At 48.4% G+C, this 104,826-nt stretch overlaps 1 protein-coding gene across 10 annotated transcripts; it reads right to left on the bottom strand.

The window, feature by feature from the left end:
* Nucleotides 1-6,228: 6,228 nt before the first annotated feature.
* Nucleotides 6,229-86,272, bottom strand: COMMD7 (COMM domain containing 7). Of its 10 annotated transcripts, XR_009344608.1 has the most exons (13): nt 86,030-86,262; nt 77,418-77,471; nt 77,222-77,324; nt 67,993-68,049; nt 67,874-67,932; nt 67,098-67,188; nt 66,714-66,763; nt 66,081-66,129; nt 44,318-44,473; nt 20,784-20,960; nt 7,098-7,344; nt 6,731-6,911; nt 6,230-6,496 (listed from the first exon to the last, which is right to left on the bottom strand). XR_009344608.1 is itself a non-coding variant. In XM_059133557.1 (10 exons), the coding sequence occupies exons 1-10, from the start codon at nt 86,111-86,113 to the stop codon at nt 28,636-28,638; spliced, it is 837 nt and encodes a 278-aa protein (XP_058989540.1). In that variant the 5' UTR covers nt 86,114-86,263; the 3' UTR covers nt 28,129-28,635. The 10 variants fall into 10 exon arrangements, 6 of the variants coding, with proteins under 6 accessions (XP_058989540.1, XP_058989541.1, XP_058989542.1 ...); XR_009344606.1 differs by lacking the exon at nt 20,784-20,960 and having other exon boundaries at nt 6,229-6,496; nt 77,418-77,468; nt 86,030-86,272; XR_009344605.1 differs by lacking the exon at nt 20,784-20,960 and having other exon boundaries at nt 6,233-6,496; nt 86,030-86,264.
* Between the last annotated feature and the right edge of the window lie 18,554 nt (nt 86,273-104,826).

Below are 104,826 nucleotides of genomic sequence, written 5' to 3'. Positions count from 1 at the left end.
CAAATATATACTGACCTCCTTCTCTGATTAAAACCACTTGCTAACTTTCTACAGCTTCCAGAATCACATCCAGAAACTTTCCCCCATGGCCCACGAAGCCCTGGAGACCCAACCCTGTGTGACCTCGCTGACCTTGGTCTCCCTGTCCTGCTCTACTCCAGAACTCTGTCTGCTCCATGTCAGCAACTCAAGCAAGGCCGTATCTTTGAATGTCCTCTTCCTGGCCTCTCTAGCCTGGCCCCCTGGAGAGGCCCTCCCTGCTCACTCCGTGTAAATGGGGTCTCAGCCCTGCTCGGCACACCCCGTCTCGGCCCCATGTTTGTCTCCTTCCTCACACTCGCAGCCCACACCCCAGACACTCTTGTGGGATTAGGCGATTAGCACCCGCCTCCTCACTGTGCTGTGAACTCCCCACTTCCCAGCCCGCTCGTCCTCTCTGCTGCCTGCCAGAGAGGCCTCGCCTTCAGAAAGCTGCCTGAAGAGCCCCAGGAGGCCAGAGCCAAAAGGGGCTTTGGTGAGAGTCTAGGTCCACCTCCTCGTGCTGTAACAATAATAAAAATAATCATAATTCCAACGATAACAACAGCTAACACTTCCCACATGCCAGGCGCTGCTCTTTCCATGCACTGTTTCCTTTAATCCATGCGAGCCGCCCGTAAGGGAAGGTGCAATATATCCCCACTGCCCAGAGGAGAAAGCTGAGGCTGGGAGAGGTTGACTCACATCCCCTCCCCTTCCCCGCTCAGGCCACAGAGGCTGCACTCTTAGCTAACCACTGGCACGCACAGCCACAGCAAATGCCACGCCACAGCAATGGCAGGAGGGTGACAATTCTGGACTGGGTTGAGATTCCGTATTTTTAGCTGTGCGACCTTAGCCACACTGTATCACCTCTCTGGTCTCAGTTTCCCCATCTGTAAAGCAGAGGTACATGCTGTCCCTTTCCTCAGATCAAACATTCTCAGGAGGGAGGTCTACAGAGTCTTTACTATTGAGTGGGGGTGGGGGTGGGGCTGGGTGCCCTGGGGACAGGATTCTAGGGGTCCCCAAACACTGCCTCTGAGCCCAGGGCCTGCCCTGGAGGCCACCGCATGCGCAAAGCCAGCCCTGTCCAGGGCAGCTCCAAGCCTGGTTCCAGGAGGGCCCCACTGGGCCGCGGGAGTGGGGTCATGAACACCTCACCCAGGCTGCGCCGAGGGACGACTCACTCCCCTTGGCGGAGGGGAGACAACATGGGGGGGGGGTGTGTGTGTGCACGCACTCAAGGGTCCTGGCTGTGCAACGAGTCAAGCCCTGAGCCACGGGGACCCCCGGGCACCCCTAGTCCTGATACCTGCTTCCCTGGCCCCACGGGTCCTGGCAGCAGGAACAGAGCGTCTGCTGGAGGCTCCCCTGGGCTGTGCCAACCTCCCTATGCCCAGACAAAGCCCCCTCCCCCTGGCCTCTGGGGAGGGGGCAGGCGGGAGAGGGAGCCAACAAAGGCAGCCAGTGGGGCTGTGCCTGGGGCTCGTGCCACCCCCTCCCCGACCTGCCCAGAGCGCCCACACCCCCTCCTGCCACTTGGCCGCTCTGCTGGGGCGCCCGGCGCCGTTGCTATGGCGGCAGCTCTGGGGAGGCTGCAGCTGGGTAATTATTGCGAACATCCATCCTGCCTCCTGCCCGCCCGGGAGAGCAGGGGAGCAGGCAGCGGGGCCAGGGCAGCCCCTCCTTGCCCGCCGGGTGGCCGCACCCTGGCCTGGCATGGCGCCACCCAAGGTATGCAGGGGAGGAAAGGCGCACGGGCAGCAGGGGTCCACGCAGCCTGCTGGGAGACCCCCCCAACTTTCGCCCCTGCCCCCCCACCTCTGGCCCACCCTTGGAGCTGACCAACCAGCCCGGAACTTGTTTTTTCTAACTATAAACACACACCACACAGAAAACCAGCCAGAGAGCCTCCTTTGTTCAAACAGAATCTTCCCTTGGCCTTTTTTGGGGGCAGAGGCAACCAACAGTGCCCAGCCTGGGTGATGGCCTCTTACACGGGGACTGTCCCCCTAGATGAGGAGGTCCCCCTGGGGCCCCATTGTGGGCTCCGCCGCCTTCGCAGGCCCAGAAGCTCGCCCTGGCCCCGGTGTCTAAATATAGCTCAGGCTGGCTGAGCCTGAGGTCACACACACTCCCAACCGCTGGGGGTGGCCCCGCGCAGGATGGCGAGAGACGTCCATCCATCTGGGGATCAGGCAAGCATTTCGGGAGCCAGGCACGGTGCTGGGCTCTGAGCCCCAGCCATGAGGCAGCTGCGCCTTTGCCTCCGAGCTCACGGACCCTTCAGACTTGCTGCTCTGACATAAGGAGCTCCCTCTGCCGAGGGGACACACACAGGATCCCCTGACACAGACTGGAGGCAGCATGGAAAGAGGACCCTGAGTGAGGCTTGACGAGGTGAGGAGACATCAGGTGTGAGGGAAAGGGTGGGGTCCAGGCAGGGGGAAAGGAGCACATGGGACAGCCTCGTGTGGGCGTGAGGGTAGGATGCCTCTCAGTCAGGACCCAGGGCCCAGGAGCCGGGGCAGGACACTCTACCGGGCCAGGGGCTGGCAGGCTACAGAGCCCAGGGACACTTCTCTCCCTGGACACTTTTCTCCTTTCTCATCTGTTGCCCCTAGGGACTCTACACGGGCTGGGACACTTGGCAGAAAGCACCCAACAGGAGAGATCTGCCTGAATCTTTGATTTCCAAAGGTTTCTGGTGGCAAGGGTAGGCATGGAGGAGACGTGACAGAGGTGGGGAAGCTGGCAGGAGCCACAGGCAGGGCAAGGCTCCCCTGGGATAGCAGGTTAGAGGAGGAAAGGAAGACTGGACAGGACTTGGGGGCTGAGAGGGAGGGAGGGCTTGGCCTGCCTCTCCAGGTTTATCCAGGGGTTTCGGCTGCCTGTGTCTCCTCCCCAAACCTGGGTCATTGAGGTACTGACCAGGGCCCTGCCCGGGGGATGGACATGCCAAAATAAGAGGCAAAGTATTGGTTGAAAGGGAGCCCAGGCCTGGCTGGCGTGACACCAGATGTCCGGCGCTTGCGGAGAAGGTCATCTGCTCCTTCATCACTGATGGAGGGAAAGATGCCTGGGCTTCAGCACAGCTTTCTGGGTAGGGGCCGTCAGGCCGTGATGGTCTTTGGACCTCACACTTACAGCCACAGCAATAAGCCTTCCCAATGGGCCAAGTTTTCCATCTGCAAAGCTCTTTCCCATCCGGCATCTTACTCTGCCTTCAAACAGCCCTGGTGTGAGGCTGGGCAGGGAGGAGCAGCCCTTGTAGCCCCCCAGAGCCTGAGGCCTGCAGAAGCGACCTGATCTGCCCAGGCAGGGAAAGGAGGGGTGGTGATGTCAAGGGCCCCTACGTGGGGGGTACCCGGCACGCTCACTAGGGCTGCAGTGAGAAAGCATCAGGAGCAGAGCTTGAACTCGAGGCTGACTCCTTGGTCCAGGGCTACTCTGTCCTCCTGAGACAGAGGCTTAGCAAAGGTCTGGGACAGGGCCAGGCTGTTTTCTGAGACTAGAAGACAGAGGAGCAGGGGCCCAAGACAAGCAGAAACACCCAGAGCCATTTTCCAGTCTGAGAATGAGCATGTCTAACTTACACATGGGGAAACTGAGGTCCTGGCTGGGATCAGACCCCAAGAGCCTACGATTTCCCAAATCCTGGAGTTGCTGGGACTGGGTGGGTAAGTCCCATGGATTGCCAGAGCTCTGCGGATCCAGCCGTCCAGCAGCTCTTGCACTTGGAATATGGGAGGAAGAACTCTGGATGCAAATTTAGGAGAGAGGGTTCCGGGCCAGCGTTGCAGCTAATATCAGCCCTAGGGATTTGCAGGTCAGCCGGTTAAAGCAGCTCGGGTCAGGAGGGCTGAGGAGAGCACAGCACAGCCGGCACCAGCCATTTCAGAAATCTAGATGGTACAAATGGTGATGATGGTGGAGTCGGGCACCCCCTTCATCCCTCCATCTGCTTTCCTCCCTCCCTGCCTCCCTCTCTTCCTGAAGGGCAGTTCCTGGGCTGCGGGCAGGGTGTCCCAAGGGAGTCAGCAGCCCAGATCCAGCCTCCTTGGGGCTTCCTAGTCAATTTCCTCCTCCGCGAAATGGGCATCGAGGTGGTCACGTCCTGGAATTGTTGGAAGAGTCAGACGACACGCACGGACAGCCAGTGGGACAGCAGCTGGGTTAGTGCTGGAGAGGGACCGACTAGAGATAGTAAGCACAGTGGCCATAGTGGCTAGCCAACTCCCGGCCCGGCATTCAGGGCTCCCCTGTCTTGCAGCTTGCACGTACCTCACACCACGACCCATCCCGGGCCTTTCTACCTCAATGTGCCAGCTGCACTCCCACCTCTGGGTGGGATTTGTTCAGGCAGTTCTGCCTACCTGGAAGGCCTTTCCCTTCCCTCCCAAGTCCCACCCACCCCTCCAGAGCCCTTTCCTCACCAAGACAGACAGACAGACACACACACACACACACACACACACCCCTTCTCCAGACTTCATTTATCCTGGGCTCCCCCAGGGAGTCAGTCAGTACTAGCTTCTGGCACACGTGATACCCCCACCCGATGACAGGACCTGGGCTCTGGGGCTGTACAGGTCTGAGTTCAATCCTGCTCGCCCTCCTTCTGCGCCTTGGCTCCCTCACTTGCAAGATGGGGGCAACTGTAGTGTGCACCACGGGGCGGATCTCAGGCTCCTGTGGTGCTGAGGGCCCAGGAGGCACTTTGTAAGGAATAGGCCATTATTGTGGTTCTATATCTTTTGATTCCCCCTGTGCTTTTTACCTCTAAGCTGCCCTCCTTTGTTCCATGCTGCCCCGGTGGCAGGAAGCCTTAGGAAAAAGAGCTTGCAAAGGGGGCAGGGCCTTCCCCAAACTGCCTTTTCCTCTAGATGGGGGAGAAATATGGGGACTGGAGGATCTCCCCTTCTCCCTGAAATCACCCAGGCACAAAGCCACTTAGTAGTCGGACAAACAAAGATGGCTGGAAAGTTCCCTGGAATCCAGGTTTTGAAGCCATCCCAGTGGAACGATTGGTGGCTTGGGAGGTAAGGATTATGCTGGGGAGAGACGGTCTGATAGGAAAATGTGACACACTGGGCAGCTCAGCGCTGGTGATGTGCTCAGAAACAGGCGGATTGTGTCCTGGGTGGGAGCGGGGCTAGCTCTGGCTTCCCCAGGTTGTACTTCCTTTGTACATACAGCAAATGTGGTACCTAGCCCCAGCACCCGGCCCCTCTGTTAGTAGGTATCATGATGTGGTACCCAGCCCCAGCACCCGGCCCTTCTGTTAGTAGGTATCGCGAATGTGGTACCCAGCCCCAGCACCCGGCCCTTCTGTTAGTAGGTATCGCGAATGTGGTACCCAGCCCCAGCACCCGGCCCCTGTTAGTAGGTATTGCGAATATGGTACCCAGCCCCAGCACCCAGCCCCTCTGTTAGTAGGTATTGGGAATGTGGTACCCAGCCCCAGCACCCGGCCCCTGTTAGTAGGTATTGCGAATATGGTACCCAGCCCCAGCACCCAGCCCCTCTGTTAGTAGGTATTGGGAATGTGGTACCCAGCCCCAGCACCCGGCCCCTGTTAGTAGGTATCGCGAATGTGGTACCCAGCCCCAGCACCCGGCCCCTGTTAGTAGGTATCGCCAATGTGGTACCCAGCCCCAGCACCCGGCCCCTCTGTTAGTAGGTATCGCGAATGTGGTACCCAGCCCCTCCAGCAGTGCCAGGAGGTGAGCCTGTCCTGGAGAAATCACTCAATGTACAATGAGGCCTGCCCAGGGCTGTTTGTGGAAGCAAAATGATAGAAACCATCTAGATGCTCGGTAAGGGACTGGACAAAGAAATGATGGGCCAGCTCACGTGATGGACTACTGCTCAGCTGTTAAAAAGGAGGGGGTTGTATATGTATGGCCCCAAAGCGAGATGCACTCAGTGAAAAGTAAGGCACCTTGCAGAACAAAATACACAGAATGTTACCATTTATGTGAGGAGCGCATGCACCTGTGCGTACACAGCTGGCCCAGATACAGACAAAGGTGTGGTTACAGATAGAGACAGAAGTGTACAGACAGAAGAGCTACAGATACACACATACACATGAGAGTAGAAGGTTCAAAGGAACACCCACTAGCAGCCAGTAATGTTTGAGGGGAATGCAGCTGGGGAAACGCAGGGGAATTACTTTGGTTTTTAGGTTTTTATTCGTTACATTTTATTAATGTTTGAGAGAGTACAATGAGACCATGCTCCTGAAATACGTGCATGATGCTAAAATTTAAAAGAAAAGAATCTGGCCACGTGTCTGGAAGCTCAAGGCAGGGCTGGGCTGGGCTCTCAGTGGAGGTTGGTTGGTGAGGGGCAGGCCTGGAGGGCTGACTCTGGAACTTTTTCCTAAACCAGCTGTGGCTCTTTCTCCCGGAGGCCAGAGGCAGAGGGAGCTGGCTTTGGTGGCCACAGCAGCAGATGCAGGTTGCCTAGTCTGGAGAGATGTGAAACCTGAGCCATTTAGCCTGCAGGATGGGCCTGCCTTGACCCCTCTAGTCAGGGAAGGCCCCTGGAACATGGCAGACGGCCACCTTAAACATGTAGCCACCAAAGTGAGTGAGGTCCCGTGAGCCCCAGGCCTGCAGACAGGCCATCCCGTGGAGCCCACAGGTGTCTTCCCACGCCACTCCTGCCCCCGAGCCTGATGACCTCGGTGTCCCTTACATACCCAGACTGGTGATCAGCGAGGCTACGGGAAGGAGAGGGGAGAAGGCCATTCATGAACTTCTTGGCTGCTGGGCCCTGAGCGAGACACGTTTCCTACTCTGTATCTCTGGCCTTTTAACGGTTTAGAATAGTTTTTTGTTGCTTTAATTCTGGACACACAGGAGTTGAGAAGGTTTTTCACCCTGATAATGACAACAGAAGTTAAAATAATTCCAACGACGCCAAAGGATATATAGTGAACAGCAGATTTTTTCCACACCTCTTCTCCCCAGCCACACGGTTCCCTCCCCAGAGGTTCCACGCACACACGAGCACGTGGGGATCTAGCCACACCCCTCCTGTGATTCGGGGGGAAGCAGTCCACACACCTTGCTTTTTCCACTAAGAATATGTATCTTAGAGCTGCTTCCATAGCAGAACCTGCAAGCGGGCTCCTTCTTTTCCATAACTGGACTTCCACGGCACTCAGAATTCTTTAATATTTGTGTACTCGATCTGGAATTCTTCTCGGACTTTCCTGTGTGCATGCTTCAGTTCTGCACGGCAGCCCCAGAGGGCAGGCGGTTCGCCATGTTACAGATGAGGAAACTCGGGGGACCAACCATCCCTGTTTGCCTAGGACAGAACCAGTCTTAACATCAAGAGTTCCCCACCCTGGAAAGACCCTTCTTCCCAGGCAAACTAAAATGGTTGTTGACTCTAAAGGAAACAGAGGCTCGGAGAGGCCGGGGGAGTTCTCCCAAGACCTTGTGGTGGGTCAGCACAGACTCCTGATGGTGACGATGCTGGAGGAGGCCGGTGACAGCGTTCCCTCTGTGCCAGCCAGTGGTCCCTCGGCAGCCTGATAGGTTGACTGAGGGGCTCCACGAGTAGAAGCTGCGGCCACCAAACCTGGGTTTCCGCTCAGTAGCAGGGTTTGCCTGTGCTGGTCAGCTCCCTCTCAGCTTCTGGTCCTGGGCCCAGAATAGACACTCAGCAAGTGTTAAGCGAGGAAGAAAATGAATGAATGAATGAATGAAGTACTAACATTTGTCATCCACATTTTACAGATGGAAAAACTGAAGCACAGAGAAGCTAAGTCACTGGCTCAGGGCCACACAGCTCGTAAGCAGCAGGGTCAGGGTTTGAATCCAGAAGGGGGGGCTCCAGAGCCCATGAAACTTTTCCCTCTTCTGGAATGTTCTTGTCTGCATTACCCTGCAAGGCACTGCCTAGACCCCTACTTCCAGTTCCCTTTCACAAGAGCCCTGCCTTCCCTGTTCCTTGCTCCTGGCTCAGGGGCCTTGCTCTGCACCCCACTACATCCCCCTGGACTGGACGCTCAAACACAAAAAAGTCCGATGTCTTCACTTCAGCCTCCCCCACGGACTTTGCTTCATTTGTTCAATTCATTTGTCCAACTCTCCATTCCTTTGCTCAACAAACATTTACTGAAACTGAAATGAGCCAGCTCACCCCCCCCCCCCAGTACTAGAAATTCAGAGATGAATCCTGCCTGAGCCTTGTCCTCGGGGGACAAGGAAAACCAAAGAAGCAGGACTTGGAACCCAGCGAGAAAGCACTCGGATGGAGGTGGCCCCGGGCACAGCCGCAGAGGGGATGACACTGGGGGCTCCCAGCCGTGGGGGCTCCAGGAAAGCTCCTTGGAGAACATCTTATGCCAGCAAGAGTTAGCAAGACAGAGAGAAGGAGGAAGACAGAAAGCTGGGGGCAGAGTCGGTAACCCCCGGACAAACTGGCCTGGAATTAGGAGAGAACATGAGGCGTTCAGAAAGTGCAAGTTGTTCCTTACAGCTGGGGCCTGGGCTGTCCTCAGGTGGGGACATGTGGGCCTGAGAAGCCCCACCTCCTCCCCTGCTTACCTAATAGCTCTGCACCAGGCAGGGCTTCCAAGAATCTCGTGTCTAGGAACTGATCAGAAAAAAAAAACCCCAAATAATCAGCGATGTGGACGTGGAATTATGGATGGATGGAGGCTGTTTACCATGTTCTTTGTTTCAGCAAACAAGTGCAAACAGCCTCAGTGGCCAGCCATGAGAAATCACCACTACAGCCCAGGATCCATCACCGGCCGGAGTCGTCCGAACGGCTGAGAAACCAGGTTAGCAGAGACTGTACCGCGGCCCTAGAAAAATGCACCTGACCTAATGTTAAGTAAAAACCAGCAAGATGTAGAGGCACGTGGCTGGCTCAGTCAGTGGAGCATGGGGATCTCAGGTCTGTGAGTTTGACCCCCATGCTGGGTGTAGAGCATACTTAAAAATAAAATCATTTAGGGGCGCCTGGATGGCTCAGTGGGTTAAGGCCTCTGCCTTCAGCTTGGGTCGTGGTCCCAGGGTCCTGGGATTGAGCTCTGCATCGGGCTCTCTGCTCAGCAGGAAGCCTGCTTCCCCCCTCTCTGTCTCTGCCTGCCTCTCTGCCTACTTGTGATCTCTGTCAAATGAATAAATAAGATTTTTTAAAAAATCATTAAAAAACCACAAAAAGGGATGCCTGGGTGGCTCAGTCGGTTAAGCTGCTGCCTTCGGCTCAGGTCATGATCCCAGGGTCCTGGGATCAAGTCCTGCATGGGGCTCCTTGTCCAGCTGGGAGCCTGCTTCTCTCTCTGCCTCTGCCTGCCACTCTGCCTGTTGTGCTCTCTCTCTCTCTGACAAATAAACAAATAAAATATTAAAAAACAAAACAAAAACACACAAAAAAACAGGGGCATCTGGGTGGCTCAGTTTGGGTCATGATCCCAGAGTCCTGGGACCGAGCCTGGGATCGGGGTCCCTGCTCAGCGAGAAGCCTGCTTCTGCCTCTCCCTCTGCTGCTCCCCCTGCTTGTGTTCTCTCCCTCACTCTCTCTCTCAAATGAATAAATAAATAAATAAAATATTTTCTTTTAAAGCCCCCCCACACACAAAAAGAAACCCCAGCAAGATGCAAACTATTTTATTATTCGAAGTTAAGAGATACACATACATAAATACATGAAGATATTAGGAAGAAATGCATCAGATACTTCGGAGTAGTTATCTCTGGTGATGGGCTAACCTAGGGGTTATATTTCCTTTTTAAAAATAATTTCCTGTGTTCTCTGATTTTGCAACAGTGGGCCAGTCTCACTTTTATTTTCAGAGACCGACTCAAGGAAACAAGGTCCGTGAGGCCACAACTTCCCCTTCCAGCCTCTTTCCAACCCTCTGAGCCACACAGAACGACCTGTTGCCTCCACATCCCTGCGCCTCCAGCCTCCAGGCTTTCCTCTCTGCTGTTCCTCCATCTGAGCGCCCTTCCCTTTCCCCCTCCAGCCTGTGCGACTCCCCTGGCCTCCCAGGCCTGCCTCAGGGTCCCTCCTCTGAGGACCTCACACACACAGAGCTCCCACACCACTGAATGGTGGGTTTAGGCCCTGGACCCCGCACCAGGGCCTGAGCTGCTGGCGGGAAGGACACTGCCTCATCTATGCCCTCCCCAGACACCTTCTATACAGCCGAGAATTTTTTTGTTGGCCAGGACTGGGGGTCTCGAAGGAGCTCAGCATTTGCCGGAAGGAAGGAAAGAATGAATGCCCTCTCTCTATTGTCTGCCTCAGGGAAAACACTTTCTAAAATGCAGACCTGGGGGGCGTCTGGGTGGCTCAGGGGGTTGGGGCCTCTGCCTTCGGCTCTGGTCATGGTCCTGGGATCCTGGGATCGAGTCCCATATTGGGCTCTCTGCTTGGTGGGGGGCCTACTTGTCCCTCTGCCTGCTGCTCCCCTGCTTCCGCTCGCTCACTCTCACTCTCTATCTGACAAATAAATAAAATAGTTTTAAAAATAAAATACCAGTTACCCACCTGCTTGGAGGCCTGCCACCCACAGCCAAGGCGGGCCCCTCAGCGACACCCAAGACCCCGTCATCCCTTCCCGCCCCATCGCCCACTGACCCCGGAAAGGAAGTGTTGTCCCCGAACCCGCAGCCCCCACATGCTTCAGCACTTGCACTTTGGAGCCTCTGCAATCCTTGCTTGCCTGGCAAGGGCACCCAGCCTCTCCCTTCCCCAACCCTCCCAAGTGTCCCATCCTCGGAGAAGTAAAAGGATGCCTCTGCCGACCTATCCCCGGACCCCCGGTACCGAGCGTGATCTCAGTGAGGGGGACCACTCGTCCTGGTTTGCACAAGCCTCTCCTGGTCGGCACTGAGAGTCCCGAGTCTCGAGAGTACCTCCGTCCTGGGCAGACCCCATGACGGTCACCCTAGCCTCTGCGGACTCTTTCCAGGGTGGGTGAGTGTGCTCCCACCCATTGCTGGGAGAACCTCTACCTGAGAGCCTCTCGGGGCAAGCCCACCTACCCTCACCCTGCCCTGCCAGGGCCACGTAACAGGCCCAAGGAAATGTTTGTTGATGCTGGCTGACTGCCTGGGGAACAGATAAACGACAGAAGGACGGAAGGAACGAATGCATGAACGAATAACTTCACCTCCTTTAAATCTTTGCTCAGATGTCACCTTCTCCATCGGCCTTCCCTGGCTGCCTGGGCTCCAAGGACAACCTCTCTGGCACCCTCCCTGGGGTTTTTGCGGGATTTATCACAGACCTGCCTTCTCCACGTGTCACTCTTCAGTTCCTTTGGGGTCTGTCTCCCCCATGAGCATGTCAGCTCTACCAAGACAGCGCTTTTGCCAGTTGTGTTCCCTGCTCTGTCCCCACAGCCTGGGACAGCAGGTGCTCAGCCGGTAATCAGTTGAAGAAATGAATGAACAATGATTGAATGAGGGGACCCTGCATTTCCCCGCCCAAGGTGGAGCCTCTTGGATTTCTTTGTCTGCATCTCCTCTTTCGTTTAGTTCATTCAACAGACATCAGCGCCTACCATGTCCGGGCTGGGGGGAGGGGGGGATCGGGAGGACTGCAAAGCAGAGTGCCCAGTCTAAGGGGCTGCTGGTGGCAGTGGGGTGGGGAGCGGCGGACAGAGATCAGGCTGGTTATGATGCCATGGACCTGGCATTTGGGAGATGGGGTCCATGGGCAGGACCTTGGGCACTGCAACAGCCCTAAAAGGCCAGGATCGTAGTAACCATGCCCAACATATCTTGAACACTCGCTATGTCTCACCCACTGTTTTGAGCACTTCACGTATATTTTCTCGGTGAATTCTCCAATCACCCAGCTATAGTTCTTTGTCCCCATTTTGCAGATGAGGAACCAGAGGTGAGGGAGGCTGAGTTACCTTGTCCGGGCGACACGGCAATAAGCGGGGAGTCAGAATCAGACTCTGGGGCCAGCGGCTAACCCCAGTGCTATAGGAAAGGAAGGAGGTTCTGACTGAAGTCAAGTTGCTGCTCAGACGCAGGGCTGGGCTTCACAGCCTGTCCCCAGGACTCCAAAGGCAGCCTGGGTCCCAGTCGGTGGCTGTCCTGGAGTTGGTGGTGAAGGGGACCAAAGGGAGATGCACAGGAAGCAGGGGAGGAGTCTCTGTACTCCAGTTGGGATCCATGTTCAAAAGGTACAGAACTACCCAGGATGGGGGGGTTGAATTTGGGGGGGAGTCCCCAGCCTGGGTGGGGAGATGGGGGCAGGCTTCTAGGCAGCAGTGTCCCCTTCCTCTTCTCTCCTAACGAATGGGTAGGGAAGCTGTGGGCAACTGTCTCCAGCCCTTCTCACGTCTGGCCACCCATCGGCCGGTCCAGAGAGGAACGTGCAAAACCCAGCGTGGGCAGCGGCCCCCATCCTGGGCCACTCCTCCTGGGCCCCATGAAGCTGCCTCCCTGACTTACCCCTGTGATACCAAAGCTCAACCCAGGTCAGGAGCTATGCTGAGTGACTCCATGTAACTATCTTATTCAATGCTCACACCCACCTAGGACAGGGAAATCAAGTTCAGACAGTGGGGTACCTGCCCACGTCACCAGCAGAGTGGGGGTTCCAACCCCGACTATCTGGGTCCGGAGCCTGTGTCCCTCACCCCTACCCAGGAGGTACAGCCCTGGCTCCCTGCCAGCCTGAGCATTTAAGCCCCTGCCGTGGCCCCACAGCCCAGCAGAGGGCTCAGAGCAAGGAGGCACACATGAACACACCCTTATTATTTGACATCTAGGAGCAGTGACGGGGCGTCTGGGTGGCTCAGTCAGTTAAGCACCCAACTCTTGATTTTGGTTCAGGTCATGATCTCAGGGTCGTGGGATTGAGGCCCGCATCTGCTTATCCCTCTCCCTCTGCTCCTCCCCCCTCCCGACCACATTCTGTTTCTCTTTCTCTCACATACATAAATAAATAAAATCTTTAAAAAAAAAATAAAAGAAAGAAATCTAAGGGCAGTGACTTCTCTCTTTGACTTCTACCCTCCAGGTCTGGGAGATAATAATCCAATCCCACATTTGGACAGGATTCAAGCCTTTTCAAAGCTGTCCCCTCCTTGAAAGAAAGAAAAGTGGCAGGGAACTGACTTTCAAACAGATGACACCTAGCCCCACCCCACAGCTGTTTGCAAAGGGGAGGTGATGGCACCTCCCTGAGCCTCAGTGTCCCCATCTGTCACAGGGGCTGATGATATCACGGAGAGGAGACAATAGAATCCTTTGCCAGACGCACACAGTGGGTGCCTGGGAGGGTAGTTTCTTTCCACTGAGGGTCACAACACTCTCCAGGGTCTGTCCCCGACCTCCCTCCCTACTTTTAAACCATGGATGTTTTCCACCATGATGTGTTGGAAACACACAGAACCTTGGGAATGAGCGGAGCCTGGTGGGCGTGCTCAAGGCGGGCACAAATGTCCTCCTCCACCTTCAGAGCCTTCCCCTCAGGCCCGTGTCTCTACTGCACGCCCTAGGGGTGCTGCCTCCCTCCTTTCGTCCTCGCTGCTTCCTCTGGAGGTGGGTCCTTGGGTTAGCCCACCTCCCAGAAGAAGAGTCCAAGGGTCTGAGGGCCAACGGGGCTGACCGGCGCCCACAGCCAGTGAGCGGTGGAAGCGGGGTGTGGCTTTCTGTCCAGGTAGGTTTGCTGACATGGAGAGATGTAAACCATGTGTTATTAAATGAGAAAGCAGCATGGACGGCAACAGAGTGTACGTTGAGAGAGTGTCACTAAAATGGAACAGGGGTTGTCTCTAGGTGATGGGACAATTTACGGTCCCACTGTCATTCTTTTCCTTATTTGTATTGCCTAACTTTTTATGGCCGCTTTACGGAGATGGAATTCGCATAGCATACAACTCACTCATTTAGTGTCTGATTCGATGGTTTCTAGCATATTCGCGGAGTTGGGCGACCCTCAGCACTCTTGCTAATACTGTCATCATTCCCCCCACAAAACCCCACTCATTAGCGCTCACTCCGCATTGCCCCAAACCCCCACTCCTAGCCCTAAGCAACCGTTTCTTGTCTCTACAGATGTGTCTGTTCTGGACACTTTGTACAAGTGGATTTCTACAACACGCGGTCCTCTCTGTGTCTGGCTTCTCCCACCAAGCTTGTCTTCGGGGTGCCTCCGTGTAACAGCAGGTGTGACTTCATTCCTTTTCAAGGAATGAAGGCTAAGTAACATCCCATATTGTATTTCTCAATTCATCAGTTGACATTCAGGTTATTTCTACCTTTTGGCTGCTGTGAATAATGCTCCTATTAGCATCTGTGTAATATTTGTGTGTGGATATGTGGGAGAGAGAGAAGGAGACTCCTCATGGAGCAGGGAGCCCAATGCAGGGCTCAATCCAGGACTCTGGAATCATGACCTGAGCCCAAAGTCAGATGCTTAACTGACTGAGCCACCCAGGCGCCCCTGGACATGTGTTTCCAAGTCTCTTGGATAAATAGCTTGGAGTAGAATTGCTGGGTCATGTGGCAATGCTGTGTTTAACCTTTTGAGGAACTGACAGTCTGTTTGCCACAACATTTTACACGCCACCACAGGGCACAAGGGCCACAATTTCTCTACATCCTCACCAACCTTATTATTATCGGTCTTTTTGATGAAAGCCATCCTAGTGGGTATGAAGTAATATCTCATGGGATTTTGATTTGCATTTCCCTGATGACTAATAATGTTTAACATCTTTCATGTGTCTGTTGGCTCTTTGCGTATCTTCTTCGGAGAAATGTCTACTCACATCCTTTGCCCATTTAAAAAATTGGGTCATTTTTGCCTTTATTATTAAATTATTGAAGTGGGATCTGAACCCGGGTCCTGCTCTACGGCAGGTGATAGATCCTGCGCCCACAGTCATGCCTCCCTGCCTGCCTGTCAGGAGATCTGGAAGCATCCCCCAGAGTCCTGCCTACCCTCTGGGCAAGCTGTGGCCCGTACAGCTGCTGCAGAAACCAGCCCAGCTGGGGCCAGGCCCACAACAGGTGTCCAGTGAGTGTCTATGGATGGACACAGAGGGACACACAAGTCCCTCTCCAGGAATCGGTGAACTAAAGGGGAAGAAAACCCCCCCAGAACAAAAAGTCCACACCACAGAAGGAGGAAATGGTCGAGCCCTGCTCCAGAAGTTGGAGATAAGCCCCGTGGCCCAGAAGCCCTCCATGGCAATTCCTTCTTGGTGGCCGTGACCTATCTGCCTGCTTTTATGCAACTGACTGTTGGCCTGCGTGAGGCTGGGACAGGGAGGCCCAGCGAGATTAGCAGGGAACTGGAGAGCATATCTGCTGAAGGGGGGATGGCAGCAGATCCTAGGGGCCACGGCTGTCAGAGGAGAAGGGAGCCCCGGTGGGGTGGGGCCCTGCTGCCGGACCCCTGCCCCAGCCCCAGCCCCAGAAACCCACTGCTTCCTCAGGAAGAGCACTGGAACCCTCCACACCCAGTTCTGGAATCCAGCTGCCTGGGTTTGAATCCTGGACTCACTATCTGCTTGCTGGTGATCCAGGCAGTTAATATCCCTCTCTGAATCTCAGTTCCCCGCTGAGTGTCCCCTGGAAGAATGAAGATAACCAGGGAGGGATGAAATGAGACCATAACGCAGCCTCTTGGTGGGGAGAGGCTGCTGGGGGGAAGCTGGGGACGGCAGGCTCTTCTGCTGAGCTCCCCCAGGCCCCCAACTCCGAGCTGGAAGACTGCCGTCCTGTGACATGGAGCCAGTGACTCTCCCACGAACACCACAGAGCAGCCACTGGCAGGAAGCTTCTCCCTCGGACAGACCCTCAGCCTCACCGACACAGTCTCACGGGGAAGGCAGGCAGTGTGGGGCCATGTGGGTTGCCCCTCACTCAGGCAGCCTGAGTTCAAATCCCACTCACAAGCTGTGAGCTTTGGGGAAGGGCCTGCCTCTCTGTGCCTCTGTTTACCTGCTAGAGAATGAAGATGACAACTGTGTTTACTCTACAGGATGGTTGGGAAGATTAAATGGGCCGATGCAGTAAAATATGGATTAAAGTCTCAGATTTATTCTTTCTTTCTTTCTTTTTTTTTTTTTTTAAAGATTTTATTTATTTATTTGACAGACAGAGATCACAAGGAGGCAGAGAGGCAGGCAGAGAGAGAGAGAAGAGGAAGCAGGCTCCCTGTGGAGCAGACAACCCTATGTGGGGCTCGATCCCAGGACCCTGGGATCATGACCTGAGCCGAAGGCAAGGCAGAGGCTTTAACCCACTGAGCCACCTAGGTATCCCAGCTTTATTCTTTCTTAATTAGTTTCTTTTTAGTCATCTCTACACCCCATATGGGGCTCAACTCATGACCCCAAGATCAAGAGTCAGATGATCCTACTGACTGAGCCAGCCAGGGGCCCCAAAGTCTCATCTTTAAAATAAAAGTTAGAGGGGCGCCTGGATGGCTCGGTTGATTAAACATCTGCCTTCAGCTCAGGTCATGATATCAGGGTCCTGGGATCGGGTTCCGTATGGGGCTCCCTGATTCTTCCTCTGCCTGCTGCTCTCCATGGTTATGGGTTCTCTCTCTCTCTTACAAATAAATAAATAAAATCTTTAAAAATAATAATAACAAAATAAAATAAAAAATAGAGGGGCACCTGTCAGTTAAGTGTCTGACTCTTGACCTCAGCTCAGGTCTTGGTCTCAGGGTCTTGAGTTCAAGCCCTACGTTGAGCCCCACATTAGGCTCCACGCTGGGCATGGAGCCTACAATAAATAAATGGATGGACAGATAAATAATATCAAGTTTAGAGAACCCTCCACATCCTTTCAACTTATCTGGCCCCCATATTCCCTTCGTGTCCTCCAGGGCCCCAAGGTTCCTCCAGCTTTCTTACGTGGAGGAGGAGGGTGAGATTTCCAACCATACTGGCATTTCCCAAAGTGAGTTCCTGAGCCCTCTAAACTCATGAGATGCTTTTTGAAAAGATCCCTGAGAAGTACATCTCCATCAGACAGACCTGGCTGCCGGGTAGCTAGCGCCACCGCCCTTCAGCCGTGCCCAGGGACGGACCCGAGAAGCCCTGCAGCGAGGAAACCCAGCGGACGCTCATGCTGGTGTTTCCCCAAATTTATTTGACCACGAATGCCCTTTTCTGCCCAATATCAATTTAGCATCTTCCTGGAAAAACACTGATGTCAAGGTCAGTTTTAGCTCACAGTTTCCATCTTATAGAAAAGACAGAAGGTTTTCCTAAGATCACTATCCCTGCATTTGAGAAGCCCAGGTTCTCTAGTGCGGTCACGTTGGCCCAGAGGAGAGCGGCGCCCTGCCATGTGCTCTCAGTCCTGCTCTCCAGGGCCAGAAAGGTTGGAGCGTGAAGGCCCCTTTGGGACACCCAGCAAGGATGGGCCCAGCTCTCTTCCAGCCGCCGCAGCAGCCTTGGCTCTCACAGACCACACGCAACGCCCAGACATTGTCATGACAGAAGATGGCACCTTCCAGAGCCTTCTAGAAAAAGGAGTTGCCAAAAGGAAGCCTCTAGGGGTGGGGCAAGCCCCGCCTCGGGCAGGGAGAGGTGTCTCAGGCTCCGGAGTGCCCTGGCACCTGCAGAGGAGGCCCTGGGAGCACCGGGCCCCATCAGCACGGCAGCACCGCTTGCAAATCATCCCTTCCATCTCTCTGTAAACGTTCTGGCAAGTCTAACATTTGGCAACCAAAGTACATATCCCAGACGGCCGTGTGAACCTAGGACAAGTGCCAGCATTTGTCTTGAGGCCCCGTAGGGTTTGGAAAACAGGATTACTCAGCGAGTCAGTGGAGGAGAGGGTCATTCATTGGGCACCTACAACAGAGTGCGTGTTGTGTCAGAAGTTCTATCTTTACCATGAGATCTCAGTTCTGATAACAACCCCATTTTACAGATGGAGAAACTGAAGCTCAGAGTGGGGAGGTAACATAGCCAGGGACACAACAGAGCTGGGAGTCAAACCCCCACCTGGTTTTGCCTCCACAGTCCTAGCACTCCCCACTCCACTGTGCAGTTCTGCTGGGATGTCTCCCTGCCTGGCATCCCTCCGAGACCTTGGTCCTTGCCTCAATCCCAGGGCCCCTTTCTCGATACTAACCCGGGTTCTCAGGGCCAGGGGTGTGAGGAAGGGAACCAGAGTGGAGACTAATGTAGTCTGGCCTCTAGGGTCTGGCCCACATTGTGGAATCGTTATTTTATTTTATTAAAGGCTTTATTTATGGGCGCCTGTGTGGCTCAGTGGGTTAAGCCGCTGCCTTCGGCTCAGGTCATGATCTCAGGGTCCTGGGATTGAGTCCCGCATCAGGCTCTCTGCTCGGCAGGGAGTCTGCTTCCTCCTCTCTCTCTCTCTGCCTGCCTCTCTGCCTACTTGTGATCTCTCTCTGTCAAATAAATAAATAAAATCTTAAAAAAAAAAAAAGACTTGGGACGCCTGGGTGGCTCATTGGTTGGGCAGCTGCCTTCGGCTCAGGTCATGATCCCAGCACCCTGGGATCGAGTCCCACATCGGGCTCCTTGCTCAGCAGGGAGCCTGCTTCTCCCTCTGCCTCTGCCTGCCTCTCTGTCTGCCTGTGCTCACTCGCTCTCTCTCCCTCTATCTCTGACAAGTAAAAAAAAAAAAAAAAAAAGACTTTATTTATTTATTTGACAGACAGAGATCACAGGTAGGCAGAGAGACAGGCAGAGGGTGGGGAGAAGCAGTCTCCCTGCTGAGCAGAGAGCCCAATGCGGGGCTTGATCCCAGGAATCCGAGATCATGACCTGAGCCAAGGCAGAGGCTCAACCCACTGAGCCACCCAGGTGCCCCTGGAATTGTTATTTTAGCCCCCACCAATCTGATCATAGGTTGGGGGCAAGTAGGTTGATAAATCAGTTTTCGGTCTTCTTTGGGGTAAGATTTTGTTTATTTATTTATCTACCTATTTATTTATTTGTTGGTTGGTTTATTATTTTATTTATTTATTTGACAGAAAGAGACAGCAAGAGAAGGAATACAAGCAGGGGAGTAGGAGAGGGAGAAGCAGGCTTCCTGCTGAGCAGGGAGCCTGAGGCGGGGCTCCATCCCAGGACCCTGAGATCATGACCTGAGCTAAAAGCAGAAGCGCTTAACGACTGAGCCACCCAGGCACCCCAATAAATCAGTTTTCCGAGCCTGCCAAGCTGAAAGCCAGCCACCAGCCTGAGGTGACCCTGCCCTCAAGAAGACCCCCAGGCACCCAGCCTAAGCTGGCACCTGGGCTAAGCCCCTTATCTTTGGGTCATTGTTGCCCACTCCTGGCTATAGTCTCCTCCCAACATCCCCCAGCCCCCAACTCACTTGCAGGGTGCTGGCACTCAGCTGGGTGGTGGGGGTGGGGGGAGACATCACACAAACCTTTTGGAAACCTCTTTCCCCTCCCCTCTCCAGATTCCCCAGAATTCCTGGGTCAGCAACATGGCTGTATGCTGGGAGGTAGGGGAGAGTCTCAGCCAATCTCTCATGGGCAGGCCCCCTGCTCCGTCTGCACAGCTGCAGGGAAGGAAGGCCCCACCTGAGTTCCCAGTGCCCCGAAACAGCCACCCGGCTGTGCCCTTCCTTCTGTCCATCACGGGAGGGGTCCCTGGCAAGGGGGAGGAGCGGCATCCCAAGCCTGCCCTGCACCAGAGCTATTCCTCTGCTCACACCCTTCCTCAAACCATCTGAGAGGCAGGCCTCCTGCTCTCTGTCCTCAGTGCGGCCAGATCACAGGCAAGAGGGACTTGCCCGAGGCCACGTGGCTAGGCAGGGGTGGGCATCACTCCAGGGTCTGGCAGACTCCAGAGCTGGGGTCATTTCTCCAAGTACAGTGCAGTGGTCAAGGTGTGGATTCTGGAGTGAGACCGCTAGACTCAGGTTCTGGCTCCTCCACCTGCTCAGGGGTCACCTGGGGCTAGTTACCCAAACTCTCTGTGCCTCAGTATCCTCATCTAAACAGTGCTGTCAGGCAATCCCGAAGTCTGAGCCCTGGGTGAGTTGCACGGCCTTGGGTGAGCAACAACCTGCTGGTGCCTCAGTTTACCCTGACTTAAAATGGAGACCTTGATACACATCCAGCACGGGCTGGAATGAGGATTAAGAAAAGACAACCGTGCATCTAGAGCTTTCCGGCAGGTGGTGCCACGGGGCCTACTTATTGTCTGGGGGTGTTATGGTCAAGGTGCTATCAGCCAGACCAGCTCCGGAAGGACACACAAGAAGGGGTCTCAGAGGGCAAGGAGTGGGTGCTGGGGAACCCTAACTTGTTCCTCCATGTCATTTTATACTTTCAGAATTTTGTATTACACACATGTGTTATTACTATTTCCGAAGCAGGTTGCGTAACAGCCATACAAAGGTGCTCCCTTGCCATGATGCACGGTCTCATGCTGTCAGAGACCCCGTCTGCTGATCCTGGGTTTCCCAGCCCTCCAGAGTCACACCTTGTCCAGGCCCTTGTCCAGGCCCTGTCTTTCAGCCCACTCTGTGTTTCCCAGCAAGGCCCTAGCACAACCTTAAGAGCCAGAGGCGTCTCCTTCCAAGCACAGGCGTGTGACCCAGGGCCAGCCAAGTCTCCACCCCTCTACCTGTCCCCTGGCCCACCTGTAAGTGAGGTGACCACACTGCCCCACACTGCCTCCCCAGCTGTAAGGACTAACATGAGGTACTAGAGGGGTGCCTGGCTGGCTCAGTCAGTGGAGCATGGAACTTTTGATCCCAGGGTCATGAGTTTAAGTCCATGTTGGGCATAGAGCTTACCTTAAAAAAATCAGGTATGGGGCACCTGGGTGGCTCAGTGGGTTAAAGCCTCTGCCTTTGGCTCAGGTCATGATCCCGGGGTCCTGGGATCGAGCCCCGCATCGGGCTCTCTGCTCCACAGGGAGCCTGCTTCCTCCTCTCTCTCTGCCTGCCTCTCTGCCTGGTTGTGGTTTCTCTCTGCCAAATAAATAAAAAAATATTTTAAAGAAAATGAGATATTAGACTGCTAGGTACAAAGCCCTGCTTCCTGTCCTCTGAAAGGGCAAAATGATGTTGAAGGGAAGCTGCCTCCTCCTCTGAGCTCATCTCCCCACACAGCCTCTCCCACCCCTGCAGGTGGACGGCAAACCTACCAAAAGCAATGCGCCTCTAGGCCTTGGCATTTGCCAGTCCTCTCTGGGCAGACCCCTTCTTCATCTCTGGGAGGCTGGCTCCTTCACATCACTCACTTTCTCCCAAGTGTTGCCTCTTCACAGATGCCCTCCTAGACCACCTGTCTAAAGTGGTCCCCAGACCCCCCTCTAACTTACCCCGATTTGTTTTCTGCATGGTACTTGCCATTACCTGAAATTTTAAAGATTTTACTTATTTATTTGACAGAGAGAGAGAAAACACAAGCAGGGGAGCAGCAGAGGGAGAGGGAGAAGCAGGCTCCCCAGCTGAGCAGGGAGCCCGACGCAGGGCTCGATTTCAGGACCCTGGGATCATGACCTGAGCCGAAGGAAGATGCTTAATGACCGAGCCACCCCAGCGGACCTGAAATTGTGTTTTTTTTTTTTAAATGAACTCTTAGAGGTAATTTTAGATTCACAGAAGAATTGCAAAGACAGGACAGAGGGTTCCCGTCTACACATCACCCAGTCTTTCTCATGTCACCGTGTCACCTAACCTGACCACGGTACGGCTGTCAGAACGAAGACACTAACCCGGAACATCACCATTAACTAAACTGCAGACTTCGTTCCAATGAAATTGTACTTCTCCTTTATTTATATACTGGTTTTCTTTTATTGGTTTATATACTGGTTTTCTTTTTTTTTTTTTTTTAAGATTTTATTTATTTATTTGACAGATAGAGATCACAAGTAGGCAGAAAGACAGGTAGAGAGAGAGAGGGAAGAGGAAGCAGGCTCTCCACAGAGCAGACAGCCCGACGCGGGGCTCGATCCCAGGACCCTGGGATCATGACCTGAGCCAAAGGCAGAGGCTTTAACCCACTGAGCCACCCAGAGGCCTCTATATACTGGTTTTCAACTGCCGGAAGGAAAACTCTGAGAAGCAGGGAGGTGGCCGTACTTAACTCACCACCAAGTCCCTCAGACCTGACAATAAACAGTGATCGGTAAAGGGAGGGCCGATGATTACTGAGGACTCCCTCTGCCATGCACGGTTCTGAGTGTACTAAATATTGTAATCATTTAATCCTTAGGACAGCCCACGAGGTAGCTACTAATTATGGGGAGACTGAGGCACGGCACAGTTTGGTGGCAGGCCAAGGCCGCACAGGTCATTAGCGCCCGAGAGGATGGACTCTGGGGCTGCCCTCTGTACCAGAATGAACGCAAGTCCTTCTGTGTCCTCAGTCCGCATCAGAGCAGGGGGGCCAGCACCCTTCTGTGGGCAGGACACTGAGGCCCCAGGGCAACTGATTTGCCTGAAGCCCCAGGATGGACTGGGGCACAGGGCAGGGATGGAACCTGAGCCTGCGGCCTCCAGCTGCCTGCCCTGGGGTTGTGACTCTCCCAGTTCCACTCCCAGGGCCACCATCGACGGGCTCCACCCTGCTGCAGGGAAACAGAGGCGGCTGGTTCATGGGCTCTCTCCTGAACCCCCGACTTCCCAGAGGGGCGCTGAGATCCCCCATCCCCTCCCTTTGCCCATAGCCTTAGCCGGGGCCTCCAGGATCTGACCCCTGGAGAGGCGGGGGTGGAGGATGGGCCCTCTCCATCCTAGAGGAGGCCGCCTTCTCAGGGGGCTAGCTGGGCTCTGGGGCAGGGAGGGAAAGGAAGAAGTGGTCATCCCTGCCTGGATGGGGGTGTGGGGAGAAGTGGAGCAACGGGGAGGGTTATTGGGCTTTTCCCAACACCCTGGGACCAGCCGGAGAGGGGTCTGGGCACCCCCTAAAGGGAAAAGCCACTCTGGAGCCCTTGGACGGGACCAAGGCCGGCCGCCCCCATCCAGCCTGGGTTCCGCCCAGCGCCAGCCTGGCGCAGACTCGAAGCCCTAATAATGTTTGCTGGATGCTTTGAATACAAGCGTCAGTGCCCAGAATCTCCTTGAGGTTTCAGCCAGGCGTGCCCGCCCCATCCCCCCTTCTGGGGAGCAGCATAAGTATGGGGGGGGGGGGCATGTGACAGGGGACACCATGAGGTGGTGGCAGCCTCCGTGAGAGAGGCAGGCTGCTCCACCCAGAGCTGGGGGTAGGGGCGCCTTGTGCGCGGCTAATTAAACAGTGACTGTGATGAATCGGGGAGAGGCTGCTGCTTGCTAATTAAAGGTGCGGGTGGCTTGCCTGGCAAGGGAGGAAGGCAGGAGCAGCTCTGGAACCATGTCAAGAGGCCAGGCCGGCAAGGACAGCACCGGCTCTGGGCATCCCTTCCATGCTCAGGGCCCTCCCAGCAGGGCCCCATGGCCCCCTCCCCACTTCCCTATCTCTCCTACCCACCTTGCCAGAGCTTGGGGCCTCAGACTTCCCCCTCCCCACCAGCCCAAATTGCGCTCCCGATAAGGGCCCAGGCGTTGGGGGGGGAGGAGCCTGCTGGTGCCCAAGGTCTGGGCTGGTAGGAGAGCATCCTTCTGAGCCTCTGAGGTTCACTTCCTTTCGCCCGGCTCCCAAGAACCCCGAGTTGGGCGAATGAGCTCCATCAGGATGGGAGGTGAGCTGGTGGGAACGAGGCCCCACGATGACTTCTGGAATGACAGATTCTGGGCCTCACCCAGTTTCCCTGTTGTAACACACCTGACGTTAGCCGGGGGCCTGCTCTACCCGCCATGCCCCGCCGGTGTGTGAGAGAGAGAAAGACAAAGGTGGAGAGACTATGTTCCTTTCTGGTCTCAGCACACAAATCTAGAAAAGGAAGACGGGAAGCAAGGATGTCTGGTCCTCAGAGTTCCTAGATAGTAGACAATAAGAGCTCCGACTGCCTGCTCCTGCAGGGCAGGGCGTGGATCGGTGGCTAAGAGCACCCCCGCCCCAGGGCCAGAGCTCCCAGTCCCATGCCCACCACTTGCCAGCCGTGTGGCCTTGGGCACAGTAGCTAATTGCTCTGGAGCCTTGGGCTCCCCGTCTGCAAAGCTGAGGATGGCGATGCTGCTACTCAAAGGGTCGCTGAGGGGACCAAGAGAGAGAATCCAGGTGAGGCACTTAGCACAATGTCTGGTCCACAGAACAGGCCCCGAAATGCCAGCCATTATTATGTAAAAACTCAGGGGACGCCGGTAGGTGTGGCCCAGTGCCCACCACTTCCAGGTGACCTCCTTATTGACAGCACAGCTGAGTCGTCTCAGAGCAATTCTATCGGACACAGCGAGAGCATGTCACCCTTCCCACCAGGGCTCTCGTGTCCTCTCTGACCCCATAACCTTCTGAGGAAAGTAGAAGAGTCGAGAAGCAAACACAATGGGTGCTCAGAAAGCTAAGTGACCCGCCCCCCAAGTCAAACAGCTCAGCGAGGGCCAGAGACGGCCCTGGTCCCTTGAGTGGGAGGAGAAAATGGGCTCAGGGTTCCCATGGCAACATCTGTTGAGCTTCTAGTGGATGCCAAGTCCTGAACCAGACACAGGGACCTAAGAGAACAGGGCACTCACTCTTGCCTTCAAGAGGACCCAGTCTGGAAGGAGGGAAAACACACCAATAAGGGGAATGCAAGGCAAAGGTGGCAGGCATCCAAGGGGGAGCTCCAGTGCCCTCCATGCAAGGGGCTGAGAGCCGCTGCTTTGACGTGGAGCTCCATTTGAACGCTAAGGTTGCTTTCTTTTGGGAGGGTAACGTCAGCATTGGGGGAGCCTGGAGAGGGCTGATAGGGCCCCTCTGGTGCTCCCTGGAGAAGCCTTCACAAAGGCATAGATACTCAGTTCTGGGAAGTGCCTATGGTACCTGCTTCTGAGGTTTGGGGTCTGTCACTTGAGGTATCTGGGAGTCCCAGATGATGTGGTTTCAGACACTACACTGTCCAGGACCCACAGCAAGAATCCATCCATGTCCTAAAGGGGGGCTCTCTACTGCCATGCAATGCAGTAGGGAAAGGATGCAGTGCCTATAAGGGGCCCAGGGACAGTAGAAACCTTTCCAGGCTGAGAAACTCAAGGCCATTGGCCCTGATGTTGGACCTTAGGCAGCCAACCCAAAGCAGGCAAGGATGAGCACAAGGTTACTGGCCTTGGGGATGATGTTTCCATATTCCCTCCTCAGAGATCAGGACTCAGCCAGAGAAACGGGACAAAGGGCCCCAGGCAGGTCTAGCCACAAGGAAACCCAAGAAAGCAAAGCTAGCAGTTTCTTAAAAACACAACCTGCCTCAGCATCCCCAGGGCTCCCGGCGCCCTAGCTGGGCCAAATGCTGGTCTGCTGCGCCCTCTGGTGGCCACATGGGGGCAGTGGCAGACGCAGCAGCAGGTTTAAGGGTGGGTGGTCAGACTTGGAGAGGTCAGAGTGGACCACCTCAACCACTGCACAGATAGGAAAACCAAGGCCTGGGGACTGTGGGGGAGGGAGTAAGTTGCCCAAGGTCATGAGAGTAACTTGCCCAAGTCAGTAGCCAAGCCCAGAACAGAACCCAGACCTCCTTCTTCACCAGTGGCTGCTCTTGCTGGGTCTCCCCTTCCCATCAGGGGAAGGAAGACTGAGGGTTCAGGAGGCTCACTCCTCAGTGACCATGGACAACTGGATGGTAGGCAGCTGCGCCTATGATAGGGTACACAGCACTTCCCTATCTGGCTTTGGGTTCCTCACCTCCAAAACCTGGAGCTACTGGCAAGGGCCATGGGGACCTGGGGTGGCCCTCTCATACACTGCTAATAGTGAAGCTATAAGCAGCCAACTTTTCAGGAAATCCTAAAATGAGCCTTACAGTGAGTATTGGGTATCATACTAACTGTGAAAGACGATGCTTTCCTGAGATCAGGACCAGAAAATGATGTCCACTCTTGCTACTTCTTTTTTTTTTTTTTAAATATTTTATTTATTTATTTGACAGAGAGACACAGCAAGAGAGGGAACACAGCAGGAGAGGGAAAGGAGGCTTCTTGCTGAGCGGGAAGCCCGATGCGGGGAGCCCGATCCCAGGATGCTGGGATCATGACCTGAGCCGAAGGCAGATACTCAAGGACTGAGCCACCAGGCACCCCCACTCTTGCCATTTCTATTCAACATTGTGCTGGAAGTTCCGGCCAGGGCACTCAGACAAGGGAAAATAAAAGCATCCAGATTGCAAAGGAAGAAGCAAAACTATAGTTTCAGATGGCATGATCTTGTAAATAGAAAATCCTAAAGAATCTACACATAAAAAGTTAGAACTAATAAATGAGTTCAGCAAGGATACAGGATACAAAATGAATATACAAAAGTCAATTGTTTCTCTGGGTACTTGGCAATGAACACTTCAAAAATGTAATTAAGAAACTAATTTCATTTACACCGCAGAGAGGATAAAACACTTACAAATAATTTAACAAAAGAAGTATAAAATTTATACTCTAAAAATTACAAAATATTGTTGAAAAAAATTAAAGAAGACCTAAATACATGGATAAACATCTCATGTTCACGAATCTGAAGACCCAGTACTGTTAAGATAGCAAGACTCCCAAAATCAATCTTCAGATTCAACCCCATCCCCCTCAAAATTCCAACTTGCTTCTTTGCAGAAATTGACAAGCTGATCTTAAAATTCTTATGGAAATTCAAGCGACCCCAAACACCCAAAACAATACTGAGAAAAAGAAGAACATTGTTGGAGGACCCAGAGGAAGTTTTCTACAAAGTTACAGTAATTAAAACAGTGTGGTACTGGCTCAGAGATAGATGCATAGATTAATGGAATGGAATCAGAGTCCAAAAATAAACCCTCACACTTACAGACAATTGATCTTCAACAAGAGTGCCCAGACAATTCAGTGGGGAAAAGACAAGCTTTCCAACAAATGGTGCTGGGGTAATTAGATACCCACATGCCAAAAAGAGTCTGGGCATCTTCCTTACAACACCCCACACAAAAATTAACTCGAAACTGATCTTTGACTCAAATATACGCATTAAAACTATAAAACCTGGGGCGCCTGGGTGGCTCAGAGGGTTGAAGCCTCTGCCTTCGGCTCGGGTCATGATCCCAGGGTCCTGGGATCGAGCCCCACGTCGGGCTCTCTGCTCCGCGGGGAGCCTGCTTCCCCCCTCTCTCTGCCTGCCTCTCTGCCTACTTGGGATCTCTCTCTCTGTGTCAAATAAGTAAATAAAATCTTTAAAAAAAACCAAAACTATAAAACCCTTAAAACAAAGCATAGGCCTAAATCTTCATGACCTAGGATCAGCCAATAAGAAGACACAAAAGCACAGAAAAGAAAAAAAAAAGCAGGTAAATTGGACATCATCAAAATAACAAATTCTGGGCTACAAAGGACATTGTTAAGGAAGTGAAAAGACAGTGTGCCTGTCTGACTCAGTTGGCAGAGCATGTGACTCAGTCTCAGTGTTGTCAGTTTGAGCCCCATGTTGGGTGTAGAGAGTACTTAAAATAAGATCTTTTTAGAAAGAAAGAAAGGAAGGAAAGGAGGGAGGGAGGAAAGGAGGAAAGAATTAAAGTGAAAGAACATGGAGCGGCGCCGGGGTAGCTCAGTGGGTTAAAGCCTCTGCCTTCAGCTCAGGTCATGATCCCAGGGTCCTGGGATCGAGCCCAACATTGGGCTCTCTGCTCAGTGGGGAGCCTGCTTCCCCCTCTCTCTGCCTGCCTCTCTGTCTACTTGTGATCCGTCTGTCAAATAAATAAATAAAATCTTTATAAAAAAAAAAAACAAAGAAAGAACATAGAATGGGAGAAAATATTTGCAAACCATGTATCTGATAAGGAAATGTAACCGAAATATATAAATAATTCTTTTGGGGTGTCTGGGTGGCCCAGTTAAGCATCTGTCTTCAGCTCAGGTCATGATCCCAGGGTCCTGCTCCCTGCTCAGCAGGAAGCCTGCTTCTCCCTCTCCCACTCCCCTTGCTTGTGTTCCCTCCTTTGCTGTGTCTCTCTCTCTGTCAAATAAATAAATAGAATGATCTTAAAAAAATAATAATTCTTTCAATGATTAAAGAAAATTATCCAATTTAAAAATGGGCAAATCGGAATAAACATGGATCCAAAGGAGATAATACAAATGGTCCATAAGCTCATGAAAAGATGCCGAAGATCACTAGCCATCAGGGAAATGCAAAGCAAAACCAGGAGATGCTACTTTGCACACACTAGGTTTGCTATCCTCAAAAAGACAGTGTTGGAAGGATGTGGAGAAGTCGGAACCGTCCCACACTACTGGTAGGAAGGTAAATGCTGGAGCCGCCTTGAAAAACAGTCTGGGAGTTTCTCAAAAGATTAAATAGAATTACCATGGGACCCAGCAGTTTCATGTGACCCAGGGAGGCAGAGATCCAAGACAAATTAAAATACACACTTACCCCAAAATTTACATGAATGTTCACAGACGCATTGTTCGTAATAGCTAAGAAAGTAGAAACAACCCAAGTGCCCATCGACTGATGAATGGATAAATAAAATGTGGTCTCTCCACACACAGAAATATTATTCAGCAATAAAAAGGAATTAAATACTGGGGTGCCTCGGTGGCTCAGTTAAGCATCTGCCTTCAGTTCAGGTCATGATCTCAGGGTCCGGGATTGAGTCCCAAATCCTCTGGCTCCTTGCTCAGCGTGGAGTCTGCTTCTCCCTCGCCCCCCACAGGGGCTCGTGCTTTCTCTCACGATCTCTCTCTCTCTCAAATAAATAAAATCTTAAAAAAAAAAACAACCCAGAATTAAATACTGAAAAGACCACAGATTATATTCAGAAAAGACCACACATTATATGATTTCATTGATATGAAGAGTCCATAATGGGCAAAGCTCTACAAACAGAAAGCAGACACTTTTATAGCAGTGGCTGCCTAGAGCTAGAAGGAGGTGATTAGGGAGAGATGGGGGGTGTGGAGTTCTTTATGGGATGCTATTGGATGTGGTGATGATTGCACAATGCTGACTATACTAGAAACTAATGAATTGTATGCTTTAAATGAGTGAATTGTATGGCAAGCGAGTCAAATCTCAATAAAATTGTTTTTAAAAAATGGGGTGCCTGGGTGGCTCAATTGGTTAAGTGTCTGCCTGTGGCTTAGCGCCTGATCTCAGGGTTCCTGGGATTAAGGACCACCCCCTGCCTTGTCTGGCTCCCTGCTCAGTGGGAAGTCTGCTTCTCCTCTCCCTCTGCCACTCCCCACTATTCCCCTCCTCATGTTCTTTCTTTCTCTCAAATAAATAAGATTTTTAAGAGTAAATAAATAGGAGCACCTGGGTGGCTCAGTGGGTTAAGCCTCTGCCTTCAGCTCAGGTCATGATCTCAGGGTCCTGGGATTGAGCCCCTACATCGGGCTCTCTGCTCAGCAGGGAGCCTGCTTCCTCTTCTCTTTCTGCCTGCCTCTCTGCCTATTTCTGATCTCTGTCTGTCAAATAAATAAATAAAAATCTTTTTAAAAAGATTAAATAAAGTAATTAATTTATTTTATTTTGTTTTATTTTTAAAGAATTTATTTATTTACTTGACAGACAGAGATCACCAGCAGGCAGAGAGGCAGGCAGAGAGAGAGGGGAATGCAGGCTCCCTGCTGAGCAGAGAGCCCGATGTGGGATCCCAGGACTCTGGGATCATGACCTGAGCCAAAGGCAGAGGCTTTAACCCACTGAGCCACCCAGGTGCCCCATAATTAATTAACTTAAAAAAACACTATTCTTGGGGCACCTGGGTGACTCAGTGGGTTAAAGCCTCTGCCTTTGGCTCAGGTCATGATCCCAGAGTCCTGGGATAGAGCCCTGCATGGGGCTCTCTGCTCGGCAGGGAGCCTGCTTCCTCCTCTCTCTCTCTGCCTGCTTCTCTGCCTATTTGTGATCTCTATCAAATAAATAAATAAAATCTTTTTAAAAAAATAATTTAAAAAATTTTAAAATAAAAAAAATAAAAGAAAAAACACTATTCTTTGGACCCATGACTCTAATTCTAGAAATTACTTCTAGGGATTACTCAAGTGCATAAAAACTTATGTATAAAGATTTCCATCACAGTATTGTTCATAACAGCAAAAGTGTGAGAGTAACCCCCAAGTGTCCACCAGTAGGGGAACCAGTCAATTACGTTCAACCTTGGCATGGAACCATGGAATCATTAAAAAAAAAGATTAAAAACAAGAGTCACATTTACTAACATGGACAAGGTCTATGATATACTCCCAAGTTTAAAAACAAGAAAGTTTAAAAAATAAAACTGTAGGGGCACCTGGGTGGCTCAGTAGGTTGAGCGTCGGCCTTTGGCTCAGGTCCTGATCCCAGGGTCCTTGCTCAGCAGGGAGCCTGCTTCTCCCTCTCCCTCAAACTGCTGCTCCCCCTGCTTATGCTCTCTCTCTTTCTCTGTCAAATAAATAAAAAATCTTTTTTTTAAAAATCAATGAAATTTTTAAAAAATCTATAGATTAAAAGGGACTTAAAAGACAGATTTTTTTAGACAAAATTATAGTATCTAGGGATTCACACTGGGTGATAAGTGATGACCTTTAAAGTCATGATAACAGTGGGGTGTCTGGCTGGGCTCAGTTGGTGGACTGTGAGTCTTGATCTCTGGGTCGTGAGCTCAAACCCCATGTTGGGCATAGAGCTTACTTTAAAAAAAGAAAAAAAAAGGAGGAGGGCACCTGGCTGGCTCAGTCAGTAGAGTATGTGACTCTTGATCTCAGGGTCATGAGTTCAAGCCCCATGTTGGGAGAAGAGATTATTTAAAAAAGAAAAAAGTCAGGAGCACAGTAACTTTTTGTGGGGAGGTCAGGGAAGGGGGCATACCGCGGGTTAGGGTGGCTGGCAGAGTTCGTCACTGGGCAGTGGTTCCAAATAAACGATTATTTTATATGGTCTTTCTGTGTCATATTTTGTAACAAAATAGTTAAAAATCAAGTATACTCATTTCAAGTTTTAAAGCAAGCATCATAAGATTCAATTCTTGTAAAAACAATCGATATCCATATGTATATATGCACAAAAACCTCTGGAAGTTTGGGATTTGGGGTGTTCTTAATTTACGTATTTCTGAATTTTTGCAATTTTTTTTCTGCAGTGAACAAGAAATACTTTCATAGCTAGAAAAACACAATAAAGCTGTGTGTCTGTTTTGGGGCAACCCCTTGGAGCTCTGCCATTGTGTGGGCAGAACAGTGGACCTGGGGCACGGGGAGATGACACAGAGGCACGTTCAGGACAAGCCCAAGAGTCATCCTCTGCTTGGCCTCCCCAGGGCTTAGCTGAATCCCCAAGGCCCAGCCTCCACCACAGCTTCCTGGAGACTCAGCCATCCCCCCTACCCCCACCCCCCCCACCACCACCACTCTGTGCTCCAGACACTGGGATTGCAGTTCTGGCCTGGCAAACCTGAGGCAGGTCACTGTGCTCCCATCCACACCAGCCTCCTATGGCAGGCCAGAGGGAGAAGCCCTGGGCAAAGAGCAGGGTCTCATTTGGCTGGCTTTGCTACTAGCAGCACAGAACCCCATGATAACGAGCTAATGAGTGCCTTCTGTATGCTGACCACTTGTGCTAGGTGGCTTCCGTGGTTGGCTTATGAAACCATCCCAATGATCTGAAGCCATGGGTGTGATCATCTTTATAGCACAGATGGGCCAACTGAGGTCCAGGGAGCCCAGGTGACTGCGCCCAGGTGCTGGGAAGCCCAGGTGCCTGGGGCTGTCACAGCAGCTGAGGCTAGACTTGGCATGCGTAGCCTCAGGGGTTCTCCCAGGAATCCAGGAGGGTGGCTGCCCACATTCTGTGGAGGAGGACTCTGAGGCTGAGACAGGGAAGTCACCTGTCTGTGTCCCACAGCGACTATGTGGGAGGGCCAGATGCAGAGCCAGAGACACTCAGCAGCAACAGCTGGTGGACCCTCCCCCAGCTGCAAGCGTCCACAGGCATGCACCCCACCCCACCCCCACGCCATTTCCCCCGCCCCCAAGGCCACGGACTGGCTCCTAGTCAAGTTAGTAGTTACTGTACTGCAGCCTTGGGAGCTTGCACAGCAGCAGTGAAAGTGCGGTGTTTCACTTGTTCCTCTCATCAAACCTGTAAGTCTTCTCCCCCTTTTAAAGCCTGGAGACTGGAGATCTGGAGAGCTGAGTGGCAAGCCAAGAGGACCCTGGGGGCCTGCCCTGCACGGGCCAGGGCAGCCAGGTGGGAAAGCTCTCCTGGCAGCACAGTCAGCTTCCCTTCCCGCCCCAGGGGCGTCAGGAGAGCAGCGGGTCTGCCTCCCAGCAGAGCCCCACCCACACCCCCACACCCCCCCCCCCCGCCGGCCAGCTACAGCGTGTGTCTTCCCAGCAGGGAAAAGGACAGTGAATGACAGAGCCAAGGGCAAAATGCCAGGGACAGCTGCTGGGGTCTCAGGGGATCTGTAACACTCCGTGGCCCCCTCAGGTAGCCCCAGTCCAAGATTAGCCCAGGCCCCTCCAATAGTCAGGTGGTCGCAATGTCGGGGAGCTCGTCACGGATACAGGGCCGCACCACTGGCAATGTAAGTGGCTGCTTCTTGGGTACCCACCTCCTGCCATGCATCGGTTAGGCTATGCAACCTGGCACGACCCTCACAAAGCCCTTTCAATGCATCATATCTGCCTCATTTTACCGAAGAGGCAATGGGGCTCAGAGAGGTGGAGTGACTTGCCCAAAGTCACACAGTCAGAGGTTCCTGGTGGCCAACTTCAACCAAGGAAGGACAGAGGAAGGGATCATCTGGGACCCTTCAGAGGGAAGGTAAGGACCTACTATGGAGAGGAGGTAGGGAGAAGGGAGGGCTTGCCTCCTGAGCTCTGACTGTCTTCGGGCATAACTTATTCATCAATCTTTTTTTTTTTTTTAAGATTTTATTTATTCACTTGAAAGCGATCACAAGTAGGCAGAGAGGCAGACACAGAGAGAGAGGGGGAAGCAGGCTCCCCGCAGAGCAGAGAGCCCGACGCAGGGCTCGATCCCAGGACCCTGGGACCATGACCCAAGCCAAAGGCAGAGGCTTTAACCCACTGAGCCACCCAGGCACCCCGTATTCATCAATCATTTATGATCTGCTTATGCATTCATGGACCCTCTCTACATGCCAGTGTCTTGCTGGGCACTGAGAACTCAGGCAAACCAGTCCCATTTGTGCTCTCACAGAGCTCTTGGCCGAGCAGAACAGAAAGGTAAACTGAGGGACGCCTGGGTGGCTCAGTTGGTTAAGCAGCTGCCTTCGGCTCAGGTCATGATCCCAGGGTCCTGAGATGGAGTCCTACATCGGGCTCCTTGCTCGGCAGGGAGCCTGCTTCTCCCTCTGCCTCTGCCTGCCTCTTTGTCAGCCTGTGCTCCCTCGCTCTCTCTCCCTCTGTCTCTGGCAAATAAATAAATAAAATCTTAAAAAAAAAAAAAAAGAAAGAAAGAAAGGGAAACTGAGGCAGCAATAGACCACCACTTACCAGAGTGTATTAGTATTTGCTAAGGGCATACTGTGGGCCAGACCCACGGCTGGATGCTGAGGGCAGCATGTAATGAGAAGCACAAGGCTCCTGCCCTCCTGGAGCCTAGACTCTAGTGGTTTCCAGCCCCAGCCCTCCAGGAACCCTGCCTGCATCCCCCTTCAGTCCTGAACACAATGGGAAATTTCTCCAGGGGTTCTTCAAGGTCCTACTTAGGCCTGGTTCTGGGCTGCTGAACAGGGATCCAGAAAGGGCAGGGAAACCCAACTAGTGCCTTCCCTAGGAACTAAATCAAGGCCCTGGGCAGGCCAGAGCTGTTCGGAGGGGTCTAGCCAACTGGAAAGTCAACAGGGGCCACCCATTCAGGGTGTAGCCACCAACTCCTGGGGGTGGGGGCACAACAACTCTCACCAAGTGGAAGGCCACTTGCCCAAGGCGACCCAGGCCTCACCACACCTTTGTCCCTCTGGCTCCCTACCGACAGTCCCAGCTCAGAGGTAGCATTTTGGCGATTGGGTCCAGCGCCTCCAACATTAGGTCCATATCACAGCCTGGGAAAGGGAGAAATGGGGCAGTGGAAGGATGGCCCAAGATCACCCCAGCTTATGCACAGGCAAAATGGGAACCAGGGTTGGTCGGTCCTCTCCACCAGCTCACACGCCAGGCTCACATGCATAAGGAGAGGCACGTTTACAGCCCACAGAGGGAAGCTCCTTTCCTAAGCAACCTCCAACTTGGTTTTGTTTTTGCGTTTGTGTTTCCAGATGTCACCTGAGCTGTGAAACTGATGGGCCCCTCTCAGTGTGAATGGCAGAGAGGGTACCTTGGAACTGCTCCATCTCAGCAGCCAAAAAGCTGGATTTATATTTTTAAGTGGAATTTTAAATGTTTGGGGTGTTTTCTTTTTCTTTCTTTTTCTTTTTTTAAGATTTTATTTATTTATTTGACAGACAGAGATTACAAGTAGGCAGAGAGGCAGTCAGAGAGAGGAGGAAGCAGGCTCCCTGCTGGGCAGAGAGCCCCATGTGGGGCTTGATCCCAGGACCCTGGGATCATGACCTGAGCTGAAGGCAGAGGCTTTAACCCACTGAGCCACCCAGGCACCCTGGGGTATTTTCTGAGACAGAGAGTGAAAGCATGAGAGAGTGCACGTGTGGGGTGGGGGGAAGGGGGAGCAGAGGGAGAAAGAAAATCTCAAGCAGGTTCCACACCTAGCATGGAGCCCAGTGTGGGGCTCGATCTCACGACCCTGAGATCACGGTCTGAGCAGAAACCAAGAGTCAGACACTCAACCGACAGAGCCACCCAGTCACCACTAAGAGGAATTTTTAAAACTGCCAAATCCCCTTGGTTTAAAAAAAAAAAAAAAAGTCAAACTAGGTAGGAAAATGAAAAAAAAAATAGTAGGAGAATAGCTAAATAAATTATTAAGACAATATTATAAAGCCATTAAGTAACTTTAAAGGAAATGTTAACACTGTGAGAAAATATTCACCATATAATGTCGGGGGAGGGGGGAGCCGGCTCTAGAGAATATTACAATTAAAATATATACTTATATGCATATGTATGATCCACATAGAAGAACATTACTGGAGAGAAATACAACAAAATAGCAATGACAGTTATCTCTGGGCAGTGAGATGACAGATGACTTTCATTTTCTCCTTTGCACCTTTTTGTAGTTTCCAAATTTTACCGTGAGTATGAATTGCTTTTATCATTAGACATAAAAGAGAAAGGCAGGGGAGGGGTTGCCCTTGCCCAGGCTCATTCCCTCCACCTCCACCCACCCTCCACACAGAGCTGGGTAGCCTCTGGGCTCTGTCCTCACTGACCAGTCCAGCACTGACCAGAGCTGCGGGACCCTGGCCAGGCCACTGGAGCTGAGGACAGCCGGCACAGAGGTTGTGGGATTCACCGGCCATCTCTGCCTGTGGAGGAACCGGCAAGGGGACACTGCCTTGCCCAGGCCTTTCAGAAGGGTCAATGGCAGGTTGTAAATTTCCTGGCCAGGGACACTGGGATTTGATGCTCTCAGGGGCTGAGAATCAGAGCATTCATTATCTGCTGCATGAGAGAAGTCATCTTCTTTGTTCTTTGCATTTCTTTCAGAGCTGCTGAGTGCAGCAGGAAGGCTGGAGGAGCACTGACCTGTGTCACCCTCCCACCGCGGCCTTAGGCTGGCTCTCGGCTTCCCCACGTGGGACTGGAGCACCAGACCCAACGGGTCTCCCTGGGCTTCTGACCTCCAGGCTTGGGTTTCTTCTAACCTGTGGGGTGAAGCCCGGGGGTGCTGGCCTGCATCCACCCTCCCGGGTGACTGTGCTCTAGGAACTACCTCCTGTGCTGCCCCCTCCCGCCTCGCCCCATTCTCACCCAAAGGAGCTGGACTAAAGCAGAGTTTCCAGAGAGGGACCTCCCTGCTCACTGGGGCTGTGGATTTGGGCGGGTTCCAAGAATGGTGCCCTCACTTCCTTCCAGCTGAGATCCTAGCCTCCCCCTCCCTGTTCTGGAAGCTTCCACCCTTCTCCTGGGCTATTTTAGCAATCAGGTCACCCGTTGGCTCACTCTGAGCCTGCGGTCAATTAAAACCCACAGGCCCTTTTCATAGAAATGGTGGTATCTCTTCCTCTTCCAGATGCTGCTCAAGTCAGGGTCCTCAGGGTGAAAACAGCATGAGGTGATGGCTGGGTGATCCTCCTGGAGCAGGGGGCCCTGGCTCAGGAGCTAAAGCCATGCATTGTTTCCATCGCCACTGTGGCCAGGGTCTTGCAAAGGTGGCTGACAGCATGAAGGGGGAGCTGGTCACAAGGACCTTCGGATGACCCGAATACCTACATGGCCTGTACTGTACCCTGCTGATGCTGGACAGAGAGCCCTCCCTCTGGTCCTCACAGGCTCTGGGCAGGGAGCCAGTCCCCACTTAGAGGGGAACTGCGTGACCTTCGAAGGTCATCATGTGGTTAGCAGCCAGGCTGTAAGGGACTCTGGGGTGCCCCAGCAAAGCCCAAATCCACGTCGGCTGCTCTGGCACTTCCCGAGGGCCTGGCACATGGCCACTGACCCAGGCTGCCAAATGAGTTCTTTTTTTTTTTTAAGGTTTTTTTTTTTTTTTTTTTTAATTCATTTGAGAGAGTAAGAGAGAGCGCATGAGCAGGGGAAGAGGCAGAGGGAGAGGGAGAAGTAGGCTCCCCGCTGAGCCAGGAGCCCCATGTGGGGCCCCAGAACCCAGAGATCATGACCTGAGTCAAAGGCAGGGGCTCAACTATCTGAGCCACCCAGGCACCCAGTGCCAACTGAGTTCTTGTGATGAAGCCTGGGGAGGCTCCATGCCCCTGGTCCTACTGACATAGCAGGTTCCCAAAACCCCACACAAGACCCAAAGCCCCAAACCCCTCTATTACAGCCACCTGTGCTCTGCTCAGAGCCTCTGAGGATGCTGATCACCTGCTCCAGCTACATGCTCCAGCTCGCCCCCTCCCACCGCTCCAGGCTGAGGAACATGGTGGGGGCCAGCTCCCATCCATCCCTCCCTCCTCCACAGGCTCTTCCTGGCCAGGCCAGAGTCAGATGCCAGACCAAGAGCCCTGGGGGAACTGGGGAAGAAAGACAGCAAACATGAAGAAGACTGCGGTTGTAGGGGGCCACGGAGAGCAGCGGGATACATGGGCCCTGCCTGCCTGAGGCTGGGAAGGGCTGGAGGCCGGCGGGGGGCTGCAGCAGGAATAACACATAAGCCATGCATGGAACTGACAATTTTCAAGTAGTCACAATAAAAAAGTGAAAAGACAGAAGTGAGGGGCGCCTGGGTGGCTCAGAGGGTTAAGCCTCTATCTTCATCTCAGGTCATGCATGGTCTCAGGGTCCTGGGATCGAGCCCACATGGGGCTCTCTGCTCAGCAGGGAGCCTGCTTCATCCTCTCTCTGCCTGCCCCTCTGCCTACTTGCGATCTCTCGCTCTGTGTCAAATAAATAAATAAGCTCTTTTTTAAAAAAGTGAAATTAATGTTAACAATGTATTTTAGTTACTCCAAATTATAAAAAATATTATCATTTCTACATATAATCTATATACAATTATTTGGACTACTGCTTTGAGAGTCAGTGTATATTTTATTTCATTTTTTAAAAAGATTTTATTTACTTATTTGAGAGAGAGAGAGCACAAGCAGGAGGAGGGGCAGGGAGAGGGAGGGGCTCAGAGTGCAGAGCCGGATGTGACATAGAGCTTGAGAGTGGGGCTTGAATCCAGGACCCTGAGATCATGACCTGAGCTGAAGTCAAGTGCTCAACTGACTGAGCCACCCAGGCGCCCTGCCAGTGCATATTTTATATGGACAAGCAACATCTCAATTTGGACTGGCCACATTTCAAGAGCTCAGCAGCCCCATGTGGCCAGTGGCCACTGGCAGGGACAGCACTGCTGGGCTACAGGGTGCTGGGTAGAAGGGCAGTGGGAGATGAAGTCAGAGAGGTAGACAGGGGTCACGCTGGGTTTAATTCTGAGAGCTCTGAGAAGCCACGGGAGGACTTGAAGCAGGGGTGCCATGTGATCCATTGCTGTCTTTCGAGGCTGACTCTGGCCACATAGAAGGCTCCAGAGTGGATGAGACTGGTGCCCAGAAAGATGCGCAGGTCAGGGCCACAGGTGGCCTGTGCCTTGGTGTGGACAGCCACAGGGAGGTTCAGGGAGAAGAGGCCACGGAGAGGCCGTGAGACAGGGAGACAGGTCTTGCCATCTGCTTTTTTTCTCTCTGCCAAAATTCTTCCCCAGTAACTTTGTCTCAACAGTTGCCTCCCTTCCAGGAAGAGATATGCATGGTTGCTGCTTAACATAAGCCTGAAGAAGCTCAACCAGAAACCTTCTGCCGGCTGCCCAGACTCCAAATGGCTGCCGCTTTCTGCATCTTATAGAATCTCTCAAGAAAAGATAAAGCTCCTAGATGCTCAGTATCATACAGTAATCAGGTGGTCTCTGGGGCTGGCCAGCTTGGATTCTAATCCCTGCTGCCCTCCAATTAGCTGTGTGACCTTGGTTTAGTTACTTGACCCCTCTGGGCTTCTGTTTCCTCATCACACATTGGCTGTGTAAATATCTCCATCCCCAGGGGCGACCAGGAGGGGATAATGGGTCTTCACCCTACAACAGAGCTTTGAGCAGTGTCCGACATGTAGGAAGCACTCATTACATGTCATCCTGTTATTATTCTTATCATTAACAGATGAGACAACTAAGGCACAGGGACAGGAGGGGACCTGTTCAACATCACATCTAACCTAAGGCAGGGCAGGAAACAGAATCTAAATGTTCTACTCTCTGGTTCTTCAGGCTGACCCACAATTGAAATCGCCGGTGATCCCTTCCTTTGGACACTTGCCATGTCCTCTCCACATGGCAGATGCCATGCTGGCAGCTTGGGGGGCGTGGGGTGGGGGGACACTGAGATGGTTCAAGCCTCATCTCTACAAAATTGAGTCTTTCCCATTCGGAAAAAGCTCTTTCTCAACCAGTCTGGCCCACAGGGGAAGAAAACATTATTCAATACAGGCAGAGCCACAGGTCAACTACAGCAGAGTCAAAACAGTGCTGGCCTAAGAACTGGGGGAGCCCCTCCCTGTCCTGCCTGCCTTGCTCTGTGATGTGAGCAGAGGGCTTTACTTCTCTGATCTCAGCACCCCTGGCTGTGCACAGAGGCAATCAAATGTTAACTGAGCACCTACTCTGTAAAATCAACTTCAAGGTGAGGAAAAGGAAATAAGGAAATAACTGTCAGTCAGACTGGGATGTGGCCTCCAAGGACATGGGCCCTACAGCCCAGGTTTTCTGAAATATTCTAGACTGACCCATTCATCTCATAAGAACTATATGCACACTGGATCACACATCCTAAGTTATAAACTATAATTGGACATTATAACAAATTATGAAAGTCTGGTTCACAAGATTTCACAGACAAGTAACATTTCTAAAGAAACGCTGGGAACCTGCAAAGGATTGAACATTTGTTATTCTGCCAAGGAAGGCCCTAAAACCAAATAACAAATGGTGCTGGGAAAACCAGATATTCACATGCAAAAGAATGAAACTGGGCCCTTATGTTATCACACACAAAAATCATCTCAACATGGAGCACCTGAGTGGTTCAGTCTGCTTAGTGTCCAACCCTTGATTTCAGCTCAGGTCATGATCTCAGGGTTCTGCGGCTAAGCCCTGCATCAGGCTCCCCACTGAGCACGGAGCCTGCTTAAGATTCTCTCTCCCCCTCTCCTTCCGCCCCTCCCTCTGGCTGCTCTCTCTCTCTAAAATAAAAATAAAGATAAATCCAACTCAACATGGATTGAAGACTTAAAGTAGTCCCTGAAACTATATAATCCTAGAAGAACACATAAGAGAAAAGCTTCATAACACTGGTGTTGGCAATGATTTCCTGGATATGACACCAAAAGTACAGACAACAAAAGCAAAAATAGACAAGTGGGACTGAATTGAACTAAGAAATTTCTGCCAGACAAAAGAAACAGTCAACTGGTGGCACCTGGCTGGTTTAGTTGGTGGAGTATATGACTCTTGATCTCAGGATCATGAGTTCAAACCCCATGCTGGATATAAATCCTATTTTTAAAAAATTTTTTTAAAAAAAGAAAGAAACAATCAACAAAATTAAAGATGACTTACAGAATGAGAGAAAATATTTGCAAACCATCAATATCTAAAATACAAAAGGAACTCCTAACAACTCAATAGCAAAACAAACAAACAAAAAACCTGATTAGAAAATGGGCAAATGTAGGGGCTGCTGGGTGGCTCAGTTGGTTAAGTGTCTGCCTTCAGCTCAGGTCATGATCCAAGGGTCCTGCGATCGAGCCCTGCTTCAGGCCCCGTGCTCAGTGAAGAGCCTGTTTCTCTCTCTCCCTCTGCCACTCCCCCTGCTTGTGCTCTCTTGCTCTCTATCAAATAAGTAAATAAAATATTTTATTTAAAAAATGGGCAAAGGAGTGCCTGAGCGACTCGGTCAGTTAAGGGTCTGACTCTTTTTTTTTTTTTTTTTAAAGATTTTATTTATTTATTTGAAAGAGAGAAATCACAAGTAGATGGAAAGGCAGGCAGAGAGAGAGAGAGAAGCAGGCTTCCCGCTGAGCAGACAGCCCAATGCGGGACTCGATCCCAGGATCCTAAGATCATGACCTGAGCTGAAGGCAGCGGCTTAACCCACTGAGCCACCCAGGCGCCCCAAGGGTCTGACTCTTGATTTCAGGTCAGGTCATGATCTTAGGGTCATGAGATCAAACCCCACGTCAGGCTTCAGGCTCAGCACAGACTCTGTTTGTCCCTCTCGTTCTGCTCCTCCCTGTACTTGTGCATGCATGCTCTCTCTCCCAAATAAGTAAATAAAATATTTTTTTTAAATGGGCAAAGGATGGGGCTCCTGGGTGGCTCAGTGGGTTGAGCCTCTGCCTTCGGCTCAGGTCATGATCTCAGGGTCCTGGGATTGAGCCCCACATCAGGCTCTCTGCTCAGCGGGGAACCTGCTTCCCCCTCTCTCTCTGCCTGCCTCTCTGCCTACTTGTGATCTCTCTCTCTCTGTCAAATAAATAAGTAAATAATCTTAAAAAATAATAATAAATGGGCAAAGGACCTAAATAGACATTTCTCCAAAGAAGACATAAAAATGGCACATGAAAAGATGTTCAACGTCTCTAATCATCAGGAAAATGGCTATCAAACCACAGTGAGCTATCACCTCACACGTGTTAGATGGCTATAATCAAGAAGACAAGAGACAAACACTGGAGGACGTGGAGAAAAAAAAAACAAACCCTTGTGCACTGTTGGTGGTGCAGCTGCTAGCGAAAACAGTATGGGGGTTCTTCGAAAAAAATTAAAAATAGGAGCGCCTGGGTGGCTCAGTGCATTAAATATCTGACTCTTGATTCCAGCTCAGGTCATGATCTCAGGGTTGTAGATTGAGCCCCACATCAGGCTCTACACTGATTCTCTCTCTCTCTCTCTCTCTCTTCTTCTGCACTAGCCACCACCCCCACACACACCCCCACAGCCATCTCCCTCTCTGGGGAAAAAAAAAAAAAAAAAAGAAAAGAAAAGAAAAGAAAAAAATTAAAACTAGAACTACCATATGATCCGGCAATTCCACTTTTGATATGTATTCAAAAGAGCTGTAATCAGGATCTCAAAGAGGTATCTTCCCTCCCGTGTTCATTGCAGCATTATTCACAACGGCCAAGAGACGGAAACAGCTGACATGTCCATCGATGCATGAACAGATAATGAAAATGGGATCCACCCATACAAGGGAACATAATTTGGCCATCAAAAAAGAAGGAAATCCTAACACATGCTACAACACAGATGAATCTCGAGGACATAACGCTGAGTGAGTTTAGCCAGTCACAGAAGGACACATACTGCACCATCCCACTTCCAGGAGATTCTCAGGGACAGGGGACAAGAGGAATGGAAGCTGTTGGTCAAGGGTAAGAGTTTCAGTTGCACAGGATGAGTAAGTATTAGAGATCTGCTGTACAGTGTCGTGCAAGTAGTTAGCAATACTGTACCACACACTTAAAAATGCCCCGAGAGGAAAGGGCTCATGTTACATGCTTTTTACCACAGTAAAAAAAAAAAACAAATAAACAACAAAGTATCTCCCGGAAAGGACACTAAAACCCCAAAGAACAGGAAGGTCATCGTCTCAGAATAAAGAATAGTCCTTCAAATTAAATAGCTTTTAAATAACCAGAATGTATGTGTGTGTGTCTTGATCTCTTCTCTCTTTCTGCTCAAACTGACCGGTCAACAATTTCTCGTCACACTAGGCCTTCTGGTTGGAAACCCCGGAAAGGAAGCCAGGGACTCTGACCACTACCTTTCCCTCCCCCTTTTCTCCCAGGTCCACAGCACTCTGCACACACAGGTGTGGAAAGCTGCTTCTCCTGCTCACGCAGGCCTGGCTCTGCTGTCTGCTCACTGGGCTGTGGGCTCCGGAGGGCAGAGTGCCACCTGCTCTCTGTACCCCTCATCTACCCAGAACTGGCCCCGGGGAGGAGCCCATAAATGCTGTTGGTGGGAAATGGATTCTGATTGACATTGAGAGGCGAAGCTGGCGTCAGGCCTGGGAGACCACGAAAGGACCAGAGAAGGGGAAGAGTGGAAGGCAGCAGGGATCAGGGGCTGAAAGGGAGTGTCCAGAAAAGAAGTTGGTCGCCCCAACACCCCTCCGTAGCAAAGAGTCCCACCTCACAGCCTAGGAGGAAGGTGGGGAAAGGAAGTGGGGAAGGGAAGTGGGGCGGGGGTGGGAAGGAGCCCTGCAGAGAGGTCCTCCTGACTGGACCCAGGGCTAGGACAAAGGGCAGGAAGAGGCTGAAGTGGGCCTTCAGAACCACCGACAGGTGGGAGTCCCACAGCCCCTCCTGGGACGGTCCCGCTGCCCCTCCTGCTCCCCTCAACACTGGCCCGAGATGCCTCAGCCCCACCAGCCAACCACAGGGAGAGCAAAGGGCGGAAGTGGCCTGGGCTTCAGACCTCGCTGCCGGAGATGGGCTCAACGGCCATGCGCCCCCCACACCAGAGGAGCCCGGGGCCACAACAGGTCCCATGGGCCCAGAGGCCCAGGTGGGGCTCCAGGGGACACAGGAAGGCCAGGGAGACTCAGACAGCCACTTTAAAAACACACTGTGATCTTTCTGCTCACTCTTTCCCTCAGTCACCCACCCCTGCTTAAAACCCCTCAGGGTCACCTTGTGCTTGTAAGATAAAGACAGAGGCGTGTGCTGGGCCGTCTGCAGGCTCCCCTCCTCACTCTGCTCCCATCTGTGCCTCTTGCCCTGGCCATTTGGCTCCATTTGCGGGAATACATTTCTTTGTGAAATTTTTCGTATTTGCAGGGGTGCATCTGCTTTTGCTCACTGTGGCACCCCCAACAGGAAGCGGAGAGCCTGGTCACCTTAGTCACATAGGGCTGTTTGTTGGTGGAATGAATGAAGTATTCATTCCAAGAGGGAGGGAGTGGAGGCAGCAAAGGGTTTGGAGATCAGACAGGCTGGGAAGCAAAGGTAGCCGAGACGCACCAGCTGTGTGACCTTGGGCAGGTCACTGCCTGCAGGCCTTTGCCAGCTCGGCTCAGCATAGATGGGTCTAAGATACCCACCTCTTCAGTGTCAAGCAGGAGCCATGCTGTCCAATAAGACTGATTCCTTTACACTTTTTTTTTTTAATCCAGCCTTTTCATTTTAGGAACAGGACACTTCAGGCAAGTGATCTACCCAGTCTCATTTAAGTTTAAATAAACCAAAAAGGGAGCACAAACTGGTGCAAACTTTTTTTTGGAAAAAGGTTTAGATGTAACTTGCCTACATCTAAAATGCTTGTGTCCACCAATCCTGCACTGTGTGCTTCTAGGAATTTATCCTATAGAAAATACGTTGTACGTGAGTTTATTTGTTTGGGACTCAGGAAAAAAAAACCTCAGTTTTATTTGTTTGGTACGTTGTTCTAATAAGAAAGAGCAAGTCAGAACACATGGGAGTATTTTTAGAACCAACCACCAGGAGGCACCTTTGGGTCAGGGGCTCCGTCGGATTAGCCCACAGTGCCCGGACTTCAGTGATAAACACCCATGACAATTCCCAGACCTTCTCAAAAGACAGGCCAGCCCCGCTTCATCTTAGCCCCGAAGCTTTTGTTACTGACAGTATCTACATGATAATATCTACGCGTCCTCTCTGTCCTTCCTCACAAACAATGCCCCTTACCCCAAAGAAACAAACAGAAATTCTTACTCTTCTACCTGTATAGTATATTGTTCTGCTGGGATGAATTCTGTCCAAGTCTCCGTCTCTCAAAACTCCTTGGTCAGGGGACGCCTGGCTAGTTCTGTCGGTAGAGCACATGACTCTTGATCTCAGGGCTGTGAGTTCAAGTCCCACACTGGGCATAGAGCTTACTTCAAAAGGAAACAAAACAAAACAAAAAACTCCTTGGTCAGAATTCACTCCATAAGAATTTGGAACTTGACTTGCACAAGGTCTTTCATGGGATATTGTGGCAAACAGATGCTATAAATCTGATTTCTACAAATAGGTGGCGAAAGCACGACGGCCCAGAGGGGAGAGAGAACCTGGGGCCCACAGTAGCCTAAATAAAGCATTGACCTCAGACTCCAGGTGCATCCTCAACCCTCGAACCTCTTCTGCTGCCTCCCCTGTGCCTTGCTTCTTCGCCCATTTTCATGTCTGTAAATGCAATCTTTCTTTCCAGTCCTGTGTGAACTTGCCTTCTATCCTTCTCCCTGGTGGGGAGAGCATCTGTGCATTTTCTGTCTGCCTCGGGTGAGGGGGCCCTCCCAGGGGGTAACAGTTCCCATCACCCAGCCCCTAACGGCATACATCATTATGTCTCTACCCCAGGGAGTGCGAGGCAAGGATTCCTCACTTCCCTCAGAAGCACCGAGATAAGAGGTTCCTTCCCACCCCTGCACCCTCTGCAGCAGAACCCCCCCACCCCCATCCCCCACCCTGCCCCCCGCAGAGCCCTGGTGCCCTGGGCTCAGAGATGAGCTAGGTGACAGTGGCACCAGTGACAGGAGTAGGGATGCCTCCTCATAGAACCCAATCTCCCACAAGATACTCCTTCTGAGTTTCTAGAGAGGCTCTGGGTTTTCCTCCCACCGCTCCCTCTCCCCCCTGCAAAGGCTCCATGTGCTTCCTGCAGTGCCTTCCCTTTCAGTTTGGGCCAGACTGTTTGGAAGAGGACATCCACTATATTCGCTTTTTCGACTGCACTGGACATCAAGATTCTTGGGCTCTGGCAGTGTCTCTCTCTGGGCCCTAGCTCCCAGTCTTGAGAACCCCATGCCCCTCTTAGCTCAGGCATGTTCCATTCTTCCCTGCCCTCTATTCAGCAGCATTTTCCCCATGCTATATTCCTTTTAAGAAGGAAAAAAGAAGGGCGCCTGGGTGGCTCAGTGGGTTAAAGCCTCTGCTTTCAGCTAAGGTCCTGATCCCAGGGTCCTGGGATCGACCCCCACATGGGGCTCTTAGCCTAGCAGGGAGCCTGCTTCCTCCTCTCTCTCTGCCTGCTTTTCTGCCTACTTGTAATCTCTGTCAAATAAATAAATAAAATCTTAAAAAAAAAAAAAAAAACGGAAAAAAGAATAAAGAATCGTTCTTATTCCTGGCCTCTAGGCTGTTTATAATAACAGTTCATGAGGAATTGGGCTCAGAGCTGAAAACACCCCATTTGGGAAGGCGTGAGACCTAGAGGAGAGGGAGGCAGAGAGGAAAGAGGCAGTGACAGCCTCTTTCCTGGTCTTCTGCCTCCCTCTTTCCTCACCCCTCATAGAGGCATGACAGGAAGGTCTTTTGACAAAAAAAAAAAAAAAAAAAAAAAAAAAAAAAAAAAATCCTTCTAGCCTTTCCATCTTCCAGGCGCAGTACTTGGTGTAGTAAGCAAGGCCCCAGGGGATCTAGCACACCTGCTCATTCATTCATTCATTCATCAAACTGTATCCAGCACCAAATCCTGGGCTGGGAAGAGAGACAGCGAAAGAGGGAACACGTAAGTATATTGTTGGACCTGATGTCAAGTGACATAAAGAGCCATGGGAATGAGGAGATGTGGAGGCCTCCTGGGGGAAAGGAACACTAGAGATGAGGCCTGCCTAAGGAGGAGGAGGTAGCCTGGGTGGCCACAGGACACCAGGGCAGCCGACGGAGTGATGGAGAGGCTGGCAGGACCGGAAGCAAGAGGAGAAGCGGAAGCGGAAGCTGGATTGTGCGGGATTGCCAGGCAGATAGAGAAACCAAGGCACAGAACTAGGTGTGCTGCACATGGACCTAAAGCTAGTTAGATACCCAACCCACCCAACCCTCTATTCAAACAGGTCTGAGTCACCTGATGTGGGTCCTTTGTCCACCCCCGGCTTTCCAATTTGAAGGATGTTACTTACATATTCTCCTATCTACCTTATCAGTCGGTGCCTGAGCAAGAAAACCTCACCCATGACCACGGATCCAGCAACCACATACCAAGTACCTCGCAGGTTTGGGGCCTTCTACGATGCTGGGGAGGGGTGTGATAGGAGTGGCTCTGGGCACCCCACAGCCCCAGTTTATCAGCTCCCACAGAGGGACAGAAACCACCAGCTCAGGATGTGGCAGGTGTGAATGAAGAGGAAGTGCACGAACTACAGATCTGCAGCCGGGCTCCTTCCCGAGGCCCATTGGGTCGGTCTCTCTCCAGGTGCCGGTGCAGTTGTGGCGGAGAGTGGTTTGGAATGAGTGCGCATCAGCCCCACATTCCCAAGAGAAGCTCAGGAAAGTGAGAGGAAGCTGAGAGCCAGACCCTGAGGCTCAGAAGCATGGGGAAGAGCCCTGCCTCCCCACCTCCCTGCCTCCCCACCTCCCCAACTCCCACTGCAGAGACTGTCAAAGCATCCATCCAACAATAATGGGTGTCAGCTGTGGGGTGCCGGGCACTAGGATTACAGGAACTCAGGGTCTAGCTGGGAGACAGACCCTTACAGCAGTGAGTGCAGTGCAGCTGATCAGATGAAGTCCCATCAAGGTGCTGCAGGTGGGGGCGAAGGAGACAGCCACCTCTATCCAGGGACAGAGTCCAGCGTAATGCGACGGGTGTGACGCCAACAAGAACAGACACCCTCAGCAGCAAGCGCTGTCACTGGCTGGCTCACTGTGGGTGCCAAGCACACACACCTGGCTTCATGTATGCCTCTAACAGCCCCAGAGTAGGAATTGCTCCCATTTGTTTATTATTTTTTTTAAAGTAAGCTTTATGCCCAAGGTGGGGCTTGAATTCATGACCCTGAGATCAAGAGTCACGTACTCCACTGACTGAGCCAGCCAAGGGCCCTGGAATTGCTTCCATTTTAGAGCTAGGAAAATTGAGGCACATAGAAAGGAGCAACTTGCCCATGGGACCCCAGGCAGTGAGGGCAGGTATGGAAGGAGGAAGCTGGCACGCTGGTTCCAGAGATGTTCCCCCCAAGTACAGCCCCACTGACCAGGACTTCCAGGAAACTGAAGTGTTTCAACTTGCGAGCTTGTTCTATTTTGTTTCCAGCATCACTAGCCGCCCTTGCTACTTCCAGCCGCTCTCAGCTGGCAAGGCGGCGCCTCTTTTCAGGGGTATGCCACCAAGACCAGGGGGAGGGGGCAGGCCTGACTCAGCCTGCAGACAAGCCTGGGAGGAGAAGACCTTGACCCAGATGCTCCTCAGCAACTAGATTTTCTAGGCTCTCCAGAGGCTGCCCCCTCCCCTCCACCCCCTACTGCCTGCAGCCGGCTGCAAATTGCTTCCAAATGTTGATAATTACAGCAGGCCCGATCTAATCAACACCTGAGAGGGAGGAACCAGGGGCTCCTCCTTCTAGAGGGTCCCAGAGCACTTGGCATCTTAGCTCCCCTGAGCCTTTAGGACGGAGGCTGGATGTGGGTCATGGACCCTGTTCTCTGAGGCTGGGGCTTCGTGACTTGCCCAAGGTCATGCAGACATTTCAGGCAAACGGGATGGTTAAAACTCAGCTTCCACTTACCAGCAGTGCCTTTCCCTTCCTGAGCTGAACAAGCCTTGAAGGAAGAGCGGAAGACCCACGGGAAGGGACTCTAGTAGCTAGTGTCTGGCCCTCTGCAAAGCTCTGGGCCTTGGGAGGGTGATTTCAAAAGGAAAATGCTGGCACTAGCAGGGATCTCAACAACACCTAGTTTAAACCCTTTCTGGTACAGATGGGGTAACGAGGCACAGAAAGAAGGCGTAGTTTGCCCAAGATCACACAGGAAGTTAGATACAAATCCTGGATTCTCCCCATCCCATCCTCTGTGGCACCCAGCAGGAGGGGCTCTTCCTCCAAATTCACCTTCACAGGCCTTCCCTCCCAGAGGGAGTGAGGTTAAGGAATGGCTTTAGGGCTAGGCAGACAGGTTTGAAGCCTCACTTCCCCACTCAATTACTGTGTGTTGTTCAGCAAATGAATTCCCCTCTCTGAGCCTGTTTCCTCATCTGTAAAATGGGGGTGGGGTGGGTGGGAATAACAACAGCTTCTTAATGTTGTACTGGATGGAATGTTCTACCTGGGCCCCTGGCAATCCTTCCTGGTGCCTAGTAGGTGGTCAGACATTCCACAGATTCCCTTCCCCCTCTTCCTCATTTTCCCAAGCTCAGAGACACACATCTTCTGCTCAGACTCTGAGGCAGGCTTGAAAATCCTCCCACGCTGGCCATGAGCTCAGGGCTTCTCTCTGGAATGGTTTCTCTGACCTCGGGGAGATGACAGAGCCTGTCAGGGAATTCTCTAAGGAGAAAGCTCCCAAGGGCTGGTGCGTGGATATGAAGGCAGAATCCCTCCTCGCTCTGTCTCTTTGGTTTCCTGAGAGTTCAGCCCCCTCTCTCCTGTACCCTCAAGAACCTCCTGGCTGTAGAGGCCTGCTGGGCAGAGGGGCTCTCAAGGAGCAGCCCTCCTCTCCCCCGCCCCCAACCCCCTCCACCCCCACCCCACCGCCCACAGACACAAGGCTGCTGAGAGCGGCAAGGGAGCGAGGCAGGCACTGGAGCTGAAAGCTGCTGACGGCAGGCCTCTGAGGAGGAGCACGATGGGGAGGAGCGGGGGAAGGAAAAGAAAAAGAAAGGAGGAGGAGGAGAGAGGCCTGGTGGGTCCTGCTGCTTCCCCCACGGCCCACAGTGGATGGGCTAAGAAAAGCTCTGGGGTAGAAAAACCGCCAAAGATGCACAGTTGCCCTCCCCACTGAGCGGGAGGGCCCTTCCTTCCCAGGAGCCAGCTGCCCCAGGCAGATTAGTATTGGGCTCCGGAAAAGCAGGCCCCACACACCAGTCTGCGGGAGGCTGCCCGCTGAGTCAGCCTCTCTACCTGTCAGGAAATCATTCATAAAAAATGACACCTTCCCAGCGCCCAGCTCCTGGCCTCACCCCAACCTCTGTCCTAAAGCCAGCTACACAACGACACTGCCTCCTCCCTCCTGCCTCCCTCCTACCCACTTTACACTTTCCTCCTGGGTCAAAGACGAATGAGACCAACATGAAATAAGGCCAGCTCAGCCTTGGTAAATCGGTATTTACCGGTTGCTTGCCCTGGGGACAATAGTAGAGTCAAGAACAGCAACAACTTCACTCAATCATGAACAAACATCAGTGACATGGCTTCCAAAAGATTTTCACTGTCACAGCCACGCCGGTGGAGGACACTTCTTTATCTTCAGTTTATGTATGGATAGCTAGAGGCTGCCAGGATACCTCGGCAGACACAGATCCTGAGCCAATCCTCCCACAAAGGAAAACTGAGGTCCACAGTGAGGACTTGCCCCGGGTCACACATGCGCTCAGACGTTAAGCCCATGTTTCTCAAATGGAGATGATATTCATGTTCTTCTTACTTCCCATCACTCAAACCCCAATGTACCCTTACTTGGGACATAAAATGCAGGTTGCTTTTCTGAAGAACTGAATTCCTTATCACAGCCCCGTGTGCCTGGGCCCTGCTAACTTCTGCCCTCATCATACTCCCTCTTGCTCTCCTTCTCCAGCCACCCTGGCCTCCTCATTTTTCAAACACACCAACCATGCCTCAGGACCTTTGCACAGGCCACCCCCTTCTGTCTACCGTAAGTTACTTACCAGGCTTCCTAACATCCTCCAGGACTAGGTTCCTTGTCACCTCCTCAAAGGGACCTTCCCTGACCACCATAAGAAGCCTCCCCCCCAACATACACACACAGATTATTCTCTATCCTTGCATGAACATAGTTCTTAACCCATTTTATGATAACATTTTCTTTACCTATTTACTGTCTGTCTCCACATGCAGAGTCAGCCTATAGGGTTGGTTTTGCTCACCACGGTGTCCCTATGCCTGATGCAAAGCAGACCCTTGGAAAATATTGTTGTATGAACAACTAAATAACTTACTGTATATGGTCCGAATCCCTCAGGCTGACACTCAAGTCCCTCTATCCATCTGACCATGTCACCAAGTTGACCAGTCAAATGAATATGTCCATTTCATTCACTGTTATTTTTTTTTAAACTTTTTTTTTTAAGTTTATTTAAGTACTCTCTATACCCAACATGGGGCTCCAACTCACAAACCAAAGATCAAGAGTCATACACTCTGGGGTGCTTGGGGGGGCTCAGTTGTTGTCTCCCTTGGCTCAGGTCCTGGGATCGAGACCTGCATCAGGCTCCCTGCTCTCAGGGGAGCCTGCTTCTCCCTCTCCTACTCCCTCTGCTTGTGTTGCTTCTCTTGCTGTCTCTCTCTGTCAAATAAATAAATATATATATATACACACACACACACACACACACACACACATAATAAATAAAATCTTTAAAAAGAAAAAAAAAAGAGCCACAAACTCTTCCAACTGAGCCAGCCAGGCACCCCTCACCCCCATTGTTATTATTTAACATTCAGGAGAGAAGCTCAAAAGAGCACTGGAGGGTGGGGGAGGAGCCAGGAGTTTGGAGCCCAGGTCCAGGGCTGCTCTGCCCCACCCACTCAGGCAAGCACTGGACAGCAGGGTCTGTCTGTGAACGATGGTATGTTGGAGTGTTCTGTAAGACACTCTGCGAACTGCCATTATTCTAGTCTCTGTGGCCCCAAGAGTGGCAGAGAGTCATCAAACACCCACAGCTTTATGAGAAGGTTTTTGAGCTGTGTCTGCATCAACCTTCTGATCAACCTCTAATCCACCAGGACTCAGACCTACGTTAGAAGCCAAAGCAAATAGTCAAATGATAGGATCAAGGGTTCTGAACATTATATGGACAGGAGAATCACCCGAATCACCCAGGGAGCTTGTTAAAAATGCAAATGCCAGGGCACCTAGGTGGCTCAGTCATTAGGCATCTGCCTTAGTTGTCTGCCTTCGGCTCCGATCATGATCCCAGGGTTCTGGGATCAAGCCCCTCATCCGGCTCCCTTCTCAGCTGGGAGCCTGCTTCTCTCTCTCCCACTCCCCCTGCTTGTGTTCCCTCTCTGGCTATGTCTCTGTCAAATAAATTAAATCTTAAAAAAAAAAAAAAAAAACGCGGGGCGCCTGGGTGGCTAAGTGGGTTAAGCCTCTGACTTTGGCTCAGAGGGTCATGATCTCAGGGTCCTGGGATGGAACCCCACATCAGGCTCTGCTCAGCGGAAAGCCTGCTTCCCCGTCTGCCTTTCTGCCTACTTGTGATCCCTCTCTGTCAAATAAAAAATAAGTAAATAAAATCTTAAAAAAAAAAAAAAAAAAAACAAGAAAAATGCGGATGCCCGGGGGTGGGGGCAGCCTGGGTGGCTCAGGTGGTTAAGCATCTGCCTTCCTCTCAGGTCATGATCCTGGGATCCTCAGATGGAGTTCTGCATCCAGCTCCATGCTCAGCAGGGAGTCTGCTTTTCCCTCTGACCCTCCCCTTTGCTTGTGATCTCTCTCTCTCTCTCTCAAAAAAAAAAAAAAAAAAAAAAAAAAAATCTTCTTTAAAAAAACGCAGGGGCACCTGGGTGGCTCAGTCATTAAGCTCAATCATTAAGTCATTAAGCTTTTGGCTCGGGTCTTGATCCCAGGGTCCTAGGATCAAGCCCTACATCAGGCTCCCTGCTTAGCGCGAAGCCTGCTTCTCCCTCTCTCTCCCTGCTTGTGTTCCCTCTTGCCATGTCTCTCTCTCTCTCTCTGTCAAATAAATAAATAAATAAAATCTTAAAAAAAAAAACATGCAGATGCCCCAATCCCTCTCCATCCCACCCCATGCCAATTTCACAAGTCGGGGCTGGGGCGAGGCAAATGCCCAAGGGGATTCTGATGCACAAAGGAGGCTCTCAGTGTTCCAAACCCTGGCGGTGCCCTGGAACCATGAGGGGCTTCTGAAAACACTGCTGCCAGCCTGTCTGCTGCCAGAGATCTGACTTCAGTGCTGGGAACCTGCCATGCGTGTTCTCAAACATTCCTTGGAGGATTTGTGGTGCAGCCAGGGTTAAGAACCACTGCCTAGATGCTTGTTTTCCAGATTATTCTAGTTGACCCAAGTCAGAGGACATGGATCATCTCATGGGAGATGGATGTCCAGGGTCAACGTCACCCAACTGCTATGCCCAGCACTTTTGGTAACACCAAACATTTCCTACGGGTTGTGCTGGACACATCCTCTGCCCTGAGGCCTTCACGCCCACATGAGCTAGGAGACAGCTGGGATAAGGGCCAGACCAGAGGGCAGGGCACAGACGCTCCTGTCACTTTCCTGCCTAACACCTGGCTGTGACTCCCTTCAGGACCAAGTTCTAAGGCAGGCCTTGTAGGATCTCTTCCCAGCCCAACATTAACCCTGGGTTTCTGGCATCTTAAACTGTGGCTAGTTGTCCACAAGGGTCAGACCCCTTCTCACCTCCCTACGCTGTTGCCCTCAGCAGTACCATCACCTCACCTTGCCGGCCTGCCTGGCTCCTGATGGTGCCTCTCCCCAGTCTGAGTCAGACCTGCCCTGTCAGGGCTTCTAGGGCGTGCCCCACATGCTTCCTCAGGCAAGCATCTGTGACACAGCCCTGGGGTCACTGTCCATAAAAGCAAAGCTGGGCATTCCCAGCAACCCACCCAGGCACACAGGGCCCTGGGAGAGCAGAGGGTAAGCAGGAGCAAGATGGGGTTTCAGGCTACTTTGGCCAGGTTCTTAGAGAACAGAGAGCCTCAGCCAGGCAGTCAGAGAAGAGTCTACTCTGTACCAACCCAAAACTAGAAGGTTGCCATAAGAATGGAAATCTGTGGTGCCTGGGTGGCTCAGTGGGTTAAGCCACTGCCTTCGGCTCGGGTCATGATCTCAGGGTCCTGGGATCGAGTCCCGCATCGGGCTCTGTGCTCAGCAGGGAGCCTGCTTCCTCCTCTCTCTCTGCCTGCCTCTCTGCCTGCTTGTGATCTCTCTCTGTCAAATAAATAAATAAAATCTTTAAAAAAAATAAAAAAAGAATGGAAATCTGTAAATTGACAGGCTAGGAATTACCAATTACTTTACCACTTGGTTAGAATCTGGACTCTGTACCAGCTGTGGGCCAGTGGACAAGCTATTTAACCTCTCTGAACCAATGGAGATCATTATAGCTCTAAGTCAGGGTTGCTTAAAAGCTGTAAAAGAAGCCTACATATATAAGGCACTTAAGGCAGTGCTTGGCAAAAAGAACCACCCAGTAAATGTAGGCAATTATTATTATTACTCATGGAACACCCGTGTAGAAAAGGCCTTTAGAGATCTAAATGAACTCCTACATTTTATAGTTGGAACTAAGGCAGGAAGGAGGAAGGTCCCACTGGAGCTGTGTCCAGCCCTCCCAAACCCAGAGCAGGACCCACTGGAAGAGTGGTGAGAGCTGGTGGGGGCTGCTGGGAATCACCTGATGGGCTGGCAGGATCCCAGCCCAGACTTTCCAATGACTTGGAGCCCGTCAGCGTCCCAACATCTTGGCTCTGTTTCCAGCAAAATCGTCGAGCGTATTTTAGGATCAGCAAAAACCCACAATGCCTTTGGCTGAGCACTTTTCCTCTTCTTGTTGAAGCCCAGGGGTATTTTCGAGGAAATTGAGTCCATCTGTTTCTGATTCATTTGTACTTAACTCATCACCAAGCTGTTTTGTAAGAGCCCTTTGATGTGAAAGCCGCCTTATCCCATAAGCCTCTGTAAGCCTTTATTTAGTCAACAGTAGGTAAACGGTCTCTCTCTCTGAAGAAGCCAGAGGCAGCTTCTTGATCTCCCTCAACACACAGGCCAGGAGAAGGGTAAGTGTGGCCCTGGGACTCCTCCTCCTTGGGCTCCTGACTCTGGTCCAGCCTGCAGTGAGGCCTCCCCAACCATCCACCGCCTCTGCTCTGGGGCCAGTGATCCCCCTTGTCCACCATGCATAGCCTGTCCACGTGGATTTACGGTTTCCTGTGTGTTGCCTGGGTTTCTTGAACTTGATTTCAAGGTCCTGGAAGATGAGAAGCCAGGTCTCCTCATTCACTGTGCCCCACCATCCCTGCACCATGCCTTGTACACAGTCACAGGGGCCATCACTTCTAAACCAAAAACGCATGGAAAGATCTCACAAGCTTTAAGGGCTCCCAAAGAGACAAGGGGGCAGAATTTTGAAACTGGGGCTGCCCTATACACAGCAAGCAGCTAAAAGAACCACTGATTGAACTACACACAGAAAGGTATAAAGGGAAGAGTCTGCCTCTCCCTCCCTCTGACATCCAGACAAAGCACACCACAAGTCTCAAATCCGCCCTGTTTCATACAGCAGGATGAAAAAAAATCGAAGAAGCCCCTAACCCAATAGATGAAACTCTTCACTAAAGGGTGACTGAACCATAAGATATTCCTGAAGAAAGCCAAGCAAGCTGTTTTAAGGGATGTCCCTAAATTTCAAGGCTCTGCAACCCATGATCCAGAGGCATCTCTATCAGAGGTAGACTGTTTGCAGGGTCCCTACTAGGCTGGTCATCTTCTGTGTTTATTAGAGATGTATTCAGGGTCTCTGAAAGGCAGGGGATGGTGTATGTAATCCTGTGGTTCTCAAATTGGAGCATTTATCACAATCACACTCCAAAGGCTGGTTAAAACACAGATCACTGGGTCCCACCCCAGAGTTCCTGACTCAGTAGGACTAGAGCAGGGTCTTTTTTTCTTTTTTTAAGATTCTACTTAGTTATTTGAGAGGGAAAATGAGTAGGGGAAGGAGCAGAGGGAGAAGCAGACTCCCGTGGAGCAGGGAGCCCCACTGATGTAGGACTCGATCCCAGGACCCTGGGATCATGACCTGAGCCAAAGGCAGACGCTTAACCAACTGAGCCACCCAGGTGCCCCTAGAGTGGGGTCTAAGACTGTACATCTAGCAAGTTCCCAGGTAATGCTAATGCTATTGGTCTAGGAACCACACTTTGAGAACCATTGGTCTAGCCAGTCCTTCAGTCCTGGCATGGAAATTTTAGGGGAGGGGTGTAGGTACCCAGTGCAGATAATTTTACTTCCTTTTTTCTCTGAATACTAACAACCCAAAGATGGGTGAGAGTGCTGACAATGCACCAACCTCTCTGAAGCAGGCACTGGGCTTAGGGCCCTACAGAGACCACCTCATTTAGTCCTTAACAATTACCCTGTAAGGTAGACACTCTCAATTTTACAGATGAACCCAAAGGTGCACATCGGTGAAGCAAACCTCAAGGTCACACATAGCTTAACACCTGAGCAGATGCACAGCAGGTGGCCAACATATTCTCACAGAACAAGTGTATCTATGAACACAGATGATAAAAGGCAGATCTGACGCCTGGGTGGCTCCCTCCTGGGATAGAGCCCCACATCAGGCTCCCTGCTCAGCAGTGAGGCTGCTTCTCCCTCTATCCCTCCCTCTGTGATCTCTCTCCCTCTCTCTCAAATAAAGAAATAAAATGTTAAAAAGGGGGGGGGGGTGCCTGGGTGGCTCAGTCGTTAAGAATCTGCCTTTGGCTCAGGTCACGATCCCAAGAGTCCTGGGATGGAGCCCTGTATTTGGCTCCCTGTTCAGCGGGGAGCCTGCTTATCCCTCTCCCCCTACTTATGTTCCTTCTCTGGCTGTCAAAGAAATAAAATATTAAAAAAAAAAAAAAAAAAAGGTAGATTTGAACCCAAGTCTGACTCCATAGCTCAGACTCATTCTATCCCATCAGCAGGAAGCAATAAAGGCCGTGCAAGCTCTGGGAGGCAAAGGACTAAAACTTCTCTGTCTGTCTGTCTTACCCTCCCTCCCTGCCTTTTTTTTTTTTTTTTTTTTCCTTCCTGCTTTTCCTTCTTGATTTTATAATAGTAGTGTTACACTAAAGCTTTTCTGAATCAAATGTACTGTCAAGATGTTCAGGGTCAGGGGTACCTGGGTGGCTCAGTCAGTTACATGTTCACTCTTGGTTTTTGCTCAGGTCACAATCTCAGGGTCATGAGATAGAGCTCTACACTGGGCTTCACACTCAGCCCAGTCTGCTTGTCCCTCCCCGTCCCCAACCTGTGCTCTAAAATAAATAAATAAAATTTTTTAAAAAGAAAAAAAATGTACAGGGTTGGATCTAGGGGACTGACAATGAAAAGGAATGGTAAGGAGCTGGTTCCAGAGAGGCCATGGGAAAGAAGTGGGACTACCAACTGGAAGAAAGGAAGACTCCCAGATTATGGGTCAGGCCAGCCCTGAGGAATCATCAGGGCCTTGTTAGGGACAGGCATCCAGAATTAATTCAGGTAGTTGGTGTGGAGGAAGTTAACTGTTTTGGTTCAAACATTTTTTACAAAAATAATAGATGTTCTTTGCAATCTTGGGGGCAGGGAAGAGGCTGGTTTTTAATTTTCACCATTTTCAGTTCTGTTTGAACTTTTGACTGTGCACCTTTCACATATTATCTTTAAAAATAGAGCACACTAATTTATGTGCATATTGAAAAATTTAGAAACTACAAATAAGTGAAAGAAAAAATTAAAAACCTGTAATTCTATGTAAACATTTTTTCCAAGAGTAGGTTCACGTTGATTTGTCTTGTAACCTGATTTGTTTGCCTCTACATCATGACCATGATCCCTTTCATAATACTATCTTCTTCAGTGTCAGTTTCAGTGGCTGCATGTTATCCCATTCTATACCCATACCATAACGTATATAACTGATCTCCTATTGCCTAATTCTAGACTATTCTCAATTGGTTGCTAGTATAAATTTTGGTTTATTTTTGGACTATTACCTTTTAGTCATCATAGGATCACCCATTGTTCAAGAAAAGACCAATTTGGGGGGAAAAAAGTGTCTAAAGGGGTGCCTGGCTGGCTCAGTGATCCAGAGGCATCTGGATAAGCATCTGCCTTTGGCTCAGGCCATGATCCCAAGGTCCTGGGATCGAGTCCCACATTGGGCTCCCTGCTTGGCGGAAGGCCTGCTTCTCCCTCTCCTACTCCTCTGCTTGTGTTCTCTCTCTCACTGTCTCTGTCAAATAAATAAAATCTTAAAAAAAAAAAAAGTGTCTAAAGATTCTTCCTACTTTAACACAGAAGAAGAAATAAAATATTATTGGGGCGCCTGGGTGGCTTAGTTGGTTAAGCATCTGACTTCAGCTCAGGTCATGATCTCAGGTCCTAGGATGGAGCCCCATACCGGGCTCCCTGCTCAGCAGGGCATCTGCTTCTCCCTCTCCCTTTCCCCCAGCTTATGCTCTAGTGCTCTCTCTCTCTTTCCCTCTTTTGCTCACTCTCTCTCACATAAATAAAATCTTTTTAAAAAAAGAAAATATTATTGGAGATGTTTCAGTGGTGGGGGGGGTAGCTTGTGTAATAAATACTTCCTAGTTTATTTAAGTTCTGTTAAAACCTTTTCAATTTTATGGAATTTTATGGAATGTGTTTATCTCTTAAACAAACAAAAGCCCTTTCTAGTTGGGAGTTAGATGACCAAGGCTCCAAATATCACCCTGTGACCCCATGCAAGTGTAACCCTTTTTTTTTTTTCTTTTTAAAGATTTTATTTATTTATTTGACAGAGAGAGATCACAAGTAGGCAGAGAGGCAGGCAGAGAGAGAGAAGAGGAAGCAGGCTCCCCGCCGAGCAGAGAGCCCGATGCGGGACTCGATCCCAGGACGCTGAGATCATGACCTGAGCCAAAGGCAGCGGCCCAACCCACTGAGCCGCCCAGGCACCCAAGTGTAACCCTTTTTCCCAGACTGGTGAAACAACTCCTAACTCTGAGAGTGTCCTGAGCTTCAGAGGAGATGATGGATGTAAAGGAATGAATGCTGGGAACTATACTAGTGCTCCTGATTCTAAAATCATCAATGAAAGAAACAACCCACTCCACTGGTCAGCAGTAAATGGACAAAAATAAAAGAGACTCAGTGCGTTAAAGCCTCTGCCTTTGGCTCAGGTCATGATCTCACGGTTCTGGGATCAAGGCCCCATACTACGAAATATAAGCTAGGTATAAAAAGGAAAAAACTCCTGATGTGTCAATAATATAAATGAATCTCAAAAAACATTATGCTAAGTGGAAAAAGCTGGGCACAAAAGGTTCACACTGAATGATTCTATTTACATTCTGGAAAAGGCGAAACTATGAAGACAGGTATCAGGTCAGTGGTCACCTGAATTAGGGGTAAGAGAAAAGGACTGCCTATGAAGAACATGGGGGATCTTTTGGAGGTGATGTTAATATTCTATATTAACACCTGACTGTGGTAATGGTTACATTACTACATACATTTATCAAAACTCAGCTGCACACTTATAAAGAATGAATTTTTAAAGATTTTATCTATTTGATAGAGTGTGAGAGTGAGAGCACAAGTGGGGGGGGGGGGACTGTGCCATCCAGGTGCCTCCCCCAGGGGCCCCCCAAAAGAGTGAGTTTCATTGCATGTAAGTTATGTCTTAAATTTTGACTCCCCTCGGGGCACCTGGGTGGCTCAGTGGGTTAAAGCCTCTGCCTTAGGCTCAGGTCATAATCTCAGGGTCCTGGGGTGGAGCCCCGCATGGGGCTCTCTGCTCAGTGGGGAGCCTGCTTCCTCCTCTATCTCTCTGCCTGCTTCTTTGCCTACTTGTGATCTCTGTCAAATAAATAAAATCTTTAAAAAAAAAAGTTAAAAAAAATAAATTTGACTCCCCTCAACACACACACACACACACACAAACACACAACTACAGTGCCATCCAAATACAAGGTATCCTCCATCAGACTTTACCTATAATAATTTTCACAGAAATTCTGAAATACCTTTGTGAAATATTATGCCAAAAAAAGCAACCCAGAAAAGACCAAGTATCTTCAAATATTTTCAGGAAGATATTTGTTGTTGGGTTATCTGGCTTTTGGAAAGGCCATTTCTATACTCTAGCAAATGCTCATGTGTGAGGCAGCTGGTCCCACTGTGGAGCAGCTGACCACTTGGGACTGTTCGGGGATTTTCCTTGTCATCACCAGCTTGTTTCTTTTGTTTGTTTTTTTCTTTTTTATATCACCAGGGTAAAAAGAAACTCTGTGTCAGAACCAAACAGTGAATGTTTCCCCACCCCAAACAGGACAGTTCTTTTTCCTCCAGGGAAGAATACAGGTCTTTCTGGTTGATCTTCTCTTGGCTTGACCATTGCTATCTCAACGAATACTATGCTCCAATAGCAAATAAAATACAAAATAAGAATAACCTGCAGCCAAAAACTAGGTTAACAGAGAGCAGATTTTTTTTTTTTTAAGATTTTATTCATTTATTTGACAGACATAGTACACAAGTAGGCAGAGAAGCAGGCAGAGAGAGAGAGAAGCAGGCTCTGCACTGAGCAGAGAGCCCGATGTGGGGCTCGATTCCAGGACCCTGGGATCATGACCTGAGCCAAAGGCAGAGGCCTTAACCCACTGAGCCACCCAGGCGCCCCCAGAGAGCAGATTTCTAAGCAGGATAGTAACAAGAGTGAATCAATGCAAAGATAAAATATAGTAAAAAAGGCCCTGCTCAAATCCCCCAGCATTGCAGCAAAATCCCTAACAGTCTACAGGCCCTGATCAATGCTCCTGATTCAATAGGTAATATTTGTGACAAGACCCCAATACAACAAAGTGACTAGAGGAGTTCCTAGAGTTCATAATGAAATCTGAACTAGAGCAAACGGGAGTGAGGCTATACTCTCCTCCTGCATAGAAAGAGGTGCTGAAAATACAAAATTGTCAGTTACCTGTGCACACAGCTTAGTTTCCCACTCCCAAAGGAACCAGAGGAGCTCTGGCCCACAGGAGGCATTCCAAGAGCATTCTTGGAATCACGCGGCAAGAAGCTCAGGGGCTGGTGGGAGATGGCCCTTGGAAGATGGGTGCCCAGCCTCACCGGCTGCCTTGTATCTATGATCTCTGTTGACTAAGCAATGATCAAACTAACTTCCCCAAAAGCTAGGTAGGTTCACTAACAGTCCTGCCAGGGAGGATCTACACACAGCCTCATTTCATTTCAACTGACAACAGACCTGTGACCAGGTGGGGGTGTGGAGCTGACTCATGTTAGGGTTACCGAGCTGAAAAACAAGTCTTTTTTTTTTTTTAAAAGATTTTATTTATCCATTGGACAGACAGTAGTAGTAGACACAAGTAGGCAGAGAGGCAGGCAGAGAGAGAGAGGAAGGGAAGCAGGCTCCCCGCTAAGCAGAGAGACCGATGCGGGGCTCCATCCCAGGACCTTGGGATCATGACCTGAACCGAAGGCAGAGGCTTTAACCCACTGAGCCACCCAGGCGCCCCTGAAAAACAAGTCTTATCAAGAAACTCATGGGCTGGTGTGGAAGAGAATCCTGGAAACAAATGATGACAATTATTTGATAACAAATAGCTAGCAGGCATCATGACCAGTTCAATAGCCTGGTGAGGGAAGAACTACACCCATTTCAAAAAGGAGCTATCTCAAAGATAAGAAGTCGGGGGCTTGCCTGAGGTCACACAGTTGGAAAGCAGAGGAGCCAGGACTGGAACCAAGCATTCTGATTCCAGAGCCTACACCCCTGGCTTCTGTAGTGGGTACATTACTGGAGACCAGAGATCTTATTAGGGCCTGGACATGTCAAGGGAGGCCCTCAGAAGTGCCCTGCATGCTACATCTCAAAGCATGGACAAGCACTGTAGGCCCAAGAAGAGGCAGATGGCTTCATGGCTTGGCAGCTGTCAGCAGTATGGTAGGACCAGACACTCCTGGAGAGGATATATGCCAAGACTCAAGGGAGAGAGAGGGGTAGAAGGTATAGGCAGGGCCAGACTGGGGGTTTGGTGTGTTAAGAGGTTTGGGCTTTACCCTAGAAACCAGGCAGTCATGAGTATCGGGATCTGTCTGCTGACATGAGACTTGCCTGTAAGAATGCTCACGCAGGAACAGTTCAGATTGTGGAAGCTAGGAGGTTGCAAACTGGGTTGGGACCATCAGGAAGCCACTGTTGTGATACAGGTGGGGCAGGAACGCCTGAATTGGGCAGGGCACAGAGCTCTTTGATCAGAATCTGTCCAGTGGCCCGGTGGGTACAATTCTTATGGATTATCCGAAGACCAGGGCTGGATGGCTTGCCAGGCTGAATCCATTTCTGGTCTCTCAGGATCCCTCTGAATGAACTAAAGCAGGATACCCATGACTCACAGGGTAGCACTGACCTCTGGTCAGGGACCAGTTTCAGTCTCTAGGGACTGAGCACTTCATTTCCCTATATGTAAGTATGAGTGGATTTAATTAGATTGTATTTTAGGTGTCTAAAATTCACATTCTGTGAATTCACCTTAGATTTCCATTGTAGGCACATGAGGCCCTCAGAAAGCTCACACATTTGGACACTGTCCAAAAGCATCAATTTGCTCTTTTTTGGTGTTTGTAAAATTAATCTGGTAATCCTTCATAAATTGGAATAATCTCTATGTAAATCAGTTGGGCACTGTGATAGTTAATTTTGTGCATTAACTTGACTGGCCTGCTATGTCCAAATATTTGGTCCAACATTATTCTGCATGTTTCTGTGAAAGTGGTATTTTGGGGGGATAAGATTAATATTTAAATTGGTGGGGACACCTGGGTGGTTCAGTCAGCTGAGTGGCTGCCTTTGGCTCAGGTTGTGGTCCTGGGGACTTGGGGTTCTGGGATAGAGTCTGGCATCAGCAGTGGGCTCCTTGCTCAGAGGAGAGCCTGCTTTTCCCTCTTCCTCTGCCCCCCTACTTCCCACTTACTTTCTGACAAATAAATAAAATCTTTAAAAAAAAAAAAATTTTAAACTGGCAGATCTTTATTTTTTAAAGTATATGTGTCCTTAACATTACCTGATCGATGGCCAATGTTGTTGCTGTTGGTTTTTTTTTTTTTAAAGATTTTATTTATTTAATCTTGGCTTGAGTGAGAGCGAGAGTGGGCATACGCACAAAGTGAGAGGGAGGGCAGCAGACTCCCCATGGGGCAGGGAGCCTGATGTGAGGCTCAATCCCAGGACCTGGAGTTCATGACCTGAGCCCAAGGCAGACGCTTAACAGACTGAACCACCTAGTTGCCCCTAAACTGGTGGACCTTTGTATCAGAATAAAGTAGATTCCCTTCCATAATGTGGGTGTGCCTCATCCAATTAGTTCAAGGTCTTAACAAAGACGGACTCCCCTACCTCCCCAGCAAGAACAAATTCTTCTAGTGGACTGTCTTTGGACCCAACTCCTTCCTAGGTCTCTAGCCTGACAGCCATTCCTACAGATTTTATTAATTTATTATTATTTTTGGGGGTAATCTCTACACCCAATGTGGGGCTTGAACTCATGACCTAGAGATCAAAAATTGCATGCTCTTCTGACTAAGCCAGCCAGGTACCCCATCCTAGGGTGTTTTTTTTTTTAAAAGATTAATGAGGGGGGGCGCTTCCCCCTCTCTGCCTACTTGTGATCTCTCTCTCTCTGGCAAAAAAATAAATAAAATCCTTTTAAAAAATTTTACTTACTGGGGCACCTTGGGCTCAGGTCATGGTCCCAGTGTCCTGGAATGGAGCCCTGCATTAGGCTCTCTGCTCAGCAGGAAGCCTGCTTTCCCTCTCCTAGCACCGCCCCCCCCGTGTTCCTTCTCACTGTCTCTCTGTCAAATACTTAAATAAAATATTTACAGAAAAAAATATTTTATTAATTTGAAAGAGAAAGCACAGGGGCGCCTGGGTGGCTCAGTGGGTTAAGCCTCTGCCTTCTGCTCAGGTCATGACCCCAGGGTCTTGGGATGGAGCCTTGCCTGCATCAGGCTCTCTGCTCAGCAGGGAGCCTGCTTTCCCCCACCTCTCTGCCTGCCTCCCTGCCTATTTGTGATCTCTCTCTCTCTCTCTTTCTGTCAAATAAATACATAAATAATCTTAAAAAAAAAAAAAAGAAAGAAAGAGAAAGCACATGTGTGCAAGCAGGGGGAGGGGCAGAAGGAGAGGGAGAGAATCCTCAGGCAGATTCCCTGTTGACTGCAGAGCCTGTTAGATTTCATGACTCCTGAGAACATGACCTGAGCTGAAAACAGGAGTTGGACGCTTGGGGCACCTGGGTGGCTCAGTCATTATGCGCCTGCCTTCCACTCAGGTCACAATCCTAGGCTCCTGGGATGGAGCCCCACGTCCTGCTCCCTGCTCAGTGGGAAGCCCACTTCTCCCTCTCCCACTCCCTCACCTTATGTTCCCTGACTTGTTTCTGTCAAATTAAACAAACATACAAACAAGTCTTTAAGAGAGTTGGACACCTCACTGACTGAGCCACCCAGGCACCCCAGGAAGGACGTTTAAGAAACAGCAGAGGTTATCTGTTGGAGGAAACTGAGTAAATGAGAGAAGGATCTTTTTACTTTATTCCTTCTTATATATTATACATGCATATATTCTTTGACCTGGCAATTCCACATCCATATATTTATACTTCCACTCATGCAAAATGACATACATACAAAAATACTCAGATGCTGGGACGCCTGGGTGGCTCAGTTGGTTGGACGACTGCCTTTGGCTCAGGTCATGATCTCGGAGTCCTGGGATCGAGTCCCGCATCGGGCTCCCAGCTCCATGGGGAGTCTGCTTCTCCCTCTGACCTTCTCCTCACTCATGCTCTCTCACTGTCTCTCTCGCAAATAAATAAATAAAATCTTTAAAAAAAAAAATACTCAGATGCAGCATCATTTATAGAAGAATGGAACCAACCTAAACACCTACCAGGAGGAAACCAGTTAAAAAAAAAAAAAATCATCCATTTGGAGAAACATGGTGCATCTGTTACAAAGGAGGAGGTTGCTCTGTTGTTTTTGTTTTTCCCTTTCTCTGTTCAGATGTGGAATGATTTCCAGGTAAAGCAGAAAAAAGCAAGACACAAGACGCTGTGTGTATACTATGCTATCACTTGTATGGGAAGTAGGTTAAATTCTATGCCTATGAATTTGCAAATGCAAGAAATATGTCTGGAAGAACACAGAATAAACTTAACAGTGGTTACTAAGGGAAAGGAATTAGGTAACTGGGGAATGGGGATGAGAAGGAATTACTTCACAATGTACCTTCTAAACCATGGGGATGTATTATCTATTCAGAATTTTTTAAAAAATTCCTGAGGAATATAAATCATATGCTAGGTGGGACCCTAAAGTCATCGGAACACAACACTCATGCTTTTCTTGATGTTTTTAACCTGAATCTGCCCTGAACTGCTCTTACAAATTCTACCTTTGGACCACAGCTAATTTCACTGAAGACTCACAGCCTTCACCAAAACCAGGATAACTGCTGAAGATTAGAGCACTAGCGCTCTGCAAGGCAGATGACTCTTTCATCCATTCACAGAGACAACTGGATTCAGACCTTTTCTTTAGAAGCTTTTTTTATTCATTGTCTAACCAACAGAGGTCAGCTTGAACCAAAACAAGCTAAAATAGCCTCATTACAACACAACAGGGCACAACCCAAAATGAGGACAGAGGTTGGCCTCAGTTCTTTTCAGAGCAGACCAAGCAAGTATTTATACACAGGTGCCCCATTAAAAACTGATTAGCAATGCACCACCACCCCACAAATGCAGAGTGCATAGAGAGATCGCTGGGGGCTCCCCACATGTGTCAGCCATAAATAAGCCCTTGCTTTTTTGAGGAAAGGATGACCAGTGTGCATCTTGAGTGCATCTGTTTACTCTGGAACTCTAATGGGGAGGTAACCATTTATTTCCTCCCCTGAATTTGAGATGCAATAATAGCCTGTATGAATACCTAAAAAGTGTCCTTGGAGACAAGGTTCCCTTAACAAAGAATTCAGAGTAATCTTATAGGGTTCTTTAGTACTTAATCCTGTCATTTTCCAGAAAACTTTGCACATGGGCTCCCAAGAAGCAAGCAGGGCCCTTATCAGCACCCCACAGGCCTGTGAGTGAGGTGCCTCTCAGAGCAGCCACCCATGGAAGAGAAGAGGGAAGGGGCCAGAAATCAGCTCAAACACTCCATGCTGCTTCTGACTCGCTCCATCTCGTGCAGAAAGCTGTAGAACTGAGGCAAGGTTAATTCTGGGGAGAGAAAATTCAGCTTCAGGTAAATGTTTCCAACTCCACAGAATCATCCAAGAAAATGAATTTCCACCCAGAGATTTTTTTTTTCTTCTTTTTTGACTTAGTACATCTAAGCAGCACTTGATGGGTAATTGACCACAATAAAGAACTGAGAGCCTTGAACACAGAAAGGTTCTCGGCTCCCTACAAAAGTGGAGAATTTAAAAATGGCATAACTTCACAGCACAAAGAGATGAAAGGGCATTATTCAGGATGTTCAGCACGACTTTTGCAGCAAGAGCGGCTTGCTCTTCAATCTTTGCTGTCCCTTCTCCCTGCACTTTCCCTTTTTCAAAGAGGCTCTTCAACTGTGGGGTCTCCAACCTGCTGATGGCTTATTATTTATGAGAGGAGAGGCAGTGGAATGGCTACTCCACAGCTCAGGGATGACTTTTTTCCTAGAAGAAATGATTTGTGGTGCTTCACAAGACCACTGATTGCAGAGAACATGGAAAAAGTGAAAAGGCTCAAACAGGAATTCAGACTCACCTATGTACAAATTTTCAGTTTGATTTCCTTTCTTAACCACCAACTTTAACTGATTAAAAAAAAAAAAAAGAGGCAATAAAAATTTAAATTAAAATGATGACAATAGGGCAAAGAAATTTTTGAAATCTTTTCACTTAAACATCAAAGCATCCAGCTTCTGACTTGAGCATAAAAGAGAAGCAATCTGGATCACCAAAACTTCTAACAATTTTCATGACTACAAAACAATCAAGCTTTTAAGAAAAATATGAAGATCCTATTAATCTGAGAGTTGGGACGTTAGTGGCCACGTGTCTGGCTGACCACACGGCTCTGAAGTACTTGGCACTTCAGTGAACAGCCGCTTAACTGGGTCTTTAAAAAAATCCAATGACAGGGGTGCCTGGGTGGCTCAGTGGGTTAAGCCTCTGCCTTCGGCTCAGGTCATGATCCCAGGGTTCTGGGATCAAGCCCCGCATCGGGCTCTCTGCTTGGCAGGGAGCCTGCTTCCTCCTCTCTCTCCGCCTGCCTCTCTGCCTACTTGTGATCTCTGTCTGTCAAATAAATTAAAAAAAAAAAAAAAAATCCAATGACAATTTTGTAATTCTTAACCAAGTCAAAAATCTACCCGTTTTCACAGATCAGAAGACTTACTTGTAAAAAAATACTTCCCACTTTCTCCAGTTCACTGCTCCCAGATGTCACTGTGACACAAAAGAGAAAATTCGTTAAGTGATGGGTTGACAACGTACCTACTCTCAACACCTCAATCTCACAGGCTGTCCAGCAGAAGCCATGCAGGGATGAACATGAGGACAGCAAAATGTGCTCTTCAGGAAGTCAACTTACCAAGAGCCAAGGACACAAAAACAGCTGCCAAACGCCAGCAGCAATACAGAGAAGCAGTTGCTAGCCCCAACTGTGAGCCCTCAGTCTGTGAGGACTGAGGACGTGTGCTCCCCATGGAAACTATGTGAAAGCCTCTGCAATCCCACCCTACACCCCCCGAATGACCCGGAACTAGCTCTAACTAGTTACCTCCAAATTTCCACTCCATATCTACAAGCTGGTTAATCATCAGAGTTTGTCCTATGGCCCATCGAGCAAGGGTGGGGGCACTCTGCTTCCACTAGAACAAAAGCAAAAAGCTGAAGTCATAACAATGGGGAAAATGCCCCCTCTTCACTCTGTACCCCAAAACAGCAACGTTTAGTATTTATACAGACAAGGGGAAGAATGCAGAACCAAGGGCTCAGCCTAAATGCACAGATCTGAAAGACGGGCAGTAAAGACCGGCAGAAGACCACATAAATGTTTTCTTTCATTCCAAGATGGAGTCCCAGTTTGGGACAAAAACTGCAGGACAGCTAAAGTCAGTCAAATCAGAGGCAAAACATCAGAGATGCACTAAATAGTGCCGCCATTTAAACACTGTATGTATGTCATTTGCATGAAACCCATTAAGCTGGGGAAATGACACAGAATTGATTGATGGCTTTTCCTTAGTCGGCATTTCACACTTGTTTCTTTTCATGAAATAAAAACAAAACAATCTTGGGGCACCTGGGTGGCTCAGTGGGTTAAAGCCTCTGCCTTCGGCTCGGGTCGTGATCCCAGGGTCCTGGGATCGAGCCCCACATCGGGCTCTCTGCTCACTGGGGAGCCTGCTTCTCCTGCCCCCCCACCCCGCCACCTGCCTCTCTGCCTATTTGTGATCTCTTTCTGTCAAATAAATAAATAATATCTTTAAAAAAAAAAAAAACAAAAAAAAACAAAACAATCTTAATTAACTCTGATTAAGAGGAATATGATACCTTTTCAGAAAAGTAAGTGGCTTTCTCCTCACTAAGACCTATAAGAGAACAGAAAGAAACTTGAACAAAATAAAGAGCTGCCAGGCCTGTCACCCTGAGCAACTTTGGCAATGACCTACCAAGAGTTATGAGATCACCCCGGACCTGATCCGCTGTGAGACTCTTCTTCAACGCACCTGGGAAATGGGAGAAATCAATTAAAAAGGACGTATCAGTTAATCAACTGGCAGTAAGTATTAATAGAACGACTGATACGACAGAGAGGACAGAGGGGATATACAAATGACGGGGCTAGCTCCAGGAAAATCTCAATCCAGCTGGGAAAAAAAGGCACAGAGGAAGCAACTGGAGAGTGGGACAGCATGCTTTGTTTCTTGTACAACGCAAATGTTTACCCCTCCGAAAGCATGAAAGAACTTAGAAAGCAAGAAGGACTTTATGGGCTTGGGGCTGGGGATACCCATGTGAGCAAGGAGTAAGGCCACAGAGTCCTGGAGCCAAGCCCGGGAGCTCAATGTCAGGGTGGGAAATAAGAGCAACAGCCTAGTGCTGCGCTGTGCCATCCAGAACCACTAAAGATGGGTGGGTCATTTAAACTTTATTTTCTCCTAGCACCCCCTTAAATTTTAATTAATTAAAATTAAACAAAATTTAAAATTCTGCTCCTTAGATGCACTGTTTCATGTCCTCAATGGCCACACAGGTCTGGTGGCCATAGTACTGGGCAATGTGGACTGGAAACCATTTCCACCTAGTTAGTTAGTTCTACTGGACAGAGCTGCCAAAGAAAATCAGCTTTCAGAAGGTAAACGAAGATGGAGTAACAGCTGGCTTCTACAATTCCCAAGTCACTTCCAGAGGGGCAGACAAAGCTTCCCCTCACAAGCCCTAAGAGCACTCCCCTGTGGGGGCTGCTTTGTTCTGCTTGCGAGGTCCAATTCCTGAAAACAAAGTGTTGCCAGCAATCTGGGCTTCTCAATGATTAACCTCGGGCTACAGCCTAGAGTCACAAATGGCAACCGCCTTAAAATTTTCCACTTCTTAGTCTTCCAGAAGCTGACTAATTAAAGAATAAGGAGACATCCACCACCATCCAGGGAAAGCCCTAGCATAATACCCTGAGCCCAACTCCCCACCCCCAGCTCACTCCTGAAAAACAATCCTAAAGGCTGTTTGTCCCCAGCAAAATAAACCATGTAAACAAAGGGAGGAAATCTTTTATCGCCAAAATCAGACTGAGCAAGGAAGCCATAGCAAAATGAAAAAGGCAAGACACCAGGAAACCTTGGCCATAAAGGCAATCCAAGACAGCCACTCCCTAGCCAATTCAATTAATTCATGACTACAACATGTATAGCTCCTTAGTGTGTATCTAGCTCAAATCCAGTATTTTACTTGATGATCCCAAAGTACTCTGAAGTGGGGATTACTAATAAAACCTTTAATTTACCAGGAAACTAAAGATAAGAAAGATTAAGCTTTTGGAGAGAAAATGTGGCAAGGCCACAGTCACCAACTACACTGCCAGTAAGTCCCCCACCAGATGTGCTCTTGAGAGCACCCTCAAATATACCTGCAGAGCGCTTTAGCAACGTCAGTAGTAAAGATAAAATGTCAGGAACATAGCTGACCTTGAAGGCTGACCAGATGAATCCACTTCTCTGGCCTCATGGAAAGGCTCATGGAAAGACAGAAGTCACAGTCACTGCACGAGCATTTACTGAGGACCTGCCAGTGGCAGAACTATGCTACTGCTGGGAAACATCCATAGACACACAGACTATGTCTGCCCTCGTGAGGCTCACCTTCTATTGGGAAGAAAGACTACAACAATAATTTAACAAGTAAGGAAGCCATATAGAGCATGGCTGAAAAGTGCCACAGAGAAAAGCAGCAGAGTGGGGTGAGGTTGGAATGCTAGGGAACTCTGCTCAACAGTTGATTAAATACCATTTGTGACTACTGCTCATTGCTGATTCCTCTGTTTTTGTCCAGTGAGAAAGAACTCCCTTGGGAGAGGAGAAGGGGCATTATCACCTTTTCTTAAGTAACAGTTACCCACAAGGGCTAAAGATCTTGCTAAGTAATAAAATAAAACCAGGCTTGGGGACGCCTGGGTGGCTCAGTTGGTTAAGCAGCTGCCTTCGGCTCAGGTCATGATCCCGGGGTCCTGGGATCGAGTCCCGCGTCGGGATCCTTGCTTGGCAGGGAGCCTGCTTCTCCCTCTGCCTCTGCCTGCCTCTCTGTCTGCCTGTGCTCACTCGCTCTCTCTCCCTCTGTCTCTGACAAATAAATAAATAAAATCTTAAAAAAAAATAAAAAATAAAAAATAAAACCAGGCTTAAACAGTAGTCCTAAAGCTGAGTTATCTATAATCTGGGAGTTATCTGTATCTAGAAGACAATCATAGTATTAGCAGCAGTGCACTTGCACTCCCTAAAGTATTTCACATTGAGTATCTTCCTTTATTCTTACAGTGATGTAAGAACTTCTATTATAGGGGCGCCTGGGTGGCTCAGTGGATTAAAGCCTCTGCCTTCAGCTCAGGTCATGATCCCAGGGTCCTGGGATCGAGCCCCACATCCGGCTCTTTGCTCAGCGGCGAGCCTGCTTCTCCCCTCTCTCTGCTTGCCTCTCTGCCTACTTGTGATCTCTCTCTGTCAAATAAATAAATAAAATCTTTAAAAAAAAAAAAAAAGAACTTCTATTATAAGATGTTTTCTGAGGACACTGATTCTCAGAGAGGTTCAGTAACTTGGCTCAAGATCTCAAAGCTGTTAAGTAGCTATGGTGACAAGTAAGCACACAAGGGCCATCCAGCAACCAAATGCAATGTGGGAACCCTCCCTGGATCTCGATGACAGCAACCAACTACAGACAAACAAAATGCTTGAGACAATGGGGACCTCTGAACACTGACTGCATATTTTAATTTCAGATACGATAATGGCATTGTAGCTTGATAAGGGGGGGGATTTATCTTTATCTTTTGGAGATAATGACTAGGTATTCAGAAATAAAATGGCACGACCTCCTGGACCTCCTGAGATGTGACTTCTGAGATGCGCTTTAAAATAATCCAGTTTGGAGAGCAGTGAGAAGTGGGTGGGGTGTAGATGAAACAATCTGGCTATGGGCTGATAACTACTGAAGTCAGGTGTTTTTAAGAATTACATACTAAATAGTAAAAGAAAAACATTAAAAAACAAAAACAAAAGCCACTGGGCTTTATGCCAAGCATGGGAGGTACTGGTCCCAGCTTCCCCACTGTAAGATCCTAAACAAGTCACTTCCCTTCTCTAGGGCTCTCTTTATCTGTAAGACAAAGATTAAACTAGAGCAAGCTTACCTGACCCTCTCCCTGCAAAAGAAAGAGGGGGAAGGGAAAGGGTAAGGGAAAGAGAGGACAGGTTCTATGGTTAACTGTTTCTCAGATACTGGGTAAGCAAGTTTCTTTATTATGGGACTTCTCAGAGCCTGAGATATGTTAATGTGTATGTCTCTCCAAGATTCCAAGGCTGGGGTGGGGGACAGTAATCCTGGCTTCTGGCCGACCACAGAAGCCTTTTCTGGATGAAAATACCAATTTGGGGGGGGGGGGGCGCCTGGGTGGCTGAGTTGGTTATTGGACTGCCTTTGGCTCAGATCATAATCCCGGGGTCTGGGGATCAAGTCCCGCATCAGGATCCCAGTCCCTTGGGGAATCTGCTTCTCCCTCTGATCTTCTCCCCTCTCGTGCTCTCTCTTAACTTGCTCTCTCTCTCAAAAAAATAAATAAAATCTTTAAAAAAAAAAAAAAGAAAAGAAAATACTAATTTGGGGAAAACTGATCTGGAGGGCTGTGACTCCCCCAGCATTAATAAGCTGTACTTCTACAGGGAAGCCTTCCTAAAAGGCAGGCCCAGGATGAGGGACAAGGAAGAGGATAAGGACCTGGAAGCCCTTATACTTCAGATGAGACTGGGAAAGCCTTGAATGCCATGCTGAGGATTAGGACCTCACCATGCAAAGTCAGCAGCTGTGAGGTGCAACAAGATCTCGGATGTGCTGCAGGGGGGTACTCCAGGCCAGGCGGGAACCAGGGGAGCAGACATGGGAGATGTTACTGCCACAATATGGCAGGAAGAACTAAGAACTTATTTTGGGTGGAAGAAGAGAGTAAGTGATTTATAAGCTACACCCTCAGATGCTTAGTTCCCATAATCTGAGAAGGCACAGGACTGAAACTAACTGAACTATCAAAATATAAAGCTAAAGTTTAGCTAAACTATATTAAGTACTTTGCATATATTAACTCATGCATTCCTAATGCCACAACTATACTGCTCTTATTACTGTTTTTCAGATAAGAAACTGAGGCTGAGGGCACCTAGGTGGCTCAGTGGGTTAAACCTCTGCCTTCAGCTCAGGTCATGATCTCAGGGTCCTGGGATCGAGTTCCACATCGGGCTCTCTGCTCAGCAGGGAGCCTGCTTCCCTTCCTCTCTCTGCCTGCCTCTCTGCCTACTTGTGATCTCTCTCTGTCAAATAAATAAATAAAAATCTTAAAACAAACAAACAAAAAAACCCTCTGCCTTTGGCTCAGGTCATGATATTGAGGTCATGACCTCAGGTCAGGTCCCAATATCATGGGATTGAGCCCGGCATAGGGCTCTCTGCTCAGCAGGGAGCCTGTCCCCACCCAACCCCGCCTGCCTCTGCCTACTTGTGATCTCTCTCTGTCAAATAAATAAGTAAATAAATCTTAAAAAAAAAAAAAAAAGAAAAGAAAAGAAAGAAAGAAAGAAAGAAACTGAGGCTCATCTGACCAAGGTTTAAAAGCTATATAGCTAATGTGACTAACATGCTGCAAAGCCCACCTCTTTAATGGTATGCTAGTTCTTCAGGATTCTCTGCACCAACAGTAAATACCTGCTATAAACAATGACAATCAATCTTGCCTGAAAAATATACACCCAACATCCCCTGGGAGGGGCACAGGATCTCCTAAGTTCAGCTCAACTCATGCAGCATATATTAAACATCTGCTTTATGTTATCGCTTTACTTGCAACCTTGGCTCAGGAAAGAAGTACAAGATCCTCCTGTGACTTCAGAGGAAAAGCTCTCTGTTAAAGTCACAATATAGATACATGTAAAACAGCATGAACAATAGAAAGCTGTGAATAATTACAGTCGAAAATGAGAACTGTGGATAAAAACCATCTCTCTGGAGCTAACAGGAAGGGAGGTCACCGTGGACTGAAGTCAGGAAGGCTTTCTGAGGCAACATGGGCAGAAGCTCCCAGGTTGGGGAGGACTGAAGGCAGTTTGACAGGACTGAGGGGGTGGGGAGCGGATCTAACGAAGATGGGAAAGCAGGAAGGCAGGAATACCAGAAGACAGAAATCTCTTTGAAAAATCAGTGTCCACACAACTGTTAGGTAGACAGGTTTCTTTTCCTTTTTTAAAGATTTATTTATTTATTTGACAGAGAGAGAGAGAAGAAAAAGGCAGAGAGGCAGGCAGAGAGAGAGGGGGAAGCAGGCTCTCCACTGAGAAGAGTCCGGTGTGGGGCTCAATTCCAGGACCCTGAGATCATGACCTGAGCTGAAGGAAGAGGCTTAACGCACTGAGCCACCCAGGTGCCCCAGTAGACAGGTTTCCACTCACAGACAAACCCATCCCCACAGGCCAGAATGAGACGACTCTGGTACCACACACCCAGGCCCTACCCTACAGAAACACTCACAATGGGGCGTGCTCAATGTCCTGAGGGCAGTCACTGCGGCACCAGCACCGTTTGAGGCTGAAAGGTTACAAAGATGTGCAGCAACAGGATGAAAGAGGACTAGCTGAAGAGACATCCAGTGCCTGGCACATTACAGCCCTCAGAAGAATGAAGTCGACATGGAGAAATCTCTGCGACATACCATGTAGGAAAAAATACAAGCTGAAGAGCACTTTCACGGTTTCCAACCACTCATGAAAAACAAAGACTACACATGTGCATATGTGCATGTCCGCCAGTGGACAAGAAAATATAAAAGGATACAGGGGCGCCTGAGGGCCTCAGTTGGTTAAGCACCTGCCTTTGGCTCAGGTCCTGATCCCAGGGTCCAGGAATGCAGGAATAGAGCTCTGCATTGGCCTTCCTGCTCAGTGGGAAGCCAGCTTCTCCCTCTCCCAAACCCTCCCAGCTTGTGTTCTCTGTCTTGCTGTATCTCTGTCAAATAAATAAATAAAATCTTAAAAAATTAAAAAAAAAAAAAGATATATACCAAAATTAAACTACGATGGTGTCTGGAGACAAGAGTAGCATGAGGGGGTGCTTGGGTGGCTCAGTGGGTTAAGCCTCTGCCTTTGGCTCAGGCCATGATCTCAGAGTCCTGGGACAGAGCCCTACGTCGGGCTCTCTGAGCCTGCTTCTCTCTCTCTCTGCCTCTCTGCCTGCTTGTGATCTCTCTCTCTCTCAAATAAATTTTAAAAATCTTTAAAAAAAAAAAAAAAAAGAGTAGCATGAGAGGGGATTTTTTCACTTCTGACTCTGCTCTGTTACAGATTTGCAATGAAAATGTATTGAATCAATTTGCAACTGAAAATTTATTGCAATGAGAATGTATCCCCATGTTAGGAAAGACTGTACATTCTCATCCAGCCTTTGGTTCACATGCCTTTAACCCACCACAAAGGCAACAAATACAAAAGCCCTATGAACAGATGATGAGAAATTTCAGAGTTGGAAACCTCAGGATGCTCTGATTTGAACCCACAGAACCTCAGGAGCAAAGAACAAGCAAAGGAAAAGACCTGCACTAAGATATGGGAAGGAGCACAACAGGAACAAATAAATTAAACACCCAACTTTCACTACATCACTGGGATGCGGGCTTGGGAAGATCAGTCCATTGCTAATTTGTAAAGCGCTGTTTTACATCCTCTCAACCCGGTCAACATTGATTCATTCTTTGAGATTGGCCTCAAATGTCGCCTCTCTCTTTACATAAAATTAACTTTTGATTAAATTGCCAAATCTAGCAACTCTGTAGATAATATACAGTCAAAAACAAACAAGACAACCCATAGTCCCTCCACCCAGATATAACCACAGTTAACATTCCTTTTTTTTTTTTTTTTAATAAAAATAGGATTGTGGTACATAGTTTTATAAACTACTTTTTTAAAAGATTTTATTTATTTATTTGAGGGAGAATGAGTGAGAGAGAGCATGAGAGAGGAGAAGGTCAGAGGGAGAAGCAGACTCCCCAAGGAGCTGGGAGCCCGATGCGGGACTCCATCCTGGAAGTCTGGGATCATGACCTGAGCCGAAGGCAGTTGCTCAACCAACTGAGCCACCCAGGTGCCCTATAAACTATTTTTTAAAAGATTTTATTTATTTATTGGATAGACAGAGATCACAAGTAGGCAGAGAGGCAGGAAGCAGGCTCCCCGCTGAGCAGAGAGACCTATGTGAGGCTGGATCCCAGGACCCTGGAATCATGACCTGAGTTGAAAGCAGAGGCTTTAACCCACTGAGCCACCCAGGAGCCCCTAAACTATTATTTTTATTAAACAGTATATTGTGAACAATTTTCTGTATCATTACATTTTCCTCATTAGCACCTTTTTAAATTATTACAGAATTTGAAAAGAGCAACCTTTTACTGAGGTACTATGTTATGCATATCATTTACATTATCTCAATCTTCAAAATGAGCCCCCTCCATTTACCATGAAAAAGCTCAGATTGGCAGGAAAATGTTAGGAGGGGTTGTTGCCAAGGGCTGGGAGAGACTGGGTACCTAAGTGACAGACCCACATCTACCTAACTCAGAACTATGAATTTTGACCACCAAGATGTTCCCCTGTAAAAACGGACCTCCATGCTTTATACTAATCTCTAACTTCCGGGCAATTTATTTCTAATTCTTCTATATCATCAAAACAGTGCTATGATGGATATCCCTACAGCTAAACCTTTGTGATCACTTCCCTCCTGACTAGAGATTTTCCTGATTGCTCTAAGCAAATTACCTCCAAAACCATATGCAGTGAAAGAACTTTTTTATTTTCAATCCATCATGGACTGGTATTTTTGTGAAGTTCTATGAAAATTTAGAAAAATGCATATAAAATATAAGTCCCAGATAGTTAAAGTAGTCAATTTTACATTTTGTATATCTTTCTTTTTTAATATTTTGTATCCTTCGCTTTTTTTTTTTTTAAAGATTTTATTTATCTATTTTTTTTTTAAAGATTTTATTTATTTATTTGACAGAGAGAGATCACAGTAGGAGAGAGGAAGGGAAGAGATCACAGAGAGAGGAAGGGAAGCAGGCCCCCTGCTGAGCAGAGAGCCCGATGTGGGACTCGATCCCAGGACCCTGAGATCATGACCTGAGCCGAAGGCAGCGGCTTAACCCACTGAGCCACCCAGGCGCCCCAAAAGATTTTATTTATCTATTTGAGAGATAGAGATCACAAGTAGGCAGAAAGTCAGGCAGAGATAAAGGAAGAAGCAGGCTTCCTGTCGAGCAGACAGCCCGACACGGGGCTCGATCCCAGGACCCTGGGATCATGACCTGAGCCGAAGGCAGAGGCTTTAACCCACTAAGCCACCCAGGCACCCCTACATTATATGTATCTTACCACATTAAACACACGTGCGCGCACATGAGCGCCCATGAGGTGCCTAGCTGGTTTAGTCAGTAGAACATGTGACTCCTGATTTCAGGGTTATGAGTTTGAGTTCCACATTGGGTGTAGAGACTATTTAAAAATGAAATCTTTATTATTTTTTTTTAATTTCATTTATTTATTTGATAGAGACACAGCAAGAGAGGGAACACAAGCAGGGAAAGTGGGAGAGGAAGAGGGAGAAGTAGGCTCCCTGCTCAGCAGGGAGCCAGATGCAGCTCTATCCCAAGACCACCCCCCTGCCACCAGAATCATGACCTGAGCAAAGTCAGATGTATAATGACTGAGCCACCCAGATCCCCCAAAATAAAATCTTAAAAAAAAAAAAAAAATACAAGCCCCATTTGAAAAATCAGTATATTCAAAAGATTTCGGCCAAATTGCTATAAAAGCTTCTAAATGCTTACTCTTGATTTCTGTACTTACAGTGCAGAGGACCAGACAGCAGTCTGGGGACAGAAGCTGGGATGCAGACTGCACTCTGAGCTGTACCTCTACTACATTTTACTGCAGTTCTCTGTACCGGGCTTCTTCCCTTCCTAGACTTCAAGTCCTGCCCCTATCTGGTTCTCTACTGAGTGCGCTGGCTCAGTGCCAGAGCAGCTTGCAGACCCTGTGGACTGAAGAATTCAAGTTAACATCTCCAGCCTCAGCTGCCAGAGAGGCTACTCACCATTTGGAACCAGAAGGAGGCTTTTCACGATGCTTCTGAGAGGGCCAAGACTGATCTGATTGGTGGTGGCAAACTCAGAGAGCTGAGACAGAAACCTTTCCACCTGAAGAAAGGAAACAAACCCAGCCTTCACTTGCTTAGCATCTCAGGGCTGCAGACCCACATTCAGAACTCTCCCTATCATAAGGTACTTTACCTCTTTTGGCTCAGTTAGGAAGTGGAAAAGCACTTCTGTCAAGGCCGAGAACTGCTATGAAGAAAATGACAGAACATCAGTAACATTCTACTCCTGGGTCAATGTTCCCACATTCCATCCAACTACAGACCCTTAAGAGAGAGTATTGATACCTGTCTGATCATCTTAAAGTTCAAATATTCAAAACACCCACTATCCAGTGTCAATATATCAGTGCTACTATACTGTCTGAAAAACTTGTGTATTTTATTGGAACACTTGGGAGATATACACCGAGACTGTGAGTATATGCACATATATGCATATATACATCTCAAGGGTCCAAGTACACGTGTGTGTACACACACACACACACACACACACACACAACCTGAAAGGGAGATCACTGGAAGATTAATAGTAGTTGCTTTTTTCTTTTTGTTTCTATTTCCACATATTTATTATTCAAGCACAAGCCAATCCAAATAATGTGATTTCTTCTTTTTCCACCCCACACAAATGTTAACATACTATACAAGCTTTTTCTCTACCTGGACTTTTTTTTTTTAAAAGACTTTATTTCTTTATTTGACACAGAGAGAGATCACAAACAGAGAGGCAGGCAAAGAGAGAGGGAGAAGCAGGCTCCCCACTGAGCAGAGAGCCCGATGCGGGGCTCGATTCCAGGACCCTGAGATCATGACCTGAGCTGAAGGCAGAGGTCATGCCACCCAGGTGCCCCTCTATCTTGTCTTTTAAAGCAGTTATTTCTGTGTAGTGAGATTTTAGGTGATTTATTTTCTTCTGTCTATCCATATTTTCTGGGTTTCTTCCCCAACAAACGTCTTATTATGTATATGACAAAACAGTAAAGTTATACTTTTATCTACTATCCTAGAACAGTTTATTCTTTAAGATTTTATTATTTTTAACAGTTTGTTTTCATTTTTTTAGTAATAAAATAAAATTACTCTCCCTGACACCCCCCCAACTCAGTCCCACTGCCCACAGGTAGTTACTGCTAACACCTCTGGCTTTCCCAGAATTGAATTTGAATTTAATTTCTTTTAAATAGAAATGAGATGATGATAGTGAACCTGTACCCTGCACCTTGCCTTTTTTCATCCAATTTTATCTTAGAGATTCATCTGGTCAGTAAATACAATTCTACCCAGTTTTTTTTGTTGTTGGTTTTTTTTGTTTTTAAGATTTTACTTATTTGGGGCCCCTGGGTGGCTGAGTGGGTTAAAACCTCTGCCTTCGGCTGGAATCCAGCCCTACATCAGGCTCTCTGCTTAGCAGGGAGCCTGCTTCCCTTCCCCTCTCTGCCGCTCTCTCTGCCTACTTGTGATCTCTGTCTGCCAAATAAATAAATAAAATCCTTTAAAAAAAAAAAAGATTTTATTTATTTGTCAGAGAGAGAGAAAGAGCACACCCAAAGAGCGGGCTAAGCAAGGAGCCTGATGCAGGACTCAATCCCAGGACCCTGGTAATCATGATCCTGGGATCATGACTTGAGCCAAAGGCAGGCACTTAACCAACTAAGTCATCCAGGCATTCCTCTACGCAGTTTTATTTTGTTGTTGTTGTTGTTTTAAGTAATTTCTACACCCAATTTGGGGCTCGAACTAACAGCCCTGAGATCAAGAGTGGCATGCTCCTTCAACCCAGCCAACCAGGTACCTCTCCAGCCAATTCTTTTAACAAATGCACAGCATTCAACTATATAGATTTAGCGTGTGTGCCTACTCTGTTGTTATTCTAAATAATACTGCAATGAATATCCTCCCAAATATTTCTTTGTGACATGTGTCTATACATTTTTTTTTAAAGATTTTTTTTATTTATTTGAGAGCGAGAGCAAGAATGGCAGAGAGAGAGCATTAGAGGGGAGCGGTCAGAGGGACAGAAGCAGGATCCCCTTCTAGCAGGGAGCCTGATGCGGGACTCAATCCCAAGGATTCCAGGTTAGTGACCTGAACTGAAAGCAGTTGCTTAACCAACTGAGCCACCCAGGTGCCCTAAAACACATTTTTAAAATGTATCTTAGGTGAAATGATATATGCATTTTAAAATCTGAGAAAATGTTGCCAAACTGTCCTGCAAAGAAGTTGCATGGATTTATACTCATACCTGCCAATGGCACAGAAGCGTCTACTCCCTCAAACTTAATGGGATATTCCCTGGAAAAACTTTAACCAAGGCTGAACCAGGGGTTGTCTTTCTGCAGCACTTATGATACTGGGTATTAGCCTTGCATAGCTGCTGATTCTATATAGTAAAAACAAGAAAAGTCAGGGACTAGTTACACACTGTGTCTTCAGACTATGAGTTTTCCTTTATTTCCCCCTGCAATCTATGGACTGTCAGATCTTTGGCTAACTGTAATTTCTTTTTTAAAAGATTTTATTTATTTATTTGATAGAGAAATCACAAGTAGGGAGAGCAGTGGGAAGAGAGAGAGGGGGAAGCAGACTCCCCGCTGAGCAGAGAGTCCGATGCGGGCTTGATCCCAGAATTCTGGGATCATGACCTGAGCCAAAAGCAGAAGCTTAACCCACTGAGCCACCCAGGCGCCCCAGGCTAACTCTATTTTTTGTGTCATCCTGGGCCTTTTACAAAATGGAGCAGCCGGGATGCCTGAGTGGCTTAGGGATGCCTGAGTGGCTTAGTCGTTAAGGGTCTGCCTTTGGCTCAAGTCATGATCTCAGGGTCCAGGAATTGAGTCCTACACAGACTCTCTGCTCAGTGTGGAGCCTGCCTCTCCCTCTGCCCTTCCCCCTGCTTGTGTACATTCTGTCTCTCTCAAATAAATAAATAAAATCTTAAAAAAAGAAAAATGGAGCAACTGAGAAGCCTTCCAGTGGCTTTTCCATTTCCAGACCTCAGCCTAGCATTCAGGCTCAATCTCCCTGTGAGGCCTCAACCTAATCTGGTCTGCAGGACCTGCTGAGCCTCATCTCTACTTTTCCCCCATCCCTATCTCCACTTTCCCAGAACCTCCTTTATCCTTCAGTGTCCTGCTGTCAGGATACCACCACCCTCCTAACAAGAAAGTGACCTACCCAGATTCTTAACTTCTGAGGCTCCCTCTTGGAACCTTGCCTAAGGGCACTTAGAACTTTAAATCTTGATAAGAAACACAGACTTGTCTTAGCAGAGAGTGCTCTATGTACCTGCCTTAGAATGCTCACAGAGCCTTAGTTATCAGAGTGTGCAGTTAAGCATTTGTTGAATAAATCTTCCCTAAACACCTTTCCCATTCTTTGCCTTTGTATCTGCATAGCTGTCTCCTTCTGGAATGCTCACCTGCTCATCATCATCCATGAAATCAAATCTTAACTATTCTTACCAGTAAATATATGGAAAGATGTGCAAGATCATTCTAGAGGAGAAATGCAAATCAGCAAAATAAGGAAATACCCCTTTTTAACTTATCAGATCTTCAAAAATATAAATTTGATAAAACCCATGCTGGTCAAAGTACCAGGAAACAGACATGCTTGCACTGTCGATGAGAGGATTAAACTGGGACTTTTCCAGAGGGCAATTTGATAGTCCTATCTAATTTTTTTTAAAGATTTTATTTATTTATTTGACAGAGAGAGATCATAAGTAGGCAGAGATGTAGGCAGAGAGAGAGGAAGGGAAGCTGGCCCCTTGCTGAGCAGAGTCCCATGTGGGACTCGATCCCAGGACCCTGAGATCATGACCTGAGCCAAAGGCAGCGGCTTAACCCACTGAGCCACCCAGGCGCCCCATTCCTATCTAATTTTTAAATGCTCCTATCTCTTGACCTAGTAATTCCATTGCAGGAAGTATACCCTTCAGATATGTTCCAAAAAGTAAACCCAGACACATTTACACAAAGCAATTCACTGACAGCATTGTTTATAAAAACAAAAAACTGAAAGCAACTTAAGTGTCTATTAATATAGAGCAGGTAAAATAAATTATGATAGATCCATTTCAAGGAATTTCACACAATCCCTTCTGTGTAAAAGAAGATTTTAACAGATACCCATATATATAAAGGCAGATGCAGGGTTTTTTCCTACAAAGATACAAAAGAAACTATTAAAATGACTTTCTGCAGACAAGAGAAATAGGTATTCTATTTTAATCTTATACCTTTGGGGGCGCCTGCGTGGCTCAGGTCATGATCCCAGAGTGCTGGGATGGAGCACCGCTTCAGCCTCAATGCTCAGTGGGAAGCGTTTCTCCCTTTCCCTCTGCCCCCAGGCTTGTGCTAGCTCTCTCACTCTCTATCTCAAATAAATAGAATCTTAAAAAAAAAATTTGTACCAGGGTACCTGGGTGGCTCAGTTGGTTAAGCAACTGCCTTCAGCTCAGGTCATGATCCTGGAGTCCTGGGATCGAGCCCCGCATCGGGCTCCCTGATTGGCAGGGAGTCTGCTTCTCCTGCTGACCTCTCACCTTTCATGCTCTCTCTCTCAAATAAATAAATAAAATCTTAAAAAAAAAAAAAATTTATACCTTTGAATACTGCTTGAATTTTCTAACTGTATGTGTTGCTTTCATTTACAGCTAGGTGAGAAGACCATAGACCATTTGTTTTCTTCTTCATATTTTTCTGAATTTCCTCTCTTATAACCATTCTAAAAATTATTTTTTTAATCCTATTCTCAAAAATGTTCATTACATAGGACAGGCCACAGGCATCAGAGAACACATCTAGCTGCACTTAGTACTGTGCTGGATCTCTGTTTTCTGACCTGACCTAGCAGATCACAAATTCCCCAGCATAAAAGGCTGTGTCCATCATGCCTTTGCAAACCCCACTGGGTTCAATGGCTTTCTGGTATAGAGTAGGCATTCCGAAAAATATCCACTGAGTGGCAATAAATGTTGATACCCACATTGATACAATGACTCTTTTTCTCCCAGATGCCTAGGCCTCAAACTTCAAAATAAACTCAGCCAATAGAGTGGGTACTTGGAAAAATCTGATCATCCAAAAAGGCAGGGGAAAGACTCCAGCTCATCAGGAAAAAGCTCTGTGTGTTAAAAACGAAGGTAAAGGGGCAGCTGGCTGGCTCAGTGTTAAAAGCGTGCAACTCCTGATACCAGGGTTTTGAGTCTGAGCTTCCCACCCCCAGCACTGGGTGTGGAGAAACACAAAGAAAAAACAAAGAAAAGAACACATCACTCACTCACACACACACACACACCCTGCCGCCCAAAACTTAAAAAAAAAAAAAAAAAAAGTAAGGACCTAGAATGTGGTTTTTTTTTTTTAAACAGGTTTTAAGTCCAATGTGGTGCCCCATACAGCCCTAACTCATAACCCTGAGATCAAGACCTGACCTAACACCAACAGTCAGACACCTAATCTACTGAGTCACCCAGGCACCCCTGGAGTGTGTTTTAAAGTTAGAATATAGGGGCTGCCTGGGTGACTCAGTGGGTTAAGCCTCTGCCCCTGGCTCAGGTTATGGTCTCAGGATCCTGGAATCAAGCCCTGCATCTGGCTCTCTGCTCAGCAGGAAGCCTGCTTCCCACCGCACCTCCCCCCTCTACCTACTTGTGATCTGTCCGTCCGTCAAATAAATAAATAAAATCTTTAAAAAAAAAATAAAGTTAGAATATAAGGGCAAGCTCTGATTTTAAAAGAATGTGGTTTATATTTTTTCTATAAATACCAAGTTGGAGGTAAACTTAGGAAACCTACCATCCTGCAGCTTCAAAAAAGGTTTTTAGCAGCAGAATCTTTTTTATTCTCCAAACGGAAACCTTCCAGAAAATTCTGCCACATAAACAAGTGAAAGCTAAGCTACCTAGTTGGGGAGATCATCTACAAAGCTCTGTTCTGTATGTTTCATTCCCCAGAATCTAAAGTCAACATCTGGTCCTGAATTCCTGGCTCTAAAACTTCCTGGCTGCCTGACCTTAAAGAGGTAAATTTCTTTCCTGGAACCATTTTTCTTACCTGTAAAATAGGAATAATAACAGCACCTACCTTTTAGGGGTGCTACACATAAAGCACTGAAAACAGTGCCTGCCACATGGTACATGCTCAATAAGTTGAGGGCTCTTTTTGACTGCTCTGTGATTCAGTCCCCTTAATCTGTAAAATGGAGATAATAACAGTACCTATCTCCTATGGTTCTAAGGACTCAATGGCTTAGTAATATACATAAAAGCACTTAGGGGCGCCTGGGTGGCTCAGTCAGTTAAGTGTCGGCCTTCAGCTCAGGTCATGATTCTAGGGTCCTGGGATCCCTGCTCTTCGGGGAGCCTGCTTCTCCCTTTCCCTTCCCCCATTTGTTCTCTCAATCTCTGTTTCAAATAAATAAATAAAATCTTAAAAAAACATAATAGAAAAAAGGGCACTTAGAAGTGCTGTATGATAAACAGTGGCCACTAGCCACATGCAGCTATTAAATACTTGAAAAAGGCTAGTCTTGGGGCGCCTGGGTGGCTCAGTGAGTTAAAGCCTCTGCCTTCGGCTCAGGTCATGATCTCAGGGTCTTGGGATGGAGCCCCACATCAGGCTCTCTGCTCAGCGGGGAGTCTGCTTCCTCCTCTCTCAGCCTGCCTCTCTGCCTACTTGTGATCTGTCAAATAAATAAATAAAATCTTTAAAAAAAAAAAAAAAGAAGAAGAAGAAAAAGGCTAGTCTAATTTGAGATGTAAAGTGCACACCAGAATCAGAAAAATGAGTATCAAAGCACCTGGGTGGCTCAGTGGTTTAAAGTCTCTGCCTTCCCCTCAGGTCCTGATCCCAGGGCCCTAGGACCCTGCATCGGGCTCTCTGCTCAGCGGGGAGCCTGCTTTCCCCTCTCTGCCTACTTGTGACCTGTCAAATAAATAAATAAAATCTTTAAAAAAAAAATAGTATCAAAAAGTAAAATATCTCATTGACATTTTTATATGGATTACATGTTAAAATAATAATATTCTGATTAAATATTATTAAAAAAATTTTTTTAAAGATTTTATTTATTTATTTGACAAGAGAGAGACACAATGAGAGAGGGAAACAAGCAGGGGGAGTGGGAGAGGGAGAAGCAGGCTTCCTGTGCAGGAAGCCCGATGCGGGGCTCAATCCTAGGACCCTGAGATCAAGGCAGATGCTTAACAACTCAGCCACCCAGGTGCCCCTAAAAAAACATTTGTTTCATTTTTACTTTGTTTAAAAAGATTTTTAGTTTATTTATTAGAGAGAGAGCAGGAATGGAGAGAGAGGCAGAGGGAGAAGCCGACTCCCTATTCTAGCTCCCTAGGGAGTCTGACAACTTGGGGACTCAATCCCAGGACCCTGAGATCAGACGCTCAACAGACCGAGCCACTCCAGCACCCCCTTTATTTATTTACTTTTCATTTTTACTTACTTATTTTTAATTTTATCTATTTGAGAAACAGAAAGCACACACAAGCAGGAGTGGGAGAGGGAAAGAGAGAAGCAGACTCCCCTTCCAGGGAGCTCAATGCAGGACTCAATCCCAGGACCCTGAGATCCTGACCTGAGTGGAAGACAGATCCTTAACTGACTGAGCCACCCAGGTGCCCTATATTTTTTACTTTTTAAAGATGTTATTTTCAAGTAAGTAATTTCTACACTCAAGGTGGGATTTGAACTCACAATCCCGAAATCAAGGGTCACAGCCCTGCAACTCTTTTTAATTTTTAAATGTGACTACCAGAAATGTAAAATTAGATATGTGGCTTACGATTTATGTTGGACAAAGGGGTTTTAGAGTATGTCTGGCATTATAATTTGTGTTACTTTATGAGAAAACAGCAAGCTGTGAGGGATGTTGAGTTGAAGGAGAGAGACCCCCACCTCCTTGGAAATTACAACCCAGTGGGGGAAACAGATGTACCTTTACAATGGTGGTGAGAAGTGTCATTTTAACCTATTTAGTTTGGCCGCCGTGGTGCTTTGAACAGGGCATGTCAACCGGCAGAGGAGCAGGAAGTTGGCTGGCTGGCATTTGCTGCCTCAACAAGCAAAAACAGCTTTTCCAGCTCCACTACTACCAAGGGGTAGTAATGTAGAGTAATGTCGCTTTTTTTCTTTGAGGACTGTCAGATAGTCCCCCTAATCGGAGCCTCAGGCCATTACCCAACCCTGTATGTGACCACGGATTAACTGCCCCCCCCCCCAGGCTCCCCTGACCCCCGCTGGATGCCAAGACCCTCCTCAGTCTCCCTCACCGGCCTCCCTACTGAACATCGCAGTCCCTCCCTGGCCCACCAAATTCCTCAGCTCCCCAAACTCGCACTATTATCTCAGTTCCCCAAACTCCCTTCAGCCTTATCAAGACGCCCCTCAGTTCCTCCGCTAAAACCCCACATATTCTCCTCGTTCCCAGGACTCCCGGAAGTCCCACCTCTGAGCGCCCCCCCACACACACACACCCCTGCCTCGGGCCCTCTCAGCTTGCCCCGTAGGCCTCTAGAGATTCCTCGGCCTCCCAAACTCGCCTCGGCTCCCGGATTCCCCCTTAGCCTGTCCCTGAATCTCCCTCTGGCCACACGGCACACCGGACGCCCCCCTGCCTAGCCCGTCCCACTCTCCTCGCCCCCAGGCGGCCCTCGGCCCATACCCCTCCCCTCCCTCAGCCCTCGGGACCCACGCCGGCCCGCGCCCCGGCCGCCCGACCCACCTGCGCGCCCAGCTGATTCAGCTGCTGCATGTCGCCGCCCACGGCCTCGGGCACGGGGTCCTCCGTGCAGTGCAGCCGGCCCATGGCGTCCGCCCGACCCCGCAGGGCCCGCCGCCTCTCTGCTTCTTCGTCGCGGCCGCCTGCCTCGCCGCACTTCCGCAGCCGCACTTTCGCCACAGCTGCAGCCGCCGCCGCCGCCGCCGCGCTCCTCCCCCGGGCGGGGCGGGGCGCCCTCACCGAGCGCCCTCGCGGAGCCGCGGACGCGCGCGGGCCCCGGTGGGGCGGGACGGCCTCGCGGACACGCGCCGATGCGGGACAGGCGCGGACCGCGGGGCGGGGCGGGGCGGGGCGGGGCGGGGCGGGGCGGGACGGAATGCACTTGCAGCGCCACAGACGCGCGCGCCCCTGCGACCGCTGGAGAGCCCGGAGAAGCCGAGCTGCAGAACGTGGGATTCCTGAGGGGATCTCCCTCTGCCAGAACCCAACACAGAGCTTGGCCTCCCTGAACCCCCTGAACCCCGGTTTCACTCTCCGTAAAATGAACCCAGGGATAGCTGCTTAACTGAGTAATCCTCCCAAAACGTTTATAGAGTGTGGCCTGACCCACAGGAGGTCCTCCATCAGTGGCTACCAGCTATTAACATAGTTCTGATACATTCAGCAGATACTTGTTGCACGCCTACTCTGCCAGGCCCAGGAGATAGAGAAGTGAACGATGCAGGCCCTGTGTCCCGCCCCAGGACAGTTTAACATCAGAGCAGAGCGGTAACTACTCAAACTTGGGCTTGCACCAGAATCTCCTGGAGGACTTGCTGTAATGCAGATGGCTGGGCTCCACCCCCAGAGTATCTGATACAGAAGGGTCTAGGGTAGAGCCTGAGAATTTACATTTCCAACAAGATCCTAGGGACCACACTTTGAGAACCCCTGGAGTGGAGTAAAGTGACCCCAAGAAGTGCAAGGACTGATCTTGCCAGGGAGGGTGGTGCTCAGGTCCATGAAGGAAGATGACTAAGATAGTGTTGATCACTTTAACCTGAAACACTTGAACCCCTATGTTGTCTCTTCCCAAGGACCTCTCACAGCCAGGGGTAACTATTACCCTGATCCCCAATGAACAGATGAGAAAACTGAGAGGTGCTCCCTGGAATCTAGTACATGACCCCCAAATCCAAGAGCTTCTTCACTGACCCCTGCACTCAGCCTTGAAAGTTGGGAGGGGAAGGGTAGAAACATGGAGTGTGGGCTTTCTTCTCCAACCTTCACTAAAAATCCATCTGGAAGGGTATGAACAAAATGTCTTCGACCTAGAGGCCAAGTGCCTTCCCTTTAGTGATTATTTCATTCATGCACTCATTCAACAGATAATATCAAGTGTCTACCAGAGAGTGGATACCAGGACAGGCATTGGACACCACAGTGACAACTGATGCAGTGCCTGGCCCCGGAGAAGTCAGAGTTTAGTCAGGATAGCAGATGTGTGAAAGACGCTTGTGAAATTCATACGTGTGTGTGAAATTATTAACTGATGACAAGAAGTACAGAGTGCTTTGAAAATGCATGCAGCACACTTCTCCAAGTCCAAGGTATCTGGAAGAGAGTAAACCTTCAAGTTACTGACAGTGACTGAATTCAGGCCCCTTGACACACCATCCAGGAATTTTTATTTTAAAATATTTTCAACCTTTTAAGAAAGATTCCTGCTGGGGCATTGTGTTTCTTTATTTATATCTTTAAATGATAAATTACCTTTGTTGAGATATAATTTAAATGAGATGCACTCCTTCTAAGTGTGTTTTTTTTTTTTTTAGATTTTTTTTTAAGATTTTATTTATTTATTTGACAGAGAGAGATCACAAGTAGGCAGAGAGGCAGGCAGAGAGAGAGGGGAGGAAGCAGGCTCCCTGCTGAGCAGAGAGCCCAACGCAGTTCAATCCCAGAACCCTGGGATTATGACCCAAGTCTAAAGCAGAGGTTTTAACCCACTGAGCCGCCCAGGCACCCCTTTAAATTATTTTTAACTTAAAAAAAAACTCCTTTAAAAAAATTTCTTGGGGGGCGCCTGGGCGGCTCAGTGGGTTAAAGCCTCGGCCTTCAGCTCAGGTCATGATCCCAGGGTCCTGGGAATGAGCCCCATATGGGGCTCTCTGCTCAGCAGGAAGCCTGCTTCCACCTCTCTCTCTCTCTCTCTCTCTGCCTGCCTCTCTGCCTACTTGTGATCTCTGTCAAATAAATAGATAAAATCTTTTAAAAATAAATAAATAAATAATGAAATAAAATTTCTTGGAGCACCTGGGTGGCTCAGTGGGTTAAGCCTCTGCCTTTGGCTGAGATCATGATCCCAGGATCCTGAAATTGGGCTGGCTCTCTGCTCAGCAGGGAGTCTGCTTCCCCCTCTCTCTCTGCCTGCCTACTTGTGATCTCTCTGTCAAATAAGTAAAATTTTAAAAAAGGAGAGAGAGAGAGAGAGAGAGGGAGAGAAAAGAAAGAACTACTTTTCTGTTCAAAAAAAAAATTCCTTGAGGAAACCACTGGATTTTCCTTCCTCTTTGCTCCCATAGTACTGGTGCTGAAGCACACAATAAATATTTGTGGAACTGAATTGGTCCATGTGGCAGAAAAGAGGGAAAGAGAAAGAAATTGACTAGAAGCTGCTGTCCAACACAGTAGTAACATAGCAACTATCTAGCCTTCTAGTTTTCTTCCATGTGACAGGTCCTTGGGGCTTCTGTGATTTGTTTTGTTTTGGCATATTCAGGGCTTTCCTCCTTCCCCAACCTATTTAATCTCTGATAGAGTGTGGTCCTTGAAGGACATGGACACCATTTGGGAATTTGTTAGAAATGTAGAGTACGTGTACCACCCACCCACCCAGACCTGCTGATTCAGGATCTGCATTTTTAACAAGGTGACTCCCGGGCACATTCGAGTTTGAAGTGTATAATAACAACCATTTTTAGATGCTCACCATGTGCTCAGTTTTATCTGAAGCTTCCAAACAGACAACAGGTATAATGATAATACTTGGCACTGTCTACCTATTGTTGCTTATATTATTTCTGTTTTAATGTTTATCACATTGTGTTATTGCTGTCATTTGCACATCTGTCTCTCTCACTTACTAATAATGTTGTCTTGGGCAAATTACTTAGCTTTTTGTGCCTCCATTTCTTTTTTCATTTGTAAAAACGGAGACAATAATAGAACCCACTTGAAAGGATGAAATGAGACAAGGCTCATAAACCACTTAGCACAGCAACTGGCCCATGGTCAGTGCTCAATAAATGCTTATTATTATTCCAATTTTTCATTCTTATAGAAAGAATATGGCAATAAGCATCCCTGTACGCATTTCCCCCCCCACATCCGATTATTTCTTTATGAAATTATTTCTTTATGAAAATTATTTCTTTATGAAAATTATTTCTTTATGAAATTCCTAGAAGGGTTAAGGAATGTTATGTTCAGACTATTTGGCTTATAAATTGTAATAGAATGGCCAACCTTCCTAACTAGGGACCATGACTGATCTCTCAGAAAACAACCAGAAATTAGCATTTCACCCTGAAGAGGGGGTCTGGTGGCAGGTTCATTTCCCCGGATGAGGCTCTTAAGAATAACCCTGCTCTCCTTCCAAACCAGCACTCCTCAACCTCGAGGACAATCCCAAATCCTCTAAAAGAAACCTCAAAATCTCAGGCAACCCCATTCTTGGCTTCAACTATCAATGCTATGCAAACATTTTTCTAAGACCCTGCATACTATTCTACTGAGTGAAAGTATAATGCCTGTAACCCATCCTCATGGTTGCCTACTGAAGTCTCTACGGTTTTTCAATTTTATTAAGAACTTAGCAGTTAACAAAAACAATAGGTTAAAAAACAGTCTTCCCAATGTTTTTCTTCACAGTCCATTCTACGATGAAGGAAGGAGCGGTGATTACTCTTAATGCGATAACTTTGTCGCAGGAAATGCAGACCTGGGGCCAGGCCTCCTTTCTAGAGAACCCCCGCCCCCAGCAGCTCCCATTTCAGCCTTAATGAGGGACCTTGCTCCCTTCATTCACTTTAAAATGTCCCTGTGGAGGGCAAAGGAGGCCCCCCTTCCCCCACCCCTGCAAGTGAAAGGAGCTCATTAAGAAGTCCTTTCTCAAGCACGAGGATTCCCGCTGGGAATTTCACGAAGGGGCCAGGATCTTCCCCGGAGAAAGGTTGACCCTTCATGCTCTGAAATGCCAAAAAGCATTTAAAAAAATTCAGTGTTTAATTTTGAGATAATTGTAGATTCGTGTACAGTTGTAAGAAATAATAGATACCTCGATATACAGATCTCATCTTGCAAAGCGAGGTACTGACATAGATGATATACTGAGATTGAGATGAGATGCAGAACGTTTCCATCAACACCCCCCCCCAGGATCCGGTGTGTTGCCCCAGGGCATTATAACAGAAGCAATAGATTCCAGATCCTCCTCCCACCAAACATGGGGGTGTGGGGGGGTGGATAATACTATGAACATTTTCGTGTTTCCATTTATTATTACCCTCATCATACCTACAATACTAGCTCCTTTGTTATAAAAGCACATAGATAAAGGCAAAATTACACTTGGCCTACACTTTTCAAAATACCTATGTCATGAAAGTCATCAACAAAAGAAGGCTGGGGAATTGTTCCAGATTAAAAGAAACTAAGACAAGATAACTAAATGCAGTGTATGGTCTTGGTTGGAGGTAAGCAATTGCCGTAGAATATATTACTGGCACAACAACATGAATATGCTTAACACTACTGAATTGTATGCTTGGAAATGGTTAAGACAGTAAATATTATGTTATGTGGGTTTTATTTTTTTTTTAACCACAATTTTTTAAAAGATTTTATTTATTTATTTGATAGACAGAGATCACAAGTAGACAGAGAGGCAGGCAGAGAGAGAGGAGGAAGCAGGCTCCCCGCTGAGCAGAGAGCCCGATGTGGGGCTTGATTCCAGGATCCTGAGATCATGACCTGAGCCAAGGGCAGAGGCTTTAACCCACTGAGCCACCGAGGCGCCTCTTTAACCTAAATTTTTTAAAAGGACATTATTGGGGCAATTTTTTAAAAAAAGATTTTATTTATTTATTTGAGAGAGCGAGAGAGAGTGTAAGATGAATGGGGAGAGGCAGAGGGAGAGAGAGCAGCAGACTCTCCTGCCAAGCAGGACTTGATCCCAGGAACCCAGGATCACAACTTGAGCCAAAGGCAGATGCTCAACTGACTGAGCCGCCCAGGTACCCCATTATTGGGACAGTTGATGAAATTTAAACATGACCGTAAACTAGATAATAATATTGTATCAATGTTCACTTTCCTGAATTTGATCATTGTACTTTGCTTATGTGGGAGAATGTCTTTGTTCTTTAGAATTACATGCTGGAAGTATTTAAGGTAAAGGGGGATAAAATAGTTCAAGAAAAAAAAAAGAGGCGGTAAATAGCACAAACATGCAAACATGGTGAAGGTTAACAGTTACTGACTCTGGGTAGAGTATACGGGTTTTTTTTTTGCAACTCTTTCGTAAATTTGAGTTTACTTACATATTTTTAAAGGGGTCAAAAGAAGTTAAATGATCTTTATTCCCATCCTGTCACAAGGGAAATCAATTTCTATTTTAATATATCTGAGTACTAACTCCAGAAGTACTGGGCATTTACATGCATTTTTCTTCCTTAATCCTCTCAGTAAGCCCCCCAGGAGGTCTTAACGCTTATCCTTGTTTTTTTGTGGGAGGGGGGGTTGGAGCAGATAGAGGAAAGGTTCTATTTGAGGTCGCACACTGGTTAGGAGCCAGAGTGAGATTGGAACTTCTTAAGTACGCTCTCTGAATCATTCTAGAGTGGCCTAAACTTCTTCTCTGTTAACATTTTTGCTTCGAACCATGGACTTCTGTATGCATCAACATTTAGCTTCTTGCCTTTTCACATACACAGGTATCCATGTATACAGGTATCTTATGAATGGCGTTACTGAGTCTTAGAATGAAATTGCCGGGTTGGTACCTTTTGTTTGTGTAGGAGCTGCCAAATTGCCCAAGACGTCAACCTTTTGGATATGTTTGTCCATTCATGCAACATGTCTTTACTGAGCATCATGCTGGGTGCTGGGACAGAGCAGTGAACTGGACAAAAACTCCCCTATTGGGAGGCTGCTACCGGCTGAAGAAATGAGCCACTTAAAGTAGGAAGATTAAAAAAAAAAAATCAGGATCAGATAGGGTGCAAACTCACCAACATATGGAGCAGTGGAGAGATTATTGATTGGTTTTCAAATTGGCTCTGAGTTTGCTGGAAGCCATGGGGAGAGGAGTCAATTCCTCTTTTAATTTTCTATCCTGTATCTGCACATTCATGTAAACAGCCCTCTGTTGGACTCCTAGGAGAATCCTAATTCTCTGATTTTTCTATGGGAGGCAGTGAAGCACTTGATTAGGTGTTCAAAAATCTCCCTCAATCTCAAGATTTTTCTTTGACAAACTCTGGAAGTGGAATTCCTAAGGTAGAGGTTAAACCTTTCGAAGATTCTCGGTCTAAGCTCCAATGGACTTTTAAACTGCCTCCTCTAGAAATTTGTTTTTTAAAGGGCCCTTTGGGCCGTCCCCAGTTTTGAGGGTGGGGGCGATAATGCCTCCACCTTTGGGGAAATCTCACCCCTTATTTCAAATTCAAGGTAGGAATCTCTTTGCCTGAGAAAATGAGACCTCGGATCTCTATTGTCTGTTTTGTTTTTCTCCTCAGGACAATTATAAAATGAATGCCTGGCCTAGCCGGGCTTTAGGAGGGTCATGCAAATCGCCACAGGGTGCTGAGATGCGACCTGGGTGTAACCTGGGAGGGGCTGCCAAGGAAACTTTCTCTTCTAGACCACTTGCTTATCTACAAGGTGGAAAAGTCCATTCGGCCCTCCCGCCGTCCATACTCTTTGACCGCCTGGTTCTGTGCTAGGTGCTAAGACCACAGCAGTGAACAAGACAGATTACAGCTTTGCCCCCATGCAGTTCACAATCTAACGCGGCAGACACACTGGATTGGAAGAGTTGCTGAAGGGCAGTACCAAGCTAGGAAGGAGGGGGTGGTGGCGAGCAGGTTCAGTGTGGGGCAAGGTCTGGTGGGGGTAAGCCAGCTGTGGGTAGACCTGAAAAGTGAATGGAAGTTAAGCAGACTAAGTAGTCCACCTCTAACTGGCCACGGGCATCAACATAATAATCAAGGGGGAAGCCGTGGGGTCTCAGGCTTGTTACCCTACCTTTTCTCACTACTCCCCAGGTCAGCATGTCTGAGCAACCACTTTCCCAAGCCCAGCCTGCAGGCAGGGTTATCTGCAGGCTGTATCTAAGGACTTCCTGAAGCCTGGTGGGAGAGGGACTGCCCAGAGGAGATAAGGACAGGTCTGTTTATCCCAAAACAAAAGAGAAGGCAGAGTCCAGATCCAGAGCAAATCTGGGAAGTAGAATCCTTCTCTAGCCCCTCAACAACAGTTACTATTACTGTATCCGACACTGTGTGACAAGCACTTTCCACGTGGCTTTTTTGTAACCTTCAGGAAGTTTCTGAGGCAGGTACTAAAAGGGCCAGGGAAACTTATGGCCGGTCATTCAGGTGTCAGGGCTGAGTGCCCTAAGCCACAGGGCCTCTGTACTTACTGTCAGCCAGGCAGCTCTCTATATCATGTGTTTCCTGTACCATTTCACCATTTCACAGGAAAAGTTAAATTTTTAGGAAGGGAGGAAAAAATTCGGAGCTTTTTTTAAGGGAGAAATCCAAGCCATAGAAAGGATCATTGCTAGAGCTAAGTTCCAAGCCCGTGTTCCCTGACCGACCAACAAATATTTACTGAGCACCTGTTATGAGCTAGGCCCTATTGTAGGTGGACAGTGAACAAAATACAGCAGCAGTCAAAACATAGGTGAGCTGTCCATGGAGCTTACATTCTGGTCAGGCAGGAGGAATAAATGAGTAAATACATAGCACATTGGATGATAATAAGGGAAGATGGGGAGTGCTGGAGGTGGACGGTGGACGCTTGCTCTTTGACAGGCAGGTGAGGAAAGGAATTTCTAATATAAAGTGTTTTCTGAACAAAGACCTGAAAAAAGTGAAGAAAGGAGCCATGAGAATGGGGGAAGAATTCCAGGTAGAGGGGAAAGGAACCACAGAGATTAAGGTCAGAATGTGCTTGGCAAGTCCAAGGACAAGCAGAGGTCACAGTAGTGAGAGCTGAAACAGTAGAAGGTGGGATTGGGTCAAGGTCATCGGGGCTCTTGTGGGTCATAGGAAGGACTTTGGCTTTTGCACTGAGTGAGATGGGAAACCATGGGAGGGCTTTGAACAAAGATCAGTCTGCTCTGGAAGAGGAGACAGAAGTCGTCAAGGTTGGAAGCTGGGAGCCCTGTACGTGGGGTTGGTACAAGAGTCTAGCGGAGTAAGGACGGTAGCTTGCACTGGGCACCAGCAACCAGAGGGTGGTAAGGGTCAGATTTGGGATCAGAGTTGAAGGAAAAACTGTCAGAGGTGCTGATAGATCCTGCATGAGAGAAGGGAGTGGAAAAGACACCAAGGGTTTTGGCCCCGTCCCATGCTGTACCGTCTTCCTCGTTTGATAGTGCTAGAAGCCAGTGCCCAGACTGGGGGAAAATATTTGCACAGGGTCACTCAGCAGGCTGATGGAAGAATGAGATCTGGCTGTTGACCTTCCCTTAACCATCCTACCTTCCTCAGGAGGAACCTAAGCTTCCAAAAATAAAGGAAGGCTTACCAATGTTTTATGGTTTGTCTGAAAGTGAGAGAAAGATAGATAATAAGCCAGGGTTTCAAGGGAACAAACGTTTATTAAGCACCTTCTGTGGGGATAAATGTGGTCCCTGAATCAGGTAGCTCAGAGCCTAAATATATGTGTTTCAGGGAATGAGAAGTTAATTGTTTATTGGAACTCAAAGGAGGATTAGAATTTACATGATCAGAAAGAAATACATCCCTTGGGGCACTTGGGTGGCTCAGTTGTTGAGCTTCTGCCTTTGGCTCAGGGCATGATCCCGGGGTCCCGGGGTCCTGGTCCTCAATCCTGGGATTGAGCCCCTCATCAGGCTCCCTGCCTGGAGAGAAGCCTGCTTCTTCCTCTCCCACTCCCCCTGCTTGTGTTCCCTTTTCTCACTGCCTTTCTCTGTCAAAAAAATAAAATCTAAAAAAAAAAAAAAAATTCCTGGGGTGTCTGGATGGCTCAATGGGTTAGGCCGCTGCCTTCGGCTTGGGTCATGATCTCGGGGTCCTGGGATCAAGCCCCGCATCTGCCCCAGCATCCCTGTTGAGCGGAGAGCCTGCTTCCCCCTCTCTCTCTGCCTGACTCCCTGCCTACTTGTGATCTCTCTCTCTGTCAAATAAATAAATAAAATCTTTAAAAAAAAAATCTCTTTAGGCATTGGAGAGGAAGTGAGTTTTTTTTTTCCTCTCCCATTAAAATAAAAGAAGGCAGGAAAAAAATGTGTACGTGGGGAGTGTGCCCCCCCCCATTAAAAAACATAAAGGTCTAGAACAGGCAATCAGTTGTGGAAACAATCAGAACACTAATTATCTCTGTAGTAGTTGGGGTAGAGATTGCCTGGAAGGGACAAAAGAACTTTCCAGGGTGGTGATGATGTTCTATATCTTTTTTTTTTTTTTTTTTTTTAAGACTTGTTTGAGAGAGAGTGAGAGAGCACAAATGGAGGCAGGGGTGGGCAGAGGGAGAGGGAGAAGCAGACTCCCTGCTGAGCAGGGAGCCCAACATGGGCCTCGATCCCATGACCCTGGTATCACGACTTGAGCCAAAGGCAGACCTTTAACCAACTGAGCCGCCCTGGCACCCTGATGTTCTACGTCTTGATAGGGGTTTGGATACATGAGCACGCTCGGTGTATGTGCCTATGAATGTTCAGCAAATGTACACTTAAGATTTGTTTGTGTCTTTTATGTAGTAAATTTTACCTCAAAGACCAAAAAGTACAAATATTAAACTCTAGCTCACGATATGCATGTTGAAATGTTCAGAGGGAAGTGTACTGATGTCTTGCAATTTCCTTTGAAATGCTTCGAAAGATCAGACGGATGGACAGACGGATGGATAGATGTATAAAATGTCAACACCAAGGTCTGGGTGGTAAGTAAGGGGGTTCCTCATAAATTCTTTCAACCTGGCTGAATGTTAGAATATTTTCCACAATAAAATGTTGGAAAATTATACAAGTAATTAATAAATTATTATGTAGTTGTCTAATACAATTGAATGTTAATTGTAAAAATTAGGAATGTATATACATACGAGGAGGAATGTAGAGGATGTTCTTGGTAACCAGGATTGTAATGGGAAAACCTGTAAACCAATGAATTGTCTACTAACAAGATCAATTGTGCAATAAATTACAGCCCATTCATACTGTGAGATTCTATGCAGCAGTTACAAAGAATGGCAGAGTCATACATGTTGACATGGACATTTTGTCCATGTGGGTCGACCAAGCAAAGGACTAAACGTTACACACATGAACATAATGTGACCTCTACCCTACCTCCAGGACTTTGGGTTTGGGCATTGAGAGTAACCTGTGTGAAGGTTTCAAGAAGGCTGGAGGGTACTGGAGTAGGGGGACTATGACTCTATCACCTAAGATCCTTTAGGTAATCTGCCTGTGCCTAACAGACAAGAACTTCGGGTGGGCACCCTGGAACTTGAGAGGTGGGCAAGAGGTTTCCTGGAGGCCCCGAAGATGGAACCAGAATGGGTGCTGGGGCTTATAATGTTTAAAAGGTGAGCACGTCCTGGTGGCTGGTTGTGGTTGCTGTCACCACCACCGTCCCAGTTGCTGTTTCTTCAAGCAGATCTCTAGACTTCAGTCCGTGCCAATGTGCAGGAGGACAGATGAAGGCATGTGGCATCCCTTTGCACACTCACCAGATCACATCTGGAGAAAGTAAAGCTCAGACAGGCGAGGAGGCTGTTCTCCGAGGTAGCAAGTGGCTGATGCAAGCCTTATTCAAAGAACTTCCAAAAAAGTAGAAACCCATCAAGTATGGATGAATATCTCACTGCAGGAACATGACAAGATAGGGAGGAGGGGCACCGGCTGGCTCACCATCAGAAGAGTGTGTGGACTCTTGATCTCAGGGTCAAGAGCTCGAGCCTCATGTTGGGGTAGAGAGATTACTTAAATAGATAAAAAACTTTAAAAATATATATATATGTATATACATATATATATGGAGGGATATTCAAGAGTAAGACATGCTAATGTTGTCTGTTTAAGGCTCAGGATGAGGAAAGCAATCCATAGTTTAGACCCAGGACCCAAGTCAGAAGCCAAAGAGAGATCACAGACTACTTTGCAGTAAAAGCTCTTTTCACAAGGGCCACTCTGAGGGCAGTGGGCAGTAGTGCTGTGTTCTTTCCTTTCCTTTTTTAAAAGAGTTTGTTTGTTTATTTATGTAATCTCTACACCCAATGTGGAATTCAAAGTCAAAACTCTGAGATCAAGAGTCCCATGTTCTGGGGCACCTGGGTGGCTCAGTGAGTTAAGCCTCTGCCTTCAGCTCAGGTTGTGATCTCAGGGTCCTGGGATGGAGCACCACATCAGGCTCTCTGCTCAGCGGGAAGCCCGCTTCCCACCCCCGCCCCCTTGCTTGTGATCTCTGTCAAGTAAATAAATAAAATCTTTAAAAAAAAAAAAAGAGTCCCATGTTCTTCTGACTGAGCCACTCACGAACCCCAAGGCTGTGTTTTCTTAACCATGTCTTCTCCCTTTTTTTTTTTTTTTTAATTTGTCAGAGAGAGAGAGAGAGAGAGCGCACTAGCACAGGCAGAATGGCAGGCAGAGTCAGAGGGAGAGGCAGGCTCCCTGCAGGGCAAGGAGCCTGATGTGGGACTCGATTCCAGGACGCTGGGATCATGACCTGAGCCGAAGGCAGCTGCTTAACCAACTGAGCCACCCAGGCGTCCCTGTCTTCTTCCTTTTAAAAATGATCTCCAGGGTGGTGCCTGGGTGGCTCAGTTGGTTAAACTTCTGACTCTTGATTTCAGCTCTGGTCATGATCTAGGGTTCTGAGATCTAGCCCTGTGTCCAGCTCTCCGCTCCGTGGAGAGTCTGCGTCTCCCTCTCCCTTGCCCCTCTCCACACCCATGCGTGTACCCACTCTCTCTCTCAAATAGATGAGTCTTAAAAATTATCTCCTTAGGCAATTTAGGGGAAGCAAATTAGGAGTAATATTATTATCACTATGAATACTAATGATAATGGGGCGCCTGGGTGGCTCAGTTATTAAGGGTCTGCCTTCGGCTCAGGTTGTGATCCCAGGGTCCTGGGATCCAGCCCTTGTATCACACTCCCTGCTCGTTCTTCCTCTCCCACTCCCCCTGCTTATATTCCCTCTCTCTCTGGCTGTGTCTCTCTCTGTCAAATAAATAAATAAAATCTTTTAAAAAATAATAATGATAATAACTTGATAATAACTTGAGCATCGATTTACTTGATATCTGTAGAAATTGGGATAAAATGTTATCTAGAGATACAGAAACTTTACCTATGTCTATAGATACAAGACTATTCCAAATGAAGGGAGGGCTTTTTACCTTCTATCAGCTATCATTGTTCTAGACACTACGCAAAATGCTTTATTTATATCCGATCACATTACTATCCTATCTGCTGAAAACCTTCCAATGACTTCATTTCTTAAGGTTTCATGATCTGGTCTCTGCCTTCTTCACCCTGCATGCTCTAGCCACAAGGGTCTCCTCTCAGTTCCCTGTGTTCCAGGACCTTATTCCCCATTGCCCAGAACACATTTCCCTTCACCCAATGGCCTGCTTTCCCTCAGAGCTCTTTTCTCAGATACAATTCCTCAGCTGCATGACCTAAAACACTTCCTCTTACTTACCCTCTCCTCTTCTTAGCATTGAATGTAATTGTAATCTCATAATTGTTCATGAGATAAATTTAATTAATTCGTGTCTGTTTCCCTACTCAGTTGTGAGCTCCAGGAGGGCAGCCCCAGGATTGAGTCTGTTTTTGTTGTCTGCTTTGTCCCCAGTCCTTACCATAGCACCTGGCAGGTAGTTCCAGTAAATATCCACAGGCCCCTCCGCCAAGACATTCCCTTCAGTGACAGCAGCAAGGAAAGAACTGCTTCTGTAGGGGATGGAGAGAGCAAGGTGCAGGACAAGGAGAAGGGTACCCCCACTTACTATCTAACTTCCACGCTCACCCCAGGGCATTTATCTATTTGGAAGGGGAGAAAGGAGGAGTAGATAGAAGGTGCCAGGAAAAAGAAAAAAAAAAAAAAAAAAAAGAAGGTGCCAGGAGCAGAGCCTCAGGATAGAGCTTCCCTGGCTCATAGAGAAGGGGCACACTCACCTACCCAGGCAAAAGTAAGTGAGTGGGACTGTGCAGCCAGCAAAGGGCTCTCAGGGAGACTCAGGATCCATCTGCCTGTTCACTAGTGCCTTCTCCTAGGAACCATGCTAAACCTTTTATAGGGTAGAAACGCGGTTAAGACCACAGCTTAGAATTTAATCCCAGCTCCCAGCACACTTCCTGACAGTATGACTTCGAATACTCACTCTGCTTCTCTGGGTCTCAGTTTCCCCTTGTGTAAAATGGAGCTAACCTCCTTTCTACTTCATAAATCCGCCCCAAGAATCAGTGCATAATATGTGTAAAACGCTCAACCGAGCGGTTATCCTCTCGGCACATGGTTATTTTCTCTCTCTCTCTTTTTAAAATATTTTATTTATTTGTTTGACAGACAGAGATCACAAGTAGGCAGATAGAGAGGGGGAAGCAGGCTCCCCACTGAGCACATAGCCTGATGTGGGGCTCAATCCAGGACCCTGAGATCATGACCTGAGCCAAAGGCACTGAGCCACCCAGGCACCCCACATGGTTATTCTCTTTATGGCTGGCTGCTAATAACACGTTATTTAATAATAACTAATAAATAATACCTGGCCAGATTTGTCTAGGCAGGTATATTTAAAGCAGATCTTTCAATGGCCCATTTTTAGGTTTAAAAAGGCATAAAAGAAAAAAAAGGGAGGGCATAAAAAAATTCTTTCTGCGGGTGGACTTGGGTAGAGAGGTCTGGGTGTTTCTGGTGAAAACGAAAGGTGAGGAACCCACTTTGCACATGAACGTGGCCTCAGAGGACACCGCAATTAAGACCCGAGTACTTTACAATAGGGTTCTTTCACATACACCGGCTCTGGGGATCCCTGCAGTCACTCCCGGAAGTAGGCATTACTATTATTATTATTCCAATCAGACTGGGAGTTGACTGAGGCTCAAACTCCTTAGCATAGCACACACAGAATGGGGGTGGGGTGGGGGTCCGTGCAGAGTGAGGGTCGAGCTGGGAGTCTAGTTGCAACTCTGCCACCGACCAGTTGCGGCTTTCAGGAAAACCGCCTTACCCTGCACAGCCTCAGTTTCCTTGACTGTGAAATGGGGGTCATCATACTAGGTGCTGGTTGCAGATCCAGTGATGAACTGGGTTGGCCTTAAGCAGCAGACAGTCCAAGAGACAGGGTTCTGTGGTGCTGAGGGGATAGCGGGAGTGTTCTTCTCCACACCTGCCAAGAGCTGAGACTGCTAGGGAAGCAGATCAGCATGAATTTATTATTGATAACCATGTATTTTTTTAAAAGATTTTATTTATTCATTTGGCAGAGAGTGAGAGAGGGAACACAAGCAGGGGGAGTGGGTGAGGGAGAAGCAGGCTCCCCGTGGAACAGGGAGCCCAAAGTGGGGCTGGATCCTAGGATCCTGAGACCATGACCTTAGCTGAAGGCAGAGTCTTAACCCACTGAGCCACCTAGGAGCCCCTGGCTTTTTGTTGTTGTTGTTGTTGTTATTTTTTGTTGTTTTTTAAAGTTTTTATGTAAGTAATCACTATGTCCAACATGGGGCTCGAATTCACGACCCTGAGATCAAGAGTCCCATGTTCTTCCAACTGAGCTAGCCAGGTGCTCCAATAACAATGTATTTATTTTTTTAATTTAAAAAGCACATTTAATGGTTGTTACGATTCAGAAAGCCCTATCTGTATTAATTCATATGATTCTCACAACAATTGTATGAAGTAAGGACTCTTTTTACCTCCCTTTTATGGATGACGAAATCGAGGCATAGAGAGTTGAAGTCATTTGCTCATGAAAATACCGACCACATCTGAGGTGCCTTTTATGCAACAAGTACAGTGCTAAGTTAGCACTTTTTTTTTTTTTTTAAAGATTTTATTTATTTATTTGACAGAGAGAGAGATTACAAGTAGGCAGAGAGAGAGAGGAGGAAGCAGGCTCCCTGCTGAGCAGAGAGCCCGATGCGGGACTCGATCCCAGGACTCTGAGACCATGACCTGAGCCGAAGGCAGCGGCTTAACCCACTGAGCCACCCAGGCGCCCCTAAGTTAGCACTTTGAGGGTTATTAAAACCTATAGCTGCTCTGAGAGTTGAAAAATTGGTGGTAGAATTCAACACAAATATTATATTTAACCACAACATGGGTTTAAGTCCATCTATGTGTTGATTAGCACAAAGGTGTGAAGGATGTATATATTTGTGTGCTTAAAAAAAAAAAAATTTATTGACAGCGAGAGACACAGCGAGAGAGGGAACACAAGCAGGGGGAGTGGGAGAGGGGGAAGCAGGCTCGCGCCCCTTATGTGTGTTTTTTAAAAGTAATTTATTTTAGGTAATCTCTACACTCTACATGAAGCTCAAATTCATAACCTGAAATCAAGAGTTCCATGCTCTCCTGACTCAGCCAGCCCTGGAATCTCATATGTCTGGAGTTTTTGCTTTGTGTTTAAAACAATTTTTTTAGAGGTGCCTGGTCATTAAGTGTCTGCCTTTGGCTCAGGTCGTGATCCCAGGGCCCTGGGGTTGAGCATGCCCCACATTGGGCTCCCTGCTCTGCCAGAAGCCTGCTTCTCCCTCTCCCAATCCCTCTCCCTGTGTCTCTGTCAAGTGGATAAATAAAATCTTTAAAAAAATTTTTTTTCAAAGCTTTTATTTTTTTTTTTTTTTTTTTTTTTTTTTTTTTTTTTTTAGATTTTATTTATTTATTTGACAGAGAGAAATCACAAGTAGGTAGAGAGGCAGGCAGAGAGAGAGAGGAGGAAGCAGGCTCCCCGCCGAGCAGAGAGCCCGACGCGGGACTCGATCCCAGGACCCCGAGACCATGACCCGAGCCGAAGGCAGCGGCTTAACCACTGAGCCACCCAGGCGCCCCTCAAAGCTTTTATTTTTAAGTAATCTCTACACCCAATGTGGGACTTGAACTTATAACTCTGAGAACAAGAGTTGCGTGCTCTACTGGCTGAGCCAGGCAGACACCCCTTGTCTTTATTTTTTATTAAAAAAATTTTATTTATTTATTTATTTGTCAGAGAGAGAGAGAGAAAGAGAGAGAGAGCACAGACGGACAGAGTAGCAGGCAGAGGCAGAGGGAGAAGCAGGCTCCCAGCCAAGCAAGGACGATGCAGGACTCTATCCCAAGAAGCTGGGGTCGTGATCTGAGCCGAAGGCAGTTCCTTAACAAACTGAGTCACCCAGGCGTCCCTATTTTTTATTTTTAATATAATAATTAATTAACTAATTAAAGCATGGAGCGCAATGCGGGGCTTGAACTCAGAGCCTGAGATGAAGACCTGAGCTAAAATCAAAAGTCGGATGCTTAACCGACTGAGCCACCCAGGTGCCCATAAAGTTTTATTTTAAGTAGGCTCCATCTCCATGCCCAACATGGACCTCGAACTCATCACCCTGAAATTAAGAGGTGTGTGCTCTATGGACGCCTGTGTGTGTGTGTGTGTGTGTGTTTTTAACATTAATTTTTTGGGGCATCCTTTTATTTTATATAATCCCTCATTTATAGAAGAGTTGTAGGACTAGTAATAGGAACTCATGAATGAATGTCTTTTTAGCCATATTTTCCTTTTTTTTTACATTTTCCTCCATTTCCTTTCATTCTCCCTCTCTGATACCTAACATATTGTTGTTTCTGAACCATTTAAGGGCAAACTGATGACAATGTGCCCCTTTACCTCTAAATACTTTAGTGTTTATTTCCTAAGAGCAAGGACATTCCCTTATCTATGTTTTTTTTTTTTGATGATGAAACATGACCTTTAATCACAGAATTTTTGTTGTCTCCTTAATAAACATTGATTACCATCATGATGAGTATAATGATTGTGTTTTACTACAATAAATTTTTATTTTTACTTAGTTTATTTTAAAATATTTTTATTATTATTATGGATTTATTTTATTTTACTTTTTATGGATTTATTCTTAAATAATCTCTGCACCCAACGTGGGGCTCGAACTCACAACCTGGAGATCAAGAGTCCACCGCTCTATCAATTGATCCAGACAGGCACCCCTGTTAAAATGATTTTTTTTTTCAAAGGTTTTATTTATTTATTTGACAGAGATCACAAGTAGGCAGAGAGGCAGGCAGAGAGAGAGAGGAAGGGAAGCAGGCTCCCTGCTGAGCAGAGAGCCTGATTCGGGGCTTGATCCTGGGCTTGATCCTGGGACACTGGGATCATGACCTGAGCCAAAGGCAGAGGCTTTAACACACTGAGTCATCAAGGCGCCCCTTAGGACAAATTTTATAAAGAAACACGGTTTCACCAGTGCACAACCATGGGAAGACTTGAAATCAGTCTAGAAACTGGTTTTCCTTCTGATCGTCCATGTTCTCCACTGCCTGTGTGTATTTGTGTAGTAACAGCTATATGAATTTTATTTATTTTTATTAAGTAATCTCTATGCCCATCAACATGGGGCTTGAACTCAAGACCCGGAGATCAAAAGTTGCACTCACTCTCCACCAACTGAGCCAGATAGGCTCCCCAACTGTGTGGTTCTTTCAACATCAAAAAGCAAAACCTTGGGGATCGCGGGGATCATGAGGGAAAAAAGGCAAAATCTTTCATAAAAACATTTCTTTGGGGGCTGGAGCCTTGTCTGCCTATCTGGGTAATCCAGCACCAATGTTTTCATTTAATGATTCCTTCATTGGTCCCAGGGGCAATGAAGTATTTATTCTCTCCCTTTGGCTAGGAAAACTGAGGCTCAGAGAGACCAGGTGACTTAGCAGATTCCTGCAACCTTGGAGGTGGAATTCAACCCATAGTGTCTGATGAAAATTCCCCCCATAGGACATGGGGTCTGCCCCACTGAGAATGAGTGCTAGAGGAGGGGGTGTGGTGTGGGAGATGTATATGGTGTGCCCTACCACCCAGTCACTGAAAGGAGCATTGGACAGAGTCAGGGGACCATGTACCAGCCCTGACCACAGTGTGAGTCCACATTCATGAGGCCAAGGCAGACCTGCTGAGCTCCCCTCCAAATCCACATTAACCTTCTTAAACCTTCCTCATTTAGGTAAATGCACCACCCTTCCCCCAGGTGCTCAGGCTAAAATTCTAGGGGCCATCCTTGATGCCATCCCTCCCTTTACCCCCTGGAGTCATCAGCACCCCTTGGCCCAATCTCCACAATCTATCCCCAATTCGGTCACTTTTCTCTACCTCCTCTACTCCCACCATGATCCAGGCTACCATTCCCAGTTTTCCCGATCAGGTCTCCTCCCCATCTACCTGTCCACTTGGATCTGATTTTAACATTTGAGTCAGATCATGGCTTAAATGGTGACATCCAAAATCCCTGCCATGGCTTATTTGTCCTACAAGACCTGGCCCCCTATTCTTTCACCCCTTCTCAC

The sequence above is a fragment of the Mustela lutreola genome, chromosome 9, assembly GCF_030435805.1.
Source record: "Mustela lutreola isolate mMusLut2 chromosome 9, mMusLut2.pri, whole genome shotgun sequence".
NCBI lineage: Eukaryota > Metazoa > Chordata > Mammalia > Carnivora > Mustelidae > Mustela > Mustela lutreola.
The sequence above is the reverse complement of the archived record's forward strand: the minus strand, read 5'-3'. Positions and strand labels throughout refer to the sequence as shown.

Coding starts and splice junctions, on each gene's coding strand:
- COMMD7 (XM_059133557.1), bottom strand. CDS start 86,113: ATGGGCCGGCTGCACTGCACGGAGGACCCCGTGCCCGAGGCCGTGGGC. Junction 77,472..86,029: donor TGAATCAGCTGGGCGCGCAG/GTGGGTCGGGCG, acceptor TTTTCTTCATAG/CAGTTCTCGGCCTTGACAGA. Junction 28,770..44,317: donor CAGAACAATATACTATACAG/GTAGAAGAGTAA, acceptor TTTTTTTTTAAG/ATTTTATTTATTTGAGAGAG.